Source organism: Asterias rubens, chromosome 14 (assembly GCF_902459465.1).
Source record: "Asterias rubens chromosome 14, eAstRub1.3, whole genome shotgun sequence".
Lineage (NCBI taxonomy): Eukaryota > Metazoa > Echinodermata > Asteroidea > Forcipulatida > Asteriidae > Asterias > Asterias rubens.
Genome location: NC_047075.1, coordinates 7,505,513 through 7,649,691, shown reverse-complemented (window position 1 = coordinate 7,649,691; position 144,179 = coordinate 7,505,513). Strand labels below are relative to the sequence as shown.

The 144,179-nt window shown below is 39.1% G+C and overlaps 5 protein-coding genes and 1 long non-coding RNA gene across 8 annotated transcripts in view; 3 read left to right on the top strand and 3 right to left on the bottom strand.

Moving 5' to 3' along the window:
* Positions 1-3,408, top strand: part of LOC117299618 (G-protein coupled receptor GRL101-like) — a gene marked incomplete at its 5' end in the record, with an annotated part of 22,760 nt that extends 19,352 nt beyond the window's left edge. The window contains 3 exons of the mRNA XM_033783167.1: positions 393-464; positions 1,645-1,728; positions 2,090-3,408. Coding sequence (XP_033639058.1) covers positions 393-464; positions 1,645-1,728; positions 2,090-3,296 — 1,363 coding nt within the window. The remainder of the gene's footprint in view (positions 1-392; positions 465-1,644; positions 1,729-2,089) is intronic.
* An 18,315-nt stretch (positions 3,409-21,723) lies between these two features.
* On the top strand, positions 21,724-23,667 carry LOC117299669. Its single transcript, XR_004520088.1, has 3 exons — positions 21,724-21,750; positions 22,857-22,904; positions 23,456-23,667. It is a non-coding gene; the product is annotated as an uncharacterized LOC117299669 (long non-coding RNA).
* A 26,685-nt stretch (positions 23,668-50,352) lies between these two features.
* Positions 50,353-68,178, bottom strand: LOC117299692 (transcriptional activator protein Pur-beta-like). Of its 2 annotated transcripts, XM_033783246.1 has the most exons (7): positions 68,106-68,178; positions 55,488-55,588; positions 54,834-55,055; positions 53,634-53,754; positions 52,948-53,063; positions 51,431-51,640; positions 50,353-50,723 (listed from the first exon to the last, which is right to left on the bottom strand). In XM_033783246.1, the coding sequence occupies exons 1-6, from the start codon at positions 68,146-68,148 to the stop codon at positions 51,467-51,469; spliced, it is 777 nt and encodes a 258-aa protein (XP_033639137.1). In that variant the 5' UTR covers positions 68,149-68,178; the 3' UTR covers positions 50,353-50,723; positions 51,431-51,466. The 2 variants fall into 2 exon arrangements, with proteins under 2 accessions (XP_033639137.1, XP_033639136.1); XM_033783245.1 differs by having other exon boundaries at positions 50,353-51,640.
* A 2,178-nt stretch (positions 68,179-70,356) lies between these two features.
* LOC117299617 lies at positions 70,357-77,115 on the top strand. Its single transcript, XM_033783166.1, has 6 exons — positions 70,357-70,514; positions 71,953-72,127; positions 72,929-73,287; positions 73,917-74,091; positions 75,582-75,753; positions 76,875-77,115. The coding sequence occupies exons 1-6, from the start codon at positions 70,357-70,359 to the stop codon at positions 76,970-76,972; spliced, it is 1,137 nt and encodes a 378-aa protein (XP_033639057.1). The 3' UTR covers positions 76,973-77,115.
* Positions 77,116-82,228: 5,113 nt separating this feature from the next.
* LOC117299230 lies at positions 82,229-123,782 on the bottom strand. Of its 2 annotated transcripts, none has more exons than XM_033782698.1 (14): positions 123,705-123,782; positions 110,088-110,165; positions 109,090-109,213; positions 107,392-107,491; positions 103,809-103,955; positions 102,009-102,125; positions 100,106-100,266; positions 99,107-99,356; positions 98,460-98,585; positions 97,147-97,341; positions 96,271-96,518; positions 90,555-95,000; positions 89,261-89,363; positions 82,229-85,993 (listed from the first exon to the last, which is right to left on the bottom strand). In XM_033782698.1, exons 2-14 carry the CDS (start codon positions 110,131-110,133, stop codon positions 82,835-82,837), a joined length of 9,222 nt encoding a protein of 3,073 aa, XP_033638589.1. In that variant the 5' UTR covers positions 110,134-110,165; positions 123,705-123,782; the 3' UTR covers positions 82,229-82,834. The 2 variants fall into 2 exon arrangements, with proteins under 2 accessions (XP_033638589.1, XP_033638587.1); XM_033782696.1 differs by lacking the exon at positions 123,705-123,782 and adding an exon at positions 120,602-121,077.
* Positions 123,783-123,861: 79 nt separating this feature from the next.
* On the bottom strand, positions 123,862-131,256 carry LOC117299404 (monocarboxylate transporter 12-like). Its single transcript, XM_033782945.1, has 4 exons — positions 130,978-131,256; positions 127,428-127,571; positions 124,842-125,678; positions 123,862-124,626 (listed from the first exon to the last, which is right to left on the bottom strand). The coding sequence occupies exons 1-4, from the start codon at positions 131,207-131,209 to the stop codon at positions 124,499-124,501; spliced, it is 1,341 nt and encodes a 446-aa protein (XP_033638836.1). The 5' UTR covers positions 131,210-131,256; the 3' UTR covers positions 123,862-124,498.
* Between the last annotated feature and the right edge of the window lie 12,923 nt (positions 131,257-144,179).

Sequence of the window (144,179 nt, the reverse complement as noted above, 5' to 3'; positions counted from 1 at the left end):
AATTTCGGCAAATGACCAGCCAATTTAACCACCAAGCTATTCTATTTCGCGCGAAATCGAGTGCTACTGAAAAGGGTCATTCGATTTCATGTTATGATTAGTCAAAATGTAATGTTGCGTCATTCGATTTAACAAAATAATCATTCAGTTTAAAAATTCATCAAAACAGCATTCAAATTCGCGGACGCTTCTTGGGGCGTGTTAGTCACAAAAAAGAATGACGATACGCTAGAGTGAAGGGGCAAAACAGCTTTAATTTGAACGCATGAAATGAAAATGGCTGCTTATTTGTTGAATTCGACTGAGAAAACCTATATTTGTTTTGAGTAATTGCCAAACGTGTACCTTCCTTTTAACAGCTAGTTATGTTTCTTATTTGTTTACTTACATAGGGATATCGGCGGAAGCCCGTGGACAGAGGTAAAGCCAGGTGCTTTCAACGGGCTCGAAAGTCTCGAAATTCTGTAAGTTTAAAACGCATAAAACAGTTTGTTTTGAACACGTATCATCTTTCAAATTCAATTTAATACACTATTTTTAAATGCAATTTTGTGCATTGTTTTTTTAATAATAATTAAAATAAATAATGATTATAACATTTTTAGTAGTCCGGTCTTTTTTCTATACCATCCGCCCTGGTTATAGTTAAAAAGCAGGACAGTTCTTTTCAGAACTGAGAAGTCTCCCGAACCTCCGATTATCTACTCCGCGGCAAGACAGTTCTCTAAGAACAAACTCTATCAAGCAAGTAGATACACACATGGTGTTACCGCAAACCAAATATACAACATTTTAGAGCGCTAAATACGGATTTGTTTTAAGTGCTATAACCAGATTGACAAAACATATGGGTTTTAAGGTGAGATTTAAAAGTGTCCGATGAAGGAGCTGCTTGAATGTGGGTGGGTAGTTGTTTCAAAGTGTCAACTATTTTCCAATTAAATTGTTTTCTTTTCCCCTGAAAATCTAATACAATCTATAACAAGTTCAAGGGGGGCAAAAAACTAACAACTTTTATTAAAATGTCGTTGCTCAGAGTTGAATGTGGTTTGTTTTTACCTTTTGTCATTAAGTTTTTGACTGAATTACAAGGCTAAATCGTTCCAGTGAACAACGTTTTAATTTTGTGTTTATTAAAATACTACAAAGTTACAATTACAAAAATACAACAAACGCAAGATCCAACTAAGATGAAATACCGACTAATATGCGCAATATTTACTTAAAAAGATGCTATGTCAAAATTTTGGGCCTCAAACATTAAAAAACAGATTTTTTTTGAGTGAATGGTATTTCAAAGAGTATCACCCGCTCTAACGAAAAACAGGTTTAACTTTTACTTTTAATGGTCAGGAACCATGACAACAATTTAAAACGTTTCTTATAAAACACATAAGAATTGGTCACGTGATACATTTTCGGGATCCCGACAAAAACTAATTTTGAGCACTTTATTTCACTGCTACTAATAATTGGCGGACTTTTTCGAGCAATGGCTCAATGAAATCTTGTAACTTTCTCGACCTCCATCAAAATACCTATTGAATTTTAAATCAAAAATTGTTGGTCAAATCGGCCAAAAATCTGACATAGCATCTTTAAGATAACTTAACAATAAACGTGTACATTTATTTTGTTTCTTAGGAATATGAGGAGAAGACCGAACCAAGTTCAAGAATTTCAAGTGAAGAAAAATGAAATTGAACATTTGCAACACCTCATGTCTTTGTAAGTATGAATGTTAATAAGGCGTAAAACACAGCTGGTTTCCTGAAAAATAGTTAGTTGGAGGACGGTTGGTGGCAGCAGACAGGATACCAGCGTGGTTTGTTTGCTGTCACCTAACGTCTAATGGTCACTAGTGAAGAGTTTACTTTACATAAAGTATGTAGTGTTCAATTAAAAGTGGAATACTCTATATTACCGTTATGTCCCTTTTTTCTGTGCCATGCATTTTCATAACGTTAATGTTTAAAGTATAAAAGTGAAAAAGAAATGCATTAATTTTGCTTGCCTCTTTTCTTCAAGCGCAAAATGATATGTAAACAAAAAAATCTGATTTTTGCTTTGTTTATTTATTTATTTGTAGAATCGTCGATGATCCAAAGATGTGCTGTCTACTCGATTACAAAACAAATGGAATAATTGAGCTATGTTTTCCATCTAATAAACTAGACGAAGAAATACCATACTTGAGCTGTAACCGTATCATGCACAACTCTGTACTACGGGTGTTCATTTGGTGCCTCGGCATTAGCGCCCTCATCGGCAACGCTGGGATAATCATGTGGAGATTAAACATGAAGGATTCAGGGAAGCGTTCGCAATCGGTCCTGATTCTCAATCTGGCTGTTTCGGATCTGATCATGGGATTATACATGGTGATAGTCGCCGGAGCGGACGTACACTACCAGGATGATTACTTTCTTCACGCGCCCGAATGGAAATCGGGCCATTTGTGCAAGTTCGCTGGTTTCCTCTCAATGCTGAGCTCCGAAGCATCAGTGTTTTTCATCACCATGATCAGCATTGATCGATTCTTATGTGTAGTATTCCCATTTGGGAAGAAATGGCTGCGGTTAGAGTCTGCCCGGATGGCGAGCGTCATCCTATGGGCAATCTCCTTAATAATCAGCGTCCCTCCTCTATTTCTTCAAGACATGCGTAACGATAAGAATGAAACATTCTACGGTCTGTATGACGTATGCGTAGGACTCCCTCTCGTGGTGAAACCCAAAGTTGTCTCTCACAACAACACATTACTAGGGGTCCCCCTAAACCGAACAATAACCCAACAAGCGGAGCCATCTTGGATATTCTCAGCCACCGTCTACCTCGGAATAAACTTTGCCTGTTGCCTGGTAGTCATGGGATGCTACATTGCAATAGCATTCGTAGTGATTATAAAGTTACCAGCGAAGAAGTTGCATAAGAGGAAAGACAGAGAGCACCGCAGGAGGGAGATGACCATGGCAACGCGCATGCTCCTTATAGTCGGTACTGACTTCTGTTGTTGGATGCCTGTAATCATCATGGGGATTTTATCACAGTCTGGTGCCGTAGACATACCAGACGAGACGTACGCATGGGTTGTTGTCTTTGTTATACCGATCAACTCAGCGATTAACCCGTACCTCTACACCGTCTCCAACGCCAATGCGGTGTCGTTGAACTGTTGTAATGTCCGTAGCCCTGGTGGTTTAGTCGACTCGGTGCGGATGAAGCCATTAACTAGTCAGACCAAAGATACACAGGCAGGACGAAGTAGTAGATCAGGGACACAGTCATTCTTATAGTAACGAATAGTATCACAAAAATGCTTTGTGTCTAAACACGATGTGACCTATGTTTACATTCAAACCGCCCTCTGTTGACAAAACACTATAATACGTCATGTTTCACCGAACACTGAGTTGCGTAGTCATAGTAAGATTGCGTACTTTCGAATTTCTAGCTGGCTGCCAAAACACAAAGGTTTTGCCCGGCGGTATGCGCGCGAATCATGTTATGGTTTTCGTGTGACGTCAGAGGTCACATCGTCTATACAAACAGTCGGGTACATGGCTGACTTTGATAAGTCTTGCTATAGAGACCTTTATCATGGTGCAGCCATCTTGACTTTTCCCCATTGATATCAATGTTACCAAACCGAGGCTGGAAGAGCAAAATAGTCTGGTTCCTATTTCTAAAAATGATTATAAGCATTCATTATTGTTATATGAAATGAGGAACATGACCAATATGGAACTCGGAGGCATCATGATAAAGGTCTATTGACCCATTGACTCCGGCGGATTAATGTGCCAGCGCTCTACCAGCGTGTGGCATGAAAGTAAGGTTGTTTATAGTATACATGTACATAAAATACGACTGCGAATCTCCAAGTGAAATGAAAGCGAGGTCAACGGTTCATTTGAAGAATCCTGACGAATGCTCAAGGCAGGTTTCTGGCGTAATTTGCGAACCTGGGGTCGATTTCACAAAGAGTTAGGACTCGTCTCATGTCGAGTTAAGGACGAGTAACGCGTCCTAACTTAGGATTAATCTTAAGGTCTTCATGCTACAGTGCAGGGTTGGGACTCGTCCTTATTCCTAAGATTAGTCTTAAGCTAGGAAGAAATGTGTGAAATCGGAGGTGCAGAATGGTTGTGTTTGTTTTGCAGATCACTTGTGAACTAAATCTGGCGAAACAAACATCATTATTATTCAATGTTATGTTTGTTGTACGTTGGTGCTCACTAAGTAATTTCCTGTTTAAGGTATGTGGGGCTACGTTTGGAATATATGAGACTACTCCTTTAATTTAACACCATGTAGCAGTTACAAGCGCTGTGTAGAAACTTGGGGCAAACCCCTCCTCTTTTCACTGGGTTTATACGTGCATTTATACACCACATTGGACCAACGGCTTTACGTACGTCCATGAAGCCCAAGGACGAAGCATCATGGTTAAGTGTATTGGTTAAAATGGAAGGTTCACGTTTGGTAATTACTCCAAGCAAATTACCTTCAAAACTGACTTGGTAACGAGCATTGGAGAGCAGTAGTTAGTAAAAAAAACACTGTGGGAAACGACCCCCTCTGAAATAACGTAGCTTTGAGAAAGAAGTAATTTCTCACTCAAATATAAACCAAAAAGACTTCTAGGTAAAAGTGTTTTATTCCTATTTGAAAGCACACAAAATAATTCGTCCTACAAGGTTTTTTTTTTACTTTCATTATTTTCTCGCAACTTCGATGACCGATTGAGCCCAAATTTGTACAAGCTTGTTAATTCATGCTTAAGATAGGATCCACCAAGTGAGAAGACTGGTCTTCGACAATTACCCAATAGTGTACGTTGCCCTTCAGAACACAAGTGTCGTAAGGGAATCAAGCTCACACTCTACTGATCATCAGAAACACCAGAGTTTGAATCCGGTGTTCACAACTGCAATGACATGCCGCAGTGGTTAAGTTAAATTATAAGACAACCATAAAATAATGAAAAAAATAACGGTTGAAGAGTTGCACACAATGTTGATGTACGCAAGCTTTTACAAACAAAACCATTTTGATAGTTGTGGACAAACCTGACGGACAGTTACTGACAACTTTTAAATGATAACAGTGACAGCTGCAATGGATTGTAAAAATCTCACGCGTTTACAAAAATATTGGGTTTCACTGTGGTTCAATGTTTGCTTTGACGACACTGGACACTATTGGTCAATACAAGTCTCTTACTTGGTGTATCTCAACATTTGCCTAAAATACCAAACCTGTGAAAATTTGAGCTCAGATGGTCGTCGAAGTTGCGAGGTAATTATGAAAGAAAAACACCCTTGTCACACGAAGTTGTTTGCTTTTAGATTTCGAGACCTCAAATTCTTATTCTGAGGTCTCTAAATAAAATTCGTGGAAAATTACTTCTTTCTCGAAATAAACGTTACTTCAGAGGGAGCCGTTTCTCACAATATTGTATACATCAACAGCTCCCCTTAACTCGTTACCAAGTAAAATATTATGCTAATAATAATTTTCAGTAGCTACCGATAGTGTCCAAGGACACGACAAATTACTCAAATTAACTTAGTAACGAGCGGTAGAGAACTGTTGATAGTAAACAAACAAAAAAACATTTTGAGAAACGGCTTCCGTAGTTTTTGAAAAAGAGGTAATTTCTCACTCAAATAATAAAATACATCAGTTGGAGTCCTTTTATTATGCATACACACGAAGTATTGTAACAAGGCTGCTCTTTCTTTAATTATTGCAAATTCGATAACTTATTGAGCCTCAATTTTTACAGGTTCTATACTGTATGCATTATGTTCGGATACACGTGAGAACATTGGTCTTTGACAATATTATTATAATTATCAAACGATTCCCGTCCCCTTGTTCATGCGTTAGACTTGCGCGGTCTATTATACAAAAAAAAATGACGACAATGTGCTGACACGACGACTCTTTACTGTACCGACGGCTGTTGCGAGCCTATAAGACTGTTACCAGTATCCAATTACAACTTTATACCTCGTCACATTTTCTTTATTTTTATATAGACCTCAGTGCACGTGACGTCATTTCAGTAGGGCGCCCTCACCTAGAGGTCAAAAGGAGGTTGTTCATTGGCCAATTCTGTGCGCCGCGCGTACAAATCTGTGCGTCTCGATTGTTTCGTCACCGTTTTTCCTCTAAGATGGCGGTTGGATGACGTCAATGCATAAGGTATATTATCATTATAAGCCTCCCCAAAGTAAAAAAATAAATAAAACAAAATCCGATTGTACGAACCACATTTAAGCCAACGTGGAAACAGTGCATTAAGCCCAATTCATACTTCATGCGAATGCGAATGCGAAGCGAATCTTGACGTCACAAATTCGTAACGAACAATTCGCAGCAGTTGAACTCTGCCCTACTCCCTTGCGAATAATCGCTGCGAAAGGAGGGTGTGACGTCAAATTCACGTCAAATTCGCTTCGCATTCGCATTCGCAGGAGGTATGAACCGGGCTTTACGGACCCGATTTTTTTTTTTAGGACGATACATTGCAGCAGACACAAGGTAGTTCCATTGTTCTCGGTAATTTGCGCATGCTCAGAACTACGTAAACAATAGAACTTTACCTGGTTAGTCTGCTGCCACCTAGTGTTCAAAAGTCGACGGTCACTAGAGTGGACCACAAAGGAAGGACAACGAGACAAACGGACTCGACATTACGAACATTTTTATTTGCTCTGAACTACCACGACTCAACATAAATTTACTCAAAGTGCTCCGCGCAAAACCTCGCCCGAGTCAAGGAATTGGGCACGAGGCCTACTGTTATTTTCTCAAAATAATAATTGTTGGCATAACGGCTTACTTGGTAACGAGCTTTTATGGAGAGTTGTTGATAGCATAAAAAAAATATAAAAAAATATTGTGAAAAATGGCTCCCTCTGAAGAAACGCAGTTTTTGAGTTCACGGTAAAATATTTGATTTCGTGACCACAGCTGAGGTTTTGAAATCAAGCATCTGGAAACACACAGCTTTCTTGCGACCAGGGTGTTTTTTTCTTCAACCATTCTCTAACAACTTGGACGACCAATTGAGCTCAAGTTCCCAAAGGTTTGTTATTATAAGCATAAGTTGAGATACACCAAGTGAGAATACTGGTCTTTCACAATTACAAAAGTCACCAGTGTATTTAAACATGTTCAGTCTCCCAGCCAGACATACCGGTTCAACAACCATTGATAAACGAGGGGAATGGCATTGTGACCTTAAACCTCAACTATAGATAGTTCAACATGCACAATGCTAAATCTACAAAAGCACTGTACGTACAGTATACTAGTTTAAATGTTTCCACGGATTGTCAAGTTTTGTCAAAACAGTAAACACTGAGATACATTTTGAGTACAATAAATGGTATTAATATAACAAACTTGATGTCTTTTGGTTTATTCTGTATATGTTATGCCCGATGATTGCGCGTACCAACGAATGGCGTGTCGCCGAGGGCATTATGCGACTTAAAGGGAAGGTACACGTTTGGTAGTTACTCCAAACAAATATTAACTTATAAACTTTTATAAACTTTTGTATAATGATAAAATGGATACAATAGCTTTTCAAGGCTTTTATCTGGCTCAATGCTGATTATTTGCGAAGGCATAAGTTTTCGACAATATCCCCATGAATGATAAATACAGTTTCCTTTGTGTTTACTAATAAGCGTTTTGTTGGGTATTAGCTTCGTCAAGTCAACTGTGAAGAGACAACTTAATAATGATCTATAAAAAACTAGATGGATTCACCAATGCGTAGGCATACTATTAACTACCTAGTTTTATTTTGATGTTTCTTATTTTCTACAAACAAAAGCTATAGCGAGGTTTCCTCCTACCGCATAATACAGTGTACCGCTTTAGGTGGCTGGGCGGTCCAGTGGCTAAATGGTTAAATCTTAAGTCAATCGTTTGTATGTATTACGTAAGCTTGTTCACTCGAAAAAAATAATGGAGCGATTTACCAATAGCGTTACGTGTAGGTGAATTAACAATAATACTGCATGTTGTAAAGACGCACTTCAATTATGATATTAAACCATTCAAAGGCGTTGGACAAGATGGATAAGAGAGAATTCTCAAAATGGTAGGGAAAGCAAGTGTGAACAGGTGTGTCTTTAGTTGATGCTGAAAAGGGGGATGGGTATGTTTAGTACCTCCCTAAAGATTTTCTGGAAGTCGGTTTTCTTTCCAGTCGGAGTTTTCCCGTATTTATGCTTGAAACGTCACTAAAGCCCCGGGGACCACGGCCTCTGTCGCCCTTGTCTTGGCCTCGGTGCACCTTGAAACCGTTCACATACGGGAACGTCTTTGCCCTGTAAAAGTTATTACGGGGATCCATTAGGTAAACAGTTAAATATTAATATGTCATGCATGAGTGATGTCGATGCATGCCGATCACCCCCACTTTGCAAACGTCAGAACAGCCAGCCTTTAAAAAAGCCAGCAGATAATGTCTAGCACTCGGTGGCTACAGACCATTTGCACAAGAAGGGAACTGAATTGCAATCGAAACAGTTTTGTTAATAAACCGAGTGCAACAAAACTAAATTACCAACACCAAGTACAATGTGTAGTTGGTTTCTTTTAACCGTGGCTTTAGTATCAGCCCTTTTTGGTTTGAGCCAATCCTTATGCTCACCATGCCCGTTCCAATGGATGGAGAATGGGAACTATTGCTACCGATATTTCCCTCAGAACCTCTCCTACGATGAAGCTGAGATGTTCTGTAAGCAGTTCAGCCACACTGGACATGTTGCCGAACTGGCCACAGTATCGACCTTTGGGGAACTCACCTTCATCGTGGAGTACATGGACAAGATCATCACCAGTCTGCCCTCGACCGATATACCGAGACGGGTCTGGTTAAAGAATACAACCAAGGCAGTTATTGGTAAGTGGAAACTGTTTGCCCATAATCAAAATTGTATCTTAAAGGCAGTGGGCACTATTGGTAATTGTCAAAGACTAGCCTTCACAGTTGGTACATCTCAACATATGCATAAAATAACAAACCTGTGAAAAGTTGAGCTCAATCAGTCATAGAAGTTGCGAGATAATTATGAAATAAAAATAACCCTTGTAACACGAAGTTGTGTGCGTTTAGATGATTGATTTCGAGACCTCAAGTTCTAAACTTGAAGTATCGATATCAAGTTCGTGGAAAATTACTTCTTTCTCGAAAACTATGCCACTTTAGAGGGAACCGTTTCTGACAATGTTTTATACCATCAATCTCTCCCCATTACTCGTTACCAAGTAAGGTTTTATACTAATCATTATTTTGAGTAATTACCAATAGTGCCCACTGCCTTTAAATGAACAATACATAGTTGTTAGTAACAAAACAGTTGATGATGTTCATAAACTGACAAACCTGCAAAGGGTTGATATCGATCGGCCATCTGGGTCACGAGATATTGATGGGAAAACAAACCGACTACTTTCGCATGAAATTGATCAACAAAAATCAGTAAAAACGCTCACTGACCGATAAACTCCAAACGGGAAATTAGTTTTTATATATCTCTCACCAAACATGACATTTGAAACAGAAATGTTGAAAAGGATTATTTATAGTGTCGTCATCATACAACCGTGTAAGCTTATGTAAATCTGTGATCTAAGACGAGTTTTTGTTTCTTGTCATTTTTGTGTTGCTTCATCTAGATACAGTTTGTGTTATACTGTATTTAATTTTGCAGCGACGTATCTTGGGCCTGCGCTAAACGTCGAACCTTTGCCGTGTCGAACTGAATAAAATTAGTAAATGGTGAATACATTCGACAGAAAAGCGGAGTTTAGCGCAAACTTGTGATAGTTTGACACCGTGTAGCGGGGCACGATCTGCCGTGCTACACGGCAGTAGCACGGGGTGCAGTGGGTGGGGAGACCGGTCGCGGTATCTCCCACTGACTGACTGTCAAGGTCTTCAATGCAAAAGTAGAGAAGAACCTTCCCTACAAAAAAAATATTTAAAAACAATGTTGCTGTTTTTCTGAGCATGTTTACAAAAACGAAGGTCACGTGATCTTTTTAAACCAAAAAGTAGTTCTAAAAGATCACGTGAGCTTCCTAGTAAGTTTTACTTCCAGGCGTTCAAAAGTAAATTTTCGCAACCAAATTTAAATATTTTGGTTTACAATTGTTCGTGAGTATATTATGAAAAAAGCAATTTATTATGGATGCAAATTGTAAGTAGTGGTAACAAATCGAAAGTACGATATTTTACTCGTACAGAGTAGACTCTTTGTGAACTTTTGGTGTATCTCAATATAATTATTCATAAAATAACAAACCTGTGAAATTTTTAACTCAATTGGTCGTCGAAGTTGCGAGAGAATAATGGAATAAAAAAAAACCATTGTCACACGAAATTTTGTGTGCTTTCAGATGCTTGAGTTAGAGACAACAGCTGAGGTCTCGAAACCAATTCAACTCAATTAGAATGCTACTTTCTCAAAAACTACGCTACTTCAAAAGGGAGCCGTTTCTCACAATGTTTTATATTGTTACCAACATTGCTCGTAACCAAGTAAGTTTTTAAGAATAGTGTCCAGCTCCTTTAAAGGCAGTGGACACTATTGGTAATTACTCAAAATAATTATTAGCATAAAACCTTACTTGTAACGAGTAATGGGGAGAGGTTGATAGTATATAAAACATTGTGAAAAACGGCTCCCTCTGAAGTGACGTAGTTTTCGAGACCTCAAGTTTAGAGTTTGAGGTCTCGAAATCAAGCATCTGAAAGCACACAACTTCGTGTGACAAGGGTGTTTTTTTTTCTTTCATAGTTATCTCGGAACTCCGACGACCAATCGAGCTCAACATTTCACAGGGTTGTTATTTTAGGCGTATGTTGAGATACACCAAGTGAGGAGACTGGTCTTTACCAATATTGTCCAGTGTCTAAAAGGCTTCCGAAAGGACGAACACAACCATCATACCGGAATGAGGATGTCTACAAAGTCCATTTAATAAATTGATGTTTTAGGATAAAATGTGCATCTAAAACCTGACTTTGCTTCATAATTTTTGCCAAATGGCTGATATATAAACGCCCTAGCCTTGAGTGGATAACAGCTATTTATCTTCAAGTGCGCGCTAATCCTCCAATCAGATTCGCTGAATGGAGTAGTGATAAAAACCTATATTGCACGGCTAATATCACTACCATGCGTCTTGTGTGTTCTATGTCACGCGCCAAGTTTGCTTGAAGATAAATACGTTATCACACCCGCGCTCGTGGAAATACGAAAAAATATAGCGCGTCTGCGTTCCATATCCAACTCGGCCTTCGGCCTCGTTGGATATGGGACGCAGAAGCGCTATATTTTTCCGTATTCCACTCGCGCTTGTGTGATACCTTATAATATTACAATCAATTATTTTATAATTACTTTGTCTGTATTGTTTTCACTTATTTAGTGTACCTGTAAAAGTTGGCCTGTACTTGAGTATGTGTCTTGCTATTAATATCTCTTGATTAACGGCTCATAATGTTAATAATGAGACGAGACTTAAAGCCATTGGACCCTTTCGGTACGGAAAAAAAACCCCAAAAACACAGATTTACAAATAACTTACAGAGTTTACAGAAGGTAATAGTGAACAACTTCTCTTGAAATATTATTCAATGAAATGCTTTACTTTTTGAGAAAACAGTAAAGCAATATCAATTCTCGATATCGAATTTATTTATTTACGGATTTATTTTAAACACATGTTATGACCCGGCGAAACGTGCGGAAGCAAGGCTGGGTTTTCCCGTTATTTTCTCCCGACTCCGGTGACCGATTGAGCCTTAATGTTCACAGGTTTTTTAATTTTATATATAAGTTGTGATCCACGAAGTGTGGGCCTTGGACAATACAATACTGTTTACCGAAAGGGTTCAATGGCTTTAATAGCGCGCATAGTCCGTCACTTACGTTCAATGTATTCTAACTTTAATTCCTGCAATGTGTGGAGACTACGGTGCAATATGCTGCCAATAAAACTAGAAATACCGGGGCTAGCTCTTCTCTTTTCGATAAGTGCAATGGGTTCTTTTACGTACGTTTTACACAATGATCTACACAAACATGCCTTGAAATTGCGCGGTTTTCTTTTAACTCGTCGACAAACACGGTCGGCCATTATTATGGGAGTCACATTTTTTACTCCTATAAATGGCCGACCGACGTAGAAGGAAAACCGTGCAATTTTGAGTGATACTTGTGTGGATCATTATATTCTACTTCTAAAACATCTTTCCAATCATATGCATTTCATAACAAAGGGTTTCAAACGCTTCTTATAGACCAACTCGTCCGATCCAAGGCAACATGTTCCTTTAATGTCATAGTCAGACCAAATAACCATTGACCAATACCAAGATGTCAGGTCGCTATAGAATGTTGGTATTTTGTATTTTAGTTATAACTTGTTGTGTTTTACACATGTTGAGTCAAAAAGAAGTTGACCGGGATTATTAAGGGAATCAATGTGTGGTGAAGAGGTTTTCAACTAGTGGTTTAAACCCGCGCCGAGGCCTGGACTTGATATGTTTACCGAGACGAAGTCGAGGTAAATTATCAAGAACCAGGCCTTGGCGGGTTTGAACCACTAGTTGAAAACCGATTCAACACACTTTGATGTGGCACTCACTGTTTCAGCCGTTGCTCTCGACCAATAGGAATGAAGAAACTGTCTTAAAAGAACAGGTGCAAGGTCGCGTGTCACGCCCATAAATTAACACTTTCTACCGGTCATAAACAAAGGTTTATACACACCCACGTGACGCGCTCTCCACCAATAGGAATAGCGAAACTGTCTGAGGTATTTATGAATGTTTAAAAAAAGAAAAACATCCAATATTAAAATAAACGTAAAATAAAATGAAAAGCTAATGAGTTACATTTTTATTTTGTTATAAGATAAGATAAGATAAGATAAGATAAGATAAGATAAGATAAGATAAGAAAAGAACTTTATTATCCCACACTGGGGAAATTAAAACTGGCCATGATTCAAACAGTACAGACAAAAACGCTTAAAATTATTTAACAACAAACAGATAGATAAAAATATTAATTAAGAATATCAGGTATAAAAATATGTTTCTAGCATGAAATAAAAATTATGCACAGCATACAAGGTAAAATGTACACAAGAGAGGTCCTTAAAACCAACAACGCATAAAACATAGCAGACTTAAGGGCCATTGTAAAAACGGATTGCAGTAGGGACAAAGGAGTTGTTGTAGCGTTGTGTCCTATTTCTACGTTGTAAAAGGCGATCCTCCCGCCGGCGACTTGATAAAAACTTAGGGTACATGGGATGGGATGGGTCAGACCGGATCATGTGCAAACTTGGTCATGGTAGAGTGCCTCTGTGCTTTGTAGTTCGACTCTGGTTATTTTTTCTAGCTTGCTTATCTACTCTTAAAAAAAGATTGTTTGTACCGAGATAGCATGTTTCCATAAACACAAATAAGGCTAAAAGATAAAACACTTTGTAAAATAGTGCGGTAAAACAGCTCTAAAATGGTATTATCTACGCCAAAGGAGTTAAGCTTTCTGAGAAAATACAAACGTTGACGTAGTTTACTAGTTGTACAACTTGTGTTTTTATCAAACTTCAATTTATCGTCTATAACAGTTCCAAGGTACTTACTCCGATACTCTTTCAATTGGCCGTCCATTTATGGTAAGTGCTGGTATGGGCGTGCCCCTCTTTCTGAAGTCAACTACCAATTCCTTAGTTTTATTTACATTAATTTCAAGGTAATTTTCTGTACACCAGTTAACAAAATGATTAATTTCGCTGTTGTAGCGTTGCAATGAGTCCTCCGTGGAAGACATACGACCAACAATTGAGGTATCATCGGCATATTTGATGATCAAGTTATCAGTCTCTATTGCTCTGCAGTCGTTGGTATAAATTGTATACAAAACCGGGGACAGGACACAACCTTGCGGGGCACCTGTATTTGTACTAAGAAATGGTGAGATAGTGGAGTTTAGCTTGTGTCCGGTTTGTAAGAAAACTTTGTATCCATAAAACAATATTAGAATCTACATTCAGATCAAGGAGCTTTTTAATCATGAGGTGAGACTGAATTGTATTGAACGCACTTCAAAAATCAACAAAGAGGGCTTTAACATAAGTAGCACCTTTTTCTAAATGTTCGTAAGCAGCATTTAATAGAGTAAGCACTGCGCGCGTCTTCTACGCTTCTTTTGGGACGATGTGCAAATTGCATCTGGTCTAAAGATTGGTTAACTGATGGCATGAGCCTATTCATGATAACCTTTTTTAAACATTTCATTGGCACAGATGTTAAAGCCACTGGTCGAAGATCGTTCATCTCTCTGGCATGGAGTCGCTTAGGAATAGGAACAATGGTTGAACATTTCCACAAGGCTGGGACTTTCCCGGTACTGATAGAGGCCTGAAAAGGCTTGTGAAAAGGGAAAACTAACTGATTAGCACATAGTTTCAAAACTTTACAACTCACGCCATCCGGTCCCTTTGCTTTGTGAGAATTTAGTTTGCAAACCAATTTCCGTACTTCCCCAACTGAAATTTAAGATTATTTGTCGGAAAAGACCGAGCCAGATCAGCCACCTGTGTCTGTTCACTACTGAAGTCAGTTTGATCAAATCTACAATAGAACGCATTAAGATCATTAGCATACACAGATTCATTTTCAACATTAACACGTTTGGGCTTTGGCTTATAACCTGTCATACTTTGTAATCCTTGCCAAGCGCGCTTGGTATCGTTAGCTTTAAACATATCTTCAACCTTAACCTTATACATTTTTTTACATTCCCGTATTTTACGTTTGAGTTTCTTTTGTACCAACTTACTATCCTCTTTAGTACCTGAATGGAAAACTCTCTTCTTTTCATTCAACAGTAATTTCAGTTCTTTTGTTACCCAAGGTTTATTGTTAGCAAACAGTTTAACAGTCTTAGATTGAATGATAGAGTCCTCGCAGAAACAGATGTAAGCGGAGACCACTTCCACAGCATTGTCCAAGTCAGTGGCAGTGTTTATGAGTTCATTCCAGTCGGTGGTGGCGAAACAATGGCGAAGTTCCGAAGTAGCTTCTTATTGACTCCGTTCCAATAAGTGGTGACTGGTTTCAATAAAACGCTCATGAGTTACATTTTTATTTTGTTATGCAGATATTGTTCCGATTCTTGACCGAACCCTTGGTCCTACGAAGAGCCACGTCTCGTCATGTGACTACGTTCCAATAAGTGGTGACTGGTTTCAACTCGGCGGAAATACCAGTTTGATTAAAATAGTTCCTGCTCCTGACGTCATTGATCACGCATGCGCCGTGTATGCTAAAACAAGTTCATTTTTAAACATTGGTGACTTTAAAGACACCTGTATCTCTGACCCGGGTCTCTGTGAATCTATGACGTGGTCTTTATGGCTCAAGATAGATACGTCATCGGGCTTTACTGGCACCCGTTACTACATCACCTCAGGGGGACAATCATCAAGGAGCAGGGGTATTGCTTTCTTTATATTGAACAACCTGTTTAAGTATGTTATCCATACATCGACACGCACTTACAAGAAGGCATACGACAAATCAAAGATACCCCTAAACAAATGGTTTCACCTGGCTTTAACTATTGACATCGGCAATGTGACGGTTGATGACGCTCTTCAGTTATTCGTTGACGGTGTACCAATCGCGAGTACCGCATCTTCAAACGCTATAATAAGCGTTTCTGATAGTTTAACGAAGCTCTACTTAGGCACATCCAACGCAGCCACACATGCTATCGATTATACTAGATATGGTGGCTCTGCTGCTTACAGTCATCTGATGGTTTTTGACGGTCTTCTCACCCAACAACAGATACATAACCTTTACTCTGGTGGATCACGCGGTGAGTAACAAGCTAGCATTGTCATAGGCTCCTTACGCAGGCACCCCCGCTCCGAATTCACAAACTGCATAGATACACTGCACGGAACATACTTGATACCGTGGGGTCGAAGCCTGGCTTTTCGAGGTGTTGAGGTACAACAAACAACCTCGACAAACCATGCTTCGACCCCCATGATATCAAGTACTGTTATGTATCGTGTAGTTTAGTATCAAAAGCAGTTCGTGAATTCAGAGCGGGCCGGTGCTTGCGTAAAAAAGAGCCTTTGACAATGACATCAACAAGCTTTTAAGTTTAACTTACTCTATGGCAGAATAATGAAGTCACCTACCTTTCGAATGTCTGCTATACATTTCAATTCAATTCAATTCGAATTCCTCCTATTTATCAATCCTCTTATATAATGGGCAATGCCACCCCCACGACCCCCCCCCCCCACCTCCCCCATCCAGTATTTGAGCGCTAATCTCACTTGGAACTCTCCTATTAAAGGCAGCTGTGAAGCTTTCAGATGCTTGATTTCGGGACCTCAAAATCCAAATCTGAGGTCTCAAAATCACATTCGTGGAAAATTACTCTTTTCTCGAAAACTACGTTACTTCAGATGAGCCTTTTCTCACAATGTTTTATACTATCAACAGCTCCCAATTGCTTGTTACCCAAAACAAATTATGCTAAAAGGTTTTAAAATTAATTACCATCAGTGTCCAGTGCCTATAGACCATTTGCACTGTGTCTGAAGATGAGGTACGCACTTTTGATCAATAGCATGCCTTCTAAATCGTGTCCTTTAGATCCAATGCCGACATGGCTTGTTAAACAGTGCTTGGATGAGCTGCTTCCCACCATTACACAGATTATCAACCGCTCACTGTGCTCCGGATCTTTCCCTTCAACTTTTAAGACAGCTGAAGTAATTCCTCTGATCAAAAAGAACACTCTTGATCCTCAATTACTCCAAAGCTACCGTAGTGTCTCCAATCTGAAATTCATATCAAAAGTTACAGAAAAAGCCGTTGTACAACAACTCCAGATTTATCTCGCTGAAAACGAATTGTACCCATACCTTCAAAGTGCATATCGCAAACACCACAGCTGTGAGACTTTAAAACTCATCTGCTCACTCAGTGACTTTTTCAATATCCTGCCAGCTATCTCACATTGGCGTACTTTCCTTTGCCTATAGTTGTATATATTAATGTAGTTTAAGTAGTTTTCTTTGTATGTTTGTTATAATGCCTGTACAGCGCATTGGGGTCTGTCTTTGACGGAATGCGCTCTACAAGAGTGATTTATTATTATTATTATTATTATTATGTGAACCTTGTTTACAATAAGTGTGACCTTGTACATTCTTTAAGTATTCTGGCAGGCACTGTACTACACTGGTCCTATGGGAAAGTTGACATTTTGTGTCATAAATTCCACCTAAAACCAAGAGTTATGAAAGTAAAAGCTGGACAAGTTTTGAGATGTGCCCCCCTTTCATCATATCAAAAGTTGATAGGAATTAGACAGTGCAATCTTCATAAAATATAGGATTTTATATTTTCTTCCATTGAGCTGTGTACAAATCATGCCTGCAGGAAGTCCAGGCTCTGTGGCTCTTTTGTAAACATGTGATGTCACAGGTCACATCGTCTATAAGCGGATATTATTTCAAGACGGCCTAAGAACACAATAGTTCAGCAACATTTATTTTTAAATGTATCGCTAAGGTATCAACATACATTGATGAACACAATTGTAAGTCCCAACTATTTAATATAATGTTTTCTCGGTCAAAATGAGCTGCCAATTTCAGTTTCATGTGTTCGAGTTAAAAGCTGTTTTGCCTCTCCAGTTGCTGCTGCGTTTAAAATTCAGAATCCGGCAACTCAATTTCGTTTTGAGTCGAGACGAATTCCTTTAGCACTCAGTTTAATTCCACATACGCCCCAAGAAGCGTCTGCGAACTTGAATGCTGCTTCGATGAATGGTTAATTGAATGTTTGCTTTGTTAAATCCAATGACGCAACATTACATTCGACTAATCACAAAACGAAATCGAATGACCCTTTTCAGTAGCATTCGATTTCTCGCGATGGTTAAATCATGGAGGAAGGAAGAGAAGGAGCTCGAACGAAGGGACTTCAAAAGTCGAACCTGCGGTATCGCGGTCGTTTAACGACACCTCGTAATCACCCACATACCTTACACAGACAATGGGCGACCCCTGGCGTATGCGAGTTTGCGCGTGCGCACTTGGTTCTTCACTCAACTATGGTGTCGTATGGATATAAAACAGGAAAAAAAAACTTGTTTGAGACCTGATATAAATTGTAAAAACACAATTGAACACCAGCCACCCTCGTGTGCTAATACCCAAATTTTGAACCACCGCTAGTGACCGGAAAGTCACAAAAAAAATGTAAAAATATGCCATGATGTTTCAGTGAAACACCGCAAACGGTATATGAAAACGTGTATATTCACAATTCTTGTCTCCAATGATTCAACTTTACACGAAGGCAACGGTGCAGAGCGGCGGTACCGCACGTTCTGTACAAAGAGGTGTAATCCTGCTCGTTTATCGGCCGTCCAGCTGGAGGTCTCCTATATTTGTCCACTGGTCAGACAGGGGCATTGTCAGGGTATTCTTTTGTTACTATGCGGTTTTGCGGGTCGTTCGAGCTCCTTCTCTTCCTTCCTCCATGGTTAAATTGGCTGCTCATTTGCCGAAATTGACCGAGAAAACATATAGTTTGCATCTGTTAAAGGAACAATCATTTAGGTTTGGCAACTAATTTGTTTTCACACGGAACTCGGCCGGGAAAGTATCATACTAAGTCCAATAAAGCTGTGCAGTCTATGGGGGGGGGGGGGGAATGACTCAAATATACATCGAAAATTCCATTAATATCCGGTTTTTAATTTTCCAACATGGGCCGGGAATCCCAGTTTCTCCGAATGGCCTAAACCGGGAACTCCCAGTGAAGCCATTTTCACACTACAGTTATCTTCCTGGAAATTCCCGGGAATTTTTGGTTGATCATTTCATACCACATAACAAAAAACCGGGAAATTTCCGGGAAATCACATATAACCAGGAAATATTTTGAGGGTTAGGTATAAGGGAGTTACCCCGGGAGTTACCAATTGGGGATAGTGAGAACGGTTGCTGGGGTGCCGGTGGGGTTAAAAACTTACCCAATATTTTGCCGGAAGTATATTTCCCAAGAAATGGCTCTGTAGTGTGAAACGGGCTTAAGGGAGTTAACCCCGGGGTAAAACGTTTTTCCGTAAGACGATCGTGCATACTATTGTGAAATAGCTAATTCGGATACATGTAGTTACCAAATTGGGATAGTGAGAACGGTTGCTGGGGAGGCGGTGGGGAGTTTTTTTCCGAAAACAAATTGCCCTTTAGTGTGAAAAGGGCTTGGATGTTAAAATTGCTCTTTTAAAGGGAAGGTACACGTTTGGTAATTGTCAAAGACCAGTCTTCTCACTTGGTGTATACAGTCGACTCCCGTTATTACGAGCTCGCATGTAACGAGGTTCCGGTTATTACGAGGTTTTTTGCCGGTCCCGAACTCCCCCGTGCGTGTTTCAATGCATTAAATTAATATGGATTATACGAGCACGGAAGTAGCGAGAACACGGTTATAACGAGGTAATTTTGCGGTCCCATGGAGACAAAATGTATTGTTTTCAGACGTTTGTAGCGAGGGCCTGGAATAAGTGTGTAAAAAAAGCTTACCTTCGTCAAGGTTGAGAAATGACATGAAGCCCTTAAACCCCATGATCAATACAATAGAGGTGATAATTGCATGGTGCTCGTAGAGTGCCACCAGTCTATTCAACGGACTGGTTTACCCAAGCAGACAATAGAGGGCTTAAATCACGCGCGTGGCTCAAAACCACCAACGGTTTAGTCACTGACGACAATCCTTCTCAATTTCAAAAACATGCCGCTTACTTAATAAATTCATGTCGGCGAACGCACTCGGCAGTATTTGGGGGTTCTAATGATTATTCCTTGCTCGTATCATCCATGCAAAACTTCAAAAACGTCACCGCTGTTCGAGTTTTTTTTTTTTAGTAGAGCCCCTTTTTCAATTAAAAATATTATTATTAATTCAATAATAACAATTCAATGAATGAAGATTCCCCCGTTTCCAAAAATGTTTTTTTTTAAGAAAAGAAAGAAAAAAACAAAGGTTGCCCGTCCGGAATATTTAATTCAATCACATCAAAAGATAGAGATGGTTTAAAAGACACAGATACGCAAAGATTTTATTAAATCAATAATATAAATCCAACATAAGCCTATTATGGGCTCAATAGGTCATCGAAGTTGCGAGAAAATGATGAAACAAAAAACACCCTTGTTAGACGAATTTGTGTGTTTTCAGATAGGAATAAAAGACTTCTAGCTAGAAGTATTTTATTTTTTTAGTGAGAAAAAGCTTCTTTCTCAAAAACTACGTTACTTCGGAGGGAGTCGTTTTCCACAATGTTTTTTTTTTATTATCAGCTGCTCTCCGTTGCTAGCTACCAAGTCAATTTTTAAGTTAATATTTGTTTTAAGTACCTTCCCTTTAATTAACAAAGTTGTTTTGTTTCTTGAAACAAATTGGATGGTGTTTATGGTTAATTGGCCATTCCAAATAATTTATGTGCAATGGGGCGAGTCATGAAATCCACATCAAGGTGTGGTTTACATTAAAAAAAAAAAATTCCCAGGGGGCGTTAATTGCCAACAACTTCTGAGGCCGAGACAGTGTTACGCCATTTACAATCCATACGGGTGATAGCCTTGTCCAAGTCTCTGTACACAACCACCGGCCTGCTCTGAATTCATGAACTTCATTGATACTATACCGCACGCGTGCGGCGCATGGTACATAACAGTACTTGATACCGCGGGGTCGAAGCATGGCTTTTCGAGGTATCAACGAGGTTACAAAACGATCCATGGCTCTTTACGCAAGCACCGGCCTGCTCTGAATTAATGAACTGCATAGATACTATACTGCACGGCACATAACAGTACTTGATACCGTGGGGTCGAAGTAAGTTTGTCGAGGTTTCAACCACGAGGCCGGTTCAGATAACAACAACCTCGAAAAACCAGGCTTTGACCCCACGGTATCAAGTACTATTATTTACCGCGCAGTATAGTATGTTCATGAAATCATAGCGGGTCGTGCCGGTGTGGCGGTTTCAACTTTCCGCCGTGTTCAGTTTTCCAAATGACCAAATACGGTAGCATTACGTCATCCGACACCTGCGCACAGGAAGCGAAAGTAGTAAATTCTTAGTGCCGTACTGAGTACCGGGAAACTGAACACGGCGGAAGACTGAAACCGCCACACCTGTGCTTGATGCGTAAAGAGCCTTGTACAGAAGGCTACACGGATGCAGGCTTGGGATTATCCATTAGCAGCCTGGCTGGTAGAGCAGAAATCACTCAAAAATCAAATAATTTGAAGTTAGATTTTGTTTTCTCACAACTTGGTGGTTTTGTTTACAGATTGGGACATACAAGTGCGTCATCTGAGTATGAAAAACAGTCTGGAGTACGAGTGCGTGGCTAGTAGCTACCCATCTGGGCCCATCATTACGTGGAGTCTGTATCACAAACAAACCGACAGTTGGGAGAATTTAGACACTTCAGGAGATGACTACACCATCCAATCAGCGAATGTTTCTACGTATGTAGTTCGCTCTACATTGGTGATGAGTTCAAGTCAAGTCAGTCCGAAGGCCGTTGCATGCACAGCTCAGGCTGGGTCAAACAGTGCCACTGCCATGATCTATAATGGTAAGTATCAACTTCCGCTAAAACCATTAATGGTCGACTGATATGGGAGTGTCAAATATCCAATACAGATGTACATGGTAGACATTCAATCTACAAACCTACATGAATGCACAACATCCAATATAGATGTACAAGGAGGCATTTGGTACGTGTACATACCTATTCAAAACCGATATACGACGTAAACATTCACCATACAAACCTATGTGGATGTCCATTGTACAATATCGATGTGCAAGGTAACCAGACAAAACTACAAGAGTGTCCAATATATAATGTCCAAAGTCACTCAGTGACGCGCGAGGCCAGTGGTTTCCATGAAGATGAAGAAAAAAAACGCTTTAAGTATAACAGTAACGCATGGCATACATGTTTTAATAGAGTATTCATAGATACCTCAGACAGTTTCGCTATTCCTATTGGTGGAAAGCGCGTAACGTGGGTGTGTATAAACCTTTGTTTATGACCAGTAAAAAGTGTTGAAACATGGGCGTGACACGCGAGCTTGCACCTGTGCTTATAAGACAGTTTATTCATTCCTATTGGTCGAGAGCAACGGTTGAAACAGTTGTGACACATCACGCGATACGCGCGACTCGAACAGCATTCCCCTATAAAAAGTTGTTTACCCGAGTGCTTTACCATTTCATAGCTGGAGGGGTATTGTGTTGAAAGAAATCATTGAACAATATTATAATGTTTGCATTTATTTTACTTTTTGACCCAAAAGTGTTGATGTTTTTTGACCGAAAAGGGTATTTATGAATGGGATTCGTCTCGGTAAAATTATCAAGAACCAGGCCTCGTTGGGATTAAACCACTAGTTGAAAACCTCTTCACCACACATTGATTCTTTTATTTGTGCTTTTTTTTAATAAGCAGAAGCTACAAACAGCCAGACAGACAAAGAAACAAAACAAACAGACAGATATGCAAAAACAAGGACAGACGAACATAAGACAAAACAACTACTCTCTGGCACAGTATAGATCAGAGGAAATACAATGAGTTCATAATTAGCGACAAGATGGCAGAACAGTTAAAGTAGAAGCAATTTACAAATTGCACACAGTGTGCATTTACCTTGGCATGTTTTATCTATGCAGGTAGTGGGAAGATGTTTAGCCTGAGTGATCAGCTACATGGGCCTAATGGTAAGTGCTTCATTAAAGCCGAAAATACCAGACATTTCAGAAGCCATTTAGACTAACTATATATTTATAATAGATGTTAAATTTGCATCGGGGATAAAGAACATTAATTTTTTTTTTTTTTTACCCATACACCGATGTGTGTTAGCACTGTATACTCAGTACTTTCCCGAGTCCTGTGAAAAAATATCACAGGCATGTTACTCGGGTGGGATTCGAACCCACGACCCTTGCAATTCTAGAGCAGTGTCTTACCAACTAGACTACCGAGATTGCCCGGCAGCTAGAGGCAGTTCGAATCCTATGTTTTGGCAGCGGGTACCGCAACGATATAATTTAGGTGTTGCCGCGTTGCCAATACAAAATAATGTGCACTTCACTGAATAACGCACGCTAAGTTATATTGTCCACCAGTATGTTTCCAAGATGTTCTGGTGATGACGTCAAGTGAATTGGGTCAATAAGCACATTATGTAATGCCACCATAATATGTAATGTTTCTTGAACAGTCCAACATTTCTTTCCACTATCTATTATTTCGTTTAATTCTGCAGGGATATCTCTTTTGGCAGAGGGCAGTTTAGTCAACTACAACTTTAATGGTTCTCAGCAAGATGGCGCCAGCATGATGGATAACTCGAGCTCTCCATTTATCTGTGAGATACCTGATAAAATACATTGAACAAATAGACCAGTGACGTAAGCTTTTAAAAGACACTGGATACCATTGATAACTGCCAAAGACCAATCTTCTCACTTGGTGTATCTCAACATAATATGCATAAAATAGCAAACTTGTGAAAATTTGAACTCATTTGGTCGTCGAAGTTGCGAGATAATAACGGAAGAAACAAAACACCCTTGTCACACGAAAGTGTGTGATTTCAGATGCTTAATTTCGAGACCTCAAAATCAAAATGAGGTTTCAACATCCATTTCAAATACTTTTATGGAAAATTACTTCTAATTCGAAAACTATTTTACTTCAGAGGGAGCTGTTTCTCACAATGTTGTATTCTCTCGAGAGCTCTTCATTGCTTGTTACCAAGTAAGCTTTTATGATATCAAGGGAAATTTAAACTTGGCTGGTATACTTTATTCAGGTTAATCATGCTGTGTTTAATACAGCTAATAGCACTACTAGTGCTTAGCTTAATCTTATTTGGGTACTTTGTAACACAAAACATGATGTCCACAGGTTAGCAATAAAGGCAGTGGACACTATTGGTAATTACTCAAAATAAATTCTAGCATAAAACCTTTCTTGGTGACGAGTAATGGGGAGAGGTTGATGGTATAAAACATTGTGAGAAACGGCTCCCTCTGAAGTGCTATAGTTTTCAAGAAAGAAGTAAATTTCCACAAATTTGATTTCGAGACCTCAGATTTAGAACTTGAGGTCTCGAAATCAAGCATGACAAGGGTGTTTTTTTCTTTCATTATTATCATTATAGTTCGATGGCTGATTGAGCTCAAATCCTCACAGGTTTGTTATTTTATGCGTATGTTGAGATACAACAACTATGAAGGCTAGTCTTTGACAATTACCAATAGTGTCCACTGCCTTTAAGAAGGTTATTTTATGCATATGTTGAGATACACCAACTGTGAAGGATAGTCTTTGACAATTACCAATAGTGTCCACTGCCTTTAAGAAGGTTATTTTATGCATATGTTGAGATACACCAACTGTGAAGGCTAGTCTTTGACAATTACGAATAGTGTCCACTGCCTTTAACACAACCAGTCGTAACACCTGTGTCCTTAAGCAATACACACAAAGCAATACACATAAAGCTTTGTTGTTCGGATGGGACGTAAAACCATTGGTCCCGTGGGTTGTGTGACACACGTATCGAAAAAAGAAGGGGTTTACCCCCTTGTTCCTGGCTGGATTGGCGGCATATTACGCCACAGCACCTTTTAAACCATTACATGGTGCTATGTATTAAAAGGGGTAGAGGTCTCAGAACTCAAAGATGGTCACACATACTGTTCATTGTGTAACTCACGTAAAATAACCCAGCGAACTTATCGGGGAAAAATTGACAGTATATTGCACCTTGTGAACCATTACATGATGCTATGTAAAAATAGTAAGTCTCAGCTCAAACATGGTCACACATACCTTTGGTTGTGTAACTCACGTAAAAGAACCCAGTGAACTTATCCATAGAAAAAAGGGGTTCTTCCCCGGTGTTCCTGGTTTGATTGGCAGTATATTTAAAAGGAGAAAAGTCTCAAAACTCAAACATGGTCACATACCTTGCAGGAAAATAATGTGTGTTATAGTACATAATTGAGCGTCACTGACGAGTATACGCGCCATTAAGCCTTGTCTCTTAGCATTAACATTATTCATTATTTATCAAGATCAACGTAACACGCCCAAATAGAGAGCCATAAACTTAGTACAGGTCAAGCTTTCCATGTGCATTAAAATAAGTGGAAACAATAATAAAAGAAATATAACAAAAAAACGTGTTTGTAAAATATTAGTATCTACTCGAGGGCATAGGCCAATTAGTAGTTTCACAATAATTACGAAGCAGATTAAAGTAATGCACTTTTATCTCAAAACACCAATTTAATGAGTAGCCATATCACATTACGTACTCGCCTTACCACTAATGGTTATGAGGGCCTTCTCAATTACCCCCCCCCCGACCCCCCACCCCCACCACCCCACCCAATTATTTTGCTCGGTAACCAAGATTCGCCATAATATTAACAGCTCTCTATTGCAGTGCTCTTTATCAAGCAATTTGTTCATGGATATTAACTTGGTAATAACAAAAAGTACACCCTCTTTTAAAACAAAGTTGTGATCTAATGTCAAATGCAGTCATGAGATTCTCATTTCTTTATTGGGTGCGTTCGTTTTGCTTCCCTGGGTCAACCCCGGTGTGTGGCGTTTTTTTTTTTTTTTCAGGACGCACTAGGGTAACTATCTGCACATTCTATTCCTCCTGGGGAAAAAACGGGGGAAGTTAATCGAACGCAACCATAGAGAGAGTCCTTATTAAAGGCAGTGGACACTATTGGTAATTACTCAAAATAATTATTAGCATTAAACCTCACTTGGTAACGAGTAATGGGGAGAAGTTGAAAGTATAAAATATTGTGAGAAACGGCTCCCTCTGAAGTGACATAGTTTCGAGAAAGGAGTAAATAGGCTCAATCGGTCATTGGAGTCGGGAGAAAATAACGGGGCCCTTGTTTCCGCACGTTTCGCCGTGTCATGCAATGTGTTTAAAACAAGTCCGTTAATTCTCGACAACGAGAATTGATAATTGTTTTAATGTTTTCTCGAAAAAGCTTCATGGAATCATTATTTCATGAGAAGTCTTTCACCATTACCTTCTGTAAACCCTTTATTAAGTTATTTGTAAATGTGTGAACTTGTTTTGTTTTTCTGTGCCGAAAGTGTGTAATGGCTTTAAAGGCAGTGGACTCCAAGGTATTTGACAGAGGATGTGGGTTGCACAGGAAAACCTGAAAGAGTGTAAACAGGGGGGTTGAGAGAGCGTTTACGGGAAATATGCATAATTTTGGACTTTGTAGGGTTGAACGTCATACCATTGGAAATACTTCAAGGGCTTAGCTCATCAAGGTCAAGCTGGAGGGAAATTACATCTAAACAGGAACGGATTGGACGATAAATTAATACATCATAAGCGAAAAGAACACAATTAGAACTGAGGTTGTTAGATATATCATTGATGAATAAATTGAATAACAGAGGCCCAAGAACACTTCCTTGAGGAACACCAGAGCTAACTACGGGCCATGAGGAGTTCATACCAACAAATGTGACTCTTTGTTGGCGATCAACCAGAAAATCTTTTATCCAGCTCCAATGAGATCCACGAATGTTAAAGTTACTAGCAAGTTTACGAACATTAATATTTGATTATAACCCTGGTCAAGTACTTTAAGCAGAACAAATGTTTAACTGCTTAGCAGCAACGACCAGAGTACCACTCACAGATTGTTCAATTGACATGGTAGCTTGGCTGGTAACCTTTTTGGTAAGCGTGTTCCGTAGAGATTGGCTTAATTATTGTGTTTTAGCAAGCTGTGAGTTGGCATAATATGCAAATGCATGCAGAGATTGACTAATAAATTAAACAATAAATAATCTCAAAAGTTCAAAAGAATAAGACAACTTTGTGAAACAAAGCAATCAGTTTCCCTTTTTGCTGAAGGAGTACAGCGTCTGTTTACTTTTGTTGTGTTTTTAAAAACAATTTCCCTTTTTCAATGATCTTGTATTATACATTAAATTATATTACTGTAAAGTTGACTTCAACATTTTGTAGATTTAGAAAACAAAACAAAATATTTAAATATAGTATATTAAATAGTTGTTAAATAGACTTGCATCGGGAATAAAGAATATCAATTTCATTTTTTTCCCCGTACATTGATGTGTAAGCACCTTATAAGCATCTTGTTTTAATGATCTTGTTTTATGTAAATTTTATTCTCTGAAATTTTACTTCAACATTTTGTAGATTTAGAAGAAAAAAAAATTATGTTATACGTGTGAAATAAATTTACATCAAGAATAAAGAAGTTCACTTGTGGTTTTACCCATATACATCGTTGTGTGTTAATAATTTGTGGGGCTCGCAGCTAAGAGCTAATTGCGAAGGACGCGGCTACAACGTGTTCGAGAAGCAGGCATGCAAGGGCACATTTACCTGGCAGCCACAATACTTAGTACTTTTTCCGAATTCTTTGAAGAAAAAAACCACAATCAGAGGCAAGTTACTCGGGTGGCATTTTGAAATTCTAGAGCAGTGTCTTACCAGCTAGACGACCTAGATTGCCCAGTAGCTAAGGCAAGTCGCATCCTTTGTTTAAGCAGCGGGCAAAAATGTAGATTATAGTTTGCATAGGGGTTATTATTATTATTATTATATATATAATGAGATAAGGGTAGATGGCCTTAGCTTTAGATCCAAACCGGACCTTCTTAAGAGGCATAAAACAAGTACAAACAAATACATATCCATTTATAGAAAAAGAGAGGGGGAAAGGGATTAAGGAAAGGATCCAGAAAGAAGCGGGAAAATAACAGTCAATCAAAGTTTCTATTTCAGAAACAATATTGGTGGCTATGAACCAATGGGAGTGAAGTAGCGAGGACAAAGGATGTTTAGAATGAAAGGAAGGGTTACTGGACCATAAAAGTGGTAAATGTATTGTTCGACAACAATGCAGGGAGACATGAAAGGGTAGGATTAGAGAGCAAGTTGCATCATGATGCAACTATAAAACAATGGTCAATTAATAAGAAAAGCAAGATCAAAGGTATGATGATTTTAAAAATAGGTATGAGGGACCTGTGGAAAAAAAGGGGGGGGGGGGTTACTTACATCAGATAGTTACAGTGATGAATTTATAAAAACAACTTTAAACTAGGTTAATTTATACTTTATGTACAGAATATATACAACATATATAAAAATCATCAAAGAGACCGATTGCTATATCAGGTAAGTTTTACGACACAAACATTGTATTTGCATCTCTGATGTGGCTAAATATTTAAAGACACAGGACACTATTGACAATTGTCAAAAACCAGTCTTTTCACTTGGAGTATCTAAATCTTTATACATAAAATAACAACCCTGTGAAAATTTGAGTTCAATTGGTCGTCAAAGTTGCGAGATATTAATGAAAGAACGAAAGAAGAAAAACAAACTTGTCGCACTATGGTCACATGAAATTGGGGTGCTTTTAGATGCTTGAGGTCTCGAAATCAAACTCGTGGAAAATTACTCCTTTCCGGAAAACTACGTTACTTCAGAGGGAGCCGTTTCTCACAATGTTTTATACCATCAACCTCTCCCCATTACTCGCAATCAATAAAGGTTTTATGCTAATAATTATTTTGAGTAATTACCAATAGTGTCCACTGCCTTTAAGCCACAAGTCTTGCCTTCAACTTTCATATAATTAATTCATCAAGAGAGATCAATGTGAGACTTTCCAACGCTAGATGGCAGCTAGATGGTAAATATCCATTGTTTACGTAGATCTGAACATGCACATAATTCTGAAAACAATATGGATTTACCCGGTAAGTCTGCTGCCACCTAGCGTCCCATAGAGTCTCCTATTAACACATCAGTCCTGACATGTGTCCTTAAAGCAAGACACTTAACCATTGCTTCGTTCTTCGGATTGGACGTAAAGCTGTTGGTCCCGTGTGTTGTGTAACGCGCGTGACGGAACCCAGTGCACTTTAATCAAAAAGAGAAGAGGTTGCCCCGGTGTTCCTGGTTTGATTGGCAGCATATTGCACGTTGTAACACAATTACATAGTGCTATGTAAAATGAGTAGGTCATAATGTGTCAAACATAGTCCCACACAACTTGCATTACAATGTTTTCCTGCATGGTGCGTGGGACACAAATACAATGTCCACAGATTTACATTAAACTTACACAGTACAGTTGAACGAGATGTTGTCTTCAGCAGACGTCTTCTCGGAAGACTCTGATGGTCGCCTTCCACGCATCCCGGTCCAGCATCAGCTTCCGAAGCTCAGCCGTCTTCTCGGAAGACTCTGATGGTCGCCTTCCACGCATCCCGGTCAAGCATCAGCTTCCGAAGCTCAGTTGTTTCTGGTCCAATGTCATAGCCCTGCTTAACGGTAAGCAAATTTGCGTGCTTACTGTAGCAGAAAAATGTGCTTAAAGGCAGTGGACACTATTGGTAATTACTCAAAATAATTATTAGCATACTTGGTATAGAGTAATGGGGAGAGGTTGGTGGTATCAAACATTGTGAGAATCGGCTCTCTCTAAAGTGACATAGTTTTCGAGAAAGAAGTATGTTTCCACGAATTTGATTTCGAGACCTCAGGTTTAGAACTTGAGGTCTCGAAATCAACCATCTAAACGCACACAACTTCGTGTGACAAGGTGTTTTCTTCTTTCATTATTATCTCGCAAATTTGACTCCCATAAATGGCCGACCGTGTTAGTCGACGATGTAAAAGGAAAACCATGCAATTTCGAGGCATGTTTGTGTGGATCATTGTATTCTAATTTTACATCATCTTTCTACCCCATATGTATTTTATAAAAAACGGTTACAAACGCTTTTCAAAAACCAACTCGTCCGATCCAAGGCAACGTGTTCCTTTAACAGTTCTTTTTTTTTTGACTAATAATGAAAAGGAGGAATGCTTCTTTTTCTTTCAACTGCTATTGTCGGAATCGACCATGCGGTATTATTTTTTTATTTTTTTACTTTTAATTAGCTAGGCCCTTACACAATGCACATTATTTTGCAATCCTTCCCAAATGCCTAAATTACTAGGTCTTACCCCAGGGTTGAATCCCTTAAAGGCAGTGGACACTATTGGTAAGTAATAATGGGGAGAGGTTGATAGTATTGTGAGAAACGGCTCCCTCTGAAGTAACGTAGTTTTCGAGAAAGGAGCCATTTTTCACGTGTTTGATTTCGAGACCTCAAATTTAGAATTTGAGGTTTGAGGTGTCGAAAAAAAGCGCTTAAAATTTGCATTTGCTAATAATATAATTCAAGTCAAAAATCACTTCTCCGCGCGGCTTTTTCAGCCGAGAGTCAAAAACGGCGTATCTATTATAATGACCCCTTGACGTCAGTGGCGATTGTCCTCTAATTGGGTTTGAACACAGTTCCCCAGCTTTGGCAAACTGAGGGCGCTATTTTCCACATAGCCGCCAATAACATCACGATACCTCTGTTGCGCGGGTTTGTTTGACCTCACATTTTTCAGATATTTTTCTTGGAGTGTTTCGGGGAAAAACAATTGTTACCATGTTATAACGTGAGGTACTAGACGTTATTTTATTTTTTTTGAGCGGCGCCATGAACGCCGCTTGCGGCGGATACCGGCGCTATAAAATTGTCCATTGATAATTTCCCCAGCCATGCGAAAAGCTTCGGCGTTTAGCTAATTCCAAATTGGTTTAAATAATAGCGAGTTAAAGGAACTGCATAGTCGAAACGTTGAGACCAAAAAGAACTCACTCCGAGGTAGTGCAGCCCACTATACGATTATAAAAGTAGTAGTCTCAGCAGAATTTATATACCTTCAGCCTGTAATAGTAATAAGAAGGATAGCCTGAACGTCTGACGTCATTCTTCAGGGGCCCAGTCTATAAGAAGGACAGTTTTTTGAGAACTTAAAAGTCTCCCCCAAAAATTCGATAAATCTGCTCCGCTGTAATAACAATTAAATTCTATGGAATATAAAGCAAGACAGTTCTCCTAATTATAAAGTCTAACTGTGGGTAGGATTTGAAATTGTGCATGGTGGAAAAAAAAAGATATAGAAAGGTTTGTGGTAACACCAATGATAATCTCTAAATGAGTCGGGTGGTTATGAAAAAGTGTATACCTGGTAAGTAGATACACACTTGGTATTACCGCAAACCAATGTATCAATTAAAGACACTGGACACCTTGGGTAAATGTCAGAGACCAGTCTTCTCATTTGGTGTATCTCAACATGGTAAAATAACCAACATGTGAACATCTGAGCTCAATTGGTCGGGAAGTTGCGAGATAATAATGAAACAAAACAAAAAACCCTTATCACACGAAGCTGTGTGCTTTCAGATGCTTGATTTCGAGACCTCAAAATTTAATTCCGAGGTCTCGAAATCAAATTTGTGGAAAATTACTTTTTTCTCGGAAACTATGTTACTTCAGAGGGAGCTGTTTCTCATAATGTATGATACTACCAACAGCTCCTCATTACTCGTTTACCAAGTAAGGTTTAATGCTCATAATTATTTTGAGTAATTACCAATAGTGTCCACTGCCTTTAAAAATACACCTTACACATTGTATGGTTCTAAGTTGTTGGGTTTAATACCTTCTTATGTTTCAAATGCAACACTTGGGGAAACTTTAGTGGAATCATTATGTTCTTTACATTGGGTTTAAAACATAAAACATGACAAACAAGAACTTACTTGACTCACTTTTGCGAAGACGAAAAGTCCACTGCAGCAAGCTTACATCTGAGATCAGCTGCAACAATCTTAGAGTCGAGACCCACAACAGCAATCATCTTCAAGTCAAACGGGCTCTCTTTCGGATCTTGCTAAATCTACACGAAGAGTTATGATGATGCGATATCGCAAATATCTTTGCAAATATTTGCGATGTCGCAAATATCTTTGCAAATATCTTTGCAGATAGTTGCGATGTCGCAAATATCTTTGCAAATATCTTTATATCATTTGCGTTGTGCGATGTCCCTTCAGGACCACCATGCGACCGTGGTGCGACAAGGTTTTTTTTTTTCTTTCATTAATGTCTCGCAACTTCGACGACAAATTTGGCTCAAATTTTCACAGGGTTGTTATTTTATGTATCTTGAGATACACCAAGTGAAAAGACTGGTCTTTGACGATTACCAATAGTGTCAAGTGTCTTTAAATATTGAGCCCAAGGGATGCAATAAATATACTGTGCCGTAAAACTTACCCGATAGAGCAACCGGTCTCTTTGGTGATTTGGGGGAATACTATATATTTTGCTACTTCCCCTCCCCCCCAAAAAAAACAAAACAATAATAATAATAATAATAAATAACCCCGATACAAATTATCTACATTTTGCCCGCTGCTTAAACATAGGATGCGACTTGCCTTAGCTACCGGGCAATCTAGGTCATCTACAATCCCGGCCAAATCTCACTGGCCCCCCCCCCCCCTGCCCCCTTTCAATGTTGGTTCAATTTGCCGACTGTGTTCCGAATAACAGTCAACATTGAGCGGGGGCGGGAGGGGCGGGCAAATGTTTTGAATGTGAATGGGAATGGGAAGTGCACAGGGAACTGTTGTATCAGGAAAGGGTGGCCCAAGCATTTTGGCCGGGATTGTAGCTGGTAAGACACTGCTCTTGATCTTCAAAAAGCGTGGGTTCGAATCCCACCGAGTTACTTGCCTCTGATTGTTTTTTTTTTTTACAGAATTCGGAAAAAGTACTGAGTATTGTGGCTGCCAGCTAAATGTGCCCTTGCATGCCTGCTTCTCGAACACGTTGTAGCCGCGTCCTTCGCAATTCAGCTCTTAGCTGCGAGTATTGGATGATTAGCCCCCCAAATTATTAACACACAACGATGTATATGATGTAAAACCACAAGTGAACTTCTTTATTATTGATGTAAGCTTATTTAACACCTATAATAACATAATGTTGTTGTTTTTTGTTTGTTTTTCTAAATCTACAAAAATGTTGAAGTCAAATTTCAGAGAATAAAATTTACATAAAACAAGATCATTATAACAAGAACATTGTTCTTAAAAACACAACAATTTAAACCGGCACTGTACTCCTTCGGCAAAAAAGGAAACTCAATCTTATGTTTCACAAAGTTTTATTAATCCCTTGAGCTTTTGAGACTCTTTCTGGTGGAATATGGAGTACTTACCTTCAATGTCTGCATGCATTTGCATATATGCCAGCTCACAATTCTTGCTAAAACACAAAAGTTAAGCCAATCACTAACATAACACGCTTACCAAATTAATTTTTTCGGCAAAGCTACCATGTCAATTAAAGACAGTGGATACTATTGGTAATTGTTCAAGACCAGTCTTCTCACTTGGTGTATCTCAACACATATGCATACAATAACAAACCTGTGAAAATTTGAGCTCAATCGGTCGTCGAAGTTGCAAGATAACAATGAAAGAAAAAACACCCTCGTCACACGAAGTTGTGTGCGTTTAGATGGTTGATTTTGAGACCTCAAGTTCTAAATCTGAGGTCTCGAAATCAAATTCGTTGAAAATTACATCTTTCTCGAAAACTTTGTCACTTCAGAGGGAGCCGTTTCTCACAATGTTTTATACTATCAACCTCTCCCCATTACTCATCACCAAGTAAGGTTTTATGCGAATAATTATTTTGAGTAATTACCAATAGTGTCCACTGCCTTTAAACCACATGTGAGTGGTATACTCTGGTCGGTGCTGCTGAGCAGCGAACAAAAATCGTGAAGATCACAGTTTTACATGAAACTTACACGGTCTTATGATGATGATAGTAAAAAAACGTCCCTTTAATTATTTTTGTCTGAAATGTCATAAATAAGGAGAAACAAATATCAAGCTAATTTCGCGTGTGGAGTTTATCGCTTAGTGAGCGTTTTATTCATTTTTGTTTTGCAGTGCTGCAATGCAAAATTTGAAATCGGTTGTTCACTATTTCCTTTTGACTCAGATGGCCGATCGATCTCAAACTTCTACATGTTTGTCAGTTTAAGTATACGGTGGATTACATGAAATGTTTACACTGCCAGCAACTTTTTTTGCTAGCAAAACAAATTCTGTAATGTTCCTCTAAATAATACAGTTACCGTGTGGAACACTTCACCAAGGCCAGTTCATTAATTACATGCACTGTACTCAACCAGAACTCGGGACCGATAGTGATCCGTTCCTTTGATGATTTTTTTTATTTTACTTATTTTTTTTTTTTTTTGAGGGAGGGGGGTGGGGACAAATTGGTTTTATCCACCCCAACAATTATCTCCGATGCAATTTAACATAATCGTTGCCCGCTGCTAAAACAAAGAATTCGAACTGCCTCTAGCTACCGGGCAACCTCGGTAGTCTAGTTTGTAAGACAATGCTCTAGAATTGCGCAAGTCGTGGGTTCGAGTCCCACCCGAGCAACATACATGATTAGTAACTATGCTTATGCACATCAATGTATGGGTAAACAAGTGAACTTCTTTATTCTTGATGTAAATTTATTTCACACGTATAACATAATTTTTTTTTTTTTTTTTCTAAATCTACAAAATGTTGAAGTAAAATTTCAGAGAATAAAATTTACATAAAACAAGATCATTAAAACAAGATGCTTATAAGGTGCTTACACATCAATGTACGGGGAAAAAATGAAATTTATATTCTTTATCCCCGATGCAAGTCTATTTAACATCTATTTAATATACTATATTTAAATATTTTGTTTTGTTCTCTAAATCTACAAAACGTTGAAGTCAACTTACAGAAATATAATTTATGTTTAATACAAGATCATTGAAAAAAAAGGGAAAGCGTGTTTTTGAAAACACAAACAAGTAAACAGACGCTGTACTCCTTTAGCAATAAGGGAAACTGAACCATTTGTTTCACAAAGTTGAAGTCTGCATGCATTTGTATATTTGCCAGCTCTTGCTAAAACACAATAATTAAGCCAATCACTACGGAACACGCTTACCAAAAAGGTTACCAGCCAAGCTACCATGTCAATAGAACAATCTGTGAGTGGTACTCTGGTCGTTGCTGCTTAGCAGTTATGTGTTCTGCTTAAAGTACTTGCCCAGGGTTACAACCATATCAGAGCGCTCTAAATAAATGTTGAATATTATTATATCCACTAAAAAATAATTCATATATACCTCAGACAGTTTCGCTATTCCTATTGCTGGAGAACGCGTCAGCGAATTTGAATGCTGCTTTGCTGAATTGTTTAATTGAATGATTATTTTGTTAAATCGAATGATGCAACATTACACTGGACTAATCATAAAACGAAATCGAATGACCCTTTTCAATAGCATTCGATTTCGCGCGAAATAGAATAGCTTGGTGGTTAAATTGGTTGCTCATTTGCCGAAATCGACCGAGAAAACCTATAGTACCCAAATCCTAAAAAAAACCAAAAAAAACAAGAGAAGTTTTTCACCATTACCTTCTGTAAACCCTGTTAACCTTTTTTTTTCTGTTCCGAAAGTGTATTGGCTTCAAAGGAACTGGCCACTATTGGTAATTACTCAAAATAAGTGTTACAATAAAAAGTGTTACTAGCAATGACACACCCTGCGGTTCTAGGCATGTGGCTGCCACAGGATAGTGGAAGGGCTACAATTGACCCAGTTCACTTGACATCATCATCAGAATAATCTTGGATGCGCCATTTTGGTGGTCAATGCCAACAAGTGTTATTCAGAGAAGTGCACATTTTAAGCGACGCAGCGTTTACTACACGTAAACCTATTGACCACCAACATGGCGTGGCATCAGTCGGCGCGTGTGACGCGCGTGCAAGGGGTCAATAGTAACTAGTTACTGTCCGCAACACGAATTACTGGAGTAGAGACATTTTTATCGCAAACACATCTGGAGATTTGAACTTACCCAGTCTTTCAGCTCCAAAACTGTCAATGTAGCGCCCTCTACCGGTGACTAATACAAAAATCAAGGCTATCAATCAAGTCTAGCACAGAATGAAGTTTCAGCAAGAAACCACAGCAAGCAATTTCATATAAAAGCTATTTAACCCCCCCAAAAAACTGCTTCGTAAAATGAGTGGAGCACTAGTTCCAATATAGATTGGCTGGTAACCAGTTTCTGTTAAGCAGTATTTGTGTGTGCTTAGCAAGTCTTTTGCTGGTATAGGTCCATTGCAGGATAACGACCATGCTCATTGCTAAAATAATGCTTGCTAAAATGACACTCATGTATTTCATTTTCCAATAGTTAACTGTAATATGAATTCCACCATGCAAATTTTAAAGGAATACGTTGCCTTGGATCGGTCGAGTTGGTCTTTGAAAAGTTGTAACCGTTTGTTATAAAATGCATATGGTAGAAAGATGTTGTCAAAGTAGAATAAAATGATCCACACAAACATGCTCAAATGTCCAAATTGCACGGTTTTCATTTTACCTCGTCGTTAAACACGGTCGGCCATTTATGGGAGTCAATATTGTGACTCCCATTGGCCGACCGTGTTAGTTCGCAAAGTAAAAGGAAAACCACGCAATTTCAAGGCAAATTTGTGTAGATCATTGTATTCTACTTTTAAAACATCTTTCCAACCATATGCATTTTATGATAAAAAAAAGCTTTTTATAGACCAACTCGTCCGATCCAAGGCAACATGTGCCTTTGGTCTATATGTTCTTTTTGTAGGACAAAAACAACACAAATGTCCACAGATTTACATTAAACTTACACAGTTTGAGGTGCTGTAGTTTTTGAGAAATGAGTAAAACAATGTCATTAAAATAATTTTTGTCTCAGTGATCATGAGACGAAAACTATTTTAGCATCTAAACACGTATTTTCATGACATTGTTTTACTCATTTCTCAAAAATTACAGCAGCTCAGCAACTATTATTTGAAAGGCAGTGGACACTATTGGTATTACTCAAAATAATTATTAGCATAAAACCTTTCTTGGTGACAAGTAATTGGGAGAGGTTGGTGGTATAGAACATTGTGAAAAACAGCTCCCTCTGAAGTGCCATAGTTTTGGAGAAAGAAGTAACTTTCCACGAATTTGATTCGAGACCTCAAGTTTAGAACAATTGAGGTCTCGAAATCAACCATCTAAACGCACACAACTTTGTGTGACAAGGGTGTTTTCTTCTTTCATTATTATATCGCAACTTTGATGACCGATTGAGCTCAAATTTTCACAGGTTTGTTATATTATGCATATGTTGAGATACACCAATTGTGAAGGCTAGTCTTTGACAATTACCAATAGGTATGCTTTCTACTATCATTATCTTCAAACGGTGTCAGTTTAATGTAAATCTGTGGACATTGTGTTGTGTTACAAAAATTAACCAAATCCCTTAATAAGAATAACAAACTGCAAGATCAGAAGCAATGATACGGAATTCTTTCCTTTTTACTTTAATAAATTAGCTTTGATAATAAGTAGGCACATTCACTGTAGATACTATCCATATTTTATATACTAAAACACAGAGTAAAATAGAACTTTATAAGTTGTAACTAAACAATAACATCTTGTTGTCTTCCTAGTAAAACTTTGAACAGAAAACCAGTTTCACAAATTAATGTTAAACAACCAATTTGGTAAACCATATTTTAAAATAAAAACCGGCTTGGTAAACCATGTTGTTAATTAACCAGTTAATTAAACCATGTTTGTAGATAACCATGGTAAACCATGTTGTTAAATAACCAGTTTGGTAAACCATGATAAACAACCAGTTTGGTAATAAACCATGAAAAATCATACAATTTTAGTAAACTGTGCTAAATAGCCAGTTGGTAACCATGTTTTAAATAACCAGTTTGGTAAACCATGTTGATAAACTACCAGTCTGGTCAACCGATGGTTTAATAACCCGCTTGGTAAACCAAGTTGTTTGACCGGATTACCACACATTACTGATTTCACACACAAACATTGACACATGCCTATGGCGCTTGACAATGTGCCAATAAAGAAAGTTAAAAGCAAGTTTATTATAAGATTGTCAATACTTTGATGACAAAATAGAAATATTGATCTAGAAGTCTAGAAGGTTAAAAATAATGATAGGTGATTAATATTTAATTCTTTAAAAAAGGATAAAGGCCCGGTCATACTGGCCGCGATAACGAGAACGAACGAGAACGAACGAGAACGAACGAGAACGCTAAACATGCACTCCCTCCATTGGTTAAGATATCTGCGTGGAGCAATTCAACCAATAGAATGCATTCTCTTTGCATCGTTATCATTTTCATTATCGCTGCAGTGTGACCGGCCCTTGAGAAAACATTTTTATTTTTTAGTATAGCCAGTTATTTCAACTGATGCATTAAACTCAACCTGTGAAACTGGTTTGAAAACAGTTTAAAATGGCAAAGAAATGTGTAAAACACAGTGATAAAACTTCATAACCAAACTGAATAATTTAAACAGGTTATTTCTTTTTTCTTGATATCACCAAGTTAACCCTAATTGAAAAGTCATATTTCAAGAATTGCGTTTATACAGAGCTGTGACACCCACGTACTTCTGACCGGTTTACTAATCTCTTAACTATAACTAATCCTGTGTTGAACCAGTTATAATGTTTGTGGTAAACCAGTTTAGTCTTAACAATGAGATTCTATATGATAACCAGATATAAAAATATCATTGCGAATATTTCATTTTTAAATGCATATGTACAGACTTGATTGGAAAACTTTTTTTCTTTCTTTAAAACAGCATTTTTCACTTGCATTTTTCCAATAAAATATCAAGTGAAAATTATTTCTACCAACTGTAACCAACTTGAATTATGACTTTTCTAATTATGGATTCGTAAACAACAATATGAAAAAATAAATATTGATAATAAAAAATTGTCCTGCACGTAACTTTTATACATATTTTCATTATAACTAGTGCTAGTTATGATTTTTAAACCAGGTTAATCGTACTTAAACTAGTTAAATTTGGCTGCAACAATGTATAATAAATTTACAAATAAAGTAGTTAATATATAATTTAATCTTATAGAATATTTATGGACAGGTTCTGAAAAGTTTACAGGTTGAAGATTAAAGTAGAAACTTATCTTAATCTACGAAGCTGCAATATTCATTGCAATGTGGCCTATTACGTCACAGCTAGACACACTTTTTTCTAGCCGTTTCTCTATTGCGTACATTTGTTTCGGTTAAGTCGGACTTATAGGTTCATTATGTTGTTTACCTTACGCTACATAAGACACCATGCTACTTTTGCTAAATCAACCAACCCTTGCTGACATGTTCATAATTCGACCCATGGAACAAAGAGAATCCAAAAGTTATTTCAGTTTGATTTATTCGGTGTAAGGGAAAAGATTGCTTCTTCATTGGTAAACCACAACCTCAGCTACTGCTCATCTACATGACTGTATTAACTAGACTGGTCCCCTGACTTTATCCACAAGGATAAAAACAGGTAATGGCTTTATATGTATTCAAATGTACATCAGATTTAACTGCGCATCTCCCGTACCATGAAGACCATGTAAAGTGAATGGGAGGTCAAAGGTGATTATGGACGTTGGCTTAAGGCAGGTTTCTGGCTTAATTCCATCATCCTCGAAGTGTGACATAAATTGTTCAGGCTATGTATTAACTTCCAAACTGAACCCCAAAATGTAAATTTATAGGACACTTGAGGGCGACATACAAGCCTGTCTCCATTTACCTTTTCGCAAATACCCATTTCACAAGCGTTAACTGTTGAATGAGGACAGGTGCATCCTGGTCTTTCTAGCGATCAAGCAATCAAACTTGATTGCTAGCTAGACCAGCATGCACCTCATGCATTAGACGCCTATTTGTGATTAGGTCTACTCTCTTTTGCACATGACATAATGCGACCAATGAAGGACCAGTTTGCAGCAAGCGGTTTCTTTTCAATAACCCTAATTGGACATTTTGCTTTCAATTCAAGGGTGTAATCGTAAAAAATGTAACGAAACGGGCTGTACATCTGAAAGATTAAAGGAACACTTTGCCTTGGATTGGTCGAGTTGGTCTTTGAAAAGCGTTCTGTAACCATTTGTAATAAAGTGCATATGGTTAGAAAGATGTTGTAAAAGTAGAATATCATGGTCTACATAAATGTGACTCAAAACTGTGTGGTTTTCTTTTTACCTCGTCGACTAACACGGTCGGCCATTTATGGGTGTCAAATTTTTTACTCCCATAAATGGCCAACCGTGTTAGTTTGCGACATAAAAGGAAAACCGTGCAATTTTGAGTGATACTTGTGTGGATCATTATCTTCTACTTTTAAGACATCTTTCTAACTATACGCATTTCATAATAAACGGTTTCAAACGCTTTTTATATACCAACTCTTCCGATCAAAGGCAACGTGTTCCTTTAAGTTGTTATTAAAATGACTGCTTGATTTTGCCTAAACTGTCTTCCGAATAAACTCGTCAAAACCTTCCATGAATCTGATACCTTAATATCACTTTGTTATCATATTGTACACAAATACACCTCAACAATAAACCTTCACAACCAATGTAACACAATCAATGTAATGAGTCAATCTTGCGGCCAAAAACATTCTATTAATGGGTGCGTTCCTTTAGCTCACCTGGGTTAACCCGGTATGCCCCCCCCCCCCCCCCTGTCTGTCGTGGCCGAGCTGTTAAGAGCTCTGAATTCAAGCTCTGCTGATTCGGTTCAACAGAGTGCGAGTTTGAATCGTGGTCGTAACACTTGTGTCCCTGAGCAAGACACTTAACTATTATTGCTTCTCTCCACCCAGGGGTAAATGGGTACCTGTGAGGGCAGAGATGGTTCTTGTGATTGATTTAGCCGAGTAGCGCATTTGTTGCACGAGGCTGTATACTCCCCAGGGAGCTGAGATGGTTAAAGGAGTGAATTATGGCCCAGTGACCAGGGGTAATATCTTGAAGCGCTTTGAAACACCCGTAGGGAGTGAAAAAGCGCTATATAAAAACTCAATATTATTAATATTATTATTATTATTATCTTTGACGTCATTCCAAGGGCTCACCTGAGTCAGCCCCTGCTAGTAGTGGAGTGGGTCACACATTATGACACGGCGAAACGCGCGGATACAAGGGTGGGTTTTCTCGTTATTTTCTCTCGACTCCGATGACCGATTGAGCCTAATTTTCACAGGTTTGTTATTTGATATAGAAGTTGTGATACACGGAGTGTGAGCCTTGAACAATACTGTTTACCGAAAGGGTCCAATGGCTTTAAGGCCTTATTGGAACTGAGGTTACAAACAGAGGGATCAGACCTAAATTTCTGGTAAGCAGAAATAAGCAGAATACCAGTCACAAATAGCACATGTGACATGGTAGTTTGGCTGGTAACCCTGTTCTGGTCAGCATAATTTTGTTGTGCTGAGCATGTTTTCGTGGTTATGAAACTGACCTTGTTCCCAGGGCGTGCGTTTCCCAAATACAGTTAAACAAGGGCTGAAGGTTTTGATTCACAAGAGGGCGCCATTTTCCCAGGCTTGTTATTTTATGCTTGTGTTGGGCTGCACCAAGTGAGAACACTTATCTTTGACAATCACCAAACGTGTACAGTGCCTTTAAATGAAAATGTTTTTGACTGCAAAATATTTCATTACAATGGTTGGTTTCACATAACATCAAAGAACTTGACTTAAAATGAGTAAATGGTTACTAAGCTACATAATGCTTCTACAAATAGTGACGCTAGTATTAAACCAGATTGATCAAGAACAAGAGTGCTGCCATTTTGTTAACCTTTGACCTTTAACCTTTCACCCTAGCTCCTTAAAAAATCTCAGCCTTGTTTGCTTGACTTTGAGTTGAGCAATAGGTTCGCAATCCATGTTGTCCAGAAATACTAATTTTTGTTCAGTAAATCTCAGACTTTCAATTGGTTTGACATCTTTGATTTAACATTTAAACAATAATTCAAACAAAACACTTCATCTGTCTTCAGGCTGTTTCTGATTATTGCTCTACCATCTTAAACACTTGTACCACAGGCTGTCATAAAGTACATTGTACCACACCCTCCCCACTGAATGCATAGGTTTGAACTGCTTGATGGCACTGGTACCACAGACTGCCACAAAGTACAATACCTTCCAGACAATTGATTTCAAAGTGTGTTTGTGCTACGCACGACTCTCGGCCAGTGATGGCTCTTCACGCGTACACATTCATCAAGGATGGCGGCCGATGACGCAAGTTGCAATTCATCTTTTGTGCATTCCCTAATGTTTATTTTAAAAATATTTTACTGTATGTATAACATAAAATTTATAAGGCGCACAGTATCTGGAAGGTACCATTCAAAGGCGCCGGAAGCTAGCAAGCAGACAAATTGAACAGATGAGTTTTGAGGTTGTGTTTGAAAGTAGGTAGATCATTTGTGTCCCTCAGCTCGTCTGGCAAGGAATTCCAGGGACGTGGTGCGCATCTAGAAAAGGCACGGTCTCGGTAGCTTACTAGACGAGTTTTGGGAACATAGAGTATGTGTCATGATGACGACGATCTAAGGCCTGGTCTGACGTTACGTTGCTGAAGATGATCAGCAATGTAGCACGTGCTAAACCATGTAGGGCCTTAAATGTGAGAAGCAACCTCTCCGCTCGTACATTAGATATAGCAGGAAACTCCAATACTTGTGTACTGTGGACTTGGTCTCCATTCTTTTGTGGTGTGGTATTTTGTGCCATGGGCAAGTGGGGTAGGGTAGTACATCAATAGGAATAGGGTTCAATGAACAGCACTCCTGTCCCTACATTATCGCCTTGTACATTTTGGATAAAAAAGCTGACTGGGTCAAAAACAAATTGAGAACTATCTGAGAGTACTATCCAACGCAATGAATATTTCTACTGGACAGGCCCTGGTTATCTTAGTGTGTTCAGTGGACAACTATTTAATGATATAATGGTACAAGAAGACTATTAAAACAACCCTTTCATTCAGAATCCAACATGGCCCAATTTCATGGCTCTGCTTAACGCCGAATTCCACGCTTACGATCGCGATTCCCCGCTTACGTGCAAGCGCCGAATTTCTGCGCTAGCCTTGTAAGCGTAGAATGCCTAGTAACGTGAAGTACGCACGCGCAGAAGCAAAATTTCGCCGCTAACCCATGAAATACGCTTGCCGTAAGCACAGAATTCCCTGCTTCCGTAAGCGCCGATTCTGTGCTTACGGTAAGCAGAGCCGTGAAATTGGGCCCTGGTTGTTTGTCATTTGATGTGACTGGTATCCTGTTGGTCAGCTAAAGAGCAAACTATGAAACAGAATTGTCTGAAATTGGACCAAAAGCAGAGTGACAAACGTGCTGTTGGATTAAAATAGATTTAGTCAGGTTCCTTCTTAAAGGAACGTTCAAGAAACAAAAATCATGAAGATCACAGATTTACATAAAACTTTTATGGTCTATGATGATAATAGTAGAAAACATCACTTGAAATATTTCTGCCTGAATTTTCATATTTGATGAGAAATAAATAATCAAATTTCACGTTTGGAGTTTATCCCTCAGTGAGCATTCTTCCAAAACCTACACGTAGGTTGGCTAAAACGTTTGCTGTGACGTTGCAGTAGAAATGTTCATTTATTATGGTCGAAACTAAGAAGGTAGGATATTGATAAAAATCATTGACATTGCTATCACGACTAACAATACTGGAATGAATAATTTGTAAACGTAACCTCCTGTCCATGCAAAGATGTTGATTGCCTGGTTAGTACCCTGTTCATTTGTTAAAATACGGACCTGGTGACAGATGTGCACCAGTCTTACTTTAGGTGATGCTTCATAAAATGTTTCATGCAATGTGGGAAATGCTTACTTGTCCATAGGATGTGTACAACTATAACATTCGGTGAACTTTGAACTCAAGTCAGAAAATCTGGGGAATTTTTGTTTTCTTTTAAACAAAAGCAATCATAAACCTACAAAATGTAAAGAATTTGGTCCATTTTTTTTTTAAGTATCAAAGTGCATTTTCTTGGAGTTGCTGAAAATATCAATGTTTTGTTCGTTTGTTGTAATATGAATAACAAATGCACCTAGCTTATTTTATGTACTTTAAAATGAGGCAACATTTAGTTAGGATTTCAGAGTTTGAAAGTTGAATTATCATATAATACAGTATTGGTGATCACACCATGACCGTGGTGTAACACTTAGAGTGTAAATGCACCTCTGCAGTAATCACTAACAATTGAACAGGGGTCAATTTCACAAAGGTGGTCCTATTAAAGCCATTATACACTTTCGGAACAAATTTTTTTTTTTTTTTTTACAGATTTACAAATAACTTACAGGGTTTTCAGAAGGTAATGGTGAAAGACTTCTCTTGAAATATTATTCCATGAAATGCTTTACTTTTCGAGAAAACATTAAAACAATTATCAATTCTCGTTTTCGAGAATTACGGATTTATTTTTAAAAACACATGTCATGACACGGCGAAACGTGCGGAAAGGGTGGGTTTTCCCCGTTATTTTCTCCCGACTCCGATTGACCGATTGAGCCTAAATTTTCACAGGTTTGTTATTTGTTATATCAGTTGTGATACACGAAGTGTGGGCCTTTGGACAATACTGTTTACCGAAAGTGTCCAATGGCTTTAACTATGGACTAATCTTAGGAGTTATTCAACACTAAAGGCTAGTCATAAGTTAGGATGAGTAACTCGTCCCAACTCACGATAAGACTAGTCTTAACTCTTTGGTAAAATCCACCCAGGACTAAATTGTATTGTGTGAAATTTGTTCTGCTAAGTGCAAAGACCTCTCCTCAAATATTCAAAAAGCGCACTCCTTAAAATCCCGAGAGCGAAGAAATAAGGTTTTGAAATGCAGGTTTACTGACCCAATGGTAGCATTACTAGAGTCTTGCAAATAATCCAGTGAGTTTTCACAAGCAATCTTGTTACAAAGAGTTCAGAAGGAATTCTATGGTACACTATTCAGTCTGGTTAAACCTCTTTGATATAAGTTGGTATAATTGTCTTTCAAACTATGGACAAGTAATGCTTAACTTGACTACAATCCTTAATCCTTAAACATCTATGGGCCAGACACAATACAAAGCTTGTATATATATAATGCTAGCCAATCGGTATATATACACACACACAATGAATCAATGCCAATGAATCAAAACTTGCAACATTCAAGAACTACACACTAACAAGCCACCTCATTTGCAACAGACAGCCAATGAGACGTCCTGTAAACAAGCCAAGTCATTTGCATTTCTCACCAAACAGCCAATGAGAAGTCCTGTAAACAAGCCACCTCATTTGCATATCTCACCAGACAGCCAATGAGAAGTCCTGTAAACAAGCCACCTCATTTGCATATCTCACCAGACAGCCAATGAGAAGTCCTGTAAACAAGCCACCTCATTTGCATATCTCATCAGACAGCCAACGAGAAGTCCCGTTAACAAGCCACCTCATTTGCATATTTCACCATACATCCAATGAGAAGTCCTGTAACAGGCCACCTCATTTGCATATCTGACCAGACAGCCAATGAGAAGTCCTGTTGTATCAACGTCTAGCCAACCAATACACTTTTTTGTTTACCAAACAATGTCCTAATATAGCGAATCAGAGTTGGGCCAACGAGCCTGTAAAGCATACACAGCATCGGTGAGCAATCTACTTTTCAAAATTCAAACAATCTGCATTTAAACCACAATCTTCCACTGCAATCATTTTATAGCTTCTCTTAAATTTACATGTACACAAAAAGCATGTAGAAGTTCACTACCAACATTTACCCTCCGGGTATTTTAGTCAACAACGTAAAACTTGAAACCACCCAGTCACACTTGCTATGTATCCAACAGGTCGTTGACCCAACCCCTTACAAACTTTACGGCGTACTTCTTTTTTTTTCTTTTTTAAATTAACACAACTTTGATGCTTTACCTTTTTTTTCTTAATAGCATTATCAATAGGAAATATACTCGACTATCCAACAAACCCATCAAAACCCTTCCCTTCTTGTTGTAGTTTGATTGATGGAAATGTCTACCACTAGTAAACTGCGCACAATTGCACGCATGACAGAGCGGGCTACAATGCAGTACACTATGGCCCATGGGCCTGGTAACTTTATTCTGGTGAGCATAATTTTGTTGTGCTGGGCTACCTTTGTGATGAAGTAACTCTATGGCATAGAGTTATTATATACAAGAACTAGAGGGCGCATTGGCCTTTAAACACGACCCAGCATGCGCTCAGACGGCCATTTTCTAAGTTGACAAAACAGGGATCGCACAGCGTGTGCATTGGCCTATATACGCGACCCGGTGTGGCGGTTTCAGTCTTCCGCCGTGTTAAGTTTTCCGGGACTCAGTACGGCACGATAAATTTACTACTTTCGCTTGCTGTGCGCAGGCATCGCATGACGTAATAGTACCGTTAACTGAACACGGCGGAAAGTTGAAACCGCCCCACCGGCATGCGCGCAGGCGGCCATTTACTAAGTTGACAAACAGGCATCGAACAGCGTATGTTTGTTCGGCCATTTTGTAAGTTGACAAAACAGCATTGCGTAGCATTCAATGAACACAAACTCCAACCCAACGTGTGTTTCATATTCAACGCGCGCACAGAATGGTACGCACGTGTCTCCTTGCAGTCTCGTTGCGTTTGTGCAAGAAGCATCACCAGTGCGCCCTCTAGTTCTTAGGCTCTGGTGGCCAATACCCTACATGTTGGTCTTTGAGCAAGACCCTTAACTAACATTGCTTCTCCTCACCTCTCTGAGGGCAGAGTAAGGTTCTTGTGATTGATTTAGCTTGATACATTTCAATTTTGGCAGCACAGGCTGTTTTCTCTGTTGACTGGCCTAAACCATCATCGACCAGACAGTGTTCAGGAAAACTTAGTCAAAAGATGGTTTACGATTCTGATTGCGCAAGCTTGACCTTATCTAGGGACAGATGCATCTTATCAGGCTACAACAAGAAGGTCAAGGTCCATCTGGTTACTCTAAAGAACTAGGAAACTTATCCACTTATGTTTTTTCATTAACTTTTTGTTTAAATAGGGTCGATATCGAAAGTGTACAACACGAAGGGGAACTATGATATATATGATGGACTTTCAAACTAAAGTTGGGCCTTAACTCCTAAAGATGTCAATTTGACTCGTACATTTCAATGACTTTAAAGTGTGTAATGGTGAGAACTGGTAAAGAACTGGTGTCAGATATGAACGTTTATAAAAATCATGTTATTCCATTGTTACATCAAAAACAAAAGTGAAAGGCGTTGGAACAAAAAATATTTTCAACTTATGGCGTCTGATTTTTTGGCAAAATGATTCTTTGTTGAAAGTTGTACATTTTATCCACCGACAGTGAATGTGAAACTTACATCAAAACTTTCAGCTGTTTCTTGAAACGAAAGAATGGGGACTAGCTTGTTTCAATCCTTACCTTTGAATGTCGTAGTGACTACGAGAGGGTGGATCCATCTACTTAGATTGTTTACTTCTTTGTGCTCCCACATTCAAAAAGGCAATATTTGCTTCTTATAAATGTAGCTTCCATTTGGAGCGCCCACCCTCTGAACTTCTGAAGCAAAACAGTTTTTGAGAAATAGGTAATTTCTCAGTCAAATATCAGGCCTGAAGCCTTTTCAAGGCATCTGAAAGCACACAAATTTGTGCAGCAAAGGGTCATTTTTGTTCTCTTATTCACTTGAAACTTAGTACCCATTTGAGTCTAAATTTTCCCAAGTTTGTTATTCATACCGTCATACATGTTTGTTTGGATACACCAAGTGAGAATACATGGGCTGGTATGGCCTACCCTCCAAGGACATTTCTCAATAGGGACAATAGGTCCTCACTAGTCGGTTCTTTGTTTTCATGGGTCCTCACTAGTCATTTGTGTACAAAACCAATAGGGATTGCTTCAATACAGGAACAATAGAAAGCACAATAGGTGTCCTCTAATGTAATGGACAAACATGACTGTGTGTATGCAATAGGTCCTCACTAGTTGGTTTTTGTGTTTTTATGGGTCCTCACTAGTCATTTGTGTACAAAACCAATAGGGATTGCTTCAGAAAGAACAATAGGTGTCCTCTAACGTAATGGTCAAACACAGGTGTCCAGTGCCTTGAATGTAGATGATGCCCTACTTTATAAAAAAGTTGCTAAGCAGTATTAGCAACAACGCAATGTTAACTTCAAAGAAACAGCTGAAAGTACGTTGCCATAATATTCATGGTCGGTTTTACAGACCAGCACTTTCTGTTATTCTCTCGTCGAGTTTGAATTAAATATCACACTTTGTGAAAGGTGTAGATGTACCATATGTGTGAGTATTGGACGATAACTTTTTTTATCACAGCACCAATAACACAGAATAGATCACATTCATCAATTGAAAGTTCATAGAAAATTTTGTTATATTTCATCATAAACTATATTCAGAATTTACAGAGAGTGTGAAATACTGATTCAGTTTGGTACTCATTTCAAGATAGGCGGGTGAATACAAGGGCCTTTTCAAATCCACGTTTCCGGCTCCAGATTCGGCTCAGGGTACCCTGGCCCAGCGGTTGTGTTGACAATTATTGCCCGTGCTTTGCGTACGCGCGCAGGGCTTCAGACAAGAGGACGGAGCCTGAAGCCAAATCCAAAGCCAGAGCCGTGGTTTCAAAACCAAAGACATGGCATGGGATGGGCGGTTCCAACTTCAGATTCGCCTCAGGCTAGCTTGGCCCCGCGATTGTTTTGACAATTATTGCCCGTGCTTTGCGTACGCGTGCATGGCTTTAGACGAAGAGAACGGAGCAGCCTGAAGCCAAATCCAAAGCCAATGCCGTGGTTTCAAAACCATAGACATGGCATGGGATGGGCGGTTCCGACTTCAGATTCGCCTCGGGCTAGCTTGGCCCCGCAGTTGTTTGTGACAATTATTGCCCGTGCTTTGTGTACACGTGCATGGCTTTAGACGAGGGGATGGAGCCTGAAGCCGAATCCAAAGCCAAAGCCATGGTTTCTAAAAGGCCCACAGAAGATCATGAGCTGTGACAACTTGAAACAGTTGCATTGTAATTATGGAAGGGTTACCACTCACTGACAAATACCAGTCATCAACTTCAAAGTTCATGCAATACTTCCACTGCATTTGATCATTTTAAACACCAGTCTTAATTCCAAAATGTTTTTGAAACTGAGTTTATGAAGTACATAAATACATGTGAAATACGATGCCATGTTACATTTTGGCCTACAACGTAGACTTTTTAAGAATCTGTCGCGGTACTTCTACATGTACGGTACTTCACTGGTAGCCTGTTTCTGCTACACACTGTACATAGTTTGCCCATCTCGCCACCATTTTCACAGAGAGAGGGTAATGCACAAATTTTGTAATTTCTGTTTGAAAGCCTACGCGCTAAAAAGATGGTAATGGTATAAGGCATCCTGCAAAATTTGTCGTATAAAAAGCCTCAGTTGGTCAAACATCAATACAAATTATGAAATTGAGAAATGGTTCATGCATGAAACGTTTCTCAAACTTCTGAGGGTTGTGTCAGTTCGTGGATGCTGCGGACAGAAATGCAGTTGGTACCTGCCATCACCTCACTAAACGCGGATGGTTTCGACGTTTGTGTGAAGATAAAGTTGACAGTTTGTTCAAAATTTTCTTAGCAAGTAGACACTGTATTCAGCTAAATTTTTAACATAATATTTTTATTGTTTTCTTTTATAGTTTTTGCCTATAAATCAGCAATTGTTTGTCAAAAAATATGGTGACCTTTCCATACCTTAAAACTCTACAGGATGACTTCACGAATTAAAAAATGCAAATGATCTCAAATTAACGCCCGATCAGTTATATAATTTATCATCAGAGTTTATGATTCAAGAGAGATTTGCTTTTCCAGTGAAACAAAAATTATTAAGATTTTGTTTTCCAGTGAAAAAAAAAAAAACGAAAAAAATAAATAAATAAGCAGCTGTCTCTTTGTGAAAACAGAGATAAATTGTAAGCCAAGTGTAGTTACCAGGGCCCAAATTCATGGCTCTGCTTACCGCCGAATTCTGCGCTAGCCTTGTAAGCGTAGAATGCCTAGTATCGTGAAGTACGCAAACCCAGAAGCCCAAATTCGCCGCTAACCCATGAAATACGCTTGCCGTAAGCACATAATTCCCTGCTCCCGTAAGCGCCGATTCTGTGCTTACGGTAAGCAGAGCCATGAAATTGGGCCCAGTTGGTTGACCTTTGTCAGTGGGGGTAACCCTTTATACACACACACAAATAAAGCATGTGTTTATATACATGTTTGTACACGACCCATTTCGACGATTCACCTGCCGCACACACATAAAATGCTTACCAAACTGCTATATCCTTAAAGATCCAGTGTTGCAGCTTCTTTCCTTCTTAAGCGTTCCAGTTGGCTCACAAGTCATGCTGTCCTTGATTCTGAACGGTGATTGGTTAGAACTCCAACCAAGTATCTCCAGTATGCTGTAGAGTGGTACCTTGCTGGGTTGATTACCAAACAAACTGCCAAATGCATGTGTATCGTTATTCCAATCTTGCTAATACACCCCCATTAGCCTACTAATTACACCCTCAAAGCGTTTCGGCAGCTCGATCAAGGAGCTGCGCGATCCAGGAACTGCGCAATCAACGAACTGCACAATCCAGTTTTCCATAACGGTGTACACTCGGATCTCTTGATACCATAGACCAATCCCATGAAATAAAACATCATGTTTGCCGATCCAACCCAACAACTCTAACATTACAACACTGTAGCAGCTCAATCTCCTGACCATGCAGCCGATAGACAGACCTCTCTGGTTCCCCGACTCCCCCTACAAAACTCCAAGTACATCCAGTCATAGACTGTCTTCCCTTCATAACCGCAACACCCTAGAAAGATCTGTCTATAGCAGGCCCCAATGCCCATCAATTACTGCACAGTGCTATAGATACACCTTTAGTTACCCACTCATTACGCCCGTCATGTACTGCAGCCTTATCCCAATCATTACGCCCATCATTTAACGCACAGTCCTATAGACACGCCTATAGTTACCCACTCATTACGCCCATCATGTAATGCACAGTCCTACAGATACGCCTTATCCCAATCATTACGCCCATTATAGCAAATCTCTCCAAGCTCATACCCGAACGATACCCCCTTTCCCACTCCATTATATCTTTACACCCAGTCGACACCCGTTAGGGTGTGGTGTACTTACAAGATGAACATAGCTGAATACAACAGCGGCAAGGTTTTACTCCTCGTCCCCTTCCCCCTCGATGTCGCCTTGATCCTGATCGGGATCGTCCTCTTCGGTCGGGGCGGCTCGTAGGTCCTTCATCTTGTCCACGTAATCGGTGAAGATGTCACGAAAACGAGACCATGACCGCTCGGGGATGGTGATGGATGTACGGTACTGATTGCGTGGCTGAGAACGTCAAATATGAATAATAATAGTAATATCAAAGTCTTATATAGCGCACGTACATGTATCTACCAAACAAGGTACTCAAGGCGCTGAGTATACATGTATATATACAAACTTTCAGAAAGATAGGTATTTGCAGTGATTTATTTGGAGACCAAGTATTTTAGCACCTTATAAGGGTTTACAAGGTGCTACGGCCCATACAGCAGCCACAGCCAGGAACACCGGGGCGGACCCCTTCTCTTTACGATAAGTGCACTGGTTTTTTTTGGGACCAACGGCTTTACGTCCCATCCGAAGTCTTGCTTAAAGGAACACGTTGCCTTGGATCGGTCGAGTTTGTCTTTGAAAAGCGTTTGTAACCGTTTTTATAAAATGCATATGGGTAGAAAGATGTTGTAAAAGTAGAATACAATGATCCACACAAACATGCCTCGAAATTGCACGGTTTCCTTTTACCTCGTCGACGAACACGGTCGGCCATTTATGGGGGTCAAAATTTTTACTCCCATAAATGGCCGACCGTGTTAGTTCGCACAGTAACAGGAAAACCACACAATTTCGAGGCAAACTTGCGTGGATCATTGTATTCTACTTTTAAAACATCTTTCCAACCATAAGCATTTTATTAAAAAAAAAGGTTACAAACGCTTTTAATAGACCAACTCGTCCAATCCAAGGCAACGTGTTCCTTTAAGGACACAAGTGTCACAGCTTGGGATTCAAACCCACACCCTGCTGAAGAATAATAAATTAACATAATATGAAATCACTAGCAGTACTCGCTGCTAAATCAAAAGATTTGAACTGCCTCTAGCCACCGGGCAATCTCAGTGGTCCATAGTTGATATGATACTGCTCTAGAATTGCAAAGGTTCTGGGTTCGAATCCCAACTGAGTAAAATGCCTTTGATTTTTTTTTCAGAGAACTTGGGTAAGTACTGAGTGCACAGTGCTGACACACATCAGTGTACTGACCCCTTGCACGTGCGTCCCCCACGCTCACCATGTTGGTGGGCAAGTTAGGTTTACGTGTATTAACGTCGCGTCGTCAAAAATGCGCACTTCACTGCATAACGCACAGCATACTCTATGCATAGAGTTATAAACGCACAGTGAAATTGCCCACCAGTATGGCGTATTCAAGATTTTTCTGATGATGACGTCAGGTGAAATTGGTCATTATGGGTAAATCCAAAGTGAATGGGAGGCGTGCGTTTTCAGGGATTCAGGCGTGTGATTGTTGGCACTCCTGGGAAAGGTTTTAGGTGTGCGATGGCACGCCTCAAATCAGAATTACTGCCTACCTGTACTTCACTAACGCGCATGAAGATACCTCTGTAGTTGTTGCCGATATCAAAGTAGAAGTTCTTGTTTTCGACTCTAATAAAACGGTTCTCTGGCAGCTCCGGTTGGCCTTCAGCTATTAGATTGACAAATCATAACTGGTCAAGTAAATAAATACGTTGGTTTGAGGTATTAATGGTTTATGGTAACACCATGTGAGTATCTACTTTCTGGGTAGATTATGTTTATTTGAGAACCTAACTGGCTATTTATTCAACAACTGGGAAAAGGGAAACTTCAACACTACTGCAGAATAGACTTTTGGATTCAAAAAGTTTTTTAAAATTGTTTCTGTCTCACTTTTAGCATGTAGGCCTAACAAAACGTATTAACCAGATGTTCTCAGTTCTGTAAAATTACAGAACTGAGAAAATACGGTTAATACGTTTTATTAGGCCTATGTTAAAACTGAGACGGATAAATAATTTTTGTTATATTGTTTTACTCATTTATCAAAAACTAAAGCACCTCTGCTAGTAATATTTTAAGGGAAGCTTTCTACTCTCATTTTCTTCAAACTGTGTAAGTTTGATGTAAATCTGTGGACTCTGTGTTTGTGTCACTCTGTGTAACAAAGAGTACCTCAAACCCTTTACCCAGGTGTATAAATAAATGTGAATTTGAGAGATAGTATGTCTTGACTCACCTGCTCCATTCTCCGTACCAAACTCATCTAAGAGTTCTGTGAGTGCATTTTTGAATTCCACTAATCCTTGGGCAGGGAGGGCAATCTGAGTACGCCGCGCTCTGTTTATTGTCTGGGAAACCTGCAGGGTAATAACAAAGATAAACAAAATAACCACTTGGTCCAAATTCACAGAACAACATTTTTGTTTACTGGACCAGGTGTTTATAAAGACAAGAATCAAATTCATACTGGAATCTACAAACGTAGTTTACAATAGCTTTTAAATTTGAAATTGAGTTAAAGAAACACGTTGCCTTGGATCGGTCGAGTTGGTCTTAGAAAAGTGTTTGTAAGCGTTTGTTATAAAATGCATATATGGATATAAAGATCTTTTAAAAGTAGAATACAATGATCCACCAAAACATGACTCGAAAATGCACATTTTTCCTTTTAACTCGTCGACCAGCACGGTCAGCCATTTATGGCCGTCAAAATTGTGTTAGTTCGCAGAGTTAGGCTACTAACGCTTTTTATAGACCAACTCGTCCAAATTTTCATAGGTTTGTTATTTTATGCATTCTGTTGAGAAACACCAAGTGAGAAGACTGGTCTTTGACAACTACCAATAATATACAAATACTGAGTGGCTCAGAGAGGAATGGGAGGAATATTATCGCAAGGTAAAATTTGGACTGTTCCATTTCACGAGGCGAAGCCGAGTGAAATGGAACAGTCCAAATTTTACCGAGCGACAATATTCCTTCCATTCCACGAATTAAAGCCACTCAATATTTTTTTTATATAACTGACATAGATCCTTGTCATTTGATGTATTTTAAAAGGAAAACATTTTGAAAAATCATAGAAATTGCTGACAACCAAAAGTCATATAGTGCCACGTAGCTGCAACAATGCACAAATCAGATCACATCCTTTTGCACAGGTGCTCCTTTGTTTAAGCAGCAGCGCGGCGGCGCTGTACTGCTCAAAAAAATTGGGACAAAGATTATCCTAACTGTTGAATGGGAAATGCTATTCCCCATGGGCGAATAGGGAGTAATAGTGAATGTCACGTGAAGTAAGTTCCACCAATCAAATGACAAGGATCTGTAAGTCAGTTATATAATGTCCACTGTCTTTAAGTCCTAAACACAATCACTTTCGCCCGCCACTTTTTGCACTAAGAGAGATACTGTCAGACTTCTAAGTCCCACTTACCTTTAAAAATCTTCCCCTAGCATTTTCTTTCAGATCAAGGTAGTAGCGTCTGTTCTCATTGATGATGACTTCACTCTTGAGTCTACCGTCCTCTGGGGGGTTGTCCGGGTTGGGAGGACCGAGCTGGGCGTAGTGCTCGCTAAACTCTGTCATGTGATCACGTAAAGTGGCAGCTGCGGACATGGCAAGGGTTAACCTGCTCTTACTGCCACTCGCTCCAACCTAAAACAACAACACAACAAAAACATTGTTAAGCCCAGTCACAGTCTGCTGAAGATGACTAGAGCAAGCTAGTCGAAACGTTGAGACCAATTTAAGAACTCACTCCGTGGTAGTGCAGTTAATAACGATCCTAATATAAGCTAAAGTAGTAGTCCCAGCCAATTTTCTATACAGTACCTTCCGCCCAGGCAGTAGTTAAAAAGCAGGATAGTTCTTTTCAGAACTGAGAAGTCTCCCGAACAATCTGGTAATCTACTCCGTGGTGGTAGAATATTGACCCAATTCACCTAATGTCATCATCAGAATAATCTTGGATGCGCCATTTGGTGGGCAATGTCACTGTGCCTTATTCAGTGAAGTGCGCATTTTAGGCGACGCGGCGTTTACACGTGAAAATGAAAATGTTAAACCACCTAGAAGTTCATACTGTACCTCAGCGATCTTGACAAACTTCCCTCGTCTGTTTTGTTTGACATCTATGTAGTATCTCTTTGACTGTACACTAAGAGTCTTCGTAGCCAGCTCCTGGACCCCTGTAAAGATAAAAAGAAACAATAATAAAATATCAGATGCAGTTTTCACACAATCATACATGTGTAAAAACCTCCAATTGTTTACCCTCCTTCGTTCAAAGCTTTGTCATGACTGCTCGGCCGCATTTGGCTGGCTTTTTGCAAAGACATCAGAGGGTACATCCCGTTTAAAAAAGAAGTGATCACGTCCCGTTAAGGTGATCCCTCTCCTGCTGCATTCCAGATTGTATTGTAAACTTGGGTATGTTCCCTGGCAAATTAACAGCTGTAGAGCAAGTTCAAGTGGACACATTTAGTTGATCCGTAGTTGACCAGCAACGTGCGCAGTGACGCATTCACTCGAACGACTCATTTGGAAGTCTAGTCAACCTTCCGCCTTTTCGCTATAGTGTCATTCCTTCCTCTCAGCCCTTTACACATATTAGAATGGAACATGCTGTTGGGACCAGTGAAGAAACCATGGTCTTGAGGCTAGTTCCAAATAGTCGACCACAGTAGTCAACCAATAGTCGACCAGCCTGGGTTCGAGTGCAAATAGTCAACCTTAAAATAATTAAAACCATTGAGCACCCTCAACTTTGCTCTAAGTTTGAACAGCTTCTGACTGGCACCCCTGAACGAACAGTGACTGCCAACAAAGGCTTGATACATAGCTCAGCAGTGAGCACCAGTGCATTTCCTATGGTAGCAAGTACGTTCGCCACGCTCTAGTCATTTTTTTTTTAAGACCAAATTATTATTATTATTATTATTTATTCGACCAATACAAGGTACAACAAACAAGTTACAATAGCACAAGACAGAACATTAACGGAGAAAAAACGGAGAAAAAACAATTATAAAAAAGCAAGAAGTAAGGAAAATAAATACAGAATTACACATACCCTTCCTTAAAAGAAAAGAAAAGAAAAATGGATAATTAAGGCATATTCTTTATTATGTAGACCATTTGTAAGTCTGAAATTCGGACCCTGATATTTTCATAAGTGAAAGCTATTTTGTTTATTTATACATTGTAATAAACTAAGAGGTACCTATCCTTTTTTTTTTCTTACCCTTTCGGTACAGGGAAAAAAAAAAATAAAAGTTCACAGATTTACAAATAATTTACAGGGTTTACAGAAGGTAATGGTGAAAGACTTCTCTTGAAATATTGTTCCATGAAATGCTTTACTTTTTGAGAAAACATTAAAACAATATAAATTCTTGTTAGCGAGAATTACGGATTTATTATAAACACATGTCATGACACGGCAAATCGCGCGGAAACAAGAATGGGTTTTCCCGTTATTTTCTCCCGACTTCGATGACCGATTGAACCTAAATTCTCACAGGTTTGTTATTTTATATATTAGTTGTGATACACGAAATGTGGGACTTGGACAATACTGTTTACCAAAAGTGTATAATGGCTTTAAAAGAAAGAAAAAAAAGGATAATTAACAAAGATATTTAAAACAAAATCTGAAAATGCAGATACAGTACGATGTACATATTTTTGTTGTATAGGGTTGTTCAGCTAATTTGTTGTACTGTCCACACATTGCCCGCGTAAACAAAAATTTTGTAAAAAAACACTCAACGTTGTAAATACATTAAGTACGTACAGTGCAAATGATGAGATTCACAATCCTATACTTGCTGGTTTTTGCTAAACAAAATTGTATTACTGCCAATAATCAACTTACATTTGTGTAGACATGATAGAGGGCTGAAAAAAGCCTTTTAAATTTGCACCAGCCATAATAGTTTGCATTACTGGACGCCGCCATATTGACATAAATTCATGGGCAGTGGTTGAATTTTGAACGTGTAGATGGTGATTTAAAAAAAAAAAAAAAAGTCAAACTTCTAACTGGTAAAATCATGCATACAACTATCCCAGTTTGAATGATTGGCTGCATGCGCCACAGCACAGCACCTTGTAAAACATTATTTGGTGCTAAGGAGTAAATCTCATAATTTAAAGGCAGTGGACACTATTGGTAATTACTCAAAATAATTATTAGCATAAAACCTTACTTGGTAACGAGTAATGGGGAGAGGTTGATAGTATGAAACATTGTGAGAGGCGGCTCCCTCATAAACTCCAACGCGTTCAAAATTCAGCAGCCAGACTCATCACTCCGATCCTTCGCAATCTCCACTGGCTACCAGTTAAATCACGGATAGTTTTCAAACTCCTAACACTCACCTACAAATGCAAAAACGGATCAGCACCAGATTATCTCCAGGATTTAATTCAACACTATCACCCTCCGCGAAAACTTCGTTCCAGTTCAAAAGGTCTTCTCATAGCAGCTCCAGTTCACACGAAGTTCTACGGTCAACGTTCCTTCCAATATGCTTCACCTAAACTATGGAACTCTCTTCCCAACAATCTCAAAGACTGTGCCACACTAGAACAATTTAAATCACGACTTAAAACCCATCTCTTCAATCACAGAAGCGCTTAGAGACTTTATTTTGTATTATGCGCTATATAAGAACTGTTTATTATTATTATTATTATTATTATTATTATTATTATGTAGTTTTCGAGAAAGAAGTATTTTTCCACGATTTGATTTCGAGACCTCATATTTAGAATTTGAGGTTCCGAAATCAAGCATCTGAAAGCACACTAACTTCGTGTGACAAGGGTGTTTTCTTCCATTACTTAGGCCTATGTATTATCTCGCAACTTTGACAACAAATTAAGCTCAAATTTTCACAGGTTTGTTATTTTGAGATGCACCAAGTGAGAAGATTGGTCTTGGACAATTACCAATAGTGTCTATTTAAGCAACTAGAGCATCACTGAGTGAGGTTCATATGTGCGCTATAGACGATGTGACCTCTGACGCCACATGAAAACCATAACATGATTCATGCAATTATACCAAAGGGCAAAACCTTTGTGTTTTGGCAGCAAGCTAGAAAATCGATGCAATCTTACCATGACTACGTGTCTTTTTGCCCGGCGAAACATGAGGTATACAGTGTTTTTTCAATAGAGGGCGGTTTAAATGTAAACATACATGTACATGTAGGTCACATCGTCTATAGGAAGCCACTATTATTACAGTTAAATGTACAAAATCTCTACATTGGGATGCAAAGTACATTGTTCACACTCTGTTTTTTTGTTCACCTCTGAATAAGGTTTTAGTGTGATCATAACTACCGTCTTACTGTCTTATCATAATGTATGAGTGAACACCTCCCTGAACTACACGTTCAATAATGAAAAACCCCAGACAGAGAAAGGTCAACAAACTATATTGGGACAGGCTATTGCATGACCTGAGATTCAACTCTGCTATTATTATTATTATGCGGGGACTGTCAGTGTGCTGTTGACCGCTACCTGACCGCCATTTACACTGATGTAATGGTCACAGAAAACTCTGCATTAAACATGTTAAACAAGAAGAGTGTTATGGTGACGATGTGTTTTTTTATTTATGATAATGTTAACAGTGGTTGTACAGAGTGTATAAAATAATAATGTCAAGGTTTTGTTAAATTTAACTGTTTTTATAATGTTTAATATTAATATTTTTATCAGTCCTGTCATTGGCGCTTGCGCTGTTGGATGTTGTATAAAATAAAATAAAATAAAATAAAACAATATTTCACATTCCAATTATAAAAACATTATCAAAAAAATATATTGTAAGGCGAGTGTTACGGTAACAAAGTGTTCTTTTCTTTGATATGTTAACAGTGGTTGTATTTTATGTAATTCAAGAATGTCAAGGTTTTGTACAATATTTCTAGTGCATTGATTTGTTACTTGTTATAAATTCCACAAAATATATTGCAAGGAGAGTTACGGTGACAAAGTGTTCTTTTTTATGATGTTAATAGTTAGGAAAATTGGGTACGATATTTCAGCTTTCAATTAAGCCTATTTATTTACTGATTATGAACTCCACAGAACATAATGTAAGGAGAGTGTTACGGGAATAGACAAGGTGTTCATTTTTATGATACATTATCAATATTGCAGCTTTCGATTATAAATGCCACAATTACTAGTGTTTCTTTTTCGGGAACTAGGGGACATTCTGGAGTTTGGACACTTTCGGTTAACAGTCAGGGATGCCAGTGGCTCTTTCCTTCAGAGCCTAAAAAAAATTTGGAAGGAAAAGGGGTCACTGCCCCCCCCCCCCCGACCAAAAAACAATAAAAAAAACATAACAGCACTTTTTTAATAAAACATAAACAAACAACAAATTCTGACCCCCCCCCCCTTGCAAAAAAGGCAGGCATAGTCTGAGTTTTGAATTTTGTTTAAATTCTTCTTTTTTTTCTTTTCCATTCTTGGACGATCTTACCCTCTTATTTCTACCTTTATAGTAATTTTGTTTTGTCAACCATTGTTGATGGGTTCGTAATGTGAGGATCGGTTGTATAAAAAACTTCTTTTGCAATTAAATTTATCGATCGGTGTCAACATTGCACATTATTGGGAGGGTCCAACAACTTACCGTCAACTCGCTTGGTGCCGACAACTCCACCAAAATAAATTTAAAATCCACAAAAGATGCATAAAAATATACAGTATAAGCTAAAAGAGAATTTGAAAAGTTTGGGCTACATTTCGATTATCAGAATTTTGTTTTTTGATCGTGCACAAGATATCTCGAAGCTACAAAGCCGTCGGTCGCTTTCCTGCATTTTGATTAGTCTTGCCTCAAGGCGTGAATGATTGGTACTGCATGTGTAGTATGTACTGCAATTTATGTTAGTTGATCGCTGAGGCCCTAGGTCAAGACTAGTTCATATCTGCCATCTTGGAAGTGGTTGAGTTGACAGCAAGTTGACGGTAGATATTATTTTATATATTTTCTCTGGCCAGAATTAAGGAGCGCCGGAAATTTGTTTCCAATCAAATATATTTCTCGGGCCAAATGAAATACAGAGCGCGGGAAATCTTTTTCAAAACTTATTTTTTCTCCGGCCAGATGAAAAACAGAACGCCGGAAATCTGTTTTCAATAAGATATATTTTCTCCGGCCAAAGGAAATACGGAGCGCCGGATAATCATTAAAAAAAAAAAAAGGGGAAATTGGAAAAAGCCGGAATTCCGGCAATAGCCGGCAAACTGGCATCCCTGAACAGTATTGTCCAAAGGCCCCAACTCGTGTACCACCACTTACATAAAATAACAAATTTGTGAAAATTTAGGCTCAATCGATCATTAGAGTCGGGAGAAAATAACGGGCAAACCCACCCTTGTTTATATGCTTGATCCGCCGTGTCATGACATGTGTTTAAAATCCTTAATTCTCGATATCGAAGTCTTTCACCATTACCTTCTGTAAACCCTGTAAGTTATTTGTAAGCCTGTGAACTTTTTTACTTTTTCTGTTTCGCAAGAATGGCTTTAAGTGGTGTTTATTTTTGGTTTTAAAAAAGGCCCCCCAAAAATTACTGTGCAATTTTGAGCATTCTAATAAATAGTGTTATCTTGATGGTTGTTTTTAATTGGATCTGATAAGCAAAAATGCCCTATGTTATAAGGTTTTGTTTTAAAGGCAGTGGACACTATTGGTAATTACTCAAAATAATTATTAGCACAAAACCTTACTTGGTAACGAGTAATGGGGAGAGGTTGGTGGTATAAAACATTGTGAAAAGCAGCTCCCTCTGAAGTGACATAGTTTACGAGAAAGAAGTCATTTTCCACGAATTTGATTTCGAGACCTCATGTTTAGAACTTGAGGTCTCGAAATCAACCATCTAAACGCACACAACTTCGTGTGACAAGGGTGTTTTCTTCTTTCATTATTATCTCGCAACTTTGATGACCGATTGAGCTCAAATTTTCACAGGTTAGTTATTTTATGCATATGTTGAGATACACCAACTGTGAAGGCTAGTCTTTGACAATTACCAATAGTGTCCACTGCCTTTAAGAAGGTTATTTTATGCATATGTTGAGATACACCAACTGTGAAGGCTAGTCTTTGACAATTACCAATAGTGTCCACTGCCTTTAAGAAGGTTATTTTATGCATATGTGGAGATACACCAACTGTGAAGGCTAGTCTTTGACAATTACCAATAGTGTCCACTGCCTTTAAGAAGGTTATTTTATGCATATGTTGAGATACACCAACTGTGAAGGCTAGTCTTTGACAATTACCAATAGTGTCCACTGCCTTTAAGAAGGTTATTTTATGCATATGTTGAGATACACCAACTGTGAAGGCTAGTCTTTGACAATTACCAATAGTGTCCACTGCCTTTAAGAAGGTTATTTTATGCATATGTTGAGATACACCAACTGTGAAGGCTAGTCTTTGACAATTACCAATAGTGTCCACTGTCTTTAAGAAGGTTATTTTATGCATATGTTGAGATACACCAACTGTGAAGGCTAGTCTTTGACAATTACCAATAGTGTCCACTGCCTTTAAGAAGGTTATTTTATGCATATGTTGAGATACACCAACTGTGAAGGCTAGTCTTTGACAATTACCAATAGTGTCCACTGCCTTTAAGAAGGTCTAGAAGACCCATTCTTTTTTAAACAATACCTCATTTGCATAATCATCTGGTTTTGGTTATTATTTTAAGCCCAGTTGTAGGCCTATTGATTTTAGACACTGGACACTATTAGTAATTGTCAAAGACAAGTCTTCTCAAAATTAAATTTGTGGAAAATTACTTCCTTCTCAAAAACAATGTCACTTCAGAGGGAGCCGTTTCTCACAATGTGTTTACTGTTATACTATTACTCGTTACCAAGTAAGGTTTTATGCTAATATTTTGAGTAATTACCACAGTGTCCACTGTCTTTAAAGGCAGTGGACACTATTGGTAATTACTCAAAATGGTTGCAGCTCCCATTTGTACACTTACTCAGTAATTAGTATTTATAACTTTACTTATTTGTGGAAGTGTTGTGGCCGAGTGGTTAAGAGCACCGAATTCAAACTCTGGTGTTTCTGATCAGCAGAGTGTGGGTTCGAATCCCCAGCCATGACACTTGTGAACTTAAGCAAGACACTTAACCATTGCTTCGTCCTTCGGATGGGACGTAAAGCCGTTGGTCCCATGTGTTGTATAAACGCATGTAAAAGAACCCAATGCACTTATCGTAAAGAGAAGGGGTTCGCCCCGGTGTTCCTGGCTGGATTGGCAGCATATTGCGCCACAGCACCTTGTAACCATTACATGGTGTTTAAGGATTAGGTCTTATATCTCAAACTTCGTCCCACTCCTTGCAGTAATAATACCTGGCGCTTTGTATCCTTTGGCAAAAGGCCCGTTATAAATACGGTTATTATTATTATTGTTTACATGTAACCAATATTCCTGAATTTTTTTTTTTTTTAATGGAAATAGAACAAACAAACAAACAAACAATAAACAAACCATGAAGTCTGTAAAACCAATATTTGGATACATCTGAAAGCCTGCGTACTGGTCCTAATGAAAATAGTTCTACTAAAAATCACCCTTGATTATCAGAAAGCAATCAAATTCAAGATTGCCTGAGGGCAACTATTAGAAAAGTGTCCCAATATCCAGGGAACGCATTTGTCCAGCAATACAAAATATTTAGATACACGTACATGTAGCAATCCTGGCTATGTGCACTGTGAATGCTAATGCTCTAAATTTAAAGAGAAAATTTGTGATTTTTGAGTGACAAATTTTTAAGGATAATGTAATGTTGTCATGGTTGTTAGCATTCATTGCTATCTTATAATTTATGCCTTATTCTTATTCTTATTCTTTTTTTGGCCATTAAACAATTATAAATACATTACAAGCAGACGGTATGTCAAATATATTTATATATGTTGGGCCATTAGTGTTTTTTAACTGTGTTCTAGTCAAGTCGCTCATTCCCCCACCCCCCCCCCCCCCAAGATAGTTGAAAGTGGTACTCACAATATGAAGCCGTGTGTAGCAGCAAGTTCAGACTTGCCTTCTGCACACTAGGAACATTATAATTGTAATGCTGTAGTATGCTAACCGTGCTAGACCAAAATGAGTGACGGCAATGAACTTGCACACTACATACATGTATTCCATACTATGTATTCCAAATATAGGACTGATTATGGTATTGTGAATACTACATCCGAGGCCGATTCCACAAAACTTTACGCAACTGCGTAAAGTCCACTTGCGCAAAGTTTATGGCACAACTTACGCAATAAACGTTTTGCGTCAACTTTTGTGAAATCAACTGCTGGTCCGGAATTACAATTTTAGGTCAAGGCCAGCAACTTTAAAATAGAGAAGGCATGAAGGCCACTTAATTAGTTAAAAATGTAAAACAACAATAGTGCATGATGATTGTTTTATTCTCTTTATAATTTATACAAAAATCAGCCCGTCCTTGAACGAGTCATCATCAGCCTTTAACAACAATTAAAATTGTAAAATATTGGCCAGAGCTTTCCCTGGTAAACCCAATGATACAGTTTTTATGATCGAACAAAATATTAATAAATCATATCTTACATGCATAATAAAGAAACCCAAAACGATTTGAAGAGAAGACAAGTTTAAAAAGTAAAACTTAATTTTATTATTACAATGAAGAAGGCAACTACTCGTCCAAAAAAAGTTTTTTTTTTTGCATTCGGGGGCATACATTGTGGCTCTCAAATTCATCTTGTACCCGTGGCGTGTCATGGCCGAGCGGTTAAGAGCACCGAATTCAAGCTCTGATGGTGTTTGATCAGCAGAGTGTGGGTTCGAATCTTGGTCGTGACACTTGCTACATAAAATTGGGGAGGTAGTACTTTCTGCTCTACCGGCCAGGCTTCAAACTGATGATACCTAAGCCTACATCCATTAAACTGTAAAAGGGGTAACCCTGTTTCAGCCCTAGGTGGCAACAGCCTCTGGAAAAAAATAATTGTAGCCCACACCTTGAAGTGGCCTTCAGGCCATGTGTGTCTGGCGACTTGCGTAAAAAAGTAAAAAAATAAAATAAAAAAACATACCCGCTTCAAGCTCTGCGTATGTATTTTGGCAAATTCCTTCGTAACATTTTCCAAAAGTCATTTCATTTACCATGTTTTTCGTCCATTCACAAAAGGGCAATACCAGAGTTACGGGCACTAACTCTATGGGCAATAATACTGACAACAACGCCCTATTGTTATTCAATGGATTGTGTTAGACTGGTGACACACAATAAACATGACACCAATGTAAACAAAGCAACATTACATGACAAACTACAATGCACCAGGACAAATGAACTGAACAATTTATTTCTGTGACTGGCAGTCAGAGGGGAATCCCCCAACTCTACAGGTGGTACCTATCACTAACAGGAATATTACAACATGTAACAGGAATATTACAACATTACAACATGTGCAAGGGCATTGATGATGTTGATTACACATCGCTCATGCATGGATCAGTTTCTACTCTATTTCATGCACGCCCACTTTGGTGTAATTTCAAGAAAAATCTCTAATCTGATAATCACTTGATTAAATCGCTGAGGCCAGACCTTGTAAAAGTTTCTAGGCTTCTCGTCTGCGACCTCCCCATACTATTATTAAGTTCCGATAAGTATTTTTCCTTTATTGTTATTGTACTCCCTTTTGGTATGGAAAATAAACCTAAACCTGAACACCATCGGTGCCATGATGTTCACTTAGCCAGCGGCCGATTTCACAAAACGCTAGGATTAATCCTATCTCGAGTAACTGAGGATGGGTTCAATTTGTCCTAACGTCTTTGGATAGGGAATTTAACTTGTCCTAAGTCCTAAGATTAATCCTAAAGTTAGGAAGAGTTTAGTGAAACTGACGGCTGGGCAACTAACTGTGTCGTAGTCGCTTACGTTTGCTGGTCGAGTCGCGACAGTTACCGTGTTTAAACTTCTTGGTTAGTGGCGACATGACTACTCACTACAAAAATAGTCGCAACTACTGCTTCTTCGTCTTCCTTGAAAAGTGCAGCCTTCAAATCTAGACTTCGAAGACAGACTTAAGACACCCCAAACTACCATCACTAGAGTACCTCAGACAGAGAGCTGATCTTCTTCAAATATGCAAAATCATGCATGGATTAAAGGCTGTAGAGAAGAACTGTTTGAAATCATCAAACTGCGAGCATCATGTGCGTCATCTTTAAAAGGCGCGTATACCTTTTTTAAGTACGTCAATCAAGTCGAACTGATAGTTTTCGTAGCGCGGACGTACGTGAATGGGCGGTCGCGTACGTAAGCGCACACGAATGTAAAAACAATTGCGCTGTGGCATTGTGTGTTCTTAAAATTTAAATCGCTCCGTAGTCGAGCAACACATCAGACATGTCTGCGCCCAGGGTGGCTTCAAAACGCAGAGCAAGTTAGCGCTCTAGTCAATATATAAAGCTCTATGGTCAAAAGGTTTATCGCGATTCAGAAATGCAATGCATTGTGGGAAAGAATATGGGGCGGTTTCTATGCAGTTTCTCTGACTCACGCATGCAACGCCTATAATATACCTTGTGGGTTCAACAGTGCCCTCTCTTGATATTTTGCTATTCGCGATAAACCTTATGACTGTACATAATAATCATACATTGCAATGTACTTTGCAATGGACATTGCAAATGCACATTGCAAATAATGCACGCACATTAGGGCCATGTCACACAAAGCAATTTACGGGCAACCAGTTCCAGGCAATCTCCAAGAAGAAAAGCCATTCCCATTTGAATGTTAAAATTGTTCTTTTGTGGATCGTAAGACAATGTCTAAAATTTATTTGTGTGCTACCAAAATGGTCCTGCAGCTTGCACTGCAGTTGATTGCCTCCAAGTTGCCTGCAAAAGTTGCCTTGTGTGACAAGGCCCTTACATTACATTAATAAATACCTTGGACGGTTTCAAGTCTCTGATTAGTCAAAACCCGGTCACGTGTGGGAGTGTTAACGGTGGTATAAAGACCGGCTTTGGAAAATAGCGAATAAGTGGCCACTAAATCAGCATACATTGTGTAAACCTTGCGCTCTGCACTGTATCGCACGCTTATTTATATCCCTGTTAGTTTCATTGCAATTTCGCGCACTTACACGTACGCGCTAAAAAATGTATCAATTTTGAGTGCGCGTGTGACACATGTGCGCACATATGAACTTACGCCGAGCTCATGCGCGCGTTTTAATGCACAAGGAACAGCTATCGTCCAATCATTTGCCTCCTTTGACCCCAGTGAAGGCGCTGAACAGATCATTATTTTGAGTCACTGGTCTCAAAGATCAGTAATGTGATTAACGCACGAAAGAGATGGGAACCATCAAAAGCTCAAACATGGCCCCTGAACATGTCTGGAAGTACCGCCGAGAGAAAAGTCACAAAATTTGGACAATTTTAGCCGTTTAATTTGCTAAAAAAGGTATTTATTAATGGGAATAACAGTGTTCGTACCCGGTCTTCACTGCGTGGTAATGACCTTGGTTGGTGGCTGGCGCTGTTAACGGACCTCGCCTCCGGCTCGGTCCGTTAACAGCGCCAGCCACCAATCCGGTCATTACCACGCAGTGAAGACCGGTGTGGCGGTTTCAGTCTTCCGCCGTGTTCAGTTTTCCGGGTGACGTAGCCGGACATTTCACCACGTTGTTCGAACGGTTTAAGCTTTCCGGCGTGTTCAGTTTTCCGGGTGACGTAGCCACCATACCGCCGCGAGTACCCTGGCGAGTACTGTAGTTCTCTCGGTGACCCCAAATTGTTTATTATTATGATTCTTTTCTGTTTAGTCACATTCTCTTGCCCCATCTTTACACGTATTCATGTGTACAACTTTAAGCAGGTCACACTGCTTGTGCCACACCAAAATTCTCTCGTACGATCCACGCGTTCGCCGCTCGTTGTACTCGTGGACGCCGCCATGACAGCTACCGGAGAGTAACACGGATGACTCAATACAGCACTAAAAATTGACTCCTTTTGCTTGCTGTGCGCAGGCATCGCATGACGTAATGTTACCGTATTTGGTCATTCGGAAAACTGAACACGGCGGAAAGTTGAAACCGCCACACTGGGTGCTCGCACTGTTATTCCCTAAATCATGTATAGTACATGTCATGTTTAGTACGTACATGTCATGTTTAGTACATACATGTAATGTACAGTGCAGTTGTCAATGTCAGTTGCATTGGCTTCGCCTAGCCTGCCTTCATCCGTAGTCTAGATTCGCATTGATAATAAATGTACGCAAACAAAAGTATGCATCACGATTTACACGAATTAACAGCACAGTTTTGTTCTTTGACTCTTCCTGCAACATAAATCGTCCTCACTACATGCTGTCAAGGTTCAAATCGAATGAAATACACCCAAATCTGGGACCAGTCTTTGCACTTTTTTCCGTGCCGCGGCCATGTTGTATGACCTCTCGGCCAATGTAATTCTACAGAAATCAGCTGTCTGCAAATATTATGTCAAAGCACATAACCTCGTCAAACAGCTCTGAATCGCCTTGAAAATTGGCAGGAATGTTGCCTAAGGACTAAGAACCATTATGCATTTATCAAAAGTGGAATTTGTTGAGTTTTACCTTGTCCCTGCGACTGGTCCTCGGTGCTTTCCCGATCCGACATCGCTAGTCCTTCCAGGCTGCGACAGCTAGCTCTCAGTTATATTCAAGCCTCGCTTTCAGCTGGTGATTAATATTCATTAGTTGGTATTTGCATATTTTCCTGTCAAAAGTTTGCATAAATGAATGTTAATCTTAATCCAGTATTCTGATTGGCTAATGGTGCGCACTTTGATCGTGGGCATGCGTGCAAAGGTTGAAAGTTATTCCAGTTAGAATGTGCAGAAGGTAAAAAGCAGACGACATTTTGTAAACAAACAACATGCAGAGTAGAGCACCACAATTTGGGTAAGTGAAACTTTCTTTGGTCAAATCAAAACTTACTATTTATTTCGGTGTTCTAATTGGAAATTAATATTATGCTGTTCATTTCATCGGTATTTTAGAGGGGACAGAAAGGTGGGTTTTGAGACAAAAATTAAACCTTAAACTGTGGTGAAAGTTTATTTTAGTTGTCAAGCAAGGATCACTGCTGTACTTTTTTTGTACAGCAAGTTAGCTAAATATAAAATAGTAAATACTACGGGACGACTAAAATTTGAGGACACTAAAACTTGCAGATTTTGTTTCTAAGAAACAAACTGGCAGAATCTTAATGATTTTCTTTAAACACAACAAAATCAAGAAGAAGAAAACCAAAACTCATTGAAAATTTGACCTTTTTTTATATTTTTATTTTAAAGTTTTTTTTTTGAAAAATATTTTGTTTTATCGAAGTAAAACCTTTATTTTAAATCAAGAGGCTTGACCTGTGTTTCCTCAGTTGTAAAATTTGTTTTTAAGCAACCTAGCAAGGGAAACTGACTGATTGTGATCGCTTTTTTTGTCAATGTTTTAAATCAAGAGGCTTGACTTGTCTTTCCTAAGTTTTAAAATTTCTTTTTAAGCAACCTAGCAAGGGAAACTGACTGATTGTGATTGCTTTTTTTGTCAATGTTTGGTCAATATCTTTTCATGGTTGGTACGGTAGAGTGTTGCACTGTTTGTTTGCTAGTCTGGAGGTCGTTGGTTCAAATCCAGCTTTAGTCAATTGATGTTTTTTCTTCAACCTCAAATCATTTTAAGATTTACTCAGTCAGTTACCCTTGTGGATTACTTTTTGATATTGGATACGAATTTAGGATTTGGGGTAACACCATGTGTTTGCTTGTTCTTAGAGAACTGTATTGCTTAAAATTCTACTACTGCGGAGTAGATTGTTTCGGGTGTTCGGGAGACGTCTTAGTTCTGTTAACAACTGTCCTGCTTATTAACTATTATCTGGGCGGATGGTATAGAAATAAGCTGGGACTACTACTTTAGCTTATAGGAACCTAATTTTAACTGTACTACCGCGGAGTCAGTTCTTGGGTTTGGTCTCAACGTTTCGACTAGCTTGCTCTAGTCATCGTCTGGATACGAATCTGCTTGGCAAGAACCCAGGTTTTATCGTAAACGTTGGTGTGATCCCTGGCTTCACTGCAGTTTTGGATTGTAAAAAAAAAAAAATAATAAAATAGGGAGATTGCCACCAAGCTTAGTTGGTAGAGAGCTGACGTTAAATTCTGAAGGTTATAACTATATTTCTTTGTTCATTCAATCCCAGATATTTTTTTTTTTATTTTTTTTTTATTTCAGTTTATGTTTACTATATATATTTAAAATTTGTAATTTTTATTTCACTCTAGTTTCCTTTTTGTAATGTTTGCCAGTGAAGAAGTGTAATAAAACAGAGTAAAAAAAGAAAGATAAAAAAATATATTATGTTTTCTTTAGTTTAGGCCTACAGATTGACCAGTAATCTCATCTGCCTCAAGGAGAGTAAATCAGTTTATCTGATGACAGATGGATCGGACAGCTAAAGATGTTTTTATTTTCCTGTTAATTTTCTCTTTGCAGTGTTGATGTGCCAATGAAGAAATGTAATAAATAGAATTAAAAAAAAACACCCCAAAACAGTTTATTTTAACGGTAATCTCAACCGTGAACATGACTCAAGGAGAGTAAACAATGTTTCTGATGACCAATGGATAGCCACAATGTTTATATTTTAATGTTATGTTTCTCTCTGTAGAGTTGTGCCAATGAAGAAGTGTAATAAAATAGAAAGAAAAAAAAACACCCAAAAAACAGTTTCTTTTATTTGCTCTATGTAGATAGAACAACCACACTGGTAGTCTCAACCATGAATATGACTCAATTTCAAGGAGAGTAGTCAGTTTTCTGACGACCAATGGACAGCTACGATGATTACCTCCCTTGTTATATTAAGAGTGAACGGGACGGCTCAGCAACCACAATGCTGCTGGGTTTAAGCTCATCAGAATGCCCGAGAGAGATAGGAGATCATTCAGGTTTTGTAGCATCGAATACTAAAATAAAACAAAACAGGTGGGCTATACCTTTTTTAGAAATATCACTAGACAACAGTGTTTGTAATATTACTAAAGGTAGTGGACACTATTGGTAATTACTCAAAAAAATTATTATCATAAAACCTTTCTTGATTTCGAGTAATATGGAGAGGTTGATGGTATAAAACATTGGGAGAAACAGCTGCTACTGAAGTGACGTAGTTTTCGAGCAAGAAGTAATTTTTTCCACGAATTTGATTTTGAGACCTCAGATTTAGAATTTGAGGTCTCGAAATCAAGCATCTGAAAGCACACAACTTCATGACCATGGTGCGACAAGGGTGTTTTTTTCTTTCATTAATATATCGCGACTTCATGGACCGATTGAGCTCAAATGTTCACAGGTTTGTTATTTTATGCATACTTTGAGATACACCAAGTGTGAACACTGGTCTTTGACAATTACCAATAGTGTCCAGTGTCTTTAATTTTGGTTTTACCCTTGCACCGATGTGTGTTGGCACAGTTTACTCAGTATTTTCCAAAGTTCTGTGAATAAAAACTCGGCATACGTATTGGAACCCAACAACTTTGCAATTCTAGAGCAGTGTCTTTTCAACTTGACCACCTTGGGCAAGTTCGAGTAGCAACAATTTGTCAACCACACGTCAATGTTCCATGGTTACCTACGCATGCAATACATCCTGCGTAAAAAATCGCCCAAAATGGCCAAATTTAGTCCCTCGCTCGAACCTGCCCCAAGATTGCCAGAGAGTAGAGAGGCAGTTTGACAATGACCTCCAAGTTGCCCACAGGCGCAGGTGTGTGATAAAACAAAATGCAGGCCTGGAATGTCATGGTAATAATAATATTTTAATAATATTAAAAACTTATACTGCGCCCCTTACATACAAAATGATCAAAGGTGCAGAACACATAAAATAAGTATAGAGTGGAAGAAAAAGACAAAGAAAAAAGACTGGTCACCAGACCAGTGCCCAAACAAAAGTATGGGGATACGTCTGTCCCGCCAACAGAGAACTAATAGTTACCTATTACATAGGCCTATCTCTGCTGGCATCGGTAATGTTTTGACCTTTTCAGGAGACAGACACCTGAACCCTATGCTAAAATTCTAAACTAACTGGCAAGGTGACCATAGAAGAATACACACTAAAAAGCGGCCTTAAAAAGGAGGTCTCTGTTGCCCCTTCAAAACGAAAATGGCCTAGCCTTTTCACAAATGAAATTCCAGGCCTGGAAATGTCGATGACTGGCCCAACATTAAAACTACTAACATAGCCTAAGGCCAGTAGTCCAAGTGTCAAACTAGAGTTCTTTTTAAACCGTACACCAACAAACAGAAAAACATAGTTTTCACAATTTAGTTAGATTGTACTCATTTGTAAATTCTCGAAACAATATTTTCACAGTGTGTTTAAAACTAGTTTAATTACATATTTGTTCCTGTACAGAGAAAGAGACCTAATAATGGAGCAAAAGAAAGATTTTACTAACTTGAACGCAGCAGACCTCCAGCAAGACTCCAAAGGCAAAAATGATGAAAAAGATGAACCCAAGATCCTATCGGTGGCTGATATTTATGAGCGGCTAAGTGGTATTATGTACAACCACAACAGTACAGCATTGGTAATTGCTTAGAGGGGCTTGAAGCTTAAATAAAAATCAAAAAGACAGAAAGACTTGCATAGCTCAACATTTTTACGTGACCAGAAATTTTTGTTTAAGACCAGAATCAAAATGAGACAAAAAATTTGGCCTTACTGGTTCAATTGTAAAACAACTACGTACCCTAATCTCCAGGCTCGTTGTGTAGGCAATTTTTAATTTGTTTTTAATAACTGCTAAAAAAGCTGAGGATTTCATGAGCTGGAAAAATCTTTCAAATAAAGGTAAATGTGTAGTACGCAGTAGACACAACTTGCCTTGGTCTTTATGGACTTTAAAGACACAGGACACTACTGGTAATTGTCAAAAACTAGCCTTCACAGTTGGTGTATCTCAACATGTGCATAAAATAACAAACCTGTGAAAAATTTGAGCTCAATTGGTCGCTGAAGTTGCGAGATAACAATGAAAGAAAAAACACCCTTGTCGCACGAAGTTGTGTGCTTTCAACCTCTCCCCATAAATCGTTACCAAATGAGGTTTTATACTAATAATTATTTTGAGTAATTACCAATAGTGTCCACTGCCTTAAATCTTAGTAGACAAAACTTGCCTCGGTCTTTATGGACTGTAAGATTTTCCAATGAAAGTGCTTTTTGCAAATTGAGAAAACCGTCAACAGCGCCGTTATCAAACTTATTCGGCGCCTTGAGTGGTACCATTCTTATAAATGTTACGTTATTATTAACAGCGTTGCCCTCTCAAATACACAATTCCAGGCTTGCACCGCTTTGAATAACAATAATTTTATTTGTTCCATAGGATTTCAGTAGCTGGAAAATCTGTCAAACCATCCATGCAGAAACAGTGAAATACGGCATCGCAGACAAAACTCGCCTAAAACCTCGCAGTGTCAGATGCTCTCTTCCCCCAACACCCCGCACCGTCAACAGTGCTGTCATAAAACTCATAACTCGCTCCTCAACCTCACCGTTTAAACTCAGAACGAGTTTGAGTTCGAAGTCGGACACTCATCGACCCAGAAGTGAGAACTCTCGATCCGCGAGCTGTAACCCTGGGAAGGAGGAGGTAGGGGCGTGGCAAGAGCCGCCTCCCCCGCAGCCAATTCACTACAGCTTTAAGTACCTCAAGCATTCAAGACAGTACTCCGATCAATATAGGTAAACTTCTATCCCCTCGTAGTAAAATCATATGCAGGGCTCGAAACTAACACAGGACCACAGGCCCGCTGGAGGCCTGTGGCCCTTTGGTGCTTAAGGCGGTAGCTAGCGATCACCAAAATCATGTTTAATTTGACTTTTATAAACAGTCATTAACTTAAACCCCACCCCACCCCCCCCCAAAAAAAAAGAAAGTATTTTATAAAATAAAAAACACCCTCATTTGATTGTTTAGAGCGAGTGTTGAGCTTTCGTTTGGTGCGATGTTCAACAGGGGAGGCTATTGAAGAAAAAAAATAAGAAAAAAATGATCTTGTAGCTTTTCAAAAATTAATCTGTGCACCAAAGGGTGTCGGGCCAGTAAGACACAATAGGACAATCTCGGGTGTCTTATTGCTTTGTGACGTACACAAAAGTGCACAAACCCCTTTTTTAAAGGCAGTGGTAATTTGGCCTTTCGAAAGCAGTGACTATCAACTAGACTACCAAGATTGCCCGGTAGCTAGAGGTAGTTCAAATCCTAACACACGACGGTGTATGGGTAAAAACCAAAACTAATATACTTTTATATCCACGATGCAAATTTAACATCTATTAAAACAATTGGTTGTTGTGTTGTTTCGTTGCAGAGAAAACTACACGTATGATAAGATCCGAGATAAGCATCACAGTCGATCAGGGGTCATCACCGGTGTTGTGCCACCCAGAGCTAGAGTCAGATGTGTAACTAAGACTAAAAAGAATCACGGAAAATCTGGTCCTTCTTCACCAATTTCTTTAGCTGTTGAGACGAATAAAACATCGGTGAGTAATATTGTAATTGAGCCTTGTTAGCAGATAATAAAAGTAATAATAATAGTTCATCAGCATTTGACCCCAAAAACGTACGATAAAAGAACCTTTGCTTTCAGCGCACCCACCTCATTTGACCCCAAAAACGTATGGTAAAAGAACCTTTGCTTTCAGCGCACCCACCCGTTGAAACTCTCTTCCTGCTACACTGGTTCCCAGATAAACCCGGACCTCTTCAAATCCCATCTCAAAACTCACTTGTTCACTCAATCTTTTTTGTAATACTGTATTGTTTAGTTTATTTATTGCTTTCTGAATTGCGCTATATAAGCATTTCTTCTTATTATTATTATTTGTAAGGCACACTATCCTGTCAACCATTTGAAGGCGTTGGTCTAGTAGAAGATTAAGAAAAAGTATTGTCAATTTATGTAGGGAAATCAAGCAGGAACAAGTTTGCTAAGTTTCTTCTGGAAGAGAGTGATGTTAGTGTATTTTGTCTGATGAGGTCTTTTAAAAGTGAATTCCAGAGTCTTGGTGCTATTGTAGGAAAAAGGCCCGTCTCCGTAACTGGACACGAGTTTGAAATACAAAGCGTATTGCTGAGAAGGATCTCAGGCCCTGCCGTCGATTTCACAAAACTCTTCCTAACTTAAGACTTATCTTAGGCCTTGGGACGAGTCCCAACCCTGCACTGTAGCATGCAGACCTTAAGATTAATCCTTAGTTAAGACGAGTTACTCATCCTAACTCAAGATAAGACGAGTCCTAACTCTTTGTGAAATCGACCCTTGGACCAATACTAATCCATATAGCCTGTAAGCACAAAACCTTGCTAAGCACAGAAAAGTTATGCAAAGCAGAAACTTTCCAGGTTACCAATCAATATTACATTTAGTTTGCATTTTTATGGCTGCTGCCCTAATTGGTTTTTGCTTGATTAAATTGAGCCCTGGTGTGGATTTCACAAGGAGTTAAAGGAACACGTTGCCTTGGATCGGACGAGTTGGGCTATAAAAAGCGTTTGTAACTGTTCATGTTATAAAATGCAGTTGGATGCAAAGATGTTTTTAAAGTAGAATACAATGATCCACACAAATTTGCCTCGAAATTTCGTGGTTTTCCTTTTACTAACACGGTCGGCCATTTATGGGAGTAAAAAATTTGACTCCCATTAATGGCCGACCGTGTTTGTCCACGAGGTAAAAGGAAAACTGTGCAATTTCGAGGCATGATTTTGTGGACCATTGTATTCTACTTTTACAACATCTTTCTACCCATATGCATTTTGAAGCAAACGGTTACAAACGCTTTTTAAAGACCATCTCAAGTAAGAACGAGTTACTCATTATAACTTAGGACTAATCCTTACGTTTTTAAAATCTCCTAGGACTAGCCAACTCTTTGTAAAATCGGCTCTGATCTGGTTGTTCTGCTTCTTGCAGCTTGTATGCAACTTTTCTTTTTTTTTGGCCTAATTTAATTTGTCTGATTATTTCCAGGCAATCAAGTGGCATATCAACCACCAGCTACTAGAAACCTGTGACTTAGCGCTCTCCGTCAATAACCCCTCCCCAACAGAAATTGCTATGTTGTCCAGAATCCCAAGTGTACACCGCTCATCACCTTCCATTCCAAGCAATACTAATGGAAAGTACGGAGGCAAAGGGACAGGTAAGAAAGGTCTTCTGCTGAAGTCATTGTTGCTCCATAAATCCTCAGACACGCTCTAACGAGCCCTACCGGAACCCAATCCCATGACACCCTATCCCCATGTAGTCTCCATCTTACCCCAAGCCCATCCTTCAACAAAACCTACCTCCATCATCCCAACCCAACACTCTCAAAAATTTGACTCTCATGGCCGACCGTGTTAGTCGATGAGGTAACCAGATGTGGGGAGGCAGGTCTATGGACCACAGTAATTATTTTGCTTTTGTTTCTCTTAGCCCATCTGGAAGTATTTTTTGTATTGTCATGTATTGTCGAAATGGCTGAATAAATAATAATAATAATAATAAAAAGGAAAACCATGCAATTTCGAGTCATACTTGTGTGGATCACTGTATTCTACTTTTAAAATATCTGTCTAACCATATCCATTTGAAAACAAACAGTTGCAAACACTTTTCAAAGACCAACTCGACCGATCCAAGGCAACGTGTTCCTTTACCACTGTAAACTCAGTACTTTCCTTAAAAGCAGTGGACACTATTGGTAATTACTCAAAATAATTATCCTCATAAAACCTTTCTTGATTACGAGTAATGGGGAGAGGTTGGTAGTAAAAAACAATGTGAGAAACAGCTCCCTCTGAAGTGACGTAGTTTTCGAGAAAGAAGTAATTTTCATCGAATTTTGTTTCGAGACCTCAAGTTTAGAATTTGAGGTCTCAAAATCAAGCATCAGAAAGCACACAACTTCGTGTGACAAGGGTGTTTTTACTTTCCTTAATATCTCGCAACTTCGACGACCGATTGAGCTCAAATCTTCACAGGGTTGTTATTTTATGCATATGTTGAGATACACCAACTGTGAAGACTAGTCTTTGACAATTACCAATAGTGTCCACTGTCTTTAAATCTGTGAAAAAAAAATCACAGGCATATTACTCGGGTGAGAATCAAACCTACGACCTTTATGATTCTAGAGTGTCTTTAGACCACTGGAACTGCCCGGTAGCTTGAGAAACTTTGAATCGGTGTACATTTCTTATGGTCATTAAGACCACTACTTTATCCTGATGCGAATTTCCTTCTATTAAAAAATTGAAATCTTGCTATGTTTAATTGCAGACAAACCCTATCCATTTCAACTGAACATCTCAGCTGATGCACGGACTGTTACTGCTCCATCAGCCAAGAAGACTGCACGGTCCATCTTCAGTCACTGATTACCAACCAACTCCTACAAGTTCACTTTAAATGGTTCAACCAAGAACAAACACTTCAATCCTCACATTGAGAACAGTTTAAGAAGCACTTTGTTAACATGTAATCTCTTTGGAACAGTTCAACAAGTTACAATGTACGCCCTTTACTACAATCCATGTGCTTTTTATAAAGTTAATACACTAAAGGGTTGCGGTACTTTTTGTAACAAAAAGACAATGTCCTAAGATTTACATTGAACTAACACAGTTTGAAGATAATGATATTAGAAGGCTTTCCTTGAAATATTAATTGCAGAGGTGCTGCAGTTTGAAGAAATAAGTAAAACAATGTCACAAAAATACATTTTACATGCTAAATATAACTACTCTCGTGACTGTGTTTTACTCATTTCTTAAAAACTACAGCGCCTCAAAGGGCAATTTTTCAAGGGAAGCTTTGTACCATAAATATCTCAAAACCATGTTTAATGTAAAACTGTGGACAATGTGTTTTGTGTCCTAGAAAAAGTACCCACACCCTTAATGTCACATGACAGACTGTAGTATAATTATAATTTGTTCCTTAAAGGCAGTGGACGCTATTGGTAATTGTCAAAGACAGTTGGTGTATCTCAACATATGCATAAAATAACAAACCTGTGAAAATTTGAGCTCAATCGGTCGTGGAAGATATTAATGAAAGAAAAAAACACCCTTGTCACATGAAGTTGTGTGCGTTTAGATTGTTGATTTCGAGACCTCAAGTTCTAAATCTGAGGTCTCGAAATCAAATTCGTGGAAAATTACTTCTTTCTCGAAAACTATGGCATTTCAGAGGGAGCTTTTCTCACAATGTTTTATACCATCAACCTCTCCCAATTACTCGTCACCAAGAAAGATTTGATGCTACACTAATAATTATTTTGAGTATTTACCAATAGTGTCCACTGCCTTTAAAGTCACATGACAGACTGCAGTTTAATTATAATTTGTTCCTTAAACTATCTTAGCTCCAGTTCAGCCTGTGCTGCCAAGTCTGTAGCGCAAGCTAAATTAAGAACCATCTCTGACCATCACAGGAATAAAGTACTCCTGGGTGAATGGTGAAGAGAAGCATTTGTATAGTTATATTTTTATTTGTGGTTTATCAGTGTATAATGAATACATTAAGTGAAGGATGGATTGACAATTGTAACTCATTTGTTGACTGCACTTGGGTTTCATATAGTTAAATTATGTCTTTTCTTCATTTTCTGTTGTATAGTGTTTTCATTTTGTGTAGACGCCTTGACCTGTTTACTGGAGAAGTGCGCATTATCAATCCATGTTATTATTATTACTTAGTTGCTGACCGATTGTCTTGTGTCTTGTTGTGATTGGAATAATATTTTTAACAAAACCTTCAGGAAGGCCCTAACTAATGGATAAATCTAACTGGTGTCGGCACTTGGATTATTTCATATTCATATAGATAATCTGATCGAGATGGTGGTAAAACTAAATACTGGACATTCTAGCACAGTTAGTTTGACAGAGTTAAGGAATAAAGTAAATGACGTCAATGATGCCATAGACCATATTTTGTTTTGAACACAAGTTAGAGCTACGCATGTATTACAAAATGACCGTAAATAATTTCCACAAATGAACAGCTACATTGTAGCTGGTGACGATTAATACCACGACCTCCAATACGCACCACCATCTTCATATCCTATACATAGGTAGGTAAAGGCAACAAGGTTAACCCTACTGTTTAATTCAATCCTACATAGTTATAAACCCTCAGCTCTTTGCTGAGCACTATTGATCAAGAAGCTGTTCACGGTTAATACACAAAAAGTTTTTTAAGTTAGAAAGATACATGTAGGTTATTGCAGTAATGAATTCTAAATCACTCACTAAAAGCCGGGCGCGTCCATACTGGACATTCTAGCACAGTTAGTTTGACTAGGTTAGTTTACCTAGGCAGAAGGTGGCTAGTTTAAACTACCCATTGGACCGGGTTAAGTTACCTGGGTGAAGTTTTCATGAGCTGAAACTCTGAAAAAATTAGTCCAAAGCGAACACTGGTAATTATAAGGTAAACAGAGTACAAGTACAGTTCAAAACAACATTTGCATTGAGTTCAATTTCAAACTATAATAAATTTATTGGTCCATAATCATGTTATAAACAATAAGGGATTATTCCCAAGCCAAAGGTTTTCCAATAAAGTCTTTTGCATTTTGAAATGAATGCATACACCAATAACTGAGAATAAGATGCAAACAAAAATTTCAAATATCAACCCAGTATTAATCCTCTTGAGAATTATTTCCCTCTGAAATACTGCCAAAATAGTTTTTACAAATGCCAAATTGCTTTATATATTGACCGCCATTATTTAAATGAGCTCTGAAAAAAATGCAAAATAATTCCCAACAAAACTGAAATTGTTTCCTTCGAAACTTGATGAATTTTGCACATTGGTGACATGGTGTGCTCATTGAATATGAGAGGATAAGAAAGGAGTTTACTGTTATTAATAAAATAAAATAAAAATAATCCTTCCGATCAAACAGAAATGTTTGGGGTTATATAAAGACAAATTGACTGTAGCGGGATTGGAACCAACGATCTCTGGATTAACATGCCAGCACTGGACCAACTGAGCTATCGCCGCCCTCTATATTTGTGGTCTCCCTAATTGTCAATATCTTTGTTGTAGGGTGCCAGATACTCTTCCTCTCTAGCGCAGCCTTCATGACTGAAGAAAATTTAACTGCCAGACACACTGGGGCGAACCCCTTCTCTTGGCGATAAGTGTGTACTGTGCACTGTGCGTTGATAGTTTTTATAACAACACACGGGACCTGCAGCTTTAGTAAAATTGTCTTTGTTCAACCAGAAATTATTTAAAATCTTCCCAGTTTATTACTGGTCACTTAAAATATATTTTAAGATTAATAAATAATATCTAGGTGACTAAAATGTGAAATGCGTTTTTCAATTGAGCATTAAATGGTGCCAAGGACGCATTAATAGGAAGGTAATTTTCAACACCCAAAATTTAACATAAAAAAAAAAAAAAATGAGATAAAAGTATGAATTGTATCACATTAGTTTACTTTGATATGGACAAAAATGTACAAAAATAAACAATTGAATGGTACAATTTAATAGTATTCATAACAATAATATATGATATTTATATAGCACATTATAACAAAGCCTCTTTGCAAAACATAATAATCAAATGAAATATAAAGGCAATGTGTTATAAATAAACAGAAGAAAAAAAGTGTGTCTTTGAAAGTGCCTTTGTAAAAAGAAGAGAGTCGGCTTTGCGAACATGAAGTGGTAAGGCAGTCCCAAAAAAACACATAAAGAACGTCCATTGATTTCAAAGTTCCCCAACAACTTTTTTAAATGGTTTATTTAAGGTAAGACAAATCTCAAATATTTTGTATTTTTTAGTAAAATCTGTGAACAGTTATACCTTCAATTATATTTTATACAAGCTTTTAACAATTTCAGGAATTTACAAAATAAACAATTTTAACAACCCTTTTTGTCTCCTAAGTCCAAAACTATAACAATTCCATTTCAAAATATTTCAAGGCACAATACGGGAAAATTGATTGTTACATTCCTTAAAAAATAATTACACAGTAACTGGATAATGCAGTAAAATTTAAGATATGTACAATGTACACGATACGAATGATAAGGTCAAACTTTTTATTTCATTTGAAATCAAACGGATTCATGTTATAAATGTGTTCAATTCCCCCAAAACAAGTAAAACATTTCAGGCATAACAAGAGACAATTGCCTCCATGCCCCCTGGTGTTTGCCAAAGTGCCCCTTTAAATGATCCAGTAGAGTTACTAGGGGCCAGGGCTACTATAAGGTAATAAATATCTACTTGGCCGGTTTTAAATACTATGTTTAATACCAGTTGCAGTCTGGATGCGCTAATTACCCGAGCCGGAGGCGAGGGTAATTATCGCATCCAGACTGCATTCAGTTTTAAACAGAGTGTTTATATCGGCCAAGCACATTTTTATATCGGCCAAGCACATTTTTGTTCCCATTTATAATTTTTGTTCCCATTTGCTCAATGATTTCTTTCGACAAAACACCCCTCCAGCTATGAAATGGTAAGGCCCTCTGATGAAAACTCCTTATACGGACATTGGCGTGCGCGTCGCGCGTAAACCGGGGATGTGGCACAGGTGTTCCAGCCATTGCTTTTGGCCAATAGGAATGAATAAACTGTCTTATAAGCACAGGTGCAAGTTCTTTCCAATCATTATGCATTTTATAACAAACGCTTTTCAAAGACCAACTCGTCCGATCGAAGGCAGTGTGTTCCTTTAAACACTTTTTACTGGTGTATATCATCCGTTTAAACATGTTAGCCATCCCCAGGTGTTGCCCTGTCGACCATTCAGAACAGGTTAACTGTCTTAGGTATGTATGAATTACTGGTTCAAGCAAAATTTTCGTGCTTAATGTACTTTACCAGAAAATTGTTTAAACAAATTTTTGCAAAAAACTTCTTAAACTCACGTTATTATTCGACAGGTGAGTTGTTTCTGAAGTTTGTAACCCTTGATTTGATTACAGAATTGTAACAATTAATATGTTTGTCAAGATTACAGCACAATATTTTTATAAATTAAAATATCGAAAAAAAGGGCACTGCACTATTTAATTTAAAATGAGGAGGGAAAGAAGGCACATGTCCGTCACCAAGTGATGCTCCTGGCGCTGTAACATACAGTATTTCCTGCCAGATGTGGGCCTACGTTTGAATTATGAGACCTAATTCTGATAGCACCATGTAATGCTTTACAAGGTGCTGTGGCACAATTTGCTGCCGATCGGACCTGGAACACTGGGGCGAACCCCTTCTCTTTTCGATAAGTGCACTGGGTTCTTTTACATGCGTTTAACACATGGGACCAACGTCTTTACGTCCCATCCGAAGGACGAAGCAATGGTAAAGTGTCTCAGATTAGAACTTTTTAGAAGTTTTTCATTTAAATAGCCAGCAGGACCAATAAAGTTAGCTTGTTTCTTTTCAGTTGTGTAAGATCTGAATTAAAATAAATATTATTATCTTCAAGTACGCGCTAATCCTCCAATCAGATTGGCAGAATGGAGTGGTGATAAAAACCTATATTGCACGGCTAATATCACTACCATGCGTCTTGTGTGTTCTTTGTCACGCGCCAAGTTTGCTTGAAGATAAATACGTTATCACACGCGCGCTCGTGGAAATACGGAAAATATAGCGCGTCTGCGTTCCATATCCAACTCGGCCTTCGGCCTCGTGTGATAACTTATATTATTACTACCAGTGATGTCCATTGTTTGGATCTGATAAGGTTGGCTTCACAGGGGCAACAAAGGCGATTCCCTCCATGCCCTCTAGTCATTGCCTTGGTGCCCTTGAAATGCTACCGTATAAACTTACAAGTTCCTCATAGGACCCCTTTACCAAAGAAAAAATTCCTTAATGCCCTTGCCCTTTAAAAACAAAGCATACAGGCCTGCCATGCCCTGAATCGAGCACTGAATGTGTTTTGCAGTACTTGCACCCCTCCTCATCAGAATGTGCCACTTTATCTTCTTTATGTCCTTGTATACTTTTCGCTCACCTATACATGTTGATGGCACCCGGCCTGATGGGGCACATTGCGTCATTTGAACTATTTGAAACCCCTCAACAGATGTCCATTACATTTACAGCATCAGAGACAATTTCTGTCCGCTTACGAGGTTCAAGTGAAGTATTCAAGCACCAAATGTTCACCCCTCCTCGTCAGAGTGTTCCGCTACCTCTGCTTCATGTTCGAGCATATTCTCTCCTTTCTCTCAAGCACCAAATGTTCACCCCTCCTCGTCAGAGTGTGCCGCTACCTCTGCTTCATGTTCGTGCATATTCTTCAAGTAATGCGCCTCAAATTCCTTTCTCTCATACGCCAAATGGCGATTTTCAATCTCCAGATTCCTTATCTCAGCCAACTGGCTTTTCATCATGATCATTTTCTCCAAGTCATTCTCGCCAAGATCGTCGTGCTCCAGCCTGTCACTCTCCGCCAACCCAGCGTAACTACCCACTTCTCCTTCAGCATCTTTAACCTCTGGTCGTGATGCCCTGTCTTGGCTTCCACTACCCGCTCCATGAACGTTGATATGATAATGCTTTGTGTTGTACAGATTTGAAGTTGGCTTTCTGCTGATAATCGTCGTCGATTTGGATGTGGGGCTCATGGAGCTTTCCGTTGAGCTGTTTTCAAATATTTCCTCCTGTGAGTCGTGTCTCTTTTTCCCATCTGGAGTTTGCATAGTTGCTTTTTTTGATTTGGATACATTCCCTTTCTTAACGATGTGATCGAGTACTAAACCCAAGGGTGAGAATGATGATTCTTTAGGTGATGCCTCTTTAGCGTTACTCGATGTGTTGGCGTCAAAACTCACTTTTTGTGTCTGTTTTGTATCCTTTACATCCTCTGACTCGATTGTAAAAGTCCCCTCTTTGTTGAAAGGAGGTCTCTCTTCTTTAGTAAAAGTTCCCTGTCTTTCAAAACCAGGTCTGGCCTCTTCCTTTTGAGCAGGTGTCGAATGATCCACTGCTTGATTAGACTTCTTGAGAGCAGAAACTTGCCGAGGAAGGCTTCCTTTGTCTGATTTGCTTCTTTTGTCCGATTTTGAAGTCTCAGTCCCCAGAAAACCACCATCTTGTAAGGCTTTAAAGACTTTAGGGACTGGTATTTTGGAATATTTACTTTCCTTCTTGGAATCAGCAGCGCGCTTCCTCATTAGTTCTGACGCATCTGCTGGACTCATGTCGAGTGTATCAGACCTACGTCTTAGAAATGGTACCTTAGTCTTAGGTGGAGAGGACTTTGTAGGACCTTTGTAGACAGGAATAGCAGAGCTGGACCTCCTCCTCTGCTCTCTACTTTTAGTCCCGGAGGTTGTGTCTGGACTGAGGAGTGAAGGACTCGAAGAGTGAGATCTTTCTCTCTGGTTCAGTAGACTTTTCTCAGAGTCTCTCCGTGTCCCTTTATATCCAAATTTATTCGCCTTCAACTCTGAGATTTTGCCTGTTGACGCATCAACTACAAAACTACTTGACCCTGTATGGTACGGATCACGATCCATGACTGTACTTTCTGGTTCCTCTTTATTCTGCTCTTCTCTTAACCACTGCCTTATCGGAGAAGAGCTCTGTGACTTGTTTGCAGGTTTCCCTGCTTCCTGATTCCCAGAAGCCTCGCCCACTTTGTGTTCTGCGGGTGAAGCACTGTAGCCTGGTTTAGGCTCATCCCATGTTTTGTGTCGGGGAATCCCATCCTTTGCTTCATTGATCTCTTTCTCTTTCAACCACTGTCGTATCGGAGAGCAAGGGCCTTCCTCTAACCCGTCCCGGGACCCTGGTAAGGTAACATGTGGAACTTCTTGACCATCTGACCGAGTTCTACGTTCATGTCCTCTGTCTGGATTCTGAGATGAGTCAAGCACCTGATCAACATTCTGTTGTGCTCGCCTTGGAGGCAAATCACCAAGCAGGCTTTCATTTGAATATCCATCATCCTGATTATAGCTGTTGAGTTGTTCGCTGGAGTTGCTACGAGGCTGAACCGTCAAATCCATCTTGTCACTGACGTAGTCCAAACCTAACGCACAGGCAATGTAGTCAGCTGCTGTGTGATCACGGTCAAGTTGTGGTCTGGAGGAAATATATCCCTCAGTTTGATACAACTCACTCTCATAGTCACTGGGATCTCCAACAGGCTCACTTGGTTGGTACATTGATTGACTATCATTCACAACAGGCACCTGGTTCTCAGAAACCATGTCTACACTTGAAGGCCTTCTTTCTGCGGCTTCTACCATCTTCTGATCTCGACCACCAATGGAAACTTGGCGCTTGAATGGACGCATCTTGGGTACAGATTCAAGTGTTCTTTCTTGACTTGGCAAAATCTGGTGTTCTCGCCTGGCAAAACTGTCATCTGATACAGCAGTAGATGCAGGTGAAGGCACATTAGCGGTTTGTAGGGGCATACCACTATCATTACCCAAAACTTCAGACATTATATCTTTGGATTTGTCGACAGCTTGAAGAGAGTTCTTCCGATCTATTGATTCAGGATTTGTATTCAAATTGGAATTCTGCAACCTAGCACTTGGTGCTATGCTCTCATGGCTTGGCTCTCTATCAGCACGGTGATGGACGGTACCAACATAGTTTTCATCGCTTGGTTTAACTTTTAAAGACAATGCATTCCTTTGTTCCACTGAACCACTGTTTGAAACTTGAGTTTCATTTACTGGAAGACTGTGATGAATATTCTCATGAGATTGCCGACGATCCAAGCTATCAATATTAAAACCAGTGCTTTGATTTTGCAAATTTCTACTTTTAACCACATGGTTTTCAGCATTGTCTGTTCGCCTGTCCTTAATTACCTCTTGTCCTTTCGTAGTTGCAGCATCTGCCGACGAACTAAATAATGAAGGTCTAGAATAGCTAGAACTTCCCGGAGAGACAGTCTTTGTTGTACCAAGGGAGCCCTCTTGTGCTCTAATCGGGCCAGGTTCTCCATATTGAACATCACTTTTGTTCAAGTTCACTTTTGCAGGAGTGACTGTCTTTTTTGTACTTAGGGAGCCCTCTTGTGCTCTGATTGGGCCAGGTTCTCCATATTGAACATCACTTTTGGATGCTATAGATGAGGGTTTATAAAATGAGCTGGTATTGTTCCCTGACTGCATGCTGGAGATTGAAGGATTATCAACATTCGTAGGTCTGGTGCTCTGCTGACTATTGAGTGGTTGTTGAATACCTGTTTCAGTCTGTCTCCTATAACCAGGGGTCTCATAACTTACTTGGTTCTGAGTGTCAGGCTGATTTGAATGTCGTTGGAGTTGGCGATGGGTCGAGGGTTGCTGAGGTGGAACAACTCTTGCTTCCTGTTGAGGTCTTCCTGTTTGCTGTTTTCTAGAGATGTCATCATGCATCAACCTTGTTTCTTCCTCCTGACATTAAAGGGAAGGAATACATTCAGTAATGACCATATCCTGGTAGGCACAACTTAACAGAGACTAAGACTGTCTTGAGGCATGACCAATAAAAACAAAAGCTTATAGGCTGGGATGCCTTGTAGAAAAATAAACAAAAGGATGAACAATTCTTATATGTTATTTCATCTTCCAGCATGTCCAGTAGGCGCTAATCCACCAATCACATGCTCAAACTACATGTACTAGGGGGATAAAAACATACTACTTCCACTGTTTTATATCCTATTTCCTCTGTTTTTATTACACAGTGCGTATTGTGAATGTCAATGCATCATGCTCTGTATACAGACAGTGCAAAAATTACATTCTAAACTTTGTGCGCTTCGTCTCAAAATAATGTTCTGATAATAATGAAACTTTGCACGTTGACGTACGTGAGACTGGAAGATAATAATTCGTTATAACACGCGCGCTCGTGGAATATGAAAAAATATAGCGCGTCTGCGTCCCATATTCAACATGGCCTTCGGCCTCACTGAATATGGGATGCAGGAGCACTATATTTTTCTGTATTCCACTCGCGCTTGTGCGATAACTTATAATAATGATATTATAAAACAATTCATACTTACAACAGAATAAAACCAGACGTTATACAACACGAGTGCAAAAACCAACCAAACAAACAAAGACAAAAATCTCAAGATGGACCACGATGAACAAGCTAAGCAATACGATGAACAGATTTACAAGCACTAATGCATGATGAGAGACAAGGTAGTTTTAAAACAATGCTTTGAATATTTAAAACAAACAAAACCACATGTTTACAACAACAACTGGACAAGGCAGTTAATTTTTACAAAATTCATTATATTAAAGGCACTGGACACTATTGGTAATTGTCAAAGACTAGCCTTCACAGTTGGTGTATCTCAACATATGCATAAAATAACAAACCTGTGAAAGTTTGAGCTCAATCGGTCATCAAAGTTGCGAGATAATAATGAAAGAAATAAACACCCTTGTCACACGAAGTTGTGTGCGTTTAGATGGTTGATTTCGAGACCTCAAGTTCTAAACCTGAGGTCTTGAAATCAAATTCGTGGACAATTTCTTATTTCTCGAAAACTATGGCACTTCAGAGGGAGCCGTTTCTCACAATGTTGTATACCATCAACCTCTCCCCATAACTTGTCACCAAGAAAGGTTTCATGCTAATAAATATTTTAAGTTATTACATTCAATGTTTAAAACCCTTTTATGCACCCTTAAGTTAAAGGCAGTGGACACTATTGGTAATTACTCAAAATAATTATTAGCATCAAACCTTACTTGGTAACGAGTAATGGGAGAGGTTGATAGTAAAAAAACATTTTGAGAAACGGCTCCCTGACGTAGTTTTCGAGAAAGAAGTAATTTTCCGCGAACTTTCCGAGACCTCAGATTTAGAACTTGGGTCTCGACATCAAGCATCTGAAAGCACACAACTTCGAGTGACAAGATGCTTTTTTCTTTCATTATTATCTCGCAACTTCGACGACCGATTGAGCTCAAATTTTCACAGGTTTATTACTTTATGCATAAGTTGAGATATACACCAAGTAAGAAGACTGGTATTTGACAATTACCAATAGTGTCCAGGGTCTTTAAAGACCTGCTTGAGCGAAAATGCCAAGTCGTGAAATTTGCTGAATTTCATTTAACAAAATTTCAAACAATAAGACATTGAGTCATTTGAGTGACTTTAATCAATAGATTTTAATTGTGTAAAAAAACAATCATTTTGAATACCCTTATCCAGCGCTTTTCTAAAAAGATTCGCAAAAAGCTCTGTTACGTCATCACTCTTGTTATGTCATAGTTTGGAGCTCCAGTTTGTATAGCCGCTTTGTTGCAGCGTGGAGATATAACAAAGCAAACTCCCAAGCATGACATGAAAGCATTGTCATTTTGACCTGCGCCGTCACTGGCAGAAGTGTTTTTAATTTTTCAAAACCTTGAGGTTGGGGCCTGATTTTTTTTATCGATAATTAAAAAAAAATTCAGAAGTGTACAAATTTACATTTAAATGGTGAACAATCGCATTATAAACAAGTTAAAATAGCATTTCCGTTCTAAACATCCCGCTCAAGTAGCTGTTAAAAGATGCTATGTCAGATTTTTTGCCGATTTGACCCAAAAATTTTGATTTAAAATTCAATAGGTATTTTGATTGGGGTCGAGAAAGTTACAAGCTTATTCATTTGAGCCATTGCTCGAAAAAGTCCGCCAATTATTAGTAGAAGTGAAATTAAGTGCTCAAAATAAGTTTTTATATAATACATGTATATCACGTGACCAATTCTTATGTGTTTTATAAGAAACATTTTAAATTTTTGTCATGGTGCCTGACCATTAAAAGTAATAGTTAAACTTTTTTTCGTTAAAGCTTGTGATACTCTTTGAAATACCATTCATTCAAAAAAAATTATTTTTTAATGTTTGGGGCCAAAAATCTGACATAGCATCTTTAAGTGATATTTAAGTAACAATCTAGCTTGGAAGACAAGGGCAAAGCAGTCACGTAACTTTGTACAGCTTATCACTGTTGTGTTCATCCACGAAAAATACAATTAAAGCAATAAACATTTATTTGGCACCTTCAAACATGTCTGTACTGATATCGCACTGACACATCTCGATTTGAATCTGTATGCTACACAAAGAAGGGCTTGAAAGTCAAATTCAGTTTTGTAATGTACTCATTTTCCAATAGTTAGAACTCTTTTGATAACAGATGGAAATTTGCATCGGGGTAAAGAATATTATTTTGGTTTCACAAAAATTCACCAATGTGTATTAGCACTGTATACTCAGTGCTTTCCCAAGCTCTGTGAATGCCTGTTATTTTTTTTCACAGAGCTCTGGAGATTATTGAGTATACAGTGCTGACACATCGGTGTGTATGGGTGAAAACCAAAATTAATATTCTTTTGGTAAAGAATAGTTACAGATCTCTTATCTCACAATAAAATGGTATACTGTGTTTAATACTCTTCGGTGCAATTATTCTCAAAATCCCAAAGGGGTTTGTTGTCAAAATCCAAAAACGTTCGATGACAGCACAAAACTTAATTTGAACTTCGCTCCCTCCTTAATGCTTTGATCTTGCAAAAAATGCATGCAATATTGAACTTTGATTCCACTGTGCGTCCATCCTGCTCCCCTCTAATGGATAACATGTTCGCCTTTACGTAGTACGTATAATATACATCAACTCCTGATTCAACTGCGACCTACCTGTAGCTGCAGTTCTAGCTGTTGTAGTCTCAGAGCTACTTCTTCTTGGGCCTTCTCCTCTTCATCTAAGATGCTTTCATCAGACACTTTGGCAAATCTTACACTGTGGAAAAAAGTATCATCAAGAAAGAGAAACAGAAAGAGACATTATGGTGTGAACTTTTTCTGGAAATTTCTAAAATTTGTGGCCGAATGGACCCCAAGATTCAAGTAACTTTAATAAGCTTTATTTATATTCAAGAAAGCTTTTATATGTGGTATCGCATAAAAAATATGTCAAGTGGTGCAGCCGATTTTACGGAACACTAGGATTAATTCTATCTTCGAGCTAGGGCCAGTAACCCGTCCAAACATACGATGGGTTCAATGCGAGGTTAGGTTTAGTCCTAGGGTTCATACTAATAAGAGTTTGGTGAAATAGACACCTGGAATTCCATTTTTGATCTAGGGCAAAGCCATTTTATTTAGGAAAGCCAACTTCCCTTAGAAAATCTTAAAGTATTTGGGAAACTTTGATGAGACAATAATGTTGACAATGCACTAACAATAATAATAATAATAATAATAATAATCCATTTTTATGAACATGTAGCGCTTTTCAAACCCGAGGGATGTCTCAAAGTGGTTCAGCCATTATTACCCCCGGTCACTGGGCCTTAAATCATTCCTTAAACCATCTCAGCTTCCTGGGGAGTATACAGCCTGTGCGCAAGTGCTACCTTGGCTAAACCAATCACAAGAACCATCTCTGCCCTAACAGGTACCCATTTACCCCTGGGTGGAAAGAAGCAATTATAGTTAAGTGTCTTGCTCAGGGACACAAGTGTCACGACCGGGATTCGAACTCACACGCTGCTGAACAGAAGCACCAGAGCTTGAGTTCGGTGCTCTTATAGTCCAGGCATTTCATGCAAAGAAATTGGTAAACCTGGGACAAATTGCAACAGAAACTCTGTCAACGGTTACACACCCAGAATTTTGTCTATCAAAACTCTTAAGCAATCCGAGTGGGGGAAAGTGTCATGGCGGCCATTTTGAAAAATGGTCGTCATCCACTTGGCCACGACACAGAACATTGAACATACAATTCTTTTTGTACGTGACTGATGGATGAGAGATATTGTAATGTTCATTTTCAACTTTTGAATAACTCCAGCCCCTGATTAATTAATCACTGGCCTAAAGACCGAACAGTTATTGGTTCGGACAGCCAAAAAACGCACCTCGGGTACATGTTGTACAAGTACATGTATCAGTTTGAATGATACAAAAAATTAAAACAACATTTTCATACCTCTTTTTCCTAGTGTCTTCATCCAATTCATAAACCTCCTCCATATTGTTTGTACTCCGCCCACTTGCAATCGCCCCCTGCAGTCTACTGGTTACAGGTGCTACGTCTGCAAGGTTGTATTGGCTTCGGTTGGCATACTGCTGCATCGTTGGTGATATCCCAAGCTCTCTTAGATAATTGGCTCGCCAGTCGGGATCAGACTCTACCTGACCGACCAGAGGTGCTCTCCGATCTGAAACGTCATTCTGTTGAGATGACTGATGGTGCGTAGTCGGGGATAAGTGTGGTTGAGACTGCTGGTTGGTCCTTTGAGCAACTCCATTTTGATAAGCGGGCGCTGGTTCACTTAGGGTTGCACGCTGTCTTGCAGGTACGCCGGCATCTTGTGGGTTATCCTGTCGCCTATTCGACTGAATACCTGAATGCCTGTTTGAAGATGATATAGAGTCTGTACTTGGAGATATGTGTGCTTGAGTGATCTGTTGAGGCCTTTGAACAACTCCATTTTGATATAGGTCTGCGGGCTCACTCAGGGTTGCCCGCTGTCTTGCAGATGTGACAGCATCTTGTGGGGTGTCTGGCCGCCTATTCGACTGGATATCTAAGTTCCTGTTTTGAGGTGTATCATAGGCTTGAGTGTTACTCTTCTGTGAGCGATGAACAGAATGAGAAGGTCCTACATCAGGTGTTTGTGTCCTTTGGAGAACTCCATTATGATCTGATGGTTCAGTTACAGGACGTGGGGTTGCACGCTGTCCTGGAGATACGCCAGCATCTTGTTGGGTATCTTGCCTTCTTATTGATTGGCGACCCAAGTTCCTGTTTTGAGGTGTACTGTGGGCTTGAATGTTATTCCTGTCAGAGTGATACATGCCTGCTGGTTCACTTCGGGCTGCATGCTGTATTGGAGATACAGCAGTATCTTCTAGGTTACCCTGCCGCTTGTTTGACCTGATACCTGAGTTCCTGTTTTGACGAGTACTAGGCCCTTGACTGTTAATCCTCTCAGACTGATGACTAGAAGGATATAGTCCAGCATCGGTTGGTTGTGGCTTCCTTTGCTCATCAATGCCTGAGATCCTAATTGCTGGTTTCCCGAGGGGTACATTGTTACTCTGAAAGGAGTCGGTGTATCCTGGGGATAGGCCAAGTTCCTGAAGGTGATTCTGTTGCCAGTTTGTATCTGAAGGAACGCTTCCATTTGAAAGTACAGCACGACCTAAAGCTGTACTCTGGTTAACAGGATGATGGTATGCGGGAGAAGTTTGTACATCATTAAGGTACTGACTTCTGTGGCTTCCACCATTGGAGAAACGTATTGCTGAACCAGGTATTCCGAGCTCCTGGCGGTCCTCATATCGCCAGTATGAACTAGATGAACTCTGATACGTGGATTCTGGATAAACACTTTCCGTGTTTCTGCTGTTAGCTTGATGTGGTGATATTCCTAGCTCCCTCAAATGTTCAAGCCTCCAGTTATTGTCAGTATCCTGACCTGGACTCTGATCTTTTGAGAGAGTACTGAAGTTCCTCAAACTTGGATTAGAGGGATAGGGAGAGGAGCGGCTTATCTCAAGATCCCTGTAGTCATTAGGTGGGATTATCCCAAGCTCATAGAGGTCATTCAGGCGTTGATTGGTTTCATTATATGAAGTAGGGAAGGACCTTGGATTTTGTTCATGCCCCGAAAACTGTGGTAACGTGGATGAAAGACCGAAATCACGTTCAGTTCTGTTCGCTAATTGAGCAGGAGAATGCAGTAAAGATCCGTTCACTATTGCTGGAGAAGCTTCTTGAGAAGATAACCCGAGATCTCTGAGATGCTGTTGTCGCCAGTCATTCTCGTTGACCAGACTACCTTTTTGTGTATTGTATGATCTGCCTGTATGAGATAGAGGCACCTGTCTGGATTGATAGACCCTCGGTATGAGTGGACTACTCCTGGTATCGTGGTATAGATCAGAGTGTCGCTCCCTTCTGGTAGAACTCACAGGTGACATCTGTAAGTTTCTGGCAGCTCTTCGAGAGGGTGACCTGACTGAATCTAGTCTGGGATTGCTCATTGATCTTTGTCTCTCAGGATGTCTTGATCGTGGATTAGATAATCTCTTATCTTGTGATCTGATTCCTAAGTCTGATCGTTGGATGATGCTATTAATCACGGCATGCCTTCTTAACTGTTGTTTCTCATAATCGTCCTCCAAAATAGCATCTTCTGCATCCAAGGTTTCGTTCGCAACCTCCAACTCCAATATCTTAAGAGGAGATAATAGCCTCCTACCACCAGGACGAGATTCTAGGAAGGATTCAGTAATCGTTGATGGGACATCATGCATCCATGTATGGACAGCTGGGTCCAGGGTGTGGTTGGTGCTTCTCCGTCCTGACGCAGAGGTTGTCAGGTTCAGTTGAGGTGAGGAAGAGGAAAGCTTCTTATAATACTCAAGCTCTGGGTCCTCACCTGAAGTCGACAGATACTGAGTTGGCGAATAACCACCATTCTGGTTAGGAGAGTGGACAGAGCTTCTAGCTGGTAAGAAGTGCCTGAGTTCTGGATCACTTCGATGCAAGGATTGATTGGAGTGTGAGAGACCACGAGGGAGCGAACTAAACTGGGTCAGATTCTCTGGTATATGTCGAAGGTCTACCTCACTCCTAGACAATGGATGTCTTGAGGAAAGGGAACCATGATTGGAGTACTGATGAGGCAACCTTGATTGCACAGCAGCATTTGTTGGCTGACTGAAGCTAGCATGGTGACCTGGGATATCATATGTGGGAGGCTGCTCATACCCCATTGAGCTCAAGTTAGGTTCAGAATATCCATGTCTAAGATTTGACATTGTATTGCTTCTGGAATTTGGTGAACTGGAGTGGACGGGAGATAAACTGGAGATGTGAGGTTCGTTATTATGAGGTAAGTAAGTAAAATGAGATGGGTCTGGATGCCCTGCAGCTCCTTGGATTCTGATGTACTGTGGATTACGTCCATCAAATTGAGGAGATGGACTCAAGTTCATCAAACTCTGATGTCTTGTTACTGGAGAACTGCCAATCACATGCTGTGTCTGAGCATTCTGACGAATCAAAGGTGATCCACCCTGAGGCTGATGAATATTCATTAAGCTTCCATGAAAGCTTATTGGTCCTTGTTTGGCATCGGTTACATACTGTCCTGCTAATGGAGACGGAGACTGAGTGTAGGAGTTATTGGAATTAAAGTTTGGTGATGCCCTAATATTTGGATTCTCATTTGGAAAATCATGCTGATGGAAGGGTCCTTGTTGACGCTTTTGGGTCATGACATTTGAATGTTGTGTCCTGCTGTACTGATTTGATGGAGTTATTACTTGCTGGACTACACCATAGGATGGTCGATGGCTTCCCAGGGTGATGTTTGAAGGATCCATGGTCAATGGAACATGTTGACCACCTGAATTCCAATCAGGCCTTTGTTGGTGAGGTACATAGTTCTCAGGTAACCTCTCAACAAGGATGTCTTGGGGTTGATGAAACCACCCCTGATGTTGGTTGCCACTGGATGAAACATTAACACGGAGGCCCTGTGAGGGGTGGGGAGGCACTTGATGATATAAACTAGTAGATGAACTATCAACTGGTGGTGTCTGTGTTGGGTAAGATGGCCCCTGCTGATGGGCAACACTAGGTGACCCAGGAAGGATCCGTGAGGGAAAAGATGGTCCATCCTGATGGGCAACAGGTGACAGAGGAAGGCTCTGTGATGAGTTCAACGGCACCTGAATAACAACAGCAGTGTCATCATCTACATCTACGTCTCCATAAATGCCATAAGTTTGTGCTTGTTCTTGCTGCATGCTTGACGAATTGTTAAGAGGTACAGATTGACTACGTGCAAGTCGAGAGGCCTCGAGTTGTCTGATGTTCGGTATCTCACGTTTACGTGTGCCACTGATTTGCTTATTTCGTTGTGTCTTCTGCGCTTTGGATTCACCATGATCAATCTCATCAAGTCCCTGACCCTGTCTGTCACCGTGTCTGTTATAGACTTCACCTGCTTGGCCTAGTCTCCTAATCAGAGGATCGTCAGTGTCACTATCACCCATTGTATCACCGTTTGCGTCACTGTGTCTGTCATTTCTCTGATCTCTCTTCACTCTGGAAAGTGACTGAGAGCTTCGATGAAGAGGTTCGTCGCGATCAAGCTTCTTCTTGTGGTTCTTAGAGGCATTCTTTGTTTGCCTCTTTGAAGAAGCTTTCCTTGGTCGCTGGGACTGCTCTGCGGAGTCCAAACTGCTTTCTGATTGAGCTTTCTTAATATGACCACGAGAGGGCAGTGTTTCACTTTGACAGGATGCAGAGTCGTCAGCCTGATTGAGAAGTTCCGATCGCCATTTCAGCATGTCGACAATGTTTGCACTGGTTGTTTTGTTCTTGTGACTGAGAAAACTTGTCAGGATTGAACATCTGTAGAGACAAAGAATGAAATGGTCTTTATGATTACCGGCATACATGTTTTATAAGGGACTTGTCAAGTAACTGTAGGCCATTTATTTTCACTATCACTACCTCAAGTCAGCTGTCCTATTTCAAAATCTGTGGGAGTGTGCAGTACTGGCAAACAAATTGATGTTCAGAATGCTTATTTTTCACAAAAGCAATCTCCATTCTGTTCTCATTTAAAGCCATTGGACCCTTTCGGTAAACAGTGTTGTCCAAGGCCCACACTTTGTGTACCACAACTTCTATATCAAATAACAAACCTGTGAAAATTTAGGCTCAATCGGTCATCGGAGTCGGGAGAAAACAACGGAAAAACCCACCCTTGTTTCCGCGCGTTTCGCCGTGTCATGACATGTGTTTAAAATAAATCCGTAATTCTCGTTAACGAGAATTTATATTATTTTGCTGTTTTCTCAAAAAGTAAAGCATTTCATGGAATAATATTTCAGGAGAAGTCTTTCACCATTGCCTTCTGTAAACCCTGTAAAGTGGCTGACCGTGTAACATTGCAAAGTAAAAACCACGCAGTTTTGAGAAATGGGTACACCATTATCATGAAAATATGTTTTTCCATTCCAAAATAATTGTTGTCTCACAATCACCGAGATGAAAAATTATTTTCATGACATTGTTTTACTCATTTCTCAGAAACTATAGCACCTCAGCAAGTAACATTTTCAGGGGAGCTTTCTACTATCATTTTCGATAAACTGTGTCAGTTTAATGTAAATCTGTGGACAACGTATAATAAAAACCGTGAACTTTCTGTAAAAAATCTACAGGCAAATCACCAAGGTGGGATTCAAATGTTCAAATCCATGACCTTTGCAATTCTAGAGCAGATGGCTTACCACTAGACCATCGAGCTAGCAGTAAGCTGCAGTTAATCTACATGTACCCTTGTGAAAAGACTTGTCTCCCACTAACTAAACTACATGTCAAAGGCAATGTGTTCCTTAAGCTCCTGGGGCTGTTACGGATATATGTACATGTACATGTAGTTTAATTAGATTTTGAGGTCTCGAACATCTGAAAGCACACAACTTTGCATGACAACGGTGGTTTTTTCTTCCATTATTATCTCGGAACTTCTATACAAAATTTAGCTCAAATTTTCACAGGTTTGTTATTTCATGCATGGGAAACACATGGTGAAAAGACTGATCTTTGACAATTACCAATAGTGTCCAGTGTCTTTAAACTCATAGGGGTATTTATTATTCACTGAACCTACCTGTAGGATAAGAGTCTTCCTTTCTTCTTAAGACCAACATCGCCGATCTGCTCAGATATCAATTTCACTTTCTTCAGCTCTTCCTTTGCCAGTAGGGGGGATTTATGAAGGAACCTCCTAACATCTTCCTCCCACTGGAGCTGAGACGCCCCTAGATGGTCATCCTGTGAATGTGACCTCAGCTCGTTGTAGAGGTCACTAAGCTCAGATGGGAGGAACCGCAGACATTTAATGTACCATCGGCGTGCCTAAGTAAAGGAGAAACACCAATATATGTTTGTTTGTTATATATATTTTTTTAACAAGTTGCCAGACACACAGTGTCACTATCTCCGTTTGAGTCACTGTGTAGGCTACAAACAATTTTTTTCACCCGAGCAATATGCCTGTGATTTTATTCATAGCACTCTGGTACGTGTAATGTACATAAGTACTGAGTATTCAGTGCTAACACACATAGGTGTATATGGGTACAAACAACAAATTTGAGACACTTGACACTATTGGTTGTTATTGTCAAAGACCATCTTCTGTGATCTCAACATATGCATAAAATAAACAAACCTGTGAAAATTTGAGCTCAATCGGTTGTCCAAGTTGCGAGATAAAAATGAAAGAAGAAACAACCAAAGTTGTCATGATTGTGTGCTTTCAGATGTTGATTTCGAGACCTCAAATTCTAAATCTAAGGTCTCGAAATAAAATTTGTGGAAAACTACTTCTTTCTCGAAAACTACTGCAGACATGTCAGAGGGAGCCGATTCTCACATTGTTTTATACTATCAATAGCTCCCTGTTACTCGTTATCAAATAAGGTTTTATTCTAATAATTGTTTTGAGTAATGAATAATACTATTATCATTATCTAGACCTTACCTTGTTGTACAGTTGATGAAAGTGATAGACAGACTGAAGAATCTGATGTCGCTTCTTAACAAGTGTCTGAAACTCATCCGATTGATCTTTGAGTGTTTGATTGAGTGTCACGATGTGCCTCACTCGATGGTTGTTGAAATCAACGCTCATCCTCTCACCAAGGAGTATTAAATCAGTGGCTTTATCGAGCTTCTCCTAAAACAGAAAACAAGTCAACTTGTCAGCTGCTGAAAAATTCTTCTCTTTTGCTGCCCCTTAGCTTTGAAATTGTCTCCCCATGGATCTGCACTCTGCTAATTCACTTCATATGTATTTTCAAAAAGCATCTGAAATCACACCTGTTCCCACAATGGTTGTTTGGCTGTTTGATTTTAATTTGCATTTTGTCTCGTCGTTTATTTGTTTCTCTGTTTCAGCACAAACCACTGTGGTTTGATGAAATGGGGGTAGTTAAAAACAAATTGTATCTATGTATGATGTAAGTTTGTATCGCAATACAATGAGGCTTTTCATAAACCTGCCATAACTAATGAACAAATTAATGCTAAAACAAAGTAAAGCACAAATAGGCTGACTGCTCTCATATCTCTTCAGTCTCCTGACGATAACTAGAGCAAGCTTGTCGAAACAATGAGACCAATCCAAGAACTCACTCTGAGAAGCGCAGTTATAACTGTGGAAGTGTCGTGGCCGAGCGGTTACCGAATTCAAACTCTGGTGTTTCTGATCAGCAGAGTGTGGGTTCGAATCCCCAGCCGTGACACTTGTGTCCTTAAGCAAGACACTTCATCATTTCTTTGTCCTTCGGATGGGATGTTAACCCGTTGGTCCCATGTGCTATGTAACCCATGTAAAAGAACCCAGTCACTTATCGAAAAGAGAAGGGGTTCGCCCCGGTGTTCCTGGTCCGATCGGCAGCAAATTGAGCCTCAGCACCGTGTAAAAACATTACATGGTGCTATCAGAATTAGGTCTCATAATTCTTGCAGGAAACAATGTATGTTACAGCGCCAGGAGCGTCACTGAGTGACGGACATGTGCGCTATAGAAGCCACAATTATTATTATTATTATTATTATTATAACCCTCATGATGAAGTAGTTCCCCCTGATTTTCTGTTCCTTCAGCCCGGGTAGTAGTTAAAAAGCAGAACAGTTCTTTTCAGAACTGAGAAGTCTCCCGAACCCCCCGATTATCTACTCCGCGGTGGTAGAATTAATGCCAAGACAGTTTCTCTACCTGGAACAAACTCTACCTGGCAAGTAGATACACAAGGTGTTTATTACCACAAACCAAATATTACTAATACATACCTTAGCCTTTGGTAGCAACCCAGTTTCAAAATGATTGTACATCAACTCTGCGTCACTCAGTTTATCAGCAATCACTGCCTGTTGTTTCAAATCTCTCTCCTTCTTGAACTTAAACCACTCCAACAACTGTTGTGGAAACAAAAACAAAACATTTTTGGAAAGCTCCAACAATTCCGAGTTTGGTAACAGCAAGTCGGTAGAGTACATTTTTCAGGGAGTGAGTGTGCTTACATTTAATTGCTTGGGTCATTGTAGACATCAGTTTTTTTTAACTGTTTCGATTGTTTCATCCTATGTACATGTACATAAATGTAGTTATAGTCAATAAAAATAACCTGAGAAAATTTGGTGTTTGAGTTTTTGAGATATGACCTAAACTCTGGCGAGGATGTTTACACAGCAAGAACACTTCCTAATAGGAAGTAACAATCTGCGTGCAGTAATCTTCTTAATACTAAACTTTTCAGGGAGCAAAAAGTTATATTTCTTTCCATAACCAGCACTGCGAAGTGAAAAAAATGCCTTTCTTTCCAAAACCGCTTCTTACATTACAATGTATGTTTTTATTGCCATTAATTTTCAGTCATTACCAAATGTGTTCAGACCCTTTAAAATGGATGAGCAGTTCAATAGCCTGGCTGGCATACCTTGTTAACATTAGTCGTGTAATCAACATGCTGCATAGCCTGGACGATTCCACCCGACAGTTCGTTCCAATCGTCTTCAATCTTCTTCTTTGCGGAGGTTAATACTCTGTAGCAGCTCTCCACCGCATCTTTGGTTTCCTTGAAGACGGGTTTCTGGGCTAAGACAGTGAAGACGTCTTCCTCCTCGCAGCATGTGAATCGACGAAGGATCTCTTCACATTCATCAAATACTGGGTCAAGATTCAGCTCCCTGTAATCAAGTAAGGAGTGTCTCAGATAATTATTTTGTACATACATATAAAATGTACATAATAATAATATTGAAGACACATCTAGTGCACTTATCTACCAATCAAGGTGTTCAAGGAGCTGAGTTTATACAAACTTTCAGAAAGATGGGTTATTGAAAGTTTTAAATTCTGAGACCCAATTATGTACATGTAGCACCTTATAAGGGTTTACAGCAGCCACACCCAGAAACACCGGGACGAACCCCTTCTCTTTTTGATAAGTGCACTGGGTTCTTTTACATGTGTTACACAACACATGGGACCAACGGCTTTACGTCCCATCCGAAGGACAAAGCATGGTTAAGTGTCTTGCTTAAGGACACAAGTGTCAAGGCTGGGGATTCCAACCAACACTCTGCTAATCAGAAACACCAGAGTTTGAGTTCGGTGCTCTTAACCGCTCGGCCATGACACTCCCATATAATTTGACTCCCATAAATGACCGACCGTGTTTGACGACGAGGTAAAAGGAAAACCACGCAATTTCGAGTGATACTTATGTGGATCACTATATTCTAATTTTAAAACATCTTTCTAATCATATGCATTTATAACAAACGGTTACAAATGCTTATTTAAAGACCAACTAGACCGATCCGAGGCAACGTGTTCCTTTAAGGTCAAGGTTAGTAAAAAGGTTAGGCAGGTGTTAGGATTGTATTTAGGATCAGTGTTTGGCTTGGATTTAAGAATTAGGACCCAAACTCACCTTCTTATATCGTTGTATTCATCCTGCACTATATTGAGTGTCTGTTGGAGCTCTCCTTTAGTGTTTCCTCCATTAATGTTCATCATTGTTGAGAGTCGATGGAAGGCATGAGACAGCTTGGTTTGAAATGTCTCAAACGCTGTAAAGAACGGTTCCACAACCTGTCGTCAAAATAAAAAGTTTAGTACTGTCAGGTTGTATAAGGCACTGGACACTATTGGTAGTTACTCAAAACAATTGTTAGCATAAAGCTTACTAGGTAACAAGCAATGGAGAGCTTTGTATAAGGCACTGGACACTATTGGTAGTTACTCAAAACAATTGTTAGCATAAAGCTTACTAGGTAACAAGCAATGGAGAGCTGTTGGTAGTATAGACGATGTGACCTCTGACGTCACACGAAAACCATAACATGATTCGCGCGCATACCGCCGTGCAAAACCTTTGTATTTTGCCAGCCAGCTAGAAAGTGAAAGCATTCTTACCATGACTACGTGTCTTTTTGGTGAAACATGACATATACAGTGTTTTATTCAATGGGTGGTTTTAATGTAATATAGGTCACATCGTCTATTAGACATTGTGAGAAACAGCTCCCTCTGAAGTAACATAGTTTTTCAAGAAAGGAATTTTTGACTAGAATGTTTGAATTTGATTTGATTAAATTCCCCAATTAAATCCCCAAAACAAATAATTATGAAATTAGGCCAGACCAGCTGTTACCTACACGTAAATTAAATGAAACCAAATAATAAAACAATTGTTAGCATAAAACCTTACTTAGTAACAAGCAATGGAGAGCTGTTGATAGTATAAGACATTGTGAGAAACAGCTCCCTCTGGAGTAACATAGTTTTTCAAGAAAGTAATTTTTGACTACAATATTTGAATTTGATTTTGAGACCTCAGAATTAAGTTTTGAGGTCCCAATATCAAGCGTCTGAAAGCGCACAACTTCGTGTGACAAGTGTGTTTTTCCATCCATTATTGTCTCACAACTTCGACAACCAATTGAGCTTTCACAGGTTTGTTATTTCATGCATATGTTGGCATACAGCAAGTGAGAATACTGGTCTGTGACAATTACCAAAGGTGTCCAGTGTCTTTAAAGCAACATCTACATCATTTTTAGAAAAAAAAGTAATTTTACACGAATTTGATTTTAAGACCTCAGATTAAGATTTTGAGGTCTAGAAATTAAGCATCTTAACGCACACAACTTGGTGTGACAAGGATGTTTTTTCTTACATTATTGTCTCGCAACTTCAATGACCAATTGAGCTCAAACTTTAACAGGTTTGTTATGTTACGCATTATGTTGAGACACAACAAGTGAAGACTGTTTAGTAAAAATTAAAAAGGTGTCCAGTGTCTTAAAGGCAACATCTACATTATTTTTTAGACTCCATAAAAACGAAGACTCATCCAAGCTCAGTGCTGCTTCCTACTGTATTTGTTTTGTCTCATCTTTATGAAGCTTCCGGAGCAAAGTTTGTAACCCTTTAGTTTATAAAGTAAAGACACAACCAGGTCTGGAACTTCGTTCTTGAAAGGGCGAGGCCATTTTCATTTTGCAAAGCGCACTTCCATTGGAAGAAATCTTAAAGTTAATGGGAAACTTTTGAAGGGGAACCCAGGTCAAGACCAGGGGCAACGAAGGCCCGTTACAGGCCTGCCGTCGATTTCACAAAACTCTTCCTAACTTAGGATTAATCTTATGACTTAGGACGAGTCCCAACCCTGTACTCTAGCATGCAAACCTTAAGGTTAATCCTAAGTTAGGACGAGTTACTCGTCCTAACTCGAGATAAGAGGAGTCTTTACTCTTTGTGAAATCGACGGCAGAACACTCAGTCAATACTTCAATGAAATCAGTCAGAATGTAAATGTGTTTCTTCCTTACCCTTCTGAAGACAACCCAGTCTTGGTGGGAGTACTGCAGATAGCCACCTAGTTCAGTCGTTAGATGAGACTTCTCAATATAGTTGTATAACTCCATCTCATCGTCCACACCAACGCTCTAAAAAGAGTCAAAAGAATTTGGGGGTTAAATAAAAACCATTCATGGGCGTACAGTTTGCCTACTTCATGAACATTATGATCTGTACAAATTCCCCCCCCCCCCAAAAAAAATAATAAAATAATCATCATCATAATCATAATAATAAAATAAAAAATAAAATAAAAAATAAGAGTTAAACTTAAAGGGAAGGTACACGTTTGGTAATTACTCATAACAAATATTAACTTAACTACCGACTTGGTAACGAGTAATGGAGAGCTGTTGATAGTATACAAATATTGTGAGAAACGACTCCCTCTGAAATAACGCAGTTTTTGTGAGAGAGGTAATTTCTCCGTTAAATAATAAAAGACTTCTAGCTAGAAGTCTTTTATTCTTATCTGAAAGCACACAAATTCGTCCAACAAGGGTGTTTTTTCTTTCATCATTTTCTCGCAACTTTGATGACCAATTGAGCGCAAACTCTCACAGGCTTATTATTTTATGGTTATGATGGGCTACACCAAGTGAGAAGACTGGTCTTTGACAATTACCAAACATGTACCTTCCCTTTAACTTATACACCAACTTTGTGTGCTTTCAGCATTTTCAGACACTGTACAGAAGAAAGGCTTCAAGCCTGAAGTCTTTCATTATTTGCAGCATGCCGTGGCCAAGCGGTTAAAGAGCAAAGAATTCAAACTCTGGTGTTTCTGATCAGCAGAGTGTTGGTTCGAGTCCAAGTTGTGACACTTGTGTTTTTAAATCAAAACACTTATATATATAACCACGATGCTTCGTACTGTTGCCTACCGTAAGTCTAAAATTATGACAGGGCTGCTAAAGACTTCAGAGGACATGTGTTTGAATCCTGCCGTAGGAGCCGTAGCAGAGTGGTCTAGCGGTTATGATATGCTCTAGACTTAAGGGGTCATTATCAAGCCTATCAGACTAGGAACACCATTGCTTATCCCTTCTTTTTTTCAATATGCATTAGGTTCTGTTATGTACGTTCATTCACAACACACATACATGTACCTGTTCACACTTGCTTTCATAAACACTTGAGAATTCCCTCTTTTCCATCTTGACCGGTGCTTTGAATGGTTTTGCACCAGATGTAGAGCGCCTTTATAAACGCTGTGTACTTATTATTATTATTATTACATTCAATCAAAAGGACACAAGTGTCATGACCGGAACTTGAACCCAAACTCTGCTGATCAGAAACAGCAGAGCTCGAGTCTTTAAAGGGAAGGTACACATTTTTGGGTATTTACTCAAAACAAGTATTAACTTACAACCTGACTTGGTAACGAGCGTTGGAGAGCTGTTGATAGTACATTAACCATTGTTAGAAACAGCTCCCTTCTGAAGCATAGATTCTGAGAAAGAGGTAATTTCTCACTACAATAATAAAAGACTTCTCACTAAAATAATACAAGACTTCTAGCCAGAAGTCTTTTGTTCCTGTCTGAAAGCACGCAAATTCGTCCAACAAGGGTGTTTTTTCTCTCATCATTTTCTCCCAACTTCGATGACCAATTTAGCTCAAATTTTTCCACCAAGTGAGAAGACTGGTCTTTGACAACTACCAAATGTGTACATTCCCTTTAAAACCACTCTGCCACAACACACATTGTAAATAATTACAACCTTGTACACACATTTTTTTATCCTTTTCAAAACACAACTCAGTACCTGGAAGAATGGAGGCACGATATTCTTATTGGTCTTCTTCTTGCTATCTCTGAGTGATAGATGCGTCATGGCGTCTTTATGTGTTTTCTTGTTCAATGGTAGAATCACGTACAACACACACGTTCCTATTACACCATTCATTTCTGCCTGTAGAGTTCAAAATATAACAAAAAAGTTCAAGTAACAATTGCATAGAGCTGCTTTATTCCTCCATCACATCAAACTCGTCCTCACTATGTTCCGAAAAAAAAATAGTCTTCTAGGCTCTAGCTAATGCGCAACTTCGGTAGTTTAGTTGGTAAGACACTGCTCTAGAATTGCAAGGGTCGTGGGTTCGAATCCCACCCAAGTAACATGCCTGTTATATATTTTTCACGGGACTCAGGAAAATACTGAGTAAACAGTGCTAACACACATGGGTGTATCGGTGAAAAACAAAATTAATAAAAAATGGTCTTGTTGCAAGACGATAGTAATGTGCGCGGCGAGGAGGGAGGAAGCGGGGAAACAAGTGGTTTTAAAAAGTGCAAATCAAAGCTGTGGACATGGTAAATGCCATGTCTGATGTCACAATTCAAAGTCCTATACACATCACTGTAGCAATATTTATTATTCATAAATACCTCAGACAGTTTCGCTATTCCTATTGGTGGAGAGCGCGTCACGTGGGTGTGTAAAAACCTTTGTTTATGACCAGTAAAAAGTGTTAAAACATGGGCGTGACACACGAGCTTGCACCTGGGTCATTCCTTGTCAAATCAACCAGTTTTTAGAAAAGTTCCCAGGTGACCATCTCAGATTTTGATGAAACTTCATCAGAATGATTGGATGTGGCTCAAATGAACACATACAAAAAAGCTAAGTCATACTCCATTCCTTTTTCGAGATATGACCCATTGAAATTTGGTTGAGGCGGCCATTTTGTGCTCGCGCGAGATGCGAAAAGTGATTTTTGTGATAATTTCCGACTTTGAAAGCTCATAATTTAGTTATTGTACCAGGTAGAGAGCTCAAATTTGGTATTCCATCTTACTTCTTGCCAAATTTCATGAATCTGCACTCAATTTAAATGTATCTCCGTTAATTTTCTAGTTATGGTCACCTAAAGTAGGCACTTTAATCAGCCAAAAATGTTGTTTTTTTTGTGATAATTGGGGTCACCCTGTGCCCACATGAGAGGTCAAATGAATCCTATATTCCCTAGGTATTATCATCTATGGGTGCATGTCTTTACCCATAAGCAATTATAAGCTCACCAATACATTAATTTAGAAATAGCATGGGCCCAAAGTTGGTTCCAGCCAGAAAAAGGTCAAAAAGACCCCGCCCGTCTTGACCCCGGTTGACCCCGGGATCAATTAAAACATTTTTTGAAATTGACACCAGTGAAACATATGTATTATATCTACTAATACACCAATTTTCAGCTTTGGCACTCAACTCCTTCATGGTGTGGTGGCAATTTGAATATTATATGTTTTTGGCACATTTTAATGTGATATCATACAGTATACATATACATGTACATTCATGTACACATGTACAATACATGGTAATATATGTTTGAAGCTTTCCCTTATAAGGAGTTGTCATTAAACCTCCATCCCTAGACAAATTATACGACTGCAATATTTGCAAATCTACTGGTACTACATGTAATATACTACTACCTGTACTACTACCTGTACTACAAATTGCATACAATAATTGATATGTGAGTTTGGTAATATCCCAGGTCAAAATTCCAGTTGAACCTACATGTAGTTAACTGGGGTCAACTGGTTCAACTGGATAGTAAACAAACTCGTCCATTTTCCATATTAACCAACTGGTTTGGACTAGGTTTAACTGTGTTCAAGTGAGTTTAAATTATAAACCAGTTGGTGTCTGTCCATTTTCCATATTAAACCAACTGGTTTTAACTGTGTTTTTAAACACAGTTAAAACTAGTTAAAACTAGTTAAAACTAGTTTATCAACTGGTTTCAACTAGTTCCAGTTAAACACAGTTTAACTAGGTTCAACTGGAATTTTGACCTGGGATGTAAATGTAGACTTATACATTCTACATAATGTACTGTTACATGTACTTTTATGTATCTCACTTCTCACGATGCAAACAAGTAATTAAAGTTGATGGTGCATGAAGGACTGTCAAATTCTGAATAAAGTCAGCACCGACATGACCAGTGGCACAAGCAAAAGTAGAATACAGACAACAAATTGTTCCTTCTGTGTTTACGCTTATTTAAAGCCATTGGACACTTTCGGTTAACAGTATTGTCCAAGGCCCACACTTCGTGTATCACATTTATATAAAAAATAACAAACCTTTGAAAATTTAGGATCAATCGGTCATCAGGAGTCGGGAGAAAATAATGTGAAAACCCAACCTTATTTCCTCACGTTTCGCCGTGTCATGACATGTGTTTAAAATAAATCCGTAATTCTCGATATCGAGAATTCATATTGTTTTAATGTTTTCTCAAAAAGTAAAGCATTTCATGGAATAATATTTCCAGAGAAGTGTTTCACCATTACCTTCTGTAAACCCTGTAAATTATTTGTAAATCTGTGAACTTTTTGTTTTTTTCTGTACCGAAAGTGTCCAATGGCTTTAACCCATTGGTTTCAATTCTGGTACAGGTCTTCACGGAGGCAACGAAGGCGATTGCTTTGGTGCCCTTGAAATGCTCCAATTTCTTCATAGGGTGCCCTTTACCAGGGACAAAATGCCTTGGTGCCCTTACCGTTTCAAAAACGCAAGATACAGGCCTGATGATGTGTAGTTCACAGTTCACATTCTTAGGCGAAGGGACATCTTAAATTCTTGTTATTGTCATTATTTTTTTTAACTGCATAGGAAACTGACGACCAGTTAATTTTGACATGATTTGGGGTTGAGCAAAGAAAAATATACTTCAAAACATTTAACCAGCAAAATATCACATCGGTGTGAGGGTAAACACAGTATTCAGAAACTGTGTATTAGATGTTAAAGGCAGTGGACACTATTGGTAATTACTCAAAATAATTATTGGCATAAAACCTTTCTTGGTGATGGGTAATGGGGAGAGGTTGGTAGTATAAAACATTGTGAGAAATAGCTCCCTCTGAAATGCTATAGTTTTCGAGAAACAAGTAATTTTCCACATGAATTTGATTTCAAGACCTCGGATTTAGAACTTGATGTCTCAAAATCAACCATCTAAACGCACACAACTTCATGTGACAAGGGTGTTTTCTTCTTTCAATATTATCTCGCAACTTTGATGACCGATTGAGCTCAAATTTTCACAGGTTTGTTATTTTATGCATATGTTGAGATACACCAACTGTGAAGGCTAGTCTTTGACAATTACCAATAGTGTCCACTGCCTTTAAAGAGGATTTTAAATTTCAGTGTTCAGCACAGTCCTATAATATATGAAGCACCTTCTTTCTACTAAATTTGACTTCATTTACGATAAATTAGTGCCACGATATCTCCTCTTGACCAATCAGATTAAACAAACTGTCCCAGGTGTCATTTATGAATGAAATTTGTAACGTTAACTGTTACTTCTTGATACACCATACCGTACCTGTAGACTGTTGAGAGTCGATTTCATGAAAATAATAAAATCCAAGACAGAGAATCGTAGATCCGTCACAAACGCAAAACCCCTCTGTCTGTCCTTTGGCCTAAAGACACCAAACAAAAGAAATTCAAAACTATTTTAAAAACACTTGAGTTTCAGTTTCACGGTTGAACATTGTTTTGTAACCACGGTGTGTGGTAAGGGTTCGGGGAGTCTTGGTGCGAGACGTTTTCTTGTTTTTCTTTCACACACAGCGCCAACTCACCAACAGCATCAACCGCCCGTTTACAATCACCTGACTAAATTCGTGGACATAGCCGGGTGAGTGTATAAGGGCAGTCCAGGGCTGTATGCATTGTTTTTGAAATGGCAAGAGCACCAAGGCATTTTCTCTTTGACAAAGGGCACCCTATGAGGAACATTTCAAGGGCACCAAGGCAATGAAGTATCAGGCCTGCAGTCAATGCGTTAAAGGAAAACAAGAAACGTCTTGCACTAATTCTTTGGTTTGGGCCAAGGGGGGGACGGGGGTTCAAATGAATAACGGTTTAGACTTCACAGTGGAATGTTTATCTCAAAACAAAAAACAAACAAACAAGTTGCTTTTACATTTGGGCCTAAATGTTGAGTTAGACCCTGAAATTATCTAAATTCTGGTAAATATTTAAAGGAACACGTTGCCTTGGATCGGTCGAGTTGGTCTTTGAAAAGCGTTTGTAACCGTTTGTTATAAAATGCATATGATTAGAAAGATATTTTAAAAGTAGAATATAATGATCCACACAAGTATCACTCGAAATTGCGTGGTTTTCCTTTTACCTCGTCGACAAACACGGTCGGCCATTTATGGGAGTCAAATTTTTGACTCCCATAAATGGCCGACCGTGTTAGTTTGCAAGTAAAAGGAAAACCATGCAATTTCGAGGCAAATGTGTGTGGATCATTGTATTCTACTTTTAAAACATCTTTCTAACAATCATGCATTTTATAACAAATGGTTACAAGCGCTTTTCAAAGACCAACTCGACCGATCCAAGGCAACATGTTCCTTTAATAATAAGCAAAATAAGATCAATCTTCGCTCAATACTTTTTAGCTCTTTAACTTGTAAAGATAATCTTTTCAAATTGTGACTGTGCACAGTTTGTGTGTTTCCCTTAGAGGATTCGGGTACTTTTTCAAAATGTCCAAAGATTTACATTTAACTTACAGGGTTTGAAGATAATGATAGTGGAAAGCTTCCCTTCAAATATTACTAACTAAGGTTGTGTAGTTTTTGAGAAATGAGTAAAACAACTCACAAACTAATTTTGGTTCTCATAATACCAAAATGATTTTAGCATGTAAAATCCCCTTAACCAGTTATGACATTATACCAAAACCATAGCATAACTGGTTAATACGTTTTCACATGCTAAAACTGAGACGAAAATTATTACTTTTACTCATTTCTCAAAAACTACAGCACCTCAGTAAGTAAAATTTCAAGGGAAGCTTTCTACTATCATAATCTTCAAATTGTGTAAAGTATAATGTAAATCTGTGGACATTGTGTTTTTTGTTAGGAAAAAGTACATACCCGTTAAAGCTCAACCTACACTTTAGAAATTTGTTAATGTTTAAAAACGCCTCTCAGTTGGATCGTCCTGAGGTGCTCAATAAATCTAATCATTATTGTTATTATAACAATAACTCACTCACCGTGTGATATCGATGTAATATCTCAGTAAAATATCCATCCCACTCGCTTTGACCTTTGACTCTAGTATCCCATGATACTTTGCAGGGAAGGTGATGATTGGTCGGCCATACTGGTCCCTTCCTCCTGCAAACAAATCCAATGACATTAATAATCAGTATCAATTTTCTCTGTAATAGCACCCTGAGCACTTTTGTGGATTTGTGCGCTCTATAAGATTCATTATTATTATTATTATTTTTATTATTATTATGAAGAAGTTTATTTTTTTGCTATCTACGATACATCCTACAGAGCCGGATCCAGACTATGGATCAGAGGTGCTAAAGGGGTGATGTTATTTAATGGACAGAATTCTACGTAGTATGTGGGCTGTGCCGTGGAGTGCTATCTTCTGGACTAAGTTGATGCTTATGCTGCCAGGGATACGCTCGATGAATTTCTCCAGTCCTTTCTTTACTAGTCCCAGAGCTCAGATGATCACTGGTATTGTCTGGGTCTTCATACTCCCCATTCTGCTAATCTCGATCCCAAGGTCTTTGTACTTAGACAGCTTCTCGGTAACTATAATTGAGGTGTTTATTATTGTTACTATCATTATTATTATTATTATTATTATGATTAAATTTGGTTTGCGGTAACATCATCATTAATGTATATCGTACTTGCTAGTAGGTAGAGTTTGTTCTTTAGAAAACTTTCTTTATTCTACTACTGGGGAGTACATTTATCAGATGTTCTTTTCAGTTCTGAAAAGAACTGCTTTTGCTTTTTAATTAATTACCGTTGAGACCAATTCAAGAACTGACTCCGCGGTAGTGCAGTGTAGTTTTGAGATACACCAAGTGAGAAGACTGGGCTTTGACAAATACCACTGTCTTTAATTCACAATTAGCCTTGAAGTGTGAGGTCAGATGTCCAGGCTACAACTTATGTTTGTTTCACATGGTTATGAATTGCACAAATCAAGAAATGTCTACTCAACAAGTTGTTGCTGTACCTGTGAGGATGGCGACCTCTGACATGATGATGTCATCTTCAGGCATCTTGGGAGCATGACTGAAGAAAAACTGATCATCTGAAAGGCAATAACAAAACATTTCAATAGTTTGGAGAACAGACCTGGGCCCAATTTCATAGCGCTGCTAAGCACACAAATTTGCTTCCTTGATAAAAACAGGATTACAAACCATCATTTCCGTCTGTTGCATATTGCTTATTACTTGTATTCAGCTGTTGTTTGTTTATCCTCAAAACCACATGGAAATTTGGTTGGTAATTCTGTTTTTATTAAGGCCAAAATTTCATGCTGTGCAAATTTGTGTGCTTAGCAGCCCCTGATACTGCACGGAGGCAACAATTCGATTGCATCCATGCCCCATGGTCATTGCAGGCCTGTACATGCATGCTTCGTTTTTTTAAAGGGCAAGGGCACCTACCATTTTCTCTTTGGTAAAGGGCACTAAACGTGGAAATTATAAATTTCTACTGAAGCATTTCAAGGGCACCAAGGCAATGACTAGGGGCAATGAAGGCAATCGACTTTGTTGCCTCCGTGAAGTACATATCAGCCCTGTCATTGCCTTGGTGCCCTTTGCTCTGACAGGAAAAATGTAGTTTCCTTTACCAGGGAGAAAATGCCCTTACTCTTGCAAAAAGGCAGCATACAAGAATAGATGTTAAATTTGCATTTTTTTCAATCAGGGATAAAGAATATTCATTTTTGTTTTAAAACCCATTGTGTAATTAGCACTGTATACTCCGTACTTACCCGAGCTCTGTGAAAATCAGAAGCATATGGACGAGTTCTTAAAGGCAGTGGACACTATTGGTAATTGTCAAAGACTAGCCGTCACAGTTGGTGTATCTCAACATATGCATAAAATAACTAACCTGTGAAAATTTGAGCTCAATCGATCATCGAAGTGGCGAGATAATAATGAAAGAAAAAAACACCCTTGTCACATGAAGTTGTGTGCATTTAGATGGTTGACATGGTTGATTTCGAGACCTCAAAGTTCTAAATCTGAGGTCTCGAAATCAAATTCGTGGAAAATTACTTCTTTCTCGAAAACTACATCACTTCAGAGGGAGCTGTTTCTCCCAATTTTTCAGACTACATGTATCAACCTCCCCCTATTATTCGTCACCAAGTAAAGTTTCATGTTAATAATTTTTTTGAGTAATGACCAATAGTGTCCACTGCCTTTAAACTGCCATTCAAAAGGCCATCACATGGCAACGTCTCTGCCGATTTTAAAAGGCAGTTTAAGAACTCGCATCCCACCTGATCATGCCTGTGATTTTTTTTCACAGAACTTGGGTACATGTAAGTACTGAGTATACAGTGCTAACACACATCGGTGAAATTGTCAACACACATTTAGCTGGAAATAATGACACAATATCACCTTTAACTACATGTACATGTACACAGACGAACTTCTACCTGTCCTTTGTCATAAAATTGTACCTGTTAAGCTTTGTATGGGTTCAGCACCCTGCAGCATGACTGCATGATTAAGACACTTTGTATTATTGTGAAGGTTCCCTCTGGAGAGGAGCTTACCAATGGTACAAGTACAGTGTACTCAAAACTATCTACTGCACCACTTGCCACTTTATTTGGTGCAACAACATATATGAATTGGACAGAGTCCAAAGATTACAAAATAGTGCAGCTCGTTTAATATGTTCCACACCCTTGAGAGAACATATTACCCTCATCACTTAGGGAACTTCATTGGCTACCAATTAGGGAACGAATCCATTTTAAGATTGCTCGTCTCGTTTTAAAATGCTTGAACAAAAACTACACCTCATATTACCATTTTACTGTCACACTACACTCCTCCTCGATTTCTTCAATCCACACTTGACATCACTCGCTTGAATGTTCCCCAAGCAAACAAAATTATAGGTCAAAAGGCTTTCAGTGTAATCACTCTCAAAAAAATATATGGCATTAAATAAACTTTATCTTTCGATAGTATTTTGAGAATCATCACTTTGAAGTGACGAGGTTCTGGAAAAATATAATAGTTTGTATGGGCAAAAAAACATTGAGTCTGATAAAGACGGTCACTGGTTGTCTCTCAGATTGTGTTTTCCATTTATGGATTATTTTTCCGGCATGGACATAACCCCTCTGGATTCAGCAATATCTCAAAAACGTGCACACGCACCTTTTGAAATGATAATTATCAAATGTGTCCATGAGTGCCTTTAAGTAAGGATCAAAGTCTTCATTTCAACACTCCACTAGAAATCTGAAAACAGGTTTCAACCATTATAAAAAGAAAAAGTATTTTGAATTTTTCCAAAACAACCTACACTGCAGTGATGTTGAAGGGTGGCTGCAGTGTTTTTTTTATTCATTTAAGCGATTAAACATGACTTTTTAAACCTGAAACATTTTTTTTAATTTTTTTTTAAATGCGCAAGTATTTTTAAAATGGTTTTCAAGAGATTAAACGTTTGCATAAGCGTGACATCATGTTGGTAACCCGAGCCGTCGGGCCCCATGGCTGTGTGCATATAGAACCGTGTGCACTGTGTGACCTGACTCTTTTTGCTGACGATATGTTTGAATTCCCGACGTGACGTTGATGGCAGGGGCAGTAACAATCCACAAAAAGGGGGGGGGGCATGACTTATTCGCTCATTACGCAAGTCAGATATGTTATATATGTCACATATTTTATTGATGTTCAATAAGTATATCAGAAATGAATGACAGCAAAACTAACTGTTTTATTTTAATTCACTGCAGCATCCCTTTAAAGAGGCCTTAGATAAAGCTTAAAGGCCCTGCTGGTCGGCAATTTGGTTATTACTCAAAATAATTGTTTTAAAACATAAAAACAAACTTGAAAACACGGCTAGAACCAGCTCCCTCTGAAGTAATGTAGTTTGAGAAAGGAGAATTTTGTCAATAGAAATATTTGAGTTGAATTTGAGACCTCAGCTGAGTTCTCAAGTTCAAACATCTAAAAGTTTGTGGGGGGGGGGGGGGTTCAGTGTGGTTTTTTTTCTTCATTTTTATCTCTTGCAACTTTGACGACCATGTCAAAGAGTTGAATGAATTTATGTGGGATACATCTTTTTGACAAAATAACCAATAGGAGTCCAGTGTGTTTAAAGGATTTGGGAACTTTTTCAAAATGTCCATAGATTTACATTAAACTTACAGGGTTTGAAGATAATGATAGTGGAAAGCTTCCCTTCAAATATTACTGTCTGAGGTGCTGTAGTTTTTGAGAAATGAGTAAAAACAATGTCATGAAAATACGTTTGTAAATGCTTAAAATAATTTTTGTCTCATGAGACGAAAATTATTTTCATGACGTTGTTTTACTCATTTCCCCAAAACTACAGCACCTCAGTAAGTAATATTTTCAGGGAAGCATTCTACTATCATTATCTTCAAACTGTATAAGTTTAGTGTAAATCTGTGGATGTGTTTTTTGTCCTACAAAAAGTACATACACCCATTAGGCCCTAAGGATAAAAAAAAAAATTTTAACACCTCAAACCATTTTAAATACAACAAAAACTACATTGGTCATTTTGCCCAACAGCCTATACCCCAATAACAATCCGTGGCTTTAAATACAGCTTAACTCAACAATAGGATTCCTATTACTAAACTCAGTAGGCAGTGAATTAACATGGATGATTGCTCAGTGCAAACACAATGGGAGTTTTGTCAATGCTTGTAACTGACAACATTGGGTTCTGTAAACAGTTAGTGTACAACTGCACAAGGCACCATCCTCCCTGTATACAGAATAGGCACCCTGCTGTTATGAAAGTGTTTTTTTGCCAGTCCTGGCCAAGGGAGGTTATATCACACAGGCTAGCTCTGATGAACCCCTTATCAAAAAAGAAAATGGATATCCACTTTAAAGAGGATATCTCACAGCTAGGCCTGGGGTGGATTTCACAAAGAGTTAGGACTAGTCTTATCTCTAGTTAGAACCAGTTACTCGTCCTAACTTAGGACTATCCATGCAATTTGTATATATCTCCTAGGACTAGTCCTAAGTTAGGACTAGTCCTAACTCTTTGTGAAATCGACACAGGGCTGCTATATAAGCACTACAATTTGCTTAGCATGGAATTTCTTCCTTGATAAAAACAGGATTACCAACCAAACTTCCATGTGATTTTCCACGTCAGCAACAACAGCTGAATACCAGTAACAAGCAATATGCAACAAATGGAAATTTGGTTGGTAATCCTGTTTTTATCAAGGAAGAAACTTCATGCTAAGCAAATTTTTGTACTACGCAGCTCTATGAAATTGGGCCCTGTCTATGGTTGAACCATGGTTGAACTGTGTTCAGGGCCTGATTTCATAAAGCTGTTAAGCAAAATATTCTGCTTGACCATTGCTTTGCTGAGAAGTAATAATAATAATGATAATAATATTATCGAAGTCTTATATAGCACACGTATCCCAAACAAGGTACTCAAAGCGCCGAGTATACTTTCAGAAAGATAGGTAATTGCAGTGGTGAATTTTTAGACCCAATTATTTAGCATCTTATAAGGGTTTACAAGGTGCTACGGCGCATACAGCAGCCACAGCCAGGAACACCGCGGCGAACCCCTTCTCTTTTTCGAAAAGTGCACCCCTTGGGTTCTTTTACATGCATTACACAACACATGGGACCAACAGCTTTCCGTCTCATCCGAAGGACGAAAATAAGTTATGCTAACAATTACACTAAAGAATGCTTGCCGACGAATTCTGCGTTTACGATCACCATTCTGTTTACAGCACAAGCTCTGAGTTTCTGCGCTAGTCGAATTCTGCGTTTACGATCACCATTCTCCATTTACGGCACGAGCTCTGAGTTTCTGCGGTAGCCGAATTCTGCGTTTACGATCACCATTCTCAGTTTACAGCACAAGCTCTGAGTTTCTGCGCTAGCCGAATTCTGCGTTTACGATCATCATTCTCCATTTACGGCACGAGCTCTGAGTTTCTGCGGTAGCCGAATTCTGCGTTTACGATCACCATTCTCCGTTTACAGCACAAGCTCTGAGTTTCTGCGCTAGCCGAATTCTGCGTTTACGATCATCATTCTCCATTTACGGCACGAGCTCTGAGTTTCTGCGCTAGCCGAATTCTGCGTTTACGATCATCATTCTCCATTTACGGCACGAGCTCTGAGTTTCTGCGGTAGCTGTGTAAGTGAAGAAATGCCTAGTAAACTTCAAGTAAGTACGCATGCGCACGTATCAGTACTTAAAGCAAAACATCCCTGCTAAGCTTTTGAAGGGCTAGTTGCCTGTGTGTAGTTCCGGGCCTGTTATTAAATATTATTTGAGCAAAAAAAAGTAATTATCTGTAAATATAGGCTATTGGCCAATTAAAACTAACCTTTGAAGTGTACAACCTTTCTCTGTTGGCTGAGCATATCACCACACTCTCCGATCAATTTGGTACCATACAACTTTTGAATCCACAGTGCAGTCTTGACGCAAAACTTTCTTGCGATATTGCAAATTTTATTATAATCCAAGCATCTTGTGTTAATTCAGGTCAGTTAGGCCTATGGTGCGACACAAGGCTCTTTTTGATGGTTCAAAAAAGACAAAAGGATACCACAAAAACACCACGAAAAACAAAAGGATACCACAAAACACCACGTTGATTCGAAGCCATAGAACAACACATCAGAATACACGATGATAGATGTAGATGCAGTTAATTGGACTACTTCAAATTACAAAATGTACATCCCTCTGAGCAATTCATTGTTGTATGCAGTTGAAGATTTCCATTGTATAGGCCTAGCGACACAAAATCCTACAAAAATGTAATCACAATTTGCTACTCAATACTGGCACTCTGATGCACTGAATACAAGAGTCTACAAATTGCAATTTGACTCCATAAAGTTCATTGGTGTATTACTCGCAACAACTTTCCCTGTGTAGGGACACAAAATGCTACACAAAACGTATTCAGTTACTACTCAAATATCATGATCTGCAACTCAATATTGGAATTCAGTGTGCACAAAACACATCATTCTGAGAACTTTGGCTGTCGTAAAAGTCATGGGTGTACACAGTTGACCGATTTCCATTGCAGAGCAGTGCAAAATGCTACACAAAACTGCACTCAGTTGCTGCATTTACTCAAATATCATGATTTGCAAACCACAAAACACAACATTTTGCTAAGTAGAATTCCCAGACGAAATCTTCCACGCGTATGAACCAGACAAGTTCAAAGCAGCACAATTTTCACTACATTCGTAGATAAAACCAGGTGTTGACAAATTCCACTGAAAAGCCCAATTCCTACAGTATTTGTCACTTTGCATTGTTTTGAGTTTTATTCATTTTCTATTGTGGTCATGCTAATGTCATGCACTGATTAGGCAAAGTAAAAAAAACATGTTTACAAACCCGCCCGCTCCCTTTTTCAGAGGCCGCCTCCTCCTTCTTTTTTTTTTTCTTTTTTTAATGATTCCTTTTGTATATTTTTTATTTTTTAATAGTTTTTTTTTTTGTAAAATAGGAAAAAAGTATGTTTTTTAACGATCTCATCAAGAAAATACTTAAAGTGTTTCGGGCAGTCATTAATTAACAAAGGTCCTCTTCCTTTCTTTTTTTTTAGAAAGCTGGACGCCAAACATGTTTTTTTTTTTACACGGCCTTAACCCTCTCTACTATACTTTTGGTTGCAGCTGTTGAGAGCAACACCCTTGTTTTCCATTTATTTCCAACGTGACTAAATACCAACTGTGTGATATATTGATTATTTTATTCCAATTATAAATTCTCACTGTCATGTGTATGGGATGTAACCTGTAGACCAAAGCTTGCATCGATGCATTGCACTGGTGTAATGCACACCAATGTATAAACAGCTTTTTTAAAGAAAAAGCACAACCTACATTTACGTTTGGTTTTGTGAACTGTTTGATTGCTATTAAAGCATATTTTAACAATAAAACAAACCTTAAGGTACAAAAAAGTAATTTCAATAGGTAGTCACTAGTGCTGGGCGAATAGTAAAATTTTGGTATTCGGATACCGCTGGCCAACTATCCGAAATTAACCGGATATTCGAATAGTTTTTTTCGCCGCTAGAGGGCGCTGTTCGTTTGTGAATGAGATCTTATGGGCGGATTGATATTAGTTTTAGACAGTGTCACTCAGTTCATTCATAAAAATAACCGGATCTAATTTAAAGATGGCGATTTGCTTTTTCTTTTGATCGTGATTGACTCTACGTGAAGGAAAACTTTCGTAATCTTTGAACAAATTACGTCAGAAATGTCATTGTTTTAACTCTTCATGGAGGTGAGCATGGTTAAATACTTAATTTATGCTGTTTTATGCTGTCTTAATAGAAGTTTCATAAGGATTCACACAAAACATTCCTATCAGTTGTCGCCCGACGTCCGCGGATATTCGGATATTAAAGAATATCCGGTTACTTGGTTGTAATTACAGAACTATCCGGTTTATAAAAAGGTATTCGTGCCCATTGCGGATATCCGGTTAAGAAAAAAAAGGCATTCTCGCGGTTACGGATAGGAAAACCTATTCGCCATAAACCAGATATTCGAATAATTCGCCCAGGCCTAGTGGTCACGCTTTTCGGGAGCCATGATGTGCAGGAAGAATAAGGGCCTATAACTTCTTAGTACACCAATTATTAACAGTTGGTTTTGTTTTAAAGGGAAAATGTTTTTTTTTTAAGTTCCCTGTTTGATTGTTTTAATCTTGTGTACGTGTAGATATTTAAATAGGAATTAGTGTTATTACTTTAAAGGCACTGGACACTGTTGGTAATTGTCAAAGACCAGTCTTCACAGTTGGTGTATCTGTATGAGCGCAAAAAGAAGCCAGTTTTTTTTTTATTGATATTGTTATTAGCAGTCTTCACAGTTGGTGTATCTCAACATTATGTATGAGCGCAAAAAGAAGCCAGCTTTGATATTGTTATTAGCAGCATGATTTGAATTTGTGGGAAGGGCAGGTGAAAAAATCACAAAAATCAATAAATTACGTCACAGAAAGAATACAGTGGAATAACCAGTGTTTTTAAAGACGACGCACAGATTTCTACCCGCGGCACACAGGTTTGGCCAATGAACGGCCTTTTTTACCTCTAGGTGAGCATAAGGGCACTCAACTGGTGACACCACCACATTGGCATTGTCTATTCTGCGCGCCACCAAATGCATGTGACATTTTACCGCGTCCATGGTGAACCCATATTTTTTCTGCACAGTCAGTGGATCGGAGTGCATGTATACGCGGCCGATCGAGGTATTAAATATTCTATGATCAAACCAGGAACGCTGTGAGCCGCATTGATGGGTGTACGCATTGATGGGTGTACGCATTGATGGTTGTACACATTGATGGGTGTACGCATTGATGGGTGTACGCATTGATGGGTGTACGCATTGATGGGTGTACGCATTGATGGGTGTACGCATTGATGGGTGTACGCATTGATGGGTGTACGCATTGATGGGTGTACGCATTGATGGGTGTACGCATTGATGGGTGTACGCATTGATGGGTGTACGCATTGATGGGTGTACGCATTGATGGGTGTACGCATTGATGGGTGTACGCATTGATGGGTGTACGCATTTAGACGCGCATACGGCCTGCCCTACACAATGGCCACTTTCATAGCAACAAAGAGATTTAAATTTGATACCAAGATAGAGCTTTATACCCAGGGTCCAATTTCACCTGCTTTGAAAAGCACAACAAGCAGTTTTAAAAGCACAAAAACAAGTTTTGCTAAACCAGAATACACACTGTAAAGTTGTTGCCGGGTTGTTCTAAAACCCCCTGATGCATAAATAACCGCAGTCTCAGACTTGAAATCAATTCTAGTCGTGGAATGAAGTTGTGTTGCCTGTTCTTTGGATCACACACACTGTGAATTCTAAATCGGGGACTTAAAGGCCTATATTAATTCTTACTCGGCCGTAAAGTGACACTTTATGAATTCGGAATTGGGACATTCTTTAAACACGGGGTGGACGCCGAACAACCCTTACCAGCCAGATGTACAATTTGTGACTGGTATCCTGCTCATTTCTGTATACAAACGAAATCAATATTGTCTGGCCCTGGCTGCACACCAGCGCAGTAAACGTACGAGTACAATCTGGACTTGTGTTCTAAAGCGTTTACTGCAAGCAGCCAACACTTGTAACACACAAAAAAACAGCGCAAAACCCCCCAAAACAGACAGCGCCCTCTAGGGATCGTGGCACTGGCTAAACACGTGTGCACACAGAAACAGGAAATTATCCCAGTATGTACAATTTTATACAGGATTTGATTGAGGCATTGCTTTTTTTGACGATATTTTTTAATTTCACTCAACAAAAAGGAAATGCAAGCATTAGGCCCCTATGAATGTATATTGAGTATGTGGGGAAAGTTTTGGTGGTGTAGTACAAAAGAAACTTCAGTTATTGCTGGCTAATGGTCGTAAAACTTTCACCTATCAACGCATAGCGTTAAGGAAGCCCAAAATATTAGACCCCTTTACGGCTCACGGGGGAGCCTTTAGAAGTAGATGCTTGTGTGGCCTATAATAAAATAAAAACATCTCCAAAAAAGGACATTTTCTGCTCGCTACTCACTATTGTTTTTCTGCCGAATCGAACGTTTTTTTACTTCTCAATTTGCTCAATGCTTTATCTTTTGGTCACTTGGGCACAAGCCTAATCGCTTGCCGAACTGCCGAGCCACGACCGAGTTGGACTAAACCATTCTGTAGAAGGGGTGTTTTGCGGCAGTGCGTGTGCGCTATATATCGTGAACGGCGGGCATCGTAAGCGGACAGCGCGCCCGTCTTGCCAGAAAACAGAGAACAGAGACAGAGAATGTCAAAATTACAAAAAAAGGAGTACAGCGCCCCAGTTACTATACTCATACTGGGTCTGCCTAAAACCATTATAGTATAGAGTTCGTCATTTTAATAATACTAATAATAATATCGAAGTATAAATATAGCCAAACAAGGTACTCAAGGCGCTGAGTATATATATTATAATATACATACAAACTTTCAGAAAGATAGGTAGGGGCCCTATTGAAGTGATGAATTCTGAGACAACTATTTAGCACCTTGTACGTAGGGGTTTACAAGGTGCTATGGCGATACAGCAGCCACAGCCAGGAACACCGGGGCGGACCCCTTCTCTTTTCGATAAGTGCACTGGGTTCTCATGCGTTACGCGACACAAGGGGCCAACGGCTTTACGTCCCATCCGAAAGACGAAGCAATGGTTTAAAAGTGTATTGACTATTGCTTTTTAAGGACACAAGTGTCATGGAGACGATAGCGGAGCGAACCTAATAGTTCTAGACTAGAGTAGACATGGTAGACCAAGTCTTAGAACCAGAGCCCGAGGTTCCGTACATTTTAAGTATTCCTTTAAAAGTAACTGCACAGAATTTAGCCTAATTAATTAATATTGAAAAACATAACAAAATAGTAAATACCTTCGCTTTCTTCACGTTCTTCCATGATGAGTTCACCCTTCATTCAAAATAGTCAGGACAACAAATGAAATTGGGGCCATAATTGCCGATGGATTGGCGACTGAACAAGAAGCTGTCATCAGTGAGATTGAGAAAGTCAATAAGGTGTTTACTGCTGGTGTGCTGATCACAATATGTGCATGGTGATATGATTGTGTGTAACTAACTGATAACTCACTGTATCAACGTAATTTCTGTGACACTGACATAGTGACAGTTTATTCGAATAACGAAAGGTTGCTGGTAGCAGCACAGAGGCTGGTAGTGTACACTTAATACTCTGTCAAGTCTTTAACGGTGACCCGCTCTAAATTTTGTTTAACCATAACGGATGGGTAAACATGTGTACAAACAATAAAATATTGTTGTTGTCAGTTGATGAGACATGATGATTCAAAGATCAACGAACCACACACATTAAAACAGTTTACATTGACGATGTGATGGCCTTCTCTGAACAGCGCCCTCTGTTGATAGTCCAATACCAACAGAGGGCGCCGTGTAATAAAAAAATACAGCATTCTCTGAATCGATCACATTGCTCGGGGAGGGCCGACCCGTCAAGAGATATCTGTCCACCAGATATTTGTATAAATAATAAGTAACAGTTGCAATCAATTTAACAACCAAAATGATCTATGGTATAAATGCAATGGCCGGACATTTCGACCCTAGCAGAGACTTTCCCACAGACAGTAGCTTAATTTTTTCGTATGCTACTTGATGGGGCATGGGAGTATTCGCCCCCTCTATGGGGGTGCGTTCAATTAGCTTCCCTGGGTCGACTCCGCGCTGCTCACTCGGGTGGGTGAGCCCCTGACAAGAGCACTCTCGCCCTCCCATGATGACGTCATGCACCTCGGGTCTCCCCCAAGTGACCCACTCCACAAGCAGGGAAATGGGGTCTAACCCGGGTAGCTCCTGGAATGACGTCAAAGACCGGGGTCGACCCAGGGAAGCTAAACTAACGCACCCATTTGACACAATTCACCCGACGTCATCATCAGAATAATCTTGCATGCGCCATAATATTGGTGGGCAGTGTAATTGTGCGTTATTCACATGTTTGATTGAGGCAAAGTCTGCCTCGGATTGACGTCACAAAAGGGGTAGGCGGAGTCACCCCCAAACAACTTGCTCTATTTTTTTTTACATATAAAGCGTTACAAACAATATTACTCAAAATTTAGTTTATTGTTCATAAACATAATAATACCCTAATGTTTGAAGAAACAAATATTTATTTCCAGGTGACTTTAAAGCCACTTAACACTACTATTTCGACAAAATGAGCAGCCAATTTCATTTTCATGCGCTCAAATTAAAGCTGTTCTGCCTCTTGAGTTGTTACTGCGTTTCAAATTCAGAATTCGGCCATTCGATTTCGTTTTGAGTCGAGTCAAATTCCTTAAGCACTAGGTTCAATTTCGCGTATCTTCCTTCTTTTTCGTGACACACACGTCTCAAGAAGCGTCTGCATGCTGCTTTGATGAATTGTTAAATTGAATGATTATTTTCTTAAATCGAATGACGCAACATTACATTATTGACTAATCATAAAACGAAAGCGAATGACCATTTTTATGTAGCATTCGATTTCGCGCGAAATAGAATAACTTTTAGTGGCTAAATTGACTGCTCATACCGAAATTTGGTAGAGAAAACCATTATTTTTAATGTTGGTGCATAAGGTTGTCATAAAATATTATACACGACTGACTAAGGCTGGCTTGTGTCAAGTCTTACTCCCCCAGTTATCAAAACCAAGTCGTACGGTTCACGCTCTTTCAAATAATATGCATCTGTTCAGTTTTTGAACAGTCTTTCAGAGGTTGTCAAACAGACTGAGACATCAGAACAATTCAAACCCCGGTTAAAAACATATCTGTGTTATTTGTATACCGCCCTTTTGATCGTTTCCTTTTACATCGCATAGGGACCTCACGGTGATAATAGTATAAGGCCACATACCAACAAATTGTTGATTGTCCTTTTTTTTGCGGATTGGGGAGGGAGGGAGGTTTTTTTAATTTATTTTTTAAAGTTTTGTTGACATGCCATTTTTATGAAATCAAGAATAAAGAAATCATCACATGATGTTTTCAATAGTTTTGTCAAACAAATTTAACTCCGAGATGACATTTTCTGTAAACTTTTTCAAACAACTAAGCACAGTTGTAGCCCAAGTAATATTTGAAGAAATGTTCTTGCGGGGGAGGGGGTTGAACGGTCGGGCGAGGACGATCAACAATTTGTTTGTTTTTATGTGGCCTAAACATGGTTTTATATGCCGAGATGAATAAACTAACTATCATAGCAATCCTTTATTTCCTGGACAGGACCCACAATAATTTCTCTGTTGGGGTCAAGGCTATTGTCACAACCAACCCATCGGGGTCGTTGTTGCAACCGAGGAAGAAACAAACACTGCAGAAATAAATTTGCACTCAAGCCATTAGAGATTATATTTACAAAATATTACAATTTATTTACAACGCAACTCTTCTGCAATCTGAATTATTTCCAGTGGCCACACCTCAAAAAACAATAAATTCAACTTCCAAAATTTACTCATTCCAAACCTTAAATTGAGTCAACCCGACTCTTAAACTTGTGAGTTACAGTTACTGGCTTCAAGTAACCTTAACTCGCCAGTAGTTGATTCAAGTTTCTACGCCTTGCATCACCTCGATCTCAAATTCCAACTTCTCAATAATTTCAACAATATATCTCCGGTACTTTGCAAATTCTCAATAATGCAACAATATCTCCAATACTTTGCAACTTCTCAATAATTTCAACAATATATCTCCGGTACTTTGAAATTCTCAATAATTCAACAATAACTCCAATACTTTGCAACTTCTCAATAATTTCAACAATATATCTCCGGTACTTTGAAATTCTCAATAATTCAACAATATCTCCAATACTTTGCAACTCTCCGCTTTTGGACCAACAATTCCTTTAAACAAAAATGCTTTTACAAAATGCTTTATATTGAATGAAAAATACTACTTCAATCCAATGGGTTCCTCCATAAACATAATTAAAAGTAAATTACGATTTGTCGAGCTCAGTCCTCCTCTGTGCCTCACCAGAACTTAACGTCTGTGCTGTAGCAACGCAAGCAGAACTCTAAATGCATAGCCCTCCCCATCCTACACATCACCCCACTCACTTCAGAACTGGTACTCTGCACATCACTTCACTTTCTCCCATTCATATACACCACCACCACAATCTACACTCAAGCATACCAGTGAAATTCTCAAGACATTCCTGAGAGCCAACGCCCCAAGGAAAACAAAGGACCGCCCCTAACAAAAAATCTTTGTGCTTGCATTGCAAGTTTTACTGCTGCACAGTAGCACTTGCCCACCTGTCCAAACTATTTACAACATTTCAACACAGTAGCTGTAGCAGCTGCACAGTAGCTAGTAGCGCTTGCCCCAGCAGTTGCACAGTAGCAGCTCGCGTTAGCACTATTTACAACAGCAAATCATGGCCCTATATTTTAGAGTACCACACAATATACAAAACAACTATTACCAACTGCTTCCATTAGACAACCTGTGACAGCTATTAAACAATATCATACACGACGGTCTGGCTTAAGTCAAGTCGATGGTAGATGACACAGCGGACCAGTCTATGATGTAAAAATCCAGCGGATAAACAACCTTTCACTGTCCATTCAAACTTTAAACTATGTTTTCCAAGCGTGTTGTCTTAGGAAGTCATACATTCATGTTAACTTAAACACGATGAGTAATTAAACAAAACATTGTTCAGTTTTATTTTGCCAGTTGCTAACCGGAACTAATGGTTAACAAAGAACCTGCTAGTGATAATTTCTCAAATTGAGCTGCGATGGTGTTTTTGCCTCCAGTTTAACCACAGTGCAGAAAAAACAGCCAGTGATAGTACACCAGCCAACAGACAGAAAGCAACGGTGTAGTCTCCAGTCAAGTCGTAAATCAATCCTGCTGGGCACAAAACAAATTAAAACAAATCGGGATTATAGATAATATTGGAGACTTTGTCTCGTTTTATTCCTCTCTATTACAGTTACAAATAAAGAATCTTCGGACTGAAAGTAAAAGCCGTTTTTCTCGCCTTATATACAGCAAGTGAGAACACTTATCTTTGAGAATTTTGTCTTTAAATTGTGAATTAGGTTGTATACTTAAACTCTCACCTGGAAAATATAGAAGAAGGAGAAATGTCACACCAGCCAAAGATCCCGTCCATCCAAATACATGGCCCATCTGTTCTTTGCCGAAAGTCTCCTTGACCACAACATCAAGTAGTATTGCTGACACTGACACAGCGTTTCCAAAAACAAAAGCATTTCCAGTAATCAGCCAATACGACGTCAACCAAGGATCCAAGGCGAAGTAAATGGTTTGTAGAAGTAGAGCTAAGGCAATCCATGTGTGTGTGCTGAAAACTTGAACAGTTTGGACCAACGGACCAATCACAAAGCAGGAGAACCCCCTCCCGAGTCCAAAAGCAACGATGAAATGCGATGCGTCTTCCAACGTGAATTCTTTATACACGGTCGCATACTGCACATAGTATATCAACCAAGCAGAGTTTGTCATTAAATATATGCTGTACATCAGAGCAACCAGCCAGAATGATATGGATGAGAATAAACCAAGCTGGAATGTATCTCTAGTAAAAGAATAAACTAATGTAAAACAGCCAAAGCAGTTGCTTGGTGCCACTTTGTCTTCCCCGGTCTCTTGCTCCTCGTCTGTGAGAGCTGCCTCATAACCATCTTGACTCCTACTAGCTGCAGGTGGTTTCATCAGAGCTCCACAGACAGCAAGATGTAATAATAATCCTCCAAGAAGTAGCATTGTTCCCCTCCAGCCGTAGGTATCTAGGAAGAGTTGTATCAAGGGCACAGCGGCCACGAAGGCGAATGCACTGCCCAAGGTTGCCAATCCGTAGGCCATAGCAATAGATTTGGTGAAAAAGCACCCGATAAGATGTTTTGTTATTACGTAGGAAAAGCCAATAGCTGGTCCTGAATTGTAAAAGAAAAGCAGAACAAATTATAAAATAGACAACACTGGACACTTTTGGATTGTCAAAGACCAGTCTTCTCTCTTGATGTATCTCAACATTATTCACAAAGTAACAAACCTGTGAAAACTTGAACTCAATATTGGTCGTCGAAGTTATGAGATAATAATGGAAGAAAAAACACCCTTGTCACACAAAGTTGTGACAGTGCTTGATTTCGGAACCTCAAAATATAGTTGTGAGGTCTCGAAATCAACCAACAGCTCTCCATTGTTTGTTATTATAGGTTTTCTCGGTCAAATTCGGCAAATGAGCAGTCAATTCCATTTTCATGCGTTCGAATTCAAACTGTTTTGCCTCTCCAGTTGTTACTGCGTTTCAAATTCAGAATTCGGCCGTTCAATTTCGTTTTGAGTGCAGTCAAATTCCTTTAGCACTCTGTTCAATTTAGCGTATCGTCATTCTTTTTCTAGACACACACGCCTCAAGAAGCGTCTGCGAATTTGAATACTGCTTTGATGAATTGTTGAATTGAACTTTGTGTTTTTTAAATCGAATAACGTAAACGTACAATTGACTAGTCTTAAAACGAAATCGAAGGACCCTTTTCAGTAGCTTTCAATTTCGTGCCAAATAGAATAAGCTGGTGGTTAAATTGGCTGCTCATTTTCCGAAATTTACCGAGAAAACCTAATTAACAAGTAAGTTTTATTGCTATTAATCATTTTGAGCTATTACCAATAGTGTCCAGTGCCTTAAGTTCTCATAGAGTCTGCTCTGTGTTTAATACGTATCACTATACTTGTTAGTGTTCATATTGGTCTATTGGGTTTTATTTATCAGGGCATGCCTACCACAAGCTTTGGTTATTTTGGTTGTGCCCGCTCATTTCAATTTTTTTTTTTTTTTTTTTTTATTATGTTAGAATGGAAATAAATGTCCTGAAATAAATGACGTGGCGCACTATGCAGCCATTCAAAACAGAAACACATTGGCTAACCAATTCTCTCAGCTTTGAAGGTGCACTGGGTTATGTTACGTAACACAACAAACGGGACCAACGGCTTTACGTCCAATCCGAAGGACGCAGCAATGGTTAATAAGTGTCTTGCTCAAGGACACAAATGTCACGGTTAGGGATTCGAACCCACACTCTGCTGATCACACAGTAATATAAACAAATTTCGGCCATTCAATTTTGTTTTGAGTCAAGTCAAATTCCTTCAGCTCTCTGTTCAATTAAGGGTATCGTCATTATTTTTCGTAACACACGCATCAAGAAGCGTCTGCAAATTTGATTGCTACTTTGATGAATTGTTAAATTGAATGATAGTTTTGTTAAATCAAATGACGTAACATTACATTTGACTATAACCATAAAACGAAATCGAATGACCCTTTGCAGTAACATTCGATTTCGCGCGAAAAAGCTTGGTGGCTAAATTGGCTGCTCATTTGCCGGAATTAACTGAGAAAACCTATAATATTTTCAGGGAAGCTTTCAACCATCAATTTCTTCAAACTGTGTAAGTTTAATGTAAATCTGTGGACATTGTTTTTTGTCCTAAAAACAAATACCCATACCCTCAATTGTTGTTTAAAACCTTGCATGGTCGTGGTCGTAAGATAAAAGCTTTCGTCTTCGGCTCGGGCCTTTATCACACGGCAACAATTGTCGGTTTTAAACGGCCGTTTAAGAACTCGTCACTACGAGTTTGATTCTGTGAATAATAACACTGTCATTACTTACCTGTAAACACGGTAAGGATGAAGGTAATGGCGTATAAACTGGACAGGAATGACGCAGTTATCATTGAGATACCGGCCACTAATCCACACACTGTTAACACAGTCCTGGCGCCAAATCTCTCATTAACTGGCGTTGCCATGATGCCTGGTACAATATAAGAAAATAATACATCATCATATTATAGAGACATCCTTTTTGTTATGCAAGTCGCCCAAAACAAAAGCCACTCTAGGTTAAGGGCTACAAGGAAGAAAACATATACATGCAGAAACTCAGTGGAGCTGAAGGTAGGAATTGACATTTCTCTTAAAAGATGGAATATCATAAGATGAAGGAAAACATGCACCAGGCAAGGAGTTCAAAAGAGATGCAGTACGAGGGAAAAAGCTACTGGAGTAGCTCTTTGTTCTACATCTCGGCACAGCCACAGTATAAGTATGAGAACAAGCAGAAAGCCTGATCTCGCGCTCAAACACCCTGACAGGGGGAGCAAGGTTAGATAGACTTGTGGAACATTTACCATGGAAATATCTGTAAAATGTATCTATATTCCACGGGGAACTAGTTGCATGTTTCCTAAAATACTCCAGTTGAGCCCTTTTCTCGGGAAGTTTCTGGGACATTTAGGTAGATCTTTTCACACTACAAAACACTCCCGGGAATTTCCCGGGAAATAATTAACAGTGTAGGGTTAAGAAACGAACTGTGCATATTCCTGGGAAATAGGACTTCCGGGAGTAACTAAATTGGGATAGTGAAAACGGTTGCTATCCCAACTTTGGACTCGGTAAATGCAAGCCAATTTAACCACCAAACCATTCTATTTCGCGCGAAATTGAATGCTGCTTAAATTGATCAATCAATTTCGTTTTGAGCCTAGGCATAATGTTGCGTCATTCGATTTAAAAAAATAAACATCCAACTTAACATTCCACAAAACATTACTAAACGTTTTTCCAGAGTCCAATCAGCTTTGCTAAATTTAATGTATTGCTAAATATTTTTATTAAACAAATTGCTATTCGAATGACACAAAACGATATTGAATGCACGAATTCTGAATTTGAAACACAGAAACAACTGGTTTGACAAATTCGCTTTAATTCGAACGCATGCAAATCAAATTGGGTGTACTTTTGCCGAAACTGACCGAGAAAACGTATACATTATAATAAAAGCAGGCATTTAGGCCAAATACAAAAAAAAAATAACAGTTTATCGACCTCTCCTTCTTCAGTTTTTGAGGCCGCATACTTTTTTTCTTTTCTTTTCTTTTTTCTGTGTGTTTTTCATTTAACTTGCAAATATTTTATAGTGCTGACTTTAAACTGGAGAATTGGTGGCTAGTTTGAATTAAAAATGCTGGGCAGCCACCTTTGAAAGAAATAAAAAATAGGAAGGCCTTCTGATCATTCCGTCTTTTTGGAAAAACCCGGACGATCAACTGGTATTTTGTTTTATTGACATTTGATAAGCGCGGTGGACACTATTGGTAATTACTCAAAATAATTATTGTCATAAAACCTCACTTGGTAATGAGTAATGGGGAGAGGTTGATAATACAAAACAATGTAAGAAACGGCTCCCTCTGAAGTGACGTAGTTTTCGAGAAAGAAGTAATTTTCCACCAATTTGATTTCGAGACCTCAAGTTTAGAACTTGAGGTTTTGAAATCAACCATCCAAACGCACACAACTTTGTGTAAAAATGTGTGTTTTTCTTTCATTATTATCTCGCAACTTCGATGACCGATTGAGCTCACCACCAAGTGAGAAGACCAGTCTTTGACAATTACCAATAGTGTCCACCGTTTTTAAGGTACCACAGCGCTTTATAAGAAACAGAACAAAAAGCAAATAAATAATGGCACTGGTTAACGGGTCACAAGCTCCATTGTTAAGTCGTTCCATTGATACAAAATGCGTGCTGTACAATATCATGGTAAAGAATATTACACAAGGAAACAAAATAAACAAAACTCTTTGTGATAACAAGTCAAGGTCCTTTCTGTTGTTCTCAGACCATGGGCAAACAATCTTTGCAGACCTTGGTTTCCTACGCGTGGCCCCTGCACAGAAGGCCAATGCCGAATTGCATAGACCTGAGTAATATGCCTGGGCCAATTTCATTGAGCTGCTTAAGCACAAAATTTGCTTAAGCACGAAAATAGCTTGCTTAGTTTACACATGCTACTGGCAAAACCTCATGCCATGTACATTGCTTGTGACTTATATTTAGCTGTTGTTTACTTGGCATAACAAATGAGTGGAGTCTTAGTCGGTAATCTGATTTTACGAAGCAAAGATTTTTTTGCTTAAGCAAAATTGTTTGCTTAAGCAGCTCTATGAAATTGGGCTTTCACACAATTTTTTCCTTCACACGAATCGGGATAGAACTATACAGTGTTTAAAACACATCGGTGTTTGTGTAAAAACCAAAACTAAACCGTTGTCCCCGATTCAAATTTAACATTGTATTGTTGCAGTACCCGCTGCCAAAACATAGGATTCGAACTGCCTCTAGCTACCGGGAAATCTTGGTGGTATAGTCGGTAAGACACTGCTCTAGAATTGCAAGGGTCGTGGGATCGAATCCCACCCGAGTAATATGCCTGTGATATGTTTTCACAGAACTCGGGAAAGTACTGAGTATGGTATCAACACATATCGGTGTCTGGGTAAAACCAAAATTAATATTGCATAGACCTGCTTTATAAATAATAATAATAATGACAATTTTAGTCCATTTATGAAACAGGCTCGAGGAGTAGGTTTCACAAAGAGTTAAGACTAGTCTTATCTCGAGTTAGGACGAGTTACTCGTCCTAACTTAAAGGCAGTGGACACTATTGGTAATTAATCAAAATAATTATTAGCATAAACAGTATAGTCCAAGGCCCAAACTTCGTGTTTCACAAGTTATATAGAAAATAACAAACCTGTGGAAATTTTGGCTCAATTGGTCATGACATGTGTTTAAAATAAATCCGTAATTCTCGATATCGAGAATTGATATTGTTTTAATGTTTTCTCAAAAAGTAAAGCATTTCATGGCATAATATTTCAAGAGAAGTCTTTCACCATAACCTTGTGCAAACCATGTAAGCTATTTGTAGATCTGTGAACTTTTAATTTTGTTTTCTGTAGAGTGTCACGGCCGAGTGGTTCAGAGCATCGAATTCAAGTTCTGGTGCGAATTCACCGGAGTGTGGGTTCGAATCCCGGTCGTGACACTTGTGTCCTTGAGCAAGACACTTTACTATAATTGCTTCTCTTCACCCAGGGGAATAAATGAGTACCTGCGAGGGTAGAGGTTGATATTGTGAACGAAAAAAAAAAAGCCTTTGGAGCGATATAAACTGTTGCCCAGGTTGTATACTCCCAAGGGAGCTGAGAAACATTAAAAAGGGATGTTATTGGCCCTATGACCAGGGCACTAATGTAAAGCGCACTGATACGGTTATTGTGAAATGCGCTATGTAAGAATTATTATTATTATTATTATTATTATTATTATTATTATATTCTGTTCCGAGAGTGTCCATACTTACTTGAGAGATACGCACTTGCTTCTATAATAGCAACCATCCATCCAATCAACCAAGTTGAAGTGACGAACTGTTCTTGTAAGGAAGGTAACATCATACCCATACTTTTTGTTAGAGCACCCCACGCCATTTTTGATATAAATAAACCCAACACAGCAATCCAACCATGTAGACCGCCATCTTGGAAAGCATCGACTAAACGCTGTAAAACACGTCCAAAGCAGCCACGCTCCATTTTAGAACGACCCTAAATTCATTCTGCATTTTAGCTATACTGTAACAACAGAACGTACTTTCAATGCTTGCGTTTTTTTCTCGTTTTTGTTTGTTTCCAGACACACAATGTCCAAAGGTAACTTCAAGGTTTTGGCTACAATCATTTTTTTTTTTTCAAAAGCTCCAACTACTCCTGGGGCTGAAACAGTTTAGGTTATAATAACATGACTCTATTCAGGCACGTCACGTTACATACCAATACAACACATTCATAAATCTTGTTAAAGGCAGTGACACTATTGGTAATTACTCAAAATTAGAAGCGAATTTGACGTCACACCCTCCTTTCGCAGCGATTATCGCAAGGGAATAGAGCAGAGTTCAACTGCTGCGAATTGTTCGTTGCGAATTTGTGACGTTAAAGGAACACGTTGCCTTGGATCGGACGAGTTGGTCTATAAAAAGCATTTGTAACCGTTTGTGATAAAATGTATATAGTTAGAAAGAGGTTTTAAAAGTAGAATACAATGATCCACACAAATTTGCCTCGAAATTGCGTAGTTTTCCTTTTACTTTGCGAACTAACACGGTCGGCCATTTATGGGAGTCAAAAATTTGACTCCCATAAATGGCGGACCGTGTTATCCGACGATGTAAAAGGAAAACCGTGCAATTTGGAGGCATTTTTGTGTGGATCATTGTATTCTACTTTAACAACATCTTTCTAACCATATGCATTTGATAACAAAAGGTTACAAACGCTTTTTCAAAGACCAAGTCGACCGATCCAAGGCAACGTATTCCTTTAAGATTCGCTTCGCATTCGCATTAGCAGGAAGTATGAACCGGGCTTAATGGGGAGAGGTTGATAATAATAATAATGATAATAATAACCAAGACTATACGCGCATGCGCACGAACGGAACCGGAAAACACACGCGTACGGACACCGTACATGTACATTCAACTCGTATACTGAACATACCATGGAGGTGGAAACATACAGAGCTCAAGCACTCGGAAACGGATACGTTTTACAGAGTTTCTTACTTTATTACGCCTTTTAACCAAAAACGTATTTATGAATGGGAATCAAAGAAAGTGTGTTGAATCGATATTCAACCACTGTGGTTGAATATTTTTTTTTTTTTTTTTTTTGTTCTTTTTCAAGAACCAGGCCTCGTTGGGATAAACCACTAGTTGAAAACCTCTTCACCGCACATTGATTCCCTTATTTATATAGCGCTAAATACGAGGTTTCTAAGCGCTGAACAGGAAGTGTAAGATAACAAAAATTACAATTAAAAGTGTGGTGAAATAGCAGAAACTGAACAGACTCTAGATGGATTCAAATAAGTGTGTTTTTAGGGCGGTTTAAAATTAGTCCAGTGTAGATGAGGCACGGAAATGGGAAGATTGTTCCGAAGAGTGGGAGTGGCGATTGAGAAGGAGCGGTTTCCATAGCGAGTGCGGGGGTAGGGACAGATTGAATTCCAGGTGGGCGGTAGACGATGACCGGAGAACACGAATTGTGATAGTGGGTGCGTTCGTTTAGCTTCCATGGGTCGACCACGTCTGCCCCGGTACGTTCGAATAGCTTTGACGGGGGTCATCCGTGTCAGCCCCCAGTGCCCTGCTTGTGGAGTGTGTCACTTAGGGTGACCTGAGGTGCATGCCGTCACCACGAGAGGGCGAACGTATCGTTCGATTAGCTCTTGTCAGGGGCTCACCCGAGTGAGCACTGTGAGGTCGACCCAGTGAAGCTAAACGAACGCACCCAGTATAAAACATTGTGAGCAACGACTTCCTCTGAACTGACGTAGTTTTCGAGAAAAAAGTAATTTTAAACGAATTTGATCTCGAGACCTCAAGTTTAGAATTTGGGGTCTCGAATTCAAGCATCTGAAAGCACAAAACTTAGTGTGACAAAGGTGTTTTTTCTTTCCTAGTTATCTCGCAACTCCGACGACCAATCGAGAGAAGACTGGTCTTTGACAATTACCAATAGTGTCCAAAGTCTTTAAAAGTTGTATATCTAACTCAGTCATGGTTATGCAAGGTTGTCCGCCTTTTCCCAAAGAGGGGGTAGGGAGGCTGTACACAGTTTGATTTGTATAACTACATACCCTTTCCCATTAGACGTATAGGCTACATACGAAGTTGTACCTTTCCCATTAGACGTATAGGTTCTACACCAAGTTGTACCTAATTCAATCATGGTTATACCAGAATCATGGTTATACCAAGTTGTTCGCCTTTTCCCGTTCCGGAGGAAGGGTAGCTGTAATACACAGTTTGATATGTATATACATACTCTTTCCCATTAGACGTATAGGTTATACACCAAGTTGTACCTAATTCAATCATGGTTATACCAAGTTGTTCGCCTTTTCCCGTTCCGGAGGAAGGGTAGCTGTAATACACAGTTTGATATGTATATACATACCCTTTCCTATTAGACGTATAGGCTATATACAAAGTTGAACCTAACTCAATCATGGTTATGCAAAGTTGTCCGCCTTTTCCCAAAGAGGGGGTGGGAGGCTGTACACAGTTTGATTTGTATAACTACATACCCTTTCCCATTAGACGTATAGGCTATATACAAAGTTGTACCTAACTCAATCATGGTTATGCCAAGTTGTCCGCCTTTTCCCAAAGATGGGGAAGGGAAGCTGTACACAGTAAGATTTGTATAACTACATACCCTTTCCTTACGACATATAGGCTACATACGAAGTTGTACCTTTCCCATTAGACGTATAGGTTATACACCAAGTTGTACCTTTCCTAATTGAATCATGGTTATACCAAGTTGTTCGCCTTTTCCCGTTCCGGAGGGAGGGAGGCTGTAGTACACAGTTTGATATGTATTATATACCATTTCCCATTAGACGTATAGGCTATATACAAAGTTGTACCTAACTCAATCATGGTTATGCAAAGTTGTCAGCCTTTTCCCAAAGAGGGGGTTGGAGGCTGTACACAGTTTGATTTGTATAACTACATACCCTTTCCCTTGAGACGTTTAGGCTACATACGAAATTGTACCTTTCCTGTTAGACGTATAGGTTATACACCAAGTTGTACCTAATTGAATCATGGTTATACCAGAATCATGGTTATACCAAGTTGTTCGCCTTTTCCCGTTCCGGAGGGAGGGAGGCTGTAGTACACAGTTTGATATGTATTATATACCCTTTCCCATTAGACGTATAGGTTATACACCAAGTTGTACCTTTCCTAATTGAATCATGGTTATACCAAGTTGTTCGCCTTTTCCCGTTCCGGAGGGAGGGAGGCTGTAGTACACAGTTTGATATGTATTATATACCCTTTCCCATTAGACGTATAGGTTATACACCAAGTTGTACCTTTCCTAATTGAATCATGGTTATACCAGAATCATGGTTATACCAAGTTGTTCGCCTTTTCCCGTTCCGGAGGCAGGGAGGCTGTAGTACACAGTTTGATATGTATTATATACCCTTTCCCATTAGACGTATAGGCTATATACAAAGTTGTACCTAACTCAATCATGGTTATGCAAAGTTGTCAGCCTTTTCCCAAAGAGGGGGTGGGAGGCTGTATACAGTTTGATTTGTATAACTACATACCCTTTCCTTACGACGTATAGGCTACATACGAAATTGTACCTTTCCCATTAGACGTATAGGTTATACACCAAGTTGTACCTAATTGAATCATGGTTATACTAGAATCATGGTTATACCAAGTTGTTCGCCTTTTCCCGTTCCGGAGGGAGGGAGGCTGTAGTACACAGTTTGATATGTATTATATACCCTTTCCCATTAGACGTATAGGCTATATACAAAGTTGTACCTAACTCAATCATGGTTATGCAAAGTTGTCAGCCTTTTCCCAAAGAGGGGGTGGGAGGCTGTACACAGTTTGATTTGTATAACTACATACCCTTTCCTTACGACGTTTAGGCTACATACGAAATTGTACCTTTCCTGTTAGACGTATAGGTTATACACCAAGTTGTACCTAATTGAATCATGGTTATACCAGAATCATGGTTATACCAAGTTGTTCGCCTTTTCCCGTTCCGGAGATAGGGAGGCTGTAGTACACAGTTTGATATGTATTATATACCCTTTCCCATTAGACGTATAGGCTATATACAAAGTTGTACCTAACTCAATCATGGTTATGCAAAGTTGTCAGCCTTTTCCCAAAGAGGGGGTGGGAGGCTGTACACAGTTTGATTTGTATAACTACATACCCTTTCCTTACGACGTTTAGGCTACATACGAAATTGTACCTTTCCTGTTAGACGTATAGGTTATACACCAAGTTGTACCTAATTGAATCATGGTTATACCAGAATCATGGTTATACCAAGTTGTTCGCCTTTTCCCGTTCCGGAGATAGGGAGGCTGTAGTACACAGTTTGATATGTATTATATACCCTTTCCCATTAGACGTATAGGCTATATACAAAGTTGTACCTAACTCAATCATGGTTATGCAAAGTTGTCAGCCTTTTCCCAAAGAGGGGGTGGGAGGCTGTATACAGTTTGATTTGTATAACTACATACCCTTTCCTTACGACGTATAGGCTACATACGAAATTGTACCTTTCCCATTAGACGTATAGGTTATACACCAAGTTGTACCTAATTGAATCATGGTTATACTAGAATCATGGTTATACCAAGTTGTTCGCCTTTTCCCGTTCCGGAGGGAGGGAGGCTGTAGTACACAGTTTGATATGTATTATATACCCTTTCCCATTAGACGTATAGGCTATATACAAAGTTGTACCTAACTCAATCATGGTTATGCAAAGTTGTCAGCCTTTTCCCAAAGAGGGGGTTGGAGGCTGTACACAGTTTGATTTGTATAACTACATACCCTTTCCCTTGAGACGTTTAGGCTACATACGAAATTGTACCTTTCCTGTTAGACGTATAGGTTATACACCAAGTTGTACCTAATTGAATCATGGTTATACTAGAATCATGGTTATACCAAGTTGTTCGCCTTTTCCCGTTCCGGAGGGAGGGAGGCTGTAGTACACAGTTTGATATGTATTATATACCCTTTCCCATTAGACGTATAGGTTATACACCAAGTTGTACCTTTCCTAATTGAATCATGGTTATACTAGAATCATGGTTATACCAAGTTGTTCGCCTTTTCCCGTTCCGGAGGGAGGGAGGCTGTAGTACACAGTTTGATATGTATTATATACCCTTTCCCATTAGACGTATAGGCTATATACAAAGTTGTACCTAACTCAATCATGGTTATGCAAAGTTGTCAGCCTTTTCCCAAAGAGGGGGTTGGAGGCTGTACACAGTTTGATTTGTATAACTACATACCCTTTCCTTTGAGACGTTTAGGCTACATACGAAATTGTACCTTTCCTGTTAGACGTATAGGTTATACACCAAGTTGTACCTAATTGAATCATGGTTATACCAGAATCATGGTTATACCAAGTTGTTCGCCTTTTCCCGTTCCGGAGGGAGGGAGGCTGTAGTACACAGTTTGATATGTATTATATACCCTTTCCCATTAGACGTATAGGTTATACACCAAGTTGTACCTTTCCTAATTGAATCATGGTTATACCAAGTTGTTCGCCTTTTCCCGTTCCGGAGGAAGGGTAGCTGTAATACACAGTTTGATATGTATATACATACTCTTTCCCATTAGACGTATAGGTTATACACCAAGTTGTACCTAATTCAATCATGGTTATACCAAGTTGTTCGCCTTTTCCCGTTCCGGAGGAAGGGTAGCTGTAATACACAGTTTGATATGTATATACATACCCTTTCCTATTAGACGTATAGGCTATATACAAAGTTGAACCTAACTCAATCATGGTTATGCAAAGTTGTCCGCCTTTTCCCAAAGAGGGGGTGGGAGGCTGTACACAGTTTGATTTGTATAACTACATACCCTTTCCCATTAGACGTATAGGCTATATACAAAGTTGTACCTAACTCAATCATGGTTATGCCAAGTTGTCCGCCTTTTCCCAAAGATGGGGAAGGGAAGCTGTACACAGTAAGATTTGTATAACTACATACCCTTTCCTTACGACATATAGGCTACATACGAAGTTGTACCTTTCCCATTAGACGTATAGGTTATACACCAAGTTGTACCTTTCCTAATTGAATCATGGTTATACCAAGTTGTTCGCCTTTTCCCGTTCCGGAGGGAGGGAGGCTGTAGTACACAGTTTGATATGTATTATATACCATTTCCCATTAGACGTATAGGCTATATACAAAGTTGTACCTAACTCAATCATGGTTATGCAAAGTTGTCAGCCTTTTCCCAAAGAGGGGGTTGGAGGCTGTACACAGTTTGATTTGTATAACTACATACCCTTTCCCTTGAGACGTTTAGGCTACATACGAAATTGTACTTTTCCTGTTAGACGTATAGGTTATACACCAAGTTGTACCTAATTGAATCATGGTTATACCAGAATCATGGTTATACCAAGTTGTTCGCCTTTTTCCGTTCCGGAGGGAGGGAGGCTGTAGTACACAGTTTGATATGTATTATATACCCTTTCCCATTAGACGTATAGGTTATACACCAAGTTGTACCTTTCCTAATTGAATCATGGTTATACCAAGTTGTTCGCCTTTTCCCGTTCCGGAGGGAGGGAGGCTGTAGTACACAGTTTGATATGTATTATATACCCTTTCCCATTAGACGTATAGGTTATACACCAAGTTGTACCTTTCCTAATTGAATCATGGTTATACCAGAATCATGGTTATACCAAGTTGTTCGCCTTTTCCCATTCCGGAGGGAGGCAGGCTGTAGTACACAGTTTGATATGTATTATATACCCTTTCCCATTAGACGTATAGGCTATATACAAAGTTGTACCTAACTCAATCATGGTTATGCAAAGTTGTCAGCCTTTTCCCAAAGAGGGGGTGGGAGGCTGTATACAGTTTGATTTGTATAACTACATACCCTTTCCTTACGACGTATAGGCTACATACGAAATTGTACCTTTCCCATTAGACGTATAGGTTATACACCAAGTTGTACCTAATTGAATCATGGTTATACTAGAATCATGGTTATACCAAGTTGTTCGCCTTTTCCCGTTCCGGAGGGAGGGAGGCTGTAGTACACAGTTTGATATGTATTATATACCCTTTCCCATTAGACGTATAGGCTATATACAAAGTTGTACCTAACTCAATCATGGTTATGCAAAGTTGTCAGCCTTTTCCCAAAGAGGGGGTGGGAGGCTGTACACAGTTTGATTTGTATAACTACATACCCTTTCCTTACGACGTTTAGGCTACATACGAAATTGTACCTTTCCTGTTAGACGTATAGGTTATACACCAAGTTGTACCTAATTGAATCATGGTTATACCAGAATCATGGTTATACCAAGTTGTTCGCCTTTTCCCGTTCCGGAGATAGGGAGGCTGTAGTACACAGTTTGATATGTATTATATACCCTTTCCCATTAGACGTATAGGCTATATACAAAGTTGTACCTAACTCAATCATGGTTATGCAAAGTTGTCAGCCTTTTCCCAAAGAGGGGGTGGGAGGCTGTATACAGTTTGATTTGTATAACTACATACCCTTTCCTTACGACGTATAGGCTACATACGAAATTGTACCTTTCCCATTAGACGTATAGGTTATACACCAAGTTGTACCTAATTGAATCATGGTTATACCAGAATCATGGTTATACCAAGTTGTTCGCCTTTTCCCGTTCCGGAGGGAGGGAGGCTGTAGTACACAGTTTGATATGTATTATATACCCTTTCCCATTAGACGTATAGGTTATACACCAAGTTGTACCTTTCCTAATTGAATCATGGTTATACCAAGTTGTTCGCCTTTTCCCGTTCCGGAGGGAGGGAGGCTGTAGTACACAGTTTGATATGTATTATATACCCTTTCCCATTAGACGTATAGGTTATACACCAAGTTGTACCTTTCCTAATTGAATCATGGTTATACCAGAATCATGGTTATACCAAGTTGTTCGCCTTTTCCCGTTCCGGAGGGAGGCAGGCTGTAGTACACAGTTTGATATGTATTATATACCCTTTCCCATTAGACGTATAGGCTATATACAAAGTTGTACCTAACTCAATCATGGTTATGCAAAGTTGTCAGCCTTTTCCCAAAGAGGGGGTGGGAGGCTGTATACAGTTTGATTTGTATAACTACATACCCTTTCCTTACGACGTATAGGCTACATACGAAATTGTACCTTTCCCATTAGACGTATAGGTTATACACCAAGTTGTACCTAATTGAATCATGGTTATACTAGAATCATGGTTATACCAAGTTGTTCGCCTTTTCCCGTTCCGGAGGGAGGGAGGCTGTAGTACACATTTTGATATGTATTATATACCCTTTCCCATTAGACGTATAGGCTATATACAAAGTTGTACCTAACTCAATCATGGTTATGCAAAGTTGTCAGCCTTTTCCCAAAGAGGGGGTGGGAGGCTGTACACAGTTTGATTTGTATAACTACATACCCTTTCCTTACGACGTTTAGGCTACATACGAAATTGTACCTTTCCTGTTAGACGTATAGGTTATACACCAAGTTGTACCTAATTGAATCATGGTTATACCAGAATCATGGTTATACCAAGTTGTTCGCCTTTTCCCGTTCCGGAGATAGGGAGGCTGTAGTACACAGTTTGATATGTATTATATACCCTTTCCCATTAGACGTATAGGTTATACACCAAGTTGTACCTTTCCTAATTGAATCATGGTTATACCAAGTTGTTCGCCTTTTCCCGTTCCGGAGGGAGGGAGGCTGTAGTACACAGTTTGATATGTATTATATACCCTTTCCCATTAGACGTATAGGTTATACACCAAGTTGTACCTTTCCTAATTGAATCATGGTTATACCAAGTTGTTCGCCTTTTCCCGTTCCGGAGGGAGGCAGGCTGTAGTACACAGTTTGATATGTATTATATACCCTTTCCCATTAGACGTATAGGCTATATACAAAGTTGTACCTAACTCAATCATGGTTATGCAAAGTTGTCAGCCTTTTCCCAAAGAGGGAGTGGGAGGCTGTATACAGTTTGATTTGTATAACTACATACCCTTTCCTTACGACGTATAGGCTACATACGAAATTGTACCTTTCCCATTAGACGTATAGGTTATACACCAAGTTGTACCTAATTGAATCATGGTTATACTAGAATCATGGTTATACCAAGTTGTTCGCCTTTTCCCGTTCCGGAGGGAGGGAGGCTGTAGTACACAGTTTGATATGTATTATATACCCTTTCCCATTAGACGTATAGGCTATATACAAAGTTGTACCTAACTCAATCATGGTTATGCAAAGTTGTCAGCCTTTTCCCAAAGAGGGGGTGGGAGGCTGTACACAGTTTGATTTGTATAACTACATACCCTTTCCTTACGACGTTTAGGCTACATACGAAATTGTACCTTTCCTGTTAGACGTATAGGTTATACACCAAGTTGTACCTAATTGAATCATGGTTATACCAGAATCATGGTTATACCAAGTTGTTCGCCTTTTCCCGTTCCGGAGATAGGGAGGCTGTAGTACACAGTTTGATATGTATTATATACCCTTTCCCATTAGACGTATAGGCTATATACAAAGTTGTACCTAACTCAATCATGGTTATGCAAAGTTGTCAGCCTTTTCCCAAAGAGGGGGTGGGAGGCTGTATACAGTTTGATTTGTATAACTACATACCCTTTCCTTACGACGTATAGGCTACATACGAAATTGTACCTTTCCCATTAGACGTATAGGTTATACACCAAGTTGTACCTAATTGAATCATGGTTATACTAGAATCATGATTATACCAAGTTGTTCGCCTTTTCCCGTTCCGGAGGGAGGGAGGCTGTAGTACACAGTTTGATATGTATTATATACCCATTCCCATTAGACGTATAGGTTATACACCAAGTTGTACCTTTCCTAATTGAATCATGGTTATAACAAGTTGTTCGCCTTTTCCCGTTCCGGAGGGAGGGAGGCTGTAGTACACAGTTTGATATGTATTATATACCCTTTCCCATTAGACGTATAGGCTATATACAAAGTTGTACCTAACTCAATCATGGTTATGCAAAGTTGTCAGCCTTTTCCCAAAGAGGGGGTGGGAGGCTGTATACAGTTTGATTTGTATAACTACATACCCTTTCCTTACGACGTATAGGCTACATACGAAATTGTACCTTTCCCATTAGACGTATAGGTTATACACCAAGTTGTACCTAATTGAATCATGGTTATACTAGAATCATGATTATACCAAGTTGTTCGCCTTTTCCCGTTCCGGAGGGAGGGAGGCTGTAGTACACAGTTTGATATGTATTATATACCCATTCCCATTAGACGTATAGGTTATACACCAAGTTGTACCTTTCCTAATTGAATCATGGTTATAACAAGTTGTTCGCCTTTTCCCGTTCCGGAGGGAGGGAGGCTGTAGTACACAGTTTGATATGTATTATATACCCTTTCCCATTAGACGTATAGGCTATATACAAAGTTGTACCTAACTCAATCATGGTTATGCAAAGTTGTCAGCCTTTTCCCAAAGAGGGGGTGGGAGTCTGTATACAGTTTGATTTGTATAACTACATACCCTTTCCTTACGACGTATAGGCTACATACGAAATTGTACCTTTCCCATTAGACGTATAGGTTATACACCAAGTTGTACCTAATTGAATCATGGTTATACCAGAATCATGGTTATACCAAGTTGTTCGCCTTTTCCCGTTCCGGAGATAGGGAGGCTGTAGTACACAGTTTGATATGTATTATATACCCTTTCCCATTAGACGTATAGGCTATATACAAAGTTGTACCTAACTCATTCATGGTTAGGCAAAGTTGTCAGCCTTTTCCCAAAGAGGGGGTGGGAGGCTGTATACAGTTTGATTTGTATAACTACATACCCTTTCCTTACGACGTATAGGCTACATACGAAATTGTACCTTTCCCATTAGACGTATAGGTTATACACCAAGTTGTACCTAATTGAATCATGGTTATACTAGAATCATGGTTATACCAAGTTGTTCGCCTTTTCCCGTTCCGGAGGGAGGGAGGCTGTAGTACACAGTTTGATATGTATTATATACCCTTTCCCATTAGACGTATAGGCTATATACAAAGTTGTACCTAACTCAATCATGGTTATGCAAAGTTGTCAGCCTTTTCCCAAAGAGGGGGTGGGAGGCTGTACACAGTTTGATTTGTATAACTACATACCCTTTCCTTACGACGTTTAGGCTACATACGAAATTGTACCTTTCCTGTTAGACGTATAGGTTATACACCAAGTTGTACCTAATTGAATCATGGTTATACCAGAATCATGGTTATACCAAGTTGTTCGCCTTTTCCCGTTCCGGAGATAGGGAGGCTGTAGTACACAGTTTGATATGTATATACATACTCTTTCCTATTAGACGTTTAGGCTACATACGAAGTTGTACCTTTCCCATTAGACGTATAGGTTCTACACCAAGTTGTACCTAATTGAATCATAGTTATACTAAGTTGTTCGCCTTTTCCAGTTCCGGAGGGGGTGAGGCTATAGTACACAGTTTTATATGTATTATATACCCTTTCCCATTAGACGTATAGGTTATACACCAAGTTGTACCTTTCCTAATTGAATCATGGTTATACCAAGTTGTTCGCCTTTTCCCGTTCCGGAGGGAGGGAGGCTGTAGTACACAGTTTTATATGTATTATATACCCTTTCCCATTAGACGTATAGGTTATACACCAAGTTGTACCTTTCCTAATTGAATCATGGTTATACCAAGTTGTTCGCCTTTTCCCGTTTCGGAGGGAGGGAGGCTGTAGTACACAGTTTGATATGTATTATATACCCTTTCCCATTAGACGTATAGGCTATATACAAAGTTGTACCTAACTCAATCATGGTTATGCAAAGTTGTCAGCCTTTTCCCAAAGAGGGGGTGGGAGGCTGTATACAGTTTGATTTGTATAACTACATACCCTTTCCTTACGACGTATAGGCTACATACGAAATTGTACCTTTCCCATTAGACGTATAGGTTATACACCAAGTTGTACCTAATTGAATCATGGTTATACTAGAATCATGGTTATACCAAGTTGTTCGCCTTTTCCCGTTCCGGAGGGAGGGAGGCTGTAGTACACAGTTTGATATGTATTATATACCCTTTCCCATTAGACGTATAGGCTATATACAAAGTTGTACCTAACTCAATCATGGTTATGCAAAGTTGTCAGCCTTTTCCCAAAGAGGGGGTGGGAGGCTGTACACAGTTTGATTTGTATAACTACATACCCTTTCCTTACGACGTTTAGGCTACATACGAAATTGTACCTTTCCTGTTAGACGTATAGGTTATACACCAAGTTGTACCTAATTGAATCATGGTTATACCAGAATCATGGTTACACCAAGTTGTTCGCCTTTTCCCGTTCCGGAGATAGGGAGGCTGTAGTACACAGTTTGATATGTATTATATACCCTTTCCCATTAGACGTATAGGCTATATACAAAGTTGTACCTAACTCAATCATGGTTATGCAAAGTTGTCAGCCTTTTCCCAAAGAGGGGATGGGAGGCTGTATACAGTTTGATTTGTATAACTACATACCCTTTCCTTACGACGTATAGGCTACATACGAAATTGTACCTTTCCCATTAGACGTATAGGTTATACACCAAGTTGTACCTAATTGAATCATGGTTATACTAGAATCATGGTTATACCAAGTTGTTCGCCTTTTCCCGTTCCGGAGGGAGGGAGGCTGTAGTACACAGTTTGATATGTATTATATACCCTTTCCCATTAGACGTATAGGCTATATACAAAGTTGTACCTAACTCAATCATGGTTATGCAAAGTTGTCAGCCTTTTCCCAAAGAGGGGGTGGGAGGCTGTACACAGTTTGATTTGTATAACTA

Bases quoted from the DNA above. Each gene is read 5' to 3' on its own strand.
- LOC117299692 (XM_033783245.1), bottom strand. From the start codon at position 68,148: ATGTCGGATCGGGAAAGCACCGAGGACCAGTCGCAGGGACAAG. The intron at 55,589-68,105 runs GTAAAACTCAAC...TTATCTTTACAG, and splicing joins GGACCAGTCGCAGGGACAAG to GGGTCCAGGAGCTGGCTACG. The intron at 51,641-52,947 runs GTAGGCAGTAAT...TGACGTTCTCAG, and splicing joins TGCGCGTTAGTGAAGTACAG to CCACGCAATCAGTACCGTAC.
- LOC117299617 (XM_033783166.1), top strand. From the start codon at position 70,357: ATGGACAGCTACGATGATTACCTCCCTTGTTATATTAAGAGTGAACGG. The intron at 74,092-75,581 runs GTGAGTAATATT...GATTATTTCCAG, and splicing joins TTGAGACGAATAAAACATCG to GCAATCAAGTGGCATATCAA. The intron at 75,754-76,874 runs GTAAGAAAGGTC...GTTTAATTGCAG, and splicing joins GTACGGAGGCAAAGGGACAG to ACAAACCCTATCCATTTCAA.
- LOC117299230 (XM_033782696.1), bottom strand. From the start codon at position 120,644: ATGAAGGGTGAACTCATCATGGAAGAACGTGAAGAAAGCGAAG. The intron at 107,492-109,089 runs GTGAGTGAGTTA...TGGTGTCTTTAG, and splicing joins TATTACATCGATATCACACG to GCCAAAGGACAGACAGAGGG. The intron at 96,519-97,146 runs GTAAGGTCTAGA...TCCTTTACTTAG, and splicing joins TTCATCAACTGTACAACAAG to GCACGCCGATGGTACATTAA.
- LOC117299404 (XM_033782945.1), bottom strand. From the start codon at position 131,209: ATGGAGCGTGGCTGCTTTGGACGTGTTTTACAGCGTTTAGTCGATGCT. The intron at 125,679-127,427 runs GTAAGTAATGAC...TTTACAATTCAG, and splicing joins CATCCTTACCGTGTTTACAG to GACCAGCTATTGGCTTTTCC. The intron at 124,627-124,841 runs GTGAGAGTTTAA...TGTGCCCAGCAG, and splicing joins CCTTCTTCTATATTTTCCAG to GATTGATTTACGACTTGACT.